Raw genomic sequence first — 123,482 nt, 5'->3', positions numbered from 1 at the left:
GTAAAATTTATACTAATGCAACACAATTGGTGTACTACATTTATTGAGAGTGGTGATTTCATAGCAATGCTACCAATTGTTTTTAGATGTGCATTGCATAAAGTAAAGTGTTCTATTTGAAATATTGGTACAAAGGGAGAAGCCAAACACCAAAGATGAGATGTCTTATAATATCTCTAGTCATGTTTTGAAAGGTGCCATGAAAAGTTTATACTAATGCACATTGAAAGATAACTATTTTTGTCTAATGCAATTAAATTTGAATAGATAGATTTGACATAAAGAAAGATGCATTATTCATTCAAATCTATTCTTTTTTACTATTTGTACAAATAATGTGAATTGGTCAACCATTTCAAACACACAATCAAATAGTAATTTTGTTGTCCAATTAGAAGATTTATTTTTATTCTCAAGACTCAATGTTCCATTCAATTATTTAAATCACTTTTGTTGCTACTATTTAAGTCACTTTGGTGCATTATTGTGATAATCGATACAATAGTTTAAATTCTCTTGCTACATTATTGTGATTGAGACATCTTTTTCCAGAATGAGTCGTGTGAGCAAATCAATCAGGACGTTTTATTTCCTATGTAGTAGGAAGGTGAGCATAACAAACCCTATTTTAATCTTCTTATATTTTCATTGTGTTAGTATTTGTATTCTAGTTATATGGTAGAATGTGTTGAACAACAATAAACCCTAGTTTTATCCTATATTATTTTTATTGTGTTGAAATTTGTGTTTTGCTTATATGCTAGAATGGGATTTTTGTTTTGTTTTTTATAGAGTGTTTTGTGTTGTTACAAGTTTCAATACCTTATCATGTCTCTTGATGATTTGAATATGAGACTTTGTTATGAATCTGATGTCATGGAAATGGGGACAAGGCAACAACAAAGTTCAATGTTAATAAGTTAGTTTCAACCATAAAAACAAAACAAAGAACTTAAAACCATTCCAAACATATCAAAAGAGATTTCAAAAAGCATGAAAGAAGTTTAACAAAATAAAAGAAAGGAGAAGAGCCTCCCTAAGATGCTTCCATGATGCCTTTTGATGCTTCTCCCTTGTTTCTCCCCTCTCCAAGTCCCAAATGAGTGTAGCTCTTAGGTTTTAGCACTAGCCATGGATGCCATATGGAGATTCAAGACGGTTGAATATGATAAGCAAATGCTATGCAAGTGTAGACAGTGATGCTATGAAAAAACTCTATGCTAATACCTGTATAACAACAATAATCTAATGCTTCCTCCTTTGCTTTGAGGAGAAGGGTTCTATTTATAGAAGAAATGGGGAAATGAAGGGTTGAGATTGAATAATCTCGACAAGGGTCAGGATTGAAAGATATTCAATCCATGTGAGACTTTCAATCCAATCCCATGTTGACAAGTGTCACCATGAGGAGGCTTGAGAGGAGAGATAAGGAGCATTAAATGCTTGAGGGGACATGAAGGTTACCCTAGCCAAAGAAATAAATGCTTTGAAGAGACACATGGGTTACATGAGAGTTAAGTTAGGGGTCAAAGTCCTTAACCATGGGTGCAAGTGGAATTAACCATTAATGGTCATGTAAGAGTCATAAGTGGTTTGGAAGACTTTAGAGGTTAACCATTTGAAGACTTAAAGCCTTAAATGTCTTTCAAAGACTTTGAGGGCTTTGAGAAGTGACTCCAAGTTGCTTAGGAATGTGACAGTATTTAGGGGATTGATTAGGCTAATTAGGAAGGGGTTAGAAGAATCTAGAAGGGATTTAGGCATGCAAGTGGATTTTGTAGGAGAATGCAAGTGGGAGGAATTTTAGGATTTTCAATTGAAATAAAATCATTCATTTCAATTAAATGGTGTAATTTGCATTTGGGTAAATATTCAAATAAATATTAATTTATTTAAATGAGAAAAAAGAAGATAAAGCATTAAATGCTTGAAGACTTTGAGGGAAACCATTAAAGGCTTAAGAAGACTCTAGAAGGAAGCCACTAAGTTTGAAGACTTTAAGGGAAACCATTAAAGTCTTAAGAAGACTTTAAGGGAAGCCATTAAGTTTGAAGACTTTAAGGGAAACCATTAATGGTTTCAAGTGGGTGAGGATAAATAGGATTTTAAATAAATAATTTATTTAAAATAATTGTGCAACTTGCATTTGTAGGAAAATGCAAGTGGGTGGAGGATAAAGGTGATTTAAATAAATGATTTATTTAAAATAGTTGTGCAACTTGCATTTGTAGGAAAATACAAGTGGGTAGAGGATAAAGGTGATTTAAATAAATGTTAATTTATTTAAATGTGAGAGGTGGAATTTTGGGGGAATTTAAATAAATATTAATTTATTTAAATGTGAGAGAAAATTTAATTAAATAAATATGATTTATTTATTTAATTAATGGTCTGAATTTGGTTAAGTGAATTAAATCAAATAAATTGAATAATTTATTTAATTAATAGGAGAAGAGGGTTAAGATGAATTAATTAAATATATTAATTTAATTAATTATTGATTGATGGTTAAATAATCAAATAAATACTAAATATTCATTTTAATTAAGTGGACAGATTTATGTGACTACATTTGCCCCTCTTTGAGACAGTGCGGTTTTATCGCGTTGTTTCAAAGAAAGAAAAATAGGTGTGAAGAAATATGCCCCATAAATGTAAATTTAATGGGTGGTATGCCCCCTCGAGAGATGGGCCGAAATTTTTTTTAAAAAAAAAAAATTGGGCGATCTCTCGAAAAAGAATGAAAAGTGGAGGGGAGGTAGAATAGAGGAAATTAGAACTAATGATGAAAGAATGGGAGAAAATGGAGTGAATATGAAGAAACAACAAGCCAGTGAGTACCCTGAGGTCATGCAAGAGATACATAGCAGATGTAGTGTGGGGTTTGGATTGATACTATACAATTGATCAAAATTGGTTGGACAATCTGGTGCAATCGGTTTAATTGCCCCGGTCAAGTCAAAGCATGACAGTTGATGTCAGTTGGTCACTTGGACATGATAAAGTCTGAGTAAGTGAATCAAAGTGACCTGATGTGACTTAGACAATTGATGTAATTGCCCGATGAAGTCAAGGTATATGAAGCAAAATACAAGTTGAGACGTAGACAATTGATGTAATTGTCCGATGTGATTGTGTTTGATTGGTTGATCAATTGATAGTGTGTGCGTGTGATGGATGGTTGTGGGGAATCATGGCAACCCCATTGAGACTAGGTCATTATGATAAATGTCTGATGTAGTCTAGGATTACCATAATTGATTACCTATTGAGACCCGAAGATACTTGATCAGAGTATTTGTTGATAGTCTAGGTGTGCGTGAGTTGATGTACCTATGCAGATAGAGTAACTTTCTTGACTTAGGATAGGAAACACAATCCCTCCTATTTAGAGATGGATGGTGATGAGCGTGGCTTGATTAGGTTGATTGGGACACAATGTAGGGTATGTGATGTTGATGATCGAGATGGGGAGGGACGGGAGGGTGGGGATGTTAGATAGAAGAAATGGAGGACCTATTACATTCCTATTGAAGAAGAGGAAAATAGAGTATCCATTGTCATTACTATGTATGAATGATATGCAGCTATTTATGAATGTATAGATGGATGGAATGCAATATATACAGATGAGATGGACTGACGATCCATGGTGCTTTATTTTTCATCATTGAACTTTAAAATGTTGTAAGAAAATACAAGCAACTTGACATAATGATTCAAGATGACCTGAGTATTCCTTACATGGATTTTGATATAGCAAGTTAATACAAGCAACTTGATATAATGGATCAAGTTGACCTGAGTATTGCTTGCAGAACAGACAAGGATTATCTCCTTTCATGCATGACTTGGATCGTCCTCCTTAATCTTAGGCTGATCATATCTAGAGACAAGTGCATACCGTAATAAGAGATAAAACCTTTATCCGGTTTGGATGAGGTAGGAGGAACCAAAGAAAGAGCATTGTACCTGCAAACAAACAGTATATACATAAAGAATAAAGAATATGGATCCTTGGTAATGGTTCATGCTCATATGGTCGAAGTATACGCTATAGTCAGCAAGCCGTAGTGATCTATGACTATATTTTTGCCTATGATCACGTAGCTTAGTGAACTTCCCATGTAGACACCATTAGTACATGCCCCAAAACTTCATCGAAATAATGCGCCGAAGATACACAAACAATGTTGTAGGAACTTGATATATAAACGAATGAATTACTTCACAAATCAACCAAGTATTTGATAGCTTAACACAATTTTCTTGTCAAAGAAAATGTCATTTTGTCTTTGTTTTGGTAAGGAAGGATGCATCCTTGTTGAAGACAGTTTGATTGTTGATGTTGATTGTTTTGGTCAATTTGAGAAGTGATCATTGTGCGAGGATTTTTTCAATGCTTGTTTGGTATCTGCGCGGACGAGTATGTACAATGTGTTGCCATGTTTTTGTGTGATTTTTGATGTTTTTGGATTTTGAATTGTTTTGAATGTTTTTGGATTTTGAAGTGTTTTGGATGTTTTTGGATTTTGAATTGTTTTGAATGTTTGTGGATTTTGTGAGATAGTTTTAAATGAAGGACTTTAATGAATCACAAGACAATGTAGAATCCACTTCCATCAAATAGGTTAAGGGCATTGCCCCAGTTTTTTTTGTTTTTTTTGGACATGACTATAAAAAAGCGGGATGCAGGATGCATGCAGTACTTTCTTGGATTTGTAGATTTATAACAAGCCATGGTTGATAGATGGATGGATGTATGTATGAAGTAGATGTGATCGCAACAAGTTTGAAAGACAATGGAGCCATAGCCTTTTACGAGTGGCGCCTGTTTGCCAGGTTTTCACCATCGCACTTACCCAAGGTGCCACAGGAGTGGTTGTTCACCGTTTGGATGCATGATTTTCTTTTTACTCTTTTGATGTTTTTGTATTTTCTTCAGGTCATTTATCTAGATGTTTTTGGTATTTTTGCCAATATATATGGGAGCCTGATGCTCTGTACAGCTTAGGTATAAAATCGTTTGAGGTGCATGTTGTTGATTGGATCTGCGAGCGGTTCTCCTTCTGATGTAGCCAACTGATATGCCCCAGACCCGAATACAGCAGTGACAACATATGGGCCTAGCCAGTTTGATTCAAACTTGCCCTGATGTTCTTTGTTTGGTTGGTTGCGAGGATTCTCTCGTAGAACAAGATCACCTACCTCAAATGTATGAGGTCTAACTCAGTGATTGTAGCTTCTGCTCATGTGCTACTGATAGGCTTTGAGGTGATTGTATGCAGCTTGTCGCTTCTCGTCAAATAGCTCTAAGTCCTGCAGGTGTGAGACTTTGTATGCTTCATCATCTATTAGATTATGCAAGGAAACCCGTAGTGATGGTATCTCAACCTCAATAGGTAAGATAGCTTCGGCTAGTTCGATATGCCCATAGTGCTGGATTCAATTGAACATGTCAATCACGGCCAACATCATTGACTGTCTTTTTGAGGATTCTCAATATGTTTTTATTAGATGCTTCGGCCTGACCATTGCCTTGTGGGTAATAGGGAATGGAAAAGCGGTGTTGGATGTGAAATTTCTCACAGAGCTCACAGACATTTTGATTTTTGAAAGGGAGACCGTTATCTGTGATGATGGACATGGGTACACCATACCGGCAGATGATGTAATTGAGGATGAATGAGGCGATCTGCTTGTCGGTAACTTGGGTAAGTGGAACAGCTTCGATCCACTTTGTGAAATATTCGGTGGCGGTAATAATAAATTTGTGGCCATTGGATGAAGATGGATGGATTTTACCCACAAGGTCAAGGCCCCATTGACAAAAAGGCCATTGTGTTGTGATTGGTTGCAGTTCCTGTGTCGGTGCATGTATTAGGTCTCCATGAACTTGGCATTTCTTGCACTTTCTGACAAAGTAGTAGGAGTCTTTTCCATAGATGGCCAATAGTATCCATTGCGCAGGAGTTTCTTGGCTAGTGACGGACCACTTGAGTGAGTCCCACAAATTCCTTCATGTACCTCTTTCAAGGCCTTTGTTATCTCATCTTGTTCCAGACATCGAAGAAGAGTACCATCAAGATTGCGTCGGTATAGGGTTTCAGCAATAATGATATATCGAGCGATTTGGCGAATGAAGGTTTTACGTTGGTTATTCGATTGGTTGGGAGGAAGGATGTGATCGCGAAGATAGGTGTAGAATTCACCATACCATGGGGATTCAGAACTGACAAGGCGACATATCATCTCGGATTCGGGGATATCATAAGCGGGGATCCAAAGCTGTTCTACCAAGAACTTGTAGCGTGTTGAACTTTGTGGAAGATCTAGGAGAGATGCGATGGTAGCCATAGCGTCAGCAACTCAATTCTGATCTCTTGGTATCTGCTCAAAAGTGATAGTAGTAAATGATGTCTTTAGCATGTCCACCATTTGCTTATATGGCATGAGTTTATCATCCTTGGTTTGATATTCATCTGTTGCTTGTCGAATGACTAGTTGTGAGTCACCATATACTTGCAGTTCTTGTAATTTCCATTGTACGGCTAGCCTGAGTCCTGTGATCAAGGCCTCATACTCTGCTATGTTGTTGGTGCATGGAAATGTGAGCCTGTAAGACTTCGGGATACTATCACCGTGAGGTGTGATAAACAGAATGCCTGCCCCCGAGCCATGCCTAGTGTACGAACCATCAAAGTATAGTTTCCATGGTTGTGTTGTTGTAATCATGAATATCTCTTCATCTGGAAAATTGGAAATGAGAGGATGATCGCCTATGAGAGGTGCATCAGCCAACTGATCCGCAATAACTTGACCTTTGATAGCTTTACGATCTACATACTCGATGTCAAATTCACTTAGAATCATCACCCATTTGGCCAAGCGACCTGTCAATGCTGCTTTGTTGAGTAAATACTTGAGTGGATCAATCTTTGCAATGAGTTGTACTTTGTGTGTTAATAGATAGTGCCTCAGTTTAGTGGCTGCTAAGATTACTGCTAGGCAAGCTCGCTCAATAGGCATGTAATTGAGTTCATAGCCCACCAGTGTGCAAGAGATGTAGTAAACAGCACACTCTTTTCCTTCTGTATTATGCCAGTAGTACACCCAATGTTGTACTTGTCGCTGAGATATAGAGTAACAACGGTCTACTTGGATCTGGTGGGATCAACAATGGTGGATTCATGAGATAGTCTTTAAGCGTCTAAAATGTTTGTTGGCATCGAGCATCCCACTGAAAGCGGATGTTCTTGTGTAGCAGGTGTGTGAATGGGTGACATTTATTAGCCAATTGTGCAATGAATCTTCGAATGGATTGAAGTTGCCCTTGTAATGTCCTTAGTTGACTGATATTCTTTGGAGGTGGCATGTCCATGATTGCATTTACCTTTGCGGGGTCGACCTCAATACCTTTGCTTGAGACAATGTATCCTAGAAGCTTCCCGGAGGTTACTTCAAAGACACATTTCTTTGGATTGAGTTGAACATGGTATTGTTCCAGTCTGTCAAAGATTTTATCTAAGACGTGGAGATGTCCTTCTCTGGTGAGTGATTTTGCTAGTAAGTCATCCACATAATCTTCCATCATAGTATGCATCATGTCATGGAAGATGGTGGTCATTGCTCTTTGATAGGTCGCTCCTGCATTCTTGAGACCAAAAGGCATTACATTCCAACAATATGTGCCCCATGGACAGGTGAAGGCTGTCTTATGTTGATCTTCTGGTGCGATCTTTATCTAATTGTATTATGAAAAGCCATCCATGAGTGAAAGCATGGCATGTCCTGCTGTCAGATCCACTATGATGTCGATATTTGGCAAGGGGAAGTCATCCTTAGGACAGGCCTTATTCAGATCTTTGAAGTCAGTACAAATGCGGATGCCCCCTTTTGGTTTGCCGACAGGCACAATGTTGGAGATCCATTCTGCATAATCAATTGGCCTAATGAAACCAACATCTAGGAGTTTCTTGAGTTCTGTTTTGACTAGTACTGCAATTTGAGGATGCATCTTGTGAAGCTTCTGCTTGACAGGTTTGGCTCCTTCTGCTACAGTGAGGTGATGCATGACTAAATCAGGATCAAGCCCAGGCATGTCTGCATATGACCATGCAAAGTTGATTTGACGCTTCTGGAAGAACTCTATAAATTTAGGTTGTTCCTCTAGAGTGAGAAGAGATGCCAGATGTATGAGATGAGGATTTTCAGGAGTCCCCACATTGTATTCTTTGGTTTCCTCGATGAGAATCGTTGATCGTTCATGTTGTGTGCTAGCAGGGAGAATGTCAAACCCTTCATCCTCAGGCACCTCAGAGAGGTTTTCACCGTTGGATACACTCTTTCTTTTTACTTTTGTTGAATCAAATAGTGCCACAGTGTGGTTTTCACTGGAAGATCCATGTTTTATTGTTATATTTTTGCACTTGAAAGGTTTCGCATCCGTCCCGAAGTATGCTGCGCTATTTAGTTTTATGGTGAATCCAGCTTTGTGATCCCTGCTTGGTAGGTTATCCCTTAATTCCAAAAAGTCAATGATGGCCTCATCGTTTCGGAAGAGGTCAAGACATGGAGGATTTGATTGTTCCATTCGATGAGTTCAAGATGGATAATGGGCATTACTTCATCGATTAGGTTGAGTTCGTTAGACGTATCAGTGAGGGTTAAGACGTTATGGTGAAGGTCGTTGATGGTACTCTCCTTGTTAGAATCAGGCGTAGGATGAGACGTAGGGTCTGTGGAAGATGTTTCCAGCTCAAGAACCCAAGAAGTCTTTATCTGTGCTTCTCCGTAAACAGGGATGTCTTTGCGTGGTGGAGGTAGTGATGTGTCTTCCTCATCTGAAGTGTTAAGCTGTACTGAATCAAATTCCCACTCATGTGAGTCGGTCTCTGAGTCACTTTCCAGTATCCGATTACTATACCATACTGGAATATCCTTTGAGTTAAACACTGCAGGTGTGATTGGTTGATGTACCTTTGAGATGATCGGGGTTGTAGGAAGGATTATGGGGAGCAATGAATCCGATACAGGGAGTATTGGTAGTGTTGAGTCTGCCACTTCTACTAGAATTGCCAGGGCTATCGATATTGCTGAGATTTCTGATATCGTTGTTGGTGCTAATGGTGCTATTGATGTTATTGTTGTTGCTGATGGGATCACTGGTTTGATTGGTGGGATGATTGACATTGTAGATGGTTTTGCTAGGATCTGTAGCTGCAATGAGGCAGTTGTGATGTTCTGGGGTGTTGCTTTTATAATCAAAGGCGGACTCTTTATAGTGGGTTGATATAGCGATTTGTTGTGTTTTCCTTTGAATCTGAGCTTAGGAAAGATCTCCTTTTCAAAGCCTAGGCTTGCATTATCCTTGGGCTTTAATTACGGCAGTAGTGGTTCATGTCGTCCTTGTTTGCAATATCCCAAAGCACTCTGACCATCATACCCCATTCTTTGCATAATGAGGAGGCCTTTGCCATATTGATCCGTAGGAAGCGTAGCTTGCAGTATATCAGTGGTGATGGGATCTTTATAGATCCATTCCGCTAAGTCCTCATCTTGGGTTTCTTCTTCTTGACTCTTTCCAAGGATGAAAGGCATCAAAGCACATGCTGGCGTGATCAGTGGTTGCTGGAGTAACTGTTGCGGTTTACCATGTGTTCTAGGAGAAGTGGGCATTTGTCCCACACAAAAGAGTTGACTTAAGTTGTATTCCCCAGGACCTTCCTCTGCTATTTTCATCTTAAGCTTTTCTTGCTTGGGTATAGTGGTGTTCAAACTGGCAAGAGAGGCGGGACTTATATATGATGTGGAGGAAATGGCTTCTCTATTATTAGGGACGATAATCTCTGGTTGATGGCTGATATTATGGCAATACGCAAAGGGATTTGCATCGCCCAAGATTGTGATCTCTACACCGTTATGTGGGAACTTGATACATTGATGGTAGGTAGATGGAACGGCTTGCATGGCATGTATCCAAGGTCTTCCTAACAATAGATTGTATGGCAGAGGAAGGTCCAGAACCTGACAGATGATGTGTTTTACCACAGGGCCCACTCGGATTGGTAGTACCATAGCTCCTTTGGATGAACGCTCTGCATCGTCATAGGCTTTGATTGTGATCTTCTTGCGAGGATCCACTGATTCTATGGCATATCCCAATGCTGTGACCAACTGTAGTGTACAAATATTCAGGCCTGCTCCATTATCGATCAAGACTCGCTTGATCCTATGCTGGTTGATAAAGCCTTCAATGTGTAGCGAAGCGTTATGAGGTTGTTGGAAGGAAGAGTTGTCACTTTCGGAAAAAGTGAGACAAGGTGATGACTTTAGACTTCCAACCATGGCTTGAAATTGGTCGGTATTCAGGTTTGCAGGGATTGACGCCTCTTGGAGTGCTTGATCCAAGATTGTTTTATGAGATGGCGATAGGCGCAATAGCTCTAAAATGGATATAAGTGCAGGCATTTTGTCTAATTGTTCCACAAGATTGTACTGCTTTGGGATGGAGGTGGTGCCTTATGGAGCTGCCTTTATGGTAACCTTGTTGCGACGTGTAACAACATTGCAATTGGAGTTGGGATTTTTTATGGTTATAGTTGCAACTTGTTCACTGGCATCATACAGGTGATTTACAGTGTAATTATATGCAGCCTGTGTATAATCTGTGGTATCAGTGTCTCGCCTGGAAGTGGAAGGACCCCTTTGATCTTGTGATGGAAGTGGATTTTTGAACATCAGATGATCATTGTTTGTTGTTTTTGGGTCATGTCCTTCGATTTCAATTTCGCCTCGATCAATAAGATCCTGAATAAGATCTTTTAATCGGTGACAATTACTTGTCTTGTGTCCTCTCCCTTGGTGGAAATCACAGTGTTCAGTATCTCTCCACCATGCAGGTTTGACCTAAGGTTCATAGTTTGATGTTTTAGGGAGAGTGACCAAATTTTGAGAAATGAGTTGTCGCAATACTATTTCAATGGGTTCCCCTAAGGGAGTGTATGTGCGTTTTTGTTTTTGCTGACAAGGTCTTGGTTCATCGTGAGATGTGATGCGACCTTGATTGGAAGGAACATTTGTGTTATTCTAAGGTGGAGGATTCTGTCCTGCAAACCGAACCACAAGTTGTGCACTTTGTATAGTCCTGGCATCCACAACCCCATCGTTGACGATGTTCTTGTTTTTGTTCTAGAAGCTTGGTTTATCACTATTGAAGCGTGGGCGAGGACCATCCTTTGGTTCATTAAAGATTTTGATGAGTGCCCGCTCACATTTCAAACCCTTGGTGATCGTATCATTAAAAGAGTCTGTGTCTTTGACATCCAAATGAAATTCCAATTCTTCGTTTAAGTTGGAAATGAATATTTCCACTAGTTCTTGCTCAGGTAACTAAAGAGAACGTTTGCTAGAAATTTGACGCCATCGTTGCAGGAATACTGAGAATAGTTCACCTGGTTTTTGTTTAGTGTTGCACAGATCAGCCATGGTGATGTCGCGTTCAATGTTATGAGAGTAATGAGCTAGGAACTTCTGGATGAGTTCCTCAAATGTTCTAATGCCACCTGGTAGTCGGGAAAACCATGATGTGGTTGTTCCTCCCAAGCTTTGGGGAAAAAGGCACATTAGGTATGTGTCTTCATATGCCACTTCGAGACAAGCGGAATGAAATTCTCTGACATGATCACGAGGATCTCCCTTTCCTCTATATTTTTCAAATTTGGGTGTTTCGAATCCTCGTGGAAAGGGTGGCATATAAAGATTCTTATCAAAAGGATAGGGACAGATGTCATTGAGTGAGAATTGGTTGGTCTTGACACCACTATGAAGTTGTTGGGCGAGATTCTCGACTTGTTGCCGCAACATCTCCATTTCAGTTGGAGGAGGAGGTGGTGGGTTACCTTGAAGAATGTTATATCTGATGGGATCTCTACCTCTTTCCTCTTCATGGCGACTTTGTCTTTCTGATGCCTGTCTTAATTGGGCAAGATCAAAGTCAGAGGGGAGTTTTGCTCCTTCTTGAGCGAGCTTTAAGAAGTGAGCATCCACATTGCTCCTGAGTATTTCGACAAAAAGTTTGTTAAAGAGAGGGTTATGCTAGGCCCTTTCTATTGTTGCAGGAGTGGGAGTACTTGGGTTTTCGTCATTTGCATTTCCTCCAAGTGCTTCTTGAAATTCATTGAGATTTTCCTCTTCTTCTTCCATTTCTATTTCTCGTTGTCTTGACTGTGATCGGGTTTGGGCCATTTTGTTTACAAGCTTTTGTTGAAGTTGTGTGAAAATGATGATGAGTTTTCGATGAAATGAGAGATTGATGGTTGGTGAATTGTGTTGTATGTGGATCTCTAGCACTTTTAAGGTAGATGTAACCGAAATTCCTTCTTTGAATTGCTTGCTTGTTTGATAAGTTTTGATGTGATAAGGTGTAGAGAAATCTGAGATGTGTTACAGATTGAACTACCTAGTAATGAGAGGATTCACTCATGAACTAGTTTTAACCTACGTAGATGTGTCTCTTAGGATGAGTTTATCCTAGATGTAGAAACAATCTAAAAAGCGATGTGATGTGTTTGATTCAAGCAATATCTAAAAGAGAACTTGGGATAAGAACCTCGTAATGTTTTGAGAGTTGGGACGGATTGATGATGAAGTGATGATGTATGAGTAAGATAATGGATGAAATGTTTTCAACTTCAATAAAAACTTTATGTCGCAAATGGGACAAACTCTACCTCTTCTCTTTCGGGTGTTGGTGGTATTTCTCAAGCTGTGTTGTATGTGATACAGACGTTTGGGAAAAAGTTGGGATTAATCTTACCTCCTTGGTTTTTGTGATAACTCAGAGCTCTATATTGCATAAAAGCTCTGCAGTTCAATGATTCTAAATCAAATTCGTTTGTTTTGCCTTGAAGGTAGAGACGCATGTGACGCAGAAAAACTCTATGGGAGACAAAGATTTGTCTATTTATATAGAAGAATTTCCTCCTTTTGATCAAAGCCTTTGAGCTTAATGGTCTTCTTTTCAAGTTGATATTCTAATGACACTTCTTCTTTCGCAAGATGTGAAGAATGGTCATAAAGTTTTGATACTTTTGTTGTTTGCACTTTGTTTTTGATGTGTTTGGTTGTTTTGTGAAATGTTTGGTTGGATGAATACTTTGTTTTTGGAAGTGATTTTCTTTTGATGTTTCTTTGACAAGAAAACAAAGCAAGCACACAAACACAAGAATGTTGCCTAAAAGGCACAAATGAGTATGGGTCTAGATCAACCCAATCCTTGGACTTGTATATGACCCTTCCTTTAGATGTATTTTTAAGGTGTATTTCCAAAGCCTGAAGTCGGCTCAATTTGCACTTGGTCTTGACTAAAATGAACACACTTCAAACACTTTTTATCCCTAAGGTCAAATGGCCAATTGTGATAAATTTAGCCCACATCTTGATATTTCTTCGACTTTGGTACTACATACCTTATGAATCCCGCCTTGGCAGGTAAGGATGTGATATAATAAGTCTTGCACAAGCATAACAAATAGATGATCCCTATGATGGGGGAGTCACCACTTTTATCAAGCCACAAGTGACTTTTCAAAAAGCTATGTTTCTACTCAAGGAAATATGTATGGTGAGTATCTTGGGAGCAAAACCATCTATGCTCTTGCACTAAATTATATCGCAAATATCCTCAATCAATAGAACGGGTCGGCTACTACTTAAAGGTGTTTAGTCATGTTTGATGTTTTTGGACATAAGTTCATTCTGCAGTGACTCACTTAACAACCTCGTAACTAGTGGTGGGGCCCATTTGTCCTTTCGGTCAGTTACATTGTAGGAACAGCTATACCCAAGGCTACAGTTTTCGCTCAAACCTGATTTCTATAGCGGCTCGAAGGATTTACCGCTCGAGGTCATTCCCAAGAGTATCGATCCCTTGGCAGGCCTCTCTTAAAAAGATAAAATTTGAGTGTTACTAACACTTTTCTCTTGCACCTAGGACCACGAGAGCCAAGGGATAGGATAGTGTGTGTTAGAAGTAGACCACTCGACCAACTCTTTTGCACAAGTGTGCCAAACACAAAATTCACTTGTTCCTTTTAACTTGTCATTGCAATGATTTTCTATCTATTTGGAGATGTTGCTCCAACAATCATGGTGTTCTTTTTAATTTTCAAAGGCAATTGTTTGAGTAAACTAGAATTTGAAAATCCTGGTCAACTTAATGAAAAACACGTTTGCATGAAGTAAAATTGCTTTAAATATGAGACAAGTTGATTGTGAATTTTATTTGCACCAAAAATGGAAGTGTGGATTGTGAGTTTTAGCTTGACGCAAGAAATAAAATTTGCCTTGTTGATTTTAAGCACCAAAAGAATTTGTTCCTAACTTTGCAACAAAAATAAATAAAAATTTGCGTGTTTGTTTTTGTGATTTTTTTTAACTTTTAACAAGTGTGATTCTTTTTAGAGCTCTAAATGAAAGATGTGGTTCTTTTTAAAACTCCAAATGAATGTGTTGTTGATTTTAACCCAAAAGGAAAATGAATTTATTTTATCCTAACTTGAAAGACGAAGTTAGAAATATGAACAAATTTATTTCCTAAGCTAAAATTGCTAAAAAATCCTATTGTAGGGGTTAGTTAAAACCTGCACAAAAGATAATTAGTTAGAAAAATCCACATGTTTTGGTGGGCTTCTACAAGCCTAAAATTTTTGGTTTTCGGTTACAAGGAATTTTCTTACAACTCTCTGTTGCAATAGCTCTACTCTGTGTGAAAACATAAGTGCTATTTAACACGAAAGAGCAACAATATAAACAATAGCGCTAAAGTATCAATTTGCGAAGGTGCTAAATTAAGAACAAAAACGCAAGAAAATGACCTGTGTGTCAATTAAAACATTCAAAAGTTAGTAGTCTTCAAAATAATTGCTCTTTGATTCACGTCGGGTTCACCAAATGATGTCATGGAAATGGGGACAAGGCAACAACAAAGTTCAATGTTAATAAGTTAGATTCAACCATAAAAACAAAACAAAGAACTTAAAACCATTCCAAACATATCAAAAGAGATTTCAAAAAGCATGAAAGAAGTTTAACAAAACAAAAGAAAGGAGAAGAGCCTCCCTAAGATGCTTCCATGATGCCTTTTGATGCTTCTCCCTTGTTTCTCCCCTCTCCAAGTCCCAAATGAGTGTAGCTCTCAGCTTTTAGCACTAGCCATAGATGCCATATGGAGATTCAAGATGGTTGAATATGATAAGCAAATGCTATGCAAGTGTAGACAATGATGCTATGAAAAAACTCTATGCTAATACCTATATAACAACAATACTCTAATGCTTCCTCCTTTGCTTTGAGGAGAAGGGTTCTATTTATAGAAATGGGGAAATGAAGGGTTGAGATTGAATAATCTCAACAAGGGTCAGGATTGAATTCCTCCTTTGCTTTGAGGAGAAGGGTTCTATTTATGGAAATGGGGAAATGAAGGGTTGAGATTGAATAATCTCAACAAGGGTCAGGATTGAAAGATATTCAATCCATGTGAGACTTTCAATCCAATCCCATGTTGACAAGTGTCACCATGAGGAGGCTTGAGAGGAGAGATAAGGAGCATTAAATGCTTGAGGGGACATGATGGTCACCCTAGCCAAAGAAATAAATGCTTTGAAGAGACACATGGGTTACATGAGGGTTAAGTTAGGGGTCAAAGTCCTTAACCATGGGTGCAAGTGTAATTAACCATTAATGGTCATGTAAGAGCCACAAGTGGTTTGGAAGACTTTAGAGGTTAACCATTTGAAGACTTAAAGCCTTAAATGCCTTTCAAAGACTTTGAGGGCTTTGAGAAGTGACTCCAAGTTGCTTAGGAATGTGACAATATTTAGGGGATGGATTAGGCTAATTAGGAAGGGGTTAGAAGAATCTAGAAGGGATTTAGGCATGCAAGTGGATTTTGTAGGAGAATGCAAGTGGGGGGAATTTTAGGATTTTCAATTGAAATAAAATCATTCATTTCAATTAAATGGTGTAATTTGCATTTGGGTAAATATTCAAATAAATATTAATTTATTTAAATGAGAAAAAGGAAGATAAAGCATTAAATGTTCGAAGACTTTGAGGGAAACCATTAAAGGCTTAAGAAGACTCTAGAAGGAAGCCATTAAGTTTGAAGACTTTAAGGGAAACCATTAAAGTCTTAAGAAGACTTTAAGGGAAGCCATTAAGTTCGAAGACTTTAAAGGAAACCATTAAAGGTTTCAAGTGGGTGAGGATAAATATGATTTTAAATAAATAATTTATTTAAAATAGTTGTGCAACTTGCATTTGTAGGAAAATGCAAGTGGGTGGAGGATAAAGGTGATTTAAATAAATGATTTATTTAAAATAGTTGTGCAACTTGCATTTGTAGGAAAATACAAGTGGGTAGAGGATAAAGGTGATTTAAATAAATGTTAATTTATTTAAATGTGAGAGGTGGGATTTTGGGGGAATTTAAATAAATATTAATTTATTTAAATGTGAGAGAAAATTTAATTAAATAAATATGATTTATTTATTTAATTAATGGTCTAAATTTGGTTAAGTGAATTAAATCAAATAAATTGAATAATTTATTTAATTAATAGGAGAAGAGGGTTAAGATGAATTAATTAAATATATTAATTTAATTAATTATTGATTGATGGTTAAATAATCAAATAAATACTAAATATTCATTTTAATTAAGTGGACAGATTTATGTGACTACAAAATCCACTTATATTTTTGTTACTCAAGCATGTCCCTTTACATAATAATAGAGTGATTTAAATCGTACCAAGATTTTATTTTCTTTCTGTTTTGGAGGAAATTATCTAATATTTTTATTTTCAAAGTTTAGAGCCCCCGTTATGTCACTTGTGTTAATTAAATTACACTGGAATGTTTCTTTTTAACTTGGTAAGTTATGTTTATTGTGTAAGTTTTGCCTTAGATGTCATGGCTTAATAGTATCTCTTCTGGACTCCTAATCAAATTGCCAATTCCTTTTTTTTATCGGTAATATTTATATTTTATTAATTAAAACTAAACAGTACAACTTCAACAAGATTTTTAGCTATCAAACCACTTCCCCCAAAAACCACCCAACAAAAAACCAGGAAATTCAAAAACTAGTAACCTGCGCAAGCACTAACCCCACACCCCATTACTACGAGTACTAAAATTCGCATATTACATCTTGCCATTCAAAATTCTAGCAGATTATGATCAAACAGTTCCTAACGAAACACCATAAATCTTTAAGTTTTTCAAATGAAAATTTAACTAAATAGAAAAAATTGGCACCTAGAAGTACCCTAGCCCACTATAACAGCTTCATCTCCCTTTCTTCACAGCACCTACAGTCGAGGCACTCGTTTCTCCACCCACCCTGTCACGGCCTTCCTCGGTCTCATTGCCAATGACAATTTTTGCTTGGCCACTTCCGTAGATAAACATTTGGTTATCGGCCTCCTCCTTCATTCTGCATCCACCTCCCCTGCTTCCACACGTGCCTACTTAATAATCGCCTCCAAATCCATGATTTGTACATACATTTTCAAGCCCTCCCACCCCCTTCTCACATCCTCACAAAATTTGGCTTTCACTTCTTCTCGACGTCTCAAGAAGGGAATCCGCGTGTGCCTGCCTCTTAGTTCTGCATGCTCCTCTAGATTGTCTTCTGAAACATTAAAACACCATCCCGGGACCGCCCACTCCAGCAGAGACTCCATGTTAATCAGGTATTCATTCGGCACTATTGTCGTCATCACTCGTCTCTCCTTTGCTCAGGAAGAAACAAGTTCAAGCCCCCACGCCATAATTAAGGAGTAGATATCTACCCTTGTTCTGTACCCGTGCCCAATAACTGCCACCTCCTCACCTAAAACTAGTTGAACAACCTTTAAGAATAGAGGATCCTTCGCAATAAACATGCTTTGCAATCATTTTACTAGAACTGACCCCCAAAAGGCAGGCATGAGTTTAGTAGTTTTAAGTGTGAAATTGGCTTCCATTTCAAACATCCACCACAAAAATCGTCAATCTCTGTTATGAACCACTTTGTCCAACACCAAATATCGTCATCAACCGCAATGAATGAGCATACATTCTCATTTTTACTATTAATGTAGCTCTCCTATCTCCTGTTGTCGTTGCAGATGAATTCATCATTAATTGCCAGTGTTAATCAAGCCAGCCTAGGCACATAGTCTGAGGATAAAAAGCATTTCGCACACTTCTAGTTTATCATTGGTACTATACTTTGCAGGTCGCCTTAACTATTCCATTGAATGGTGACAACATTACCATCCCACCGCCTCACCTCTCCTTAGCTAGATCCCATGCCACATTTGATAACCCATCAGCAATGACATTTCCACTTATCCTTACATGAGATATATAGAAATCTTGAAAGGTATTTAATTTTGAGCAAATTAAGGTGATATAAGTTTATTTAATCTCCAACTCGAGGTTACTCCTTTCATGATTGGGTTTACCACAACTTGAGAATCTCCTTCCAAATGTACTTTTGAAATCTTCATATTAACTGCCAATTCGGTTGCTAATAGAGCAACTTGCACCTCTATGTCATTATTAGTTCCATCTTGCAGCCTCTTTGCACCTTTATAAAGAACCTTCCCTCCTTCATCATGCGTCACACAACCCGCCCCAAAAATACCCAGGTTGCCCTTAGAGGCCCCGTCAAAATTGATCTTAACCCATCCCTGCATCGGCTTTGACCAAACTTCCTCCTTTTGTCCATGATCCTTACATAAAGGATGAACCCTTGGAAACCCATGAATGGGTCAGCTTGCCAATTACATAATTTTGCAATGTTACTCTTCCAATTGATCTATTATCACACCTTAATTTGATTGGCCTATCAGTCAAATCGTCATCTTCTAATAATTGTGGTTTTTTATATAAACTGGTATGAATTGTGAAACTTTAATGATTTATATAAATATATGGTAAACCTACTAAAAATGATTATATTAGGCAAACAATTATTTTGTGTCTTAAATCAATTTTGTCATCCAAAGACACATAAATAGAAAATCAAATTGAAAAGACGGTGACTGAAAACGTGGATACTTGATGCTAGATCCCACAGAAAACAAAAGAACTGTAGAATATTGATGCAAGAGCGAAATCTATGAGATACAAAGCTGCATCTAACTCAAGACAACCATATCTCCTTTATAGGAATCGCAAAGAGGCATAGTTGTGGATCCTTCATAAACAATTCAGTAAGTTATTTTTACCTATCTTATTTGACTTGAGTGGACATACCATGTTTACTTGAGCTAATTAGGTATTATCTCCGTAAATGCACTACAAAAATATATATTTGTATATCTATCAATACAAATAAAGCAATAACACTACCTTTTACATACAACTCCCTTTTTGTCATTCCTCTAACATTGGTGACACATCTGGTTGTTCCCAATAGAATCTCCATTTCTTATAGAAAAATACTATTATTAACATCTAATTTAACCTTCAACATTTATGATCAATTAGAGGAAATTAAAAAAAAAATACGCAATATCAAACACTAGTATATTCAATATCCATGTATACAAATCTAAACAAAAAGAAATAACAAGTTGCGGTTATGGATATTACAATGTAGTTACAAAATGTTGTAGTGATCTTTAGTTAATGGGCCTAATATATCTAAATTTGTTTGGGCATACAAAAAAAAGTAGCTCACTTGAACCTCAGATCTTTAAATGAGTGGATAAGAAAAAGACCATATGCGCGTTCTAGAATTTATCTCATTAAATCTATCTTTTTAAGAAAAGAGAATGAAAAGAAAATCTAAAATTTTCTACTCAATAGTTTGAACAATTACCATCTAGATATATTTTCTAAGCTTTCCCACAATATCAAAGAAAAACAAACAATACAGTCACATGGCAATAAAGCATGAGAAGAACATATATTTTGACAAAGATCATCTAACACTCCTTTTCATATTGAGTTTTTATGTTAACTAATCGACTAATTTTTCTACCTAACATAAAAACAAGGGGAAAAAATAGAAAAGATTTTAACATACAAATTCACTAAACTTAAACTTCTTTAGTTCAATTCTCTTATTAACATAATATGTGACAAAAAAGGGTAAACAAAAGGGCAGAGTTTTAAGAGGCTTTTAATTCATCTCACTCAAATAATTGCTTGCCGATTGGACATTATGTGACAAAAAAGGGTAAACAAATGGGTGGAGTTTTAAGAGACTTTTAATTCACCTCACTCAAAGAATTGCTTGCCAACTGGAAGGCATTTCCAATGCAATAAACTTGAAGAGGATTGGAGTTCAATTTTGTTTTCAACTTAAAAATAGGACAAAAATAGGATACCATTTAAAGAAAAAGATTTTTCACATTGTTTAAAAAGAAAATTGGAGATTTAAACCATTGCAATTTAATAGTCTCACTCTCATATAAACAACGCAAGTGCTTTACACAACCTTATCTTGAAGATATCTTCAAGAGTTAAAGTTTTGTATTGCAAATTTCGTAATATAAAAAATAATAGCGAACCAGACATGTGATTTCTTATAAAACCCTAAAATTAATTCTACTTCAAAATGTCTTAAGTATTTAATTTCTATTGCTTCCATAACTAGGTTAATGTAAAAACAAGGGTAAAGCACAAGGGCATAGACATAAGATAAATAAAAAACTAATGTTATGTACAAATAATTTTTTGCTAATTGGAATATTTATTAGGCATTCATTTAACATATTTTATCATCGTAGTTTAATGTTTTTATCAACTTATAACATAAGGTCAATTCGGAAACACAAGGTTTTACTTACCTTAACTTCACCTTACTTCACAATACATTTAGGAGATTTTACATTTTGCAGCTCAATTGAAAATTTGACATGGAAAAACAAGCCAATAGAAAGGGGTGTGATTTAAGAAACTTAATACTCACCTCATTGAGAAAATTAAGTACTACTTTAAACATTGCATAAGAAAATAGATATCATTCAATTAAATTCTATTTTTACTTAAAAACAAGTGAAACAACAAAAGTGCAAGGTTTTAGTCAAAAAAATTCCTTAAAAAATCACTTTTATTGTTAAATTTTTTGTTGACAAAAGCTCAAGGAAAAAGAAAAATGTTAGAATTCTAAGATATTGAAAACAATAGTCTTAAATATAGATAGCCAGATAAAAATGTAACAAATAAACTTTAACTGTAAATTGTAAAAAGAACAACTATCAATTGATTGACGTTTCTCACAAGGCAAATGAAAAAATACAGTAGATTTTTATGGTTAGTTCAATTTGATTAAAAGAGAATACTTCAACAATGTGTTTACATCAACAACTTTGTAGAAGTGGTTGAATATAAAGAGTATAGAGATGCCAATGAAGTCACCAAAAATACAAAATAATAAAAATTAAAATTAGAGGTTGCAAGCATATGATAAGTTTTAGAACTTTTTTAAAGAAATCATACCAACACCACAAAAAGAAAAATTAGTTGCTTTGTTTAACGAAGCAATTGAAGTATTCTCCCAAGCTCCCAATGCCCTCATAAACTATAGAACAATCCACACAACAAAAACTATTCAAATGGCTAATCTCAACGATTAAATGATGAAACCAAGTCTTTCAACGGTCCTACAAACAATCCATATATCGGGAGTTTTAAACTTTAGACATGCATGTTAGAAAATAAAATGTTCGTTCACATTGTAGATAAGACACACAAACAAAATAGATGCCAAATGTGGAAGCATAGACAAGGCACATGGAATGTTGGTTTTTAATGTGAAAATCCCTTTGGTCATCACACCTGTGTAAGGGTAAATAAATATATTTATTCTAACAATATAATCATGTACTTACTATACAAAATATCAATAAATTAATTAATGGATTTAATTTTCTTTTTCTTTTGTCAGCTATTTTATAAATGCACAAACATGGTAATGCGATTTAAAATATTTTGTTATCATACAATATCTTATAATAGCTTATTGATTCAACAATTTGAATACATTGATTGGTTCTCCTTAAATGAATACATTTTAAGTTTTGTTCCCATGTTCAAATCCACTTTTGGAAGGAAGATAGAAAAGAACACCAAAATATATCTCTTTTCCAATATGTGACAATGAGAAACAAATAAGTGAGAAAACACCATCACAAAGTGAATTCTAAGTTAATGCCCCCCCCCTCGGCAAGATAATAGATTGATTTGATCAATTTTATGTGCTTCATTTTTTCACAAACATTTCCACTTTATTTGTAATACTAAACTCGCTACTACCAACTCTTCCAAGCAATAGTCATCTACATTAATCATGTAACTATGAGTTACTATAACAGTTAATGTGGAAGATGAGTTTTATATTTTAAGGCATATATCTCGTACAATTATTTGATTGGTTTTTTTTTGTGTGTGTGTCATTGGGTTTTTTTCTAATTCTTTTCTAAACCCTTGAATTTTAATTACGATAGAAGCATTTAATTTCATCGTTTATATTATATTGAAAATTGATATTTGGCTTTTTAGTTTATCTTCTAATAGTTTCCTTATGCATTGGGAGTAGACATCAATAATGTCCTAAACATTTGGATGGTCCCTTTGTTTTGATTGACGTAGTCTTTATAAATAAACTACTTGCATAGTCAAGAATTCATTAAGATATTCAATTTCTCAAAGCAGACACACGAGAAAATCTAATTCTATAGATAAAAATATTTGTCTTAGACAATCACTTCAATGTCAAATAAGCATCAAAATGTTCTTTAGTAAAGGCCACCAAAATGATTTTTTACCTTCTATCTTCTAGGTAAATTAAGTGCATAATAACTATATAACTTTATCAACATTTAGCTTATGGTTGAAGTAAAAACAAAAATCAAAAGAGAAAGTCGTACAATACTATATAGTGTTTCTTGTTTATTGCTTCCCTCAATTTTATGACCCTTGACATTTCATCATATTTCAAAATGGATGTCAAGAGGATTAATAAATGAAGGAAATTGTCAGAGTAACTGGCATTTATATGCAAACATTTGTATATATGTTTGGCGAGCCAGGGTTTAGAATTTATCTATAGTTTAAAGGTCCAAAAATGAAGTCATTTAGACAAAAATGTAAAAGAAGCATAGCCAAGATTGTTTCCCTTGGTCAAAATTGATCAATGGATGAGAAACCCAAAAATGAACTTTGTAGCATTAGTATCTCCATTATGCAACTTCAGTTACATCTTACCAATAAAAAATAAATATTATCTCCTACCTAGGTATCGAACAAGAACTTGTTTATGTACTTATCAATTTGTCGAGATGACTAATGGGAATTTCCTTGAATGTTCAACTTCTCTTCACATGCAATCTACATGTGTAGTCAAGATAGTTTAGGATTCAATAAATTCTCTAGTTCATGAAAAATCCTTAATTGTACAAGATATCAATCTCTATCAAGCAAGGAGTCCTGATTTGACTTATTGGATCAATAGTTTCTACAAACTCTTCTTTTGTTCTCTATCAACTTTTAACCATTCTCAAATAAATGGATTTTACTAGTCCAAGATATCAATGCCCATCCAGGAATGAGTTTTGATTTGACTTTTCCATTCATTTCCTTATTTCAATGATTGATTTATAGCTTCTAAAAACTCTTCTTTTGTTGTTGTAAAAATGTTTAACCATCATTGAATCAATTGATTTTAGTGGTTAATAAGTCATTTATTGGGAAGTCTATATATTACAGTACTTGACAATTACCAAGTTTGCAGTAACAAAGGTATTTTTTAATTGTCTACTTAAATCAGTGACCTTTTGCAACATATGTTATGAAGCAGATCAATACAACAAGATGAACAAGTCATACAACAATTAAGACAATTGATTTTCATAATGAGTATGACCATGTGATCTCAATGGGATTTGCAATAGTCATACTTGATATGATTATACTGCTTTCATTGCTCATCATGGTGAAGAAGACTTCCCATTTTATAATTATAACCATAAGTAGCATAATAGTCATCTACTATTTGTTTGGTGTCTGACTATTTCCTATATAAGAATGACAGAGATATAAATATTGTGAAAACAATATTTTTGACTATGACAATTGTGACAAAAACTTGTAATGAACCTACAATAGTATGATTTGTTATATAATTTTTTCTTACTTGTATTTTTATTCTATGTTGTTCATTTACATTGATTTTCATTTGTATATGTTATTTTATAAAATATGAGTTTAAAATTTCTAATGACTTCATAGGAAATCTAATATTGACTCTAGTATCAAGTACAAAATATTTTAACAAAGTTGCAATTGTGGTTTAGAAGTGTAAGAAGTAATGACTGAAAAGAGATATAGAGGTGTTTGAAAACATCAATCGGGTTGTTATGCTACACAGATCAGGGACCTCTAGCTAAAGAAACAAAAGTGGCTTGGAACCTTTAATAGAGCGAAAAGAGGTGGCTTATGCTCATGGCATGGTTGTTGTATCAATTAGAGGCAATGATCCATACACAAATTTTATGTATGCCAATTCTAAACCATTTGATCAATTGTGCAACGTGTCTCGTATTACATTATGTCCTTCAAAAAGTATTTAAAAAAAGAAGGAAAGAAAGTTGTTAAAGCAATGTACATCTCCAGAAAGTATAATTAGTACCATCAAATAAATGGCCTTTATTTGAGGAGGATCTTTCTAAACAAGCTATGCATTCTTTAATCAAGATCTACTTATGTTAATTAAGCCTTTTCAAGCACCAGGCTTTGATACTAATTGTGGAACGTAATTCTTTTATTGAGAGGGAGGGTGAATCAGCAAGATATATACATTTTAGATTATTAAACAATTAATTTGAAAAACTGATAAGTATAAAAGCACAAATGATAAGAGAGAGCAATCACAAATAGAAACTTCAACAACTGATGTATGTGGAAAACCTAAAGTTAGTGAAAAACTATGGTGAGAAATATTGCTAAGATCTATTGTCCTAATCCAAACACAAATAAAATGCATACAACAGTTTAAGGGCACCGACCCTAAGGAATCACCAGATTCCTTACTTGAGAGCACCAACTTCTTAGATTGAGCGCCAACCTAGCATCATTGAGACACCAACCTTCCAAATGTTACAACCTTCTTTTGCAAAACTATTTTCTTATTCAAACTTCTATAACTTGCAAATGTAATACAATACATATCTCACAACTTGATGACTATTAAGAAATCAAACTGACAAAACTCACTTTCATATTTTACAATGATATTCTAAAAATTTACAAACTCGCTAACATTCTCATAGTTTACAAACTCACTAACATTCTCATAGTTTACAAACTCAATAACATTATTAGAACTTACAAACTCACTCAATGCTACTTGCACAATTTATAATGTCAATGGACTACATGTGATCAATCTCTAACATTTTCACACCTACAATAATTCACTTTGTATTTGGCTTTGATACACTCCCATTGTAACTTGTATTCCACTTATCCTTTCCCTTCTTTAAAAAACATGTACTATTAGTTGAATAGTTGATAGATAGTTTACAAACTGTTCAACTGCTTTTTGCAGTTATTAACTAAAACCAATTGCCAACTGCTTGTGCAGTTATTAACTACCTTACTTAATAATTAATCATTCTTTCATATTGCAAGGAAGAACACAAGTAGTCTTGTTTAACGTCAACTAAAACAATAAATTACTTAGCATTTTGTAATTGGAAGAAAATCATGACTGGTTCATCAAATCAGTTAACTCAGTTAACTCTCCAATCTCCCCTTTTCACTCCAAAACACATTTTTTGACTAATCAATCAATTTAGTCTTCTCCTCATCCACTCTAGCCAATTGGCTAATCTATTCAGTCATCTGATCAATCAAATGAGTTAACAAATCAATTTATCCTATTAATAGATCAATCAATTCACTTAACTAATCAATCAAAATCAATGAACTATCAATCAACACTTCAATTCAATTTCTCACCCCATCTCACCTGAAAATCTATAAATACCAGATCATTTTCTCAATTCAATCTAGAAATCACGATCATCGAAATTATTGTGTCAAATCTATGCAGGTTACCAGTTGCAATAACTAAGAGACATCAACCATACAATTTTGGAGAAGGACAATGGAAGCCACAATGCATTTGAGGGAGTTTTTTTGTTTGTTTTTGTTTAATTCTTTCAATTTATGCATTCATTTCTATTGATTTATGTTTAGGAATGCTTTAATAGTTAAGGATTTTGTGATTTCCTTATTTTGCATTCAACATGATGATTTTAAGCATGAAATAAAGAGCAATGCAGAGTTTTGCAATATGGATAAGTGCAAGGGCAAAGTAGCCTAAACTGTTAACATCAAATTTGCAGTAGCGAGCATCGTGTAATGGTCATGCAAGAAGATCAATCAGGTTAAAGCCAAGAAAACATATCCTTTGGAGAGGCTATTGTGGAGGGCATTGTGGGCTTTAGCCAAGGGTGAGATGAAGACGTCGACTGCTTGGTATACCCCAGAATGGGATAGTGAAGATGCACACCTGGATTTGGTTGAAGAAGATACTCGATGCTTTTGCACCAACTAGGCCAGGTTATGACAACATCACAGAAAGGGCTTTAAAATTAAAGGAAGAATAAAGTTAAAACCAAGAAGAAAAAACATGAAGAAGAAGAAATGGTAGTGGTCTATGCATAGTGTCGCTCTCTCATAAATTACAACAATGTGAAGGACTAGAAGGTTGAGAACTTGTTCCCTGAATTTGACTTTGAATCTGTTATGGGCAGTTGACTGATGAAACCTAGAGGCATTGGGTGGACTATTGTGGTCATGGTTGTCAATACCGTGGATTTTAATGATTCATTCGCTCGACGAGCTACGAAGATGTTAAATGTTGCTGTGCACAAATTGAGAGGACTTCAATTGGTTTCAATGGTGAAGAGGTATGGCTTACTCATGATGGTGCTGACGGTCCTGAGCGTGGCCTCAGGGAGGGAGAGGGCAATGAATTTGATATAGATATGAAGACACACATGGAAGGAAAAATCGTTCTTGCAGAGGACAAGAAATGCTACCCCACTACGGAAGAAGTGTATGGCCATGACATGGAAACCCTGGTAATGGATGAGGATGCACAACCGCTGGAGCAACCCATCATCAAACTTGTAAGAAACATTAAGTTCAAGGTGGGTGTGAAGGATTCATAAACCTATGTCTCCACTGATTTCTTGCTTGGCTTAATGTCGAACCCCATGCCAACGAGAAATGTTGCTTTGGTGGGACACATGTAGCACGACAAGACCATGTTCCTAGTCATGCTGGTCGAGTTGAGCCATCACATTTCTACTTTTGATGTTCACAATGAGAAGTGTACGAGGTACACCGACACTCGTATTGACGAGTAGGAGCGCCAAATTTCTATCAAGGTGGTTCTCGTGTCACTTGTTTTGGAGGACAGTAACGCCAAATTCTACCTCTGCAATGTCATGCATTCCTCTGGTCATGTTAGCTTTTTTCATGAGATAATAGTCACTCTTGTGCTTGCTGTTGGCGCTGTGCTAGTTGTCGATGCTCTCGAGGGTTTCATGGATGGATCGAGGAGCAAAAGGATGATGATATATTGCATAAGGAATTATAGGGAGAAAGAGATTATTGCATCTCATGAGGAAGTCACGCAGGTTGAAGAAATGTATGGAGACACAACTTGTAACAATGGGACTGCATTGAGTCATCTCTCGAAGAGAAATAACATATACTGATTGCAATCAGTTTCTTCAAAGAGGAGGAAATAACATTCACAGGGAGTCTATCAAACCATCAAGAGGCAACCTTGGACGAGGAGGTCAGAAGGTTGATGCAACCGTGTGGAGTTCCAGAGGGAGTCACATCATCATGAAAATTTGTGTTACTGCATTTTTCTTTGAGACGAAGAAATTTGAGGTGAAAGCCCTTGTTAATGCATTTTTCTCCGAGACAAAAATTTGAGGTGAAAGCCCTTGTTAATGCATTTTTTCTACGAGATGGAGAAATTAAAGGTGAAAGCCCTTGTCTATCTCTGAGATGAAGATGTGGTCCTTTCCACCCTTAGGGAGTAGCCATGGTGGATGTCATGTTGAGAGACTCCATGACAACATCATGTTGAGAGACTCCATGATGAACTCTTTGTACTTGTATTTTTCCACACATAGGAGTAGTCATTATGGACGCCATGCTGAGGAGACTCCATGATGACATCACATTGAGAGACTTCGTGATGGGCACTTGTACATGTGTTTCTTTCCACACATGGGGGTAGCCATGGTGGACGTCATGTCGAGAGACTCAATGACATGGATATCTTGAAAGATATTTCCCTAGCCAAGAGGGAGTGTTGATGTTATAGCTTCAGGAGATATCCTTCACTCAAATTCAAAAGAATAAATAGTTAAATAATTCCAAGGCAAGTCGAACTTGCTACTAATTATTATTATTTAATATTTTTAAGGCTGACCCAAGATGAATTGTCACCTCGGTTCTTGAATGAAGCCGACCCTTGTGAAGGGTTGCCTTGCTTGTGAAGAGACACCATACTTTGTATATATAGAAGATGATGATCATTTAATTACTCAATCAATTCATTCTAAAGATAATTGACACATATCAAGGAGTTCACATATCTACAACAAATTATCATTTTTTCCTTAAAGCAGATTGACATCAAGGAGAATTCATTGTAATTGTTCATTCGCATCTAGGATTAGGTGTTGTGTTTCATTATTTTAGATCGGCCTAGAGTTTGGCCCAGATTGTAAGTAGATTTATGCTCTTTCATCCAATATACAAGAGATATATATTCTTGACCGGGTTTTTCTCCTTTGAGAAGGAGGGTTTTCCCAGGATATATGTTGTGTTATATTTTTCATGTGTTGTTGTATTTTTGTGTTCTTCTTATTGCAAATATGATATGAAATCTAACATTATTTATACACACACACATACGTGTGTGTATGTGTGTGTGTGTGTGTGTATAACATATATACATATACATACATATATATACATATACATGTATGTATGTTTATATATGTATGTATGTATGTATGTTATATATATATGTATATATGTATGTTATATATATGTACATATACATGTATGTATGCATATATATGTATGTATGTATATATGTATGTTATATGTGTGTGTGTGTGTGTGTGTGTGTGTGTGTGTGTGTGTGTGTGTGTGTGTGTGTGTGTGTGTGTGTGTGTGTGTGTGTATAATATGTATATATGTATATATATGCACACACACACACACACACACACACACACACACACACACACACACACACACACACATGTTATAACTCAAATTAAATTAAATTAAATTTAATAACTAAAATATCAGTGATTTAAACTTGAGTTGAAATATCAAGACTCTAAGTTTGTTGATTTCATTGTTTGATACATTAAAAGGAATATCACAACTTAAATGAATTAAATCGACTAACACAAACATAGTAATAGAAATATAATAAGAATAAGATAATATACTTATAATTAATTAATATAATGATTATGTTGAACACGTATTACCTTCACATATGGTTGCAAAAAGAATCTTCACACATGGTTGCAAAAAACATCCTCAACAAAAACTAGAAGCATTTAATTTGACTTGTTTGTGACACTTAAATGCATGAAAAACAAATTTTTTTTATTTATAATTTAATTTAATTTATTTTTTCCTCTTATACACTTAATTAAATTTTTTTTTTGATTATTTAATGCTAATTATATCTTCACTTCCACCTCTCAACTACCACTCACTTTGAGTTTAACTCATCAATCAATTTTGTCTATCTCTATGACATCGTTAATTAAATTCTAATTATCTCAATCCATGAGTTTAATAGAAATATAAAAAACATAATAATAAGAATATATTAAAACAAGCCCATTAAGGGGCAAGCCTGGGTTCAATCTAGCAATGCTTGTCATTCTATTGAGAAGTGGGTGAGACTTTCAGAGGGATGGTGGAAGATAAATTTCGATGGTGCCTCTAAAGGTAATCCTGGACCATCTGGGGCGGGGTTCATTGTTCGGGATTGGAAGGGTGAGGTAGTGGTTCTGAGTGTTCAAAAACTTGATGTAGGCACAAATAACATAGCTGAAGCGTCATCGACATTGATAGCAGTTAGAGTTGGTAAGAAATTGGGCGTCAGGAAGTTACATCTGGAGGGGGATTCTTTGATCATCGTACAAGCTACAATGAAGGGGAGTATAGAGGCGTGACACTTACAAAATTTGATTATCGGTATAATTGAGGAGCTTAATTTTTTTAAAGATTGTCAAGTAAGTCATGTTAGGAGAACAAACAATGTGGAGGCAAACATCCTATCTAAATGAGCTCTACCTTTTAATGAGATCGACGATCTTAGACTTGAAGATTTCTGACATATTTTATTTGAGGGGGGATTAAGTATCAAGGAAACTAATATTAATTATAATATAATTATTTTTTAAGTAGAATAATGAATAAAATATAATATTTTTTCACGTACTTTATCTCTATTTTTGTAAATATAAATATGCTGGTAAATTATATAATTTAAATTAAGTGCAAATCATTTAAACTCAATTTCCATAATACACTCTTAGTTTGAACAAACTTTTTGAAAACCATATGCTAAACATAATAAAATTTAATCAATTTAATAATTATTTATGAAATTAAAAAAACTAAAATTTAACGATTTAAATTAAATCAATTAAATTAAATTAAACAATTAATGTAGGAGCATGTCAAAGTTAATTAATATTATACAACTACAATTGCAGCTCTTTTTTGATACAATTGCCACTAGTATTCTAAATGCTCTTTTCATTTATCCCAACTTATGATTATTGATCATAAAATACAATCCAAAACGTCCACACAATTCTCACACCTCACACCTGAATCCCCATTCTATGGGAGACAGCCTTAATTAATCCTTGACTTCTCCCTTCTCTATTTATATGTGGGAGATATTTTAGATTCCACGAATAAGTGGGATTTGACTTGAGAATCTCAGCGCACAAAACTGATGGAGACCCAATCTTTCCAAAATAAATGTGGCTCCACAAATTGTTAACAGAGAACGTCGGGCATGTTTGAAGTTGAAACACTGAAAAGCACGCACGCCAAACAAAAGCCAAAGATCCAACCGCTATAAAAACTGCCACATTTGGCGTTCGATCCAAGTTCAGATCACTATTAAAACCGCCAAATTTGGCCCTTCTAAAGCTGTCAAATTTGGCGGTTTCTCCAAGAGTATTGAAGTAACCTGGGTTAGATAGCCCAACATGCCAGCTACCCGAGTTTGAAAATAATAATATCGAGGCTTACATGAAGTAGTTATTTGTTTCAGAAATTTTCTGAATAAAAATAAGGTAAGCCTAACATGAAGAATTTCAGAATTACAAAAAAGCTATATACGTGGAAGAGGGTTCACGTAAATACAAACAAATGTAATGTTCACTAAAGCACAATAAAATAAGCAGAATCCTGGAGAATATTATTTTTCTAGTACACATGGTCGAAGGAGCGGAACAAGCTGGAAAAGCCAGGTGTTGAAAATCACATTCACAGTTTCAGATTGGCATATTCTTTATTGATATTCGGATACCCTTTTAATATTTCTTTGAAAGTTTTGGTCTCTGTTTGCTCCCATTCGACGCGAATTTGTATTTTTGATGCATGTACGCTGTTTTTACGTTTTTTTCTCTCTCAATTGCAGTGAAATGTACGAGAAAATTGCTGCTTGTTTGAGTAATTGGTAAGCACCAATAGCCGTTCTCTCTGTTGATGTTGGGTTGGACAGCTTTTGAGATTTCCTTGCATTCATGGTGGTTAGGTTTTGTTGAAAAATTTCATTGATATTTACTTGGGCTGTGAAAGTAGTTGTTGTCAAGCATGTAATGAAATGCCATTTTAGGGTTTTGTCGTAGTGCCTGCACGGATTTGTTTGTTACTGGGTTGTTTTTTTTGCTGTAATGTTTGAATTCCATGATCTCTGTAAATAAATTGCCAACAAACTTGTGTCCCAAAATTTTTTTCCCCTTAAAAATGTGACTGAAATTTTGAGAGATCTGAGATTTTGTCCACATAGTAAGCTCAAAAGAGTCTTACAGCCACCGTCATTGTCAATGGAAATTCAGCCAATCATTTTCCTTCAGGTGCGATTTTGTTTGGGAAATGGGTTCAATAACACTAGGGAAAAGTTTATGGCCTATTTTTAAACCTTTTGTTTAGCTCTTCAAGGTAAGAATCAGATTAACTGATCATCATAATTTTTGCAGTTTATATAAAATGTGGTTAGTTTTTTTGGATTTGAGAAAATTTTAAATTCTACTTTCCTATAAAATACTTGGAGTTGTGTACGGATTAATCCAACAGTGCATTTTTCTAAAAATGTGTTTGCCTTTTTCTTGTTTATGTGAATCTACTTCTTGTAGATCTTAGCTAAGAAATGTGGTGAGCTCTTGCCCTTAGTTGATGATTGGAGAGAATTTGTTGCATGACGAAAACAATCATCTCAGTTTGAATGCTTCTTGCATTTTTTCTTCCCTACTCATTTCAATTGGCTGTTAATTTAATTGCGGACTTTCTCAATATTGGATGGTAAATGAAAATTTCTATTGATTGCTGACATGTAGGAGATAAAATGCATTCGTGTGCCATTCTTTAAGTTGATTTTACAATGTCATTTATATGGGGAATTTGGGTATTAGATGCTCCATAATTTATAGATCAGAGAAATCAGAATGTTGAATATCTAAATGGCTTATTTGCATACTTTCTGCAGTTTACTTTCTATATGATCTTTTATAGATTAGTGTTCTGATGTCTTTTTTTGGACTCTTTTTACTCTTTCATGCTATAAACTATTAAAGACCAGTGTTGTTTTTGTAATTTATTATTTAATATTTCAAATTCGTTCTGGGTTCCTCTATACTGCTTTTTAACCATAATGGCAGCAACATCTGTGCATTATATATTATTGGTTTGTAGCACACAGGTTCCGTAAAAGTCTCATCAAGTCTAGTAATTCTCTTAATATTTGTATATTTATTCTGTAAATTATGCGGCGAGTTTGAATACTTTTATTCACATCGAGTCTATTAATCTTGTGAATATGCATGTGTGTGATTATTTGACTGTTGCAGGAGAGTGATATAAGATTTTTTTTTAATGGACAGCTGGACTAGAGGGATTTGTATGGTGTAATGTTAATGCAACATTTAACTTTTATTGGTGGTAGAAGATGGTCAACATGTAATGATGCAATTTGTCATAGATTGAGGATTTGCAAATGGCTCTTGGTGTTACCCCGTTTTCATAATGAAGACATTGATGAAGACGGACCTATCGTTTCTTAGTCCTTGATCATTCCTATTCTGAGAGAAATTATCAAAAAATTCAACGTTTACTTAAAAGTTATTTTGGTCTGGTGTACTGTGGCTTTCTCTGCTGACGTGTGAAGAGGAACTTGGTAAAAATTTATACACAATCTGTCCAAGTTTTGCATGCTTCACTTTTAACTTGGCTTAAACTCAGCAGCGCAGAATTTTTCAGAATTTCTAAAGAGGAAGTGTATTAAGGGATTGCCTGTGTTGGGCATCTTTTGATATATTAATGGAGAGCTCAAGTCCTCATACTGGGGTCACCATGTTGAAGCAAACTTCCCGTCGGCTGACATCAAGCATTCAACTCCAAGATTTGTGGTCTGCTATTAGAGATGGATCAATCACTGACCTAGAGCCTGCATTGCTGGCACTAAAGAAAAATGGTGGAAACATTGATATAAGAAATACATTTGGGTCTACTGCCCTTCACATTGCAGTTTGGAGGAATCATGTGCCAATAGTTAGGAGATTGCTTGCTGCTGGGGCTGATCCAGATGCAAGGGTATGTTGACTACTTCATATCAGAAACACATACTAATGTTTTACTAAATGTTGTCCAAGATAACTAACAATAGAAAATAAGCATGTTGCAGGAAACACGTATAACTATTCTGTTTTGAGTTATATTTTTTAATTCCTAAACATATGCATGGCAATATTGAGCTCTTAAATATCTTCCAACTTGTTAGTTTGTGTGCAACTATGGGTTTTATTCAAAGCAATGTTGTGTAACAATGAAACAAAAATAATTTAATAAAGTGTTAAAAAAAAGAAAAAGAAAGGGAAAGATTAAATGTTTATGCCACTATAATAACAAATCCATGATTAATTCTTCCTTGATCACACATCTTTGATCATCCACAATTGTTTTTATATGGTGACAACACGTAGGCCAGCATAAACACTGCAAAAAATTAAAAAACTTGTAGTAATGTGTGATGAACCCTTGCTGGTTCAACTCTTCAACCTGCTGTAATTTGTAGATCTTCTTTGTAATTTTGATTATTAAGATGGTCTTTCAGAAATAGACAAAAGTTGCAGAAGGGAGTTTCTTTAATTTTCAACACATATTGAAATAATACATGAAATTAATCAATTGAAACAATAAATTGGAGAATTTAGAAGCATACCCGTAGGTCCTTAGCCAATTTATTGAATTAAAAGAATTCAATCAGCAACTTACAAAGTTCTGATTTTTTATTCTGAAACAATTCAGATCTGCTCTTATTTAATATTAAGACACCCAAATAGTGGAAGATGGCGCCAATAAATGAGCAAGCTGTGTGTTTGGGAAAAGAAGCCTCCAAACCATAGAGGAATTAACAACAAAATAGTAAATAGGAAACCTACAACAAATCTGCCTTGTAAGAAGCCAAATCTGCCCCAATTTAATTCAATTTGACTTCTGAATGAATCCAACCAAGCTGCAACAATTCGATTGATCTTTCACAATCTCAAAGCTATTGAATTCTGAAGAATGCACGCTCTCCAAAACAGGTCCAAACCCTAGTCGCCATAGCCAAGTGCTCAGAAGAAATGTCAAATGCTCAATATCAATGGATGAGGTTTAATTTCCATCTTGGCTGCCTAAATACCCAAAAAGTACGATTTCTGGCAATTAGGGTTTTAAAAATCATAACTTGCTTTTAGGGTTCCCAACTTAACCCTAAAAACAACGCCTAGCTTAGGAGGTATTAATTTTTCACTTAAATAAATTTAGGTGATGCATTTTGTGATTTTATATTAATATTTCATTAAAATATCAATGCCTGTGAGAACCACTTAAAAATTCTCATCTCCCTCATTATTGCTCGGAAATTGAATCTATCAGAAGCTGGGGCCACAGTTCGCCACGCCAATGAAAATAGGACCATGTCTATTTTTAGCAGTTTTTCCCTAAAAATTAGGAAATCCTCACCTATAATGTCAGAAACTGATGAAACGAAGACCAGAACTGAACTCAACACTGAACTAGAACAAATAGACAGACCACTCCTCAAGATAATGCATTACTGACCCCCCTTATCCATACATTGTTAGCCTACAAGGGTCCAAAAATAGGCTAACTCCTCAATCCAATGTCCCTGACTAGGATGGGGACATTACATAATGAAGTGCCATTTGTTATGCACATGACTTTATATTTATCAATCAAATTAATAGTATCTGTCTTTCATTCATGAATTTCCTATATTCCTCAGGATGGGGAATCGGGATGGAGTAGCTTGCATAGGGCTCTCCATTTTGGACATCTTGCAGTGGCTGGAGTACTGATTGAAGCAGGTGCTTCTCTTACATTGGAGGATTCAAAAGGAAGGACTCCCGTGGATCTGCTTTCTGGTCCAGTGCAGCAGGTCTTTGAAACGAACAATGAAGGTAAGCTGTTGTCTGAGAAGGCAAATTTTGACAGTTTCATTCATTTCATAAAGGTAATCTTAAAGATGAATTACAAATACAAACAACAGGTCAAATCCCAAAACAGTCGAATTCTAATTGAAATGCCCATGAAAATTTTCAATACTAACCATATCTTTTGATTTATCAATTTTCAGGGGCCACTGAGTTTTATAGCTGGGGAAATGGTGCCAATTATCAGCTTGGAACTGGAAATTCTCGCATTCAGAAGTTTCCATGCAAGGTGGAAGCTTTTCAAGGCCTATTTGTCAAAGCGATTGCTGCTGCAAAGTTCCATAGTGTGGCCGTGACTGCATTGGGAGAATTGTACACCTGGGGCTATGGGAGGGGTGGTCGACTAGGCCACCCTGATTTTGATATTCACAGGTGTGACACATTTAAAATTGTTTGTTCTCTTTTTCTAACTGTCTCTTGTCAGAGCAATGTTTGTTCCTTTCTTTTGTTTATTCTAGTTTACTAAAGTTTATCATCTTATATCTATATTAGCGTCCAACATTGAATTTGTGTATGCTACAGATATGTTTTATTAGAGTTTCACTGTAATGTTTCTGCCATATATTCTTTGTTATCAATGTTTAGTTGTACCATTGGAAGAAAGGGGAATCGCCATAATGTTTGTTGACATGTACATTTCAAATAAGTTTATCATTCAAAAGCCACACAATAAAAGCTGTGCAGTGCCAAAGCAAATTAATTGAGGTGTGCAATTGCTCACTGTCTTTTCAATTATAACAAAATTGTGGAAGACATCTGGTAAAACAATTAGTTAATACATCAGAAAACGGAGTCCTTTATTATTGCTTGGGAGATCCAGTTTCAGACAATGCACTCAAAAATCTTGATGTTTTGTGGCTAGTTGATATTAATGGTAGACAGAATACAACATTCACACATGTTAATGTATATATAAAACAGTTCAACCATTTCACCATCTTGTGGGCTAGGAGTGGATCTTTTGAACTTGGATTATTTGGTTGATTGTGTAGAGAATTTCATAATTCTGGAATATATATAGCTTTATTGGCACTACGCAGTATTGGTAAAAACAGATTTCCTGAGGCTTGTGAGTTACTTTGCTAGTTTAGGAGTCTGGGAGATGACTTCTTAGGAACCTCAGCAAGCTTCATCAATAAATAAGACAATATTAGCAACATCATATTTATATATCGAGACATGCAGGGGTGTGTGTTTCAAATTTTTTGAATCCCAAAATTTGGAAAACTACTTAATTTGCACTACTTCTACAATTCCACGTCTGGTAACTTGAGCTGTAAATTGTCCTTCTCTACGTTGTCATCTCCCTTTGTAATGTCCCTGAACTAGAATGGCTGGAAATATGTGATTGTTTTGTATTTTTTCTAAGTTATTCACTAAAACCCTTGGATCCTGATTCTTATTCTACCCAGGTCCTGGTCCGAGCCTGATTCCCCTTGGATTCCTCCAGCGTCCTTCCCAGGTGGCTGGGTCTTCAGTGATTATTCATCATCTGCTGTGCCTAATTTTGGGGCAAATTAATAAAATAGTGCTGGCTGCAAACTGTACTATTTAAATTGCAATTTCATATATGCTGCAACCTTTTATAAGGGGTGTGATCTGACCCAAACTACTATTCAAATTGCAATTGTCATAAATACACAGCCTGTCATCATTGGTGCAATCTGATCTTTATTTCTATTTTTGTTGATTTCTTCATACTGTCACAAGGATGTGAAACTACTATTAGTGATTTCTTATTGATCAACTGGTAATCATATTGATTAGTAATCAGGTCTGAGATCTCCCAATAGTTATAGTGGCATTATTTATCACTATATTTTGCTGTCCTACTAACTTGATGACTGGATCTGGTATTGTCAATATTTTTTGAGGGTTTTAAGACCTAATTGAGCATCATTAATCAGATCAGTTGCTGCATCTATGCAATCCACTCTATGAACGTTTATTTTTATTTACTTTCAGTCTGTCATAAACCAAATAAATTCAAGATTATATTTGCTCTCAGCTGCTTTTATATCATTATCTGTATCCGTACCTGAATTGGTAACTTCGTATTTTTTCAAATATTTGGAAATAAGAAAAAAAACAACTACTAGAAATTGAAAATCAAGTTCACCAAACTCTCAACAATTTTTCAAAAAGTCTCCATGGTTAGATCTGAACTTCATTACATTAAAATAAGGGCTGATTTACAAACCCTAGCTTATGCCGAATGAATGTAATTCTGCACTTACAAATAAGCAGTGATTTTTGATTTTCTAAGGAACAGTTGTAGGCTGTGATCAGACCTACAGTTAAGCTGTAAAATCTACAATCTGATGGGTTTTTGCTGGGATCTTTAGTCCTCACCCTTGAAATGAGGAGTGGCAGTTGATGAATCAGACCTGTCTGGTCTGTGTTCAGCTCTAAACCTCTGATCAGATTTGGGATGGTAGCGATTCCTGGATCTGCCACTACTCTCACAATCCCCTGCGATTTTAACTCCTTGCCAATCGGTAACAGCCCTCTGATTTCTCCGTGGTTGTGGTACTGAGAACACAAATGGAGTGGCTGCTGCCGGAAGTTGATGTGAAGCAGCTGCAGATGACAGGCATGTAATGTGCAGTTTGGTGGCAAAAATCAGCCGTGCTCAATCATAATTATCAGGTGCCTTCCTTGGAACAATCCACCCAAATTACACCTATAACAGCTGCAAATCTGTTCTCCCAACTGGAAAACTTGATGCAAACCCTTCAAAATTAACTCCAAGGCAACCCTTATGTAAGGATGCCCTAGAAGGAAATGAGGTTTTTCGTCCTCCCAAACCTCCAAACAACCAAGGGGTTTCGTTCTCGGTTGTGAATTCAAATATGAATGCTCCAAGTGAAGAATGCCAAATAAAATCTAGATGCCAAATGAAGCCAAGTGCCACCTTTTAAAAACTTTTCAAACTGGGCCCATGGATTAAAATTTCCCTCCTAATTATTTAAAAATACTTTTTATAATTAAGCATTTAAAAAACACTTTTCAAATTACTTATAATAATATCATTAAGTTGCCCCATAAATATAAAATTTTCAGGTCCAATATAAGATATTATTATTAATTCTTTATCTTTGAAAAGGGGACATGGCATCCTTGATCAGTTTTTAACTCTTATGATTATTAAGGCCAGTACCTAAGGATTTTGTGTTTGTTCTGAAATACATAAATTTGATATTTTTGAATGCTTCATATACACTTGCTTCTGGTAATATAGTGTGTCAACTGTTATAACATGGTCCATTGTCTTCCATAATTTCCCAATTCTATGATTTCAAAGACCAGAAAGATGAATTTAATTTCAGTTGGAAATGCTGGCGTCTAGATTGAAGTAGATTTGTTAATTTCAACTCTTTACTTCGTTGTTAGTTTTAACCAGTAGCTTGTACAATGCTTTAAAATTAAGATTCTGATTGGACATACGATATTTCAGTGGTCAAGCTGCAGTAATTACGCCACGCCAACTGATTTTTGGGCTTGGACAACGCCGTGTTAAAGTAATTGCTGCAGCAAAACATCATACTATCGTTGCCACCCAGGGAGGGGAAGTGTTTACTTGGGGATCTAACAGAGGTAAGGATTGCATTCGAGTTTGATTCTCTATATATCAGCAACATCACATGCACTTTGAAGCTCTTGTTTCTTGGCAGTTGCTCTTTTGCTTTTAGTATAATGGAACTACTAAGTTGTGTTAATTGAAGTTCTAGTTTTCTCTCATTGTATGGCATAAGGTACATGCTTTGTGAAGCTAATGATTTGAGCATTATGGAGATGAAATTTTCTGTCTTTAAGGTAATATCCAATTGTTTATTAATAATTATAGCTTTTTGGACATGCAAATAAAATTGCAATACATGTACATGCACACACATATGTACAATGCACGTATATTAATTTATACACACACACAGATAGATACAGTAAAAAAACATTTATGTTAACAAATTTTAAATATGCAGACCTGCCTCTGAATGCTGTATGTTAAATTACAGAGCTTCAGGTAGAATAGTATGTCCAAAGCTTGGTCAAATAAAAGCACCACTAAGAGATCTGTCATCTAGACTTTTGTATATCCATTAGATTCTTCGAGATTGGTTTTACGGGTTCTCGTTTTTGCATCATAAATCTGGAAATCATTGTGTTCAGTTTTGTTAGCAAAAATTGTTTAGGGAAAAAATCGGCAAACCAAAAGTAAAAGATTTTTTGAAAAAATCGGGAAAAAAATCGGATTTTAAAAAAACATAAAAAATTGTAGAAAAAGAGAAAAAAACTATTTTTTAAAATAATTTCAGGGCATTTCCATAGCATAGAGATATAAAGAGCAAATAAAATAGAGTTTAACCCGTGAATTGTAGAAAATAATTTTTTGGTGTTTATAATCATATTACTGATTACATAGGCAAATAATCAGTTAACTTTTTAAGAGGTCAGTCACCAAATACACCAAATTGTTGTCCAAGTCAGATCAAATATTAAGTAAGTCTATGAAGTAACATAGATCAAACGTTAACAGACAAATAGTAAAAGTGAAAGCCATTTTGAAGTGTTCATTGTGATTGAGGCAAGGAGTTTTTTAGGGTTACTTCGATATTTTAGAAATATTATCAAATCATATTCCACAATTGCAATTGCTTTATATCATAGAATCAAAAATCATTTGGGGAAAAAATCAGCAAACCAAAAATATAAGATTTTTTGAAAAAATGGGTAAGAAATTGGATTTTAAAAATCGTAAAAATTTGTAGAAAAATAGACACAAACTACTTTTTTTTAAAAACTTAAGGGCATTTCCATAGCATAGAGATATAGAGAGTAAATAAAATAGAGTTTAACCCATGAATTATAGAAAATAGATTTTGTTGTTTATATTCATATTGCTGATTACATAGGCAAATATTCATTTAACTTTTTAAAAGGGCAGTCACCAAATACACCAAAAAGTTGTCTGAGTTTGAGATCAAAGATTAGCTCAGTTTATGAAGTAGCTAAGATCAAAATTTATCAGATTGAGATCCAACTATTGATAGGAATTTAGTAAAAGTGGAAGCCATTTTGAAGTGAGCCAAGACTTTCATTGTGATTGAGACAAGGAGTTTAACCCATGAATTGTAGAAAATAGATTTTTGTTGTTTATATTCATATTGCTGATTACATAGGCAAATATTCATTAACTTTTTCAAAGGGTAGTCAGCAAATACACCAAATAGTTGTCTAAGTCTGAGATCAAAGATTAGCTAAGTCTATGAAGTAGCTGAGATCAAAATTTATTAGATAGAGATCCAACAATCGTTAGGAATTTAACAAAAGTGGAAGCCATTTTGAAGTGATCCAAGATTTTCATTGTGATTGAGGCAAGGAGTTTTCTAGGGGTAGTTCAATATTTGAGAAAGCTTATCAAATTACATTCCATAGTTGCAATGCTTTATATTCCCTGATGGCAATTGGTAAGTCTTTTATATAGGGTAGAATTCAACAAAAGGCATTTGTTTAGCTGAAGTAAAAGATTAGCAAGCCACTGGTTTTGGCAATACCTAGCTTGCAACTACTATTTTGGCAATACCTAGCTTGCAACTACTATATAAGGTAGAGACAAATTTTAATGATTGTGTGTTGGAGGCTCTTTTATTACAACTATGTAAGCTTGTTTGTTATCATTCAGATTTATTTCATGGAGCACTTTAGATATATTGCTCACATAATGAATTGTATGTCTTTGTTTGAGCAAAAATTAACTATATCAATTAAAAATTAAAAATCATATATCTATATCTACATATATTAAATATGTCTTTGAACGTTTAGTGTTGTGGGAGAAAAACTCCATTGGTGAGGTAGCCACCAAGGTTCAAACCCCTATTGGGTCATTGAACTCATGGGCTTTCTACCTTTGTTGGGTCGTTGAGCTCGTGGGTTTGAACAAGTGTGGGGAATGATGAACCCCCCCAAAATGGCCAAAATAACAAGCTTTTTCAACATTGATTCCACATTGACTCTGATTTTGTCTCAGACCAACCTTATTTCTAATCAATTCAGTAATTTCACTTGTTTTTCTAGGGTTTTGCAAGTTTTTACAATGATTTTTTTCTTTTTTGTCATTTTTGGGGTTTTTAACATGATTTTAACGTGATTTAAATGTAAAAAATCTCTGAAAATTGGGTCAACGCTTGGTCAACAATTTTTTCATGAATCGGGATTTTTTCGGGTAATAAATCGGCTAGCTCCAAGATTCAGGATTAATCGGGTATAATCACTATTTTTTGCAGACTATTGCTTCATTGATTTAAACAATACTTGAGATCTAACTTTTAGGGATACACTGGATTACAAGACATCCACTTAGCAATGCCATCCTAAATTAAGAAAAACTATGCCATAAAATACAGTTTGACGTCTCATTCATTAAAACACAGGATATGGATACCAAAGTGACACCATGATTACTAATGAAACCACTTATGGAAGCAGAGGAAGGCATTGGACCTGCCAAATGAAGTTCGCATGGTCAATATGCCAAGAAGCTACACCATCAACCTTTAAGATGAGACCATGTTCAGTACCAGACACCGTGCCCAACCTTTGTTGGTTGACATGTTATTTATTGAGCTTGCTTTCAACATTGATTGCCCCATTCTGTCTCTTGGTTATCCGTCCTGCTGCCTGCATCCATAATGTTGCTCATCTGCTGCACAGCTTGACCAAAGTCCACCTTAACCATGCTGTTCACTGTATGATGTTAGTTTTGGCAGCAAATCTGCACATGATCATTGCCATGGGCTGTTAGTAACCTACAGCTCTATTGGTGTTTTCCAGCATATTAATAATAAGAGAACCATTGTCAGATTGATTAGTAAAGAAATCTCAATTGTTAACAGGAAATTATTTAAAGGATCAACAGCCAGATTATATCCCTTGCTTTCCATTGACACAGGCTCCTGTTTTATTTTCTTTCCCTCCATTCTGTGTGTGCAAGAGATTTAAGAGTGGGATTGCTGAGCTGGACAAGAGAATCATAATTAAATAGGCGATGCTGCTCCAAAAGTCACGAGGAGTTCATCAGACTCAGACTTAGTGCAAATTAATATGATTGGAAACTTGTGGTTTGCTGTTTAATTTGGTATGCCATTTACCATATGTGAAATTGTATTTGAGATGGCACCTCAAAATGGTTGTTTGATAAGTCATGATTAAACAGCTACTTCCTTGAAAGGAAATAATTACAATACCTGATGAACTTTTACAAGAGAAATCATGCTAATAGAACCTTAAATGTAACAAAAAGTAAACAATGGTATGCTCAAAGAGACACAATGATTTACCCTGGGAATTCCTTTTGGAAAACACTCAGCAAAACAGTACTACTCACTGTATTAACTAATAATGATCACAATACAATGAGATTTCTCCTATGCTAATCCCCCAGCACCAGCACGTGCATCCTAGCTAACCTGTTGTGCATTTTGTTAATTTTTAGACCATGCTAAGTAGATTCAGCACTCAAAAAATTCAATCTTAAAACTTCGTAGCTTAAAGTATGGAAACTCCAATCAAAACAGTAATCTCTGACTATGCTAATCAACAAACACATACTGCTGAAAATGTGAACAACATTAAAATGCAGTATTGAATTCTCAAACCTGCAACTGTCTTCTTGTTAATCTGAAAAGAAATACATTGCGCTAGAATGAAATTTTACAAAAGAAAGAAATAATTTTAATGCCCAGATGTGATCAAAAGTATGCCAATGGGGCTAAAGGTTACAACAGTTAACAATAGAAAGTTCTAGGAAGAGAGAACCCTAGAATCAAAATAAAAAAATTACGTAAGACAAAATCAAGCACCATGGCACTAACAAACAATGAGGGGCAAACAAGGGCCCCAAAAGCATGTGCTGGTGAAGTTTGGAAGTAAATCTCATTGAATATCCTTGGCTGTGTCTGAAATGGAGTAGTCATCTGAGCCATCATTGATCACTGTGAGAGATAATGCTCACTGGGGAGTATCCACGGTTGGAAGGCCATGTTGGTTTAACCTAGGAGGAATCAAAGTACTTCCTCTAGAATCCTTCCAAACATCCAAGGCTGATGTAGCTCCTGTAGTAGAAAAGATGTTCGTAATATGATTTTGACTATGTGATTTGAGGGGGAGTTTGTAAGTATATCCATGTTGATGAAATGGGGTTGAGTTGAGTAGAGCCTTGACATTGAGGGGGAGCAAGCTAGGGAATTTGAGTAGTAATGGTGTGGTATGAGAAAGTACCACTTAACTGATCAATCAGTTCTAATATGTGAACTGTTGGTCTCTAAAGGTTATTTTGTACTGCCTATTGCTTGGGTTGGCTGGTAAAAAGAGGTGATGAGCATTGGGGCTCTAGAGGCTCTAGACTCCCTCCCTTTGTAGGGTATGTTAGATTGTGATGGCCTCACGATGAAAAGGAGTCAGTGCTGCTAGTGTGAACATTTAAAGAAATTGGGTAGACTGTTGCCTCAGTCCTTGTAGAGGTAGTGAAATCTTCCTTGGATCTCATAGTAAAATGGGGCATTTGAAATGTAGTGTTCTTTGGTCTCCATCTCTTGGGAGGAGTAAAGACAGTAGATCTGGTCGTGATGGAGAATGTGATAATCAGTTTCAATCTATAATTGGCGAGAGCATTGACAATTCAACTTAGAGACAAGTGCATCGAGACTCTCTATATGATTCATTATTAGAATTAGAATATGTGCATTTTAACTTTTAAATAGATAAGAAACTATGTGAGGTATCAAGTCAATCTCAAAGTTAAGCTTACAACTCAGTGAAGTGACACTCAGATTTGATTGATTAATCAACTAGTTTGTCTAATCAATCAACCTAGACTAACATCTAATAACTCCCAATCAAAGTAGTTGAGACTATGTTTTACCCCCAAATTACCCAAGTCTCAAATAGTTAATTGGGCACTAGTCTCAGAGAAGTATCCCAACATAGTTGGACCTTATTCTGAAATATGGCTATGCCCTCTACATGCTGATCTCTTGTTGTGCATAGATTGGTCTGCTGTTGTCATTGTTGTGCCATCATTGTGAGAACATTAGTCAAGCAACTCAAGGTAAAAAGTTTAACACTCCCACTTGCAAGGAAAGTCTTTTCCATAAATCCAAGTATCTCTTTTAACATCTCAAACTTCTCCTTAACTTTGGGCACATACTCAAGTGCCACTGCTCCTTTCTGAACTATATCTTGGAGGAAGTGGCACCAAATTTCTATCTTCTTGGAGCGATCATGAAACATTGGTATCTTAGAGAGCCCCATGCAACCCTGATTGTCACAGTACAAAGTGTTACCTCCAACATCTGATTGGTCACTTTTGCTATCAACTTGTGAAGCAAGATAGCTTTGCAACTAGCAGATTGATGTCATGTACTTTGCATCTGCTGAACTCAAGGCCATTGCTGCTTGCTTCCTGCTGAACCATGATATCATACCTGACCCCAAATCGAAACAAAAACATGAAGTGCCTTTCCTAGTACGAGTATCACTGGCGTAGTTCCATAAACTAGTCTCTTCCATCATATCTCAAACCAGAATGAAGTGTGCCCTTCAAGTATTAGAGTACATGCTTTGTAATAGTTTACTGATTCACCTCAGCTCAACCAATTTCATTGTATACATTCCAAAGCAAATATTAGGTTGTGTATTCACCAAATACATATAGAACCTATCAACTGCTTGTACACCGAAGGATCCACTGATTCTGAATTGGAATCCACAGCCAATTTTACATTTAGAACCATGGGAGTAGATAGTGGCATACAATCAATTATTTGAAATCTCATTGGAATCTCTATGGTGTACTTTCCTTGACTAAGGAAGACCTCACATGTGCCTTGCCACACTTGAAGACCCAGAAAATCGTGCATAAGTTGGATGTCCTTATTAAACTTAGAGGCCAACTAACCCTTGCACCATGCTATGAGCTTCTCATTGCTACCTGTAAGGATTAATTCATCAGCATGTAGAAGCAAAACTAAGGATAAATTTATCAAACAAATAGTAAAGGTTAGGATTTGCAACAGCTTTGCTGAAGCCCAAGTTCAACAAGTGTTTGTTAATGAGGGACTAGGCACATCATGCTTGCTTCAGCCAGTATAGGGTCTTCTTCAACCAACCTGAAGACTTCAGTTTCTGAATCATGCACCTCAAACCCCTTAGGCTGATTGATATATGTTGGAAATGTTACATTATTAGTATATTGGTATTAGTTTAGTAAATTATAAAATAAGTGATAGTGGGTCATAATTAATAAGTAAATGTTTGTTAGAATGGTAGTTATTAGGAGGTTACTTGGGTGATTGAAAGAATGGCTTATATTAAATGACTCAATATAAATGAGCGTAAAATCATTTTATGTAAGCCTGTGGATACTGAAGATATCATGTTATTTTTATAATTCATTGTGTAATCTGCAAACCTTTGTGCTCACCATTTTCAATATGGTATCAGAGCAGAGTTTTTGGGAGATGAAGGGTGGTTAAGAACTCATGAATGGAGATATTATCCAGAAGTATTTATTCTCCATTTCCACAGGCCTAGTGAAATCACTTTAATCTCTTCAAACTTTGAAGCCATGTCATGGGTGTTCAAAGCATTTGTAGTAGATTCGTGCAATGAAATCTGAAGTGTGCAGCATTAAAACATCAGTACATGAAGTCATTAATTGGGTAAGAATTCAATTTTGTTTTATATGATGGATGTGCCTAGTGTTTTTTTTGGTTTTTTTTGCAATGACAGGTAGTTAGGAATGTTAAATTTTACACTTTCAGATTAATAGAAAACTCAGAAAACAGAATTAACCTTTGAGTTAGATAGTTTGCTGTTAGATTTAGTAAGTTTCAGATTTAGGAACAAACAAAGACATAACCAAAATTGAATAAGACACTTATTACCCTGGGAAAACCTCCTAGGAGGAAAAACCCAGCCAGAAAAGATCCTCAGATCTGATTATGGATTATGAATAATATTCTGATTACAATACTTATCTCAGTTCATCCTTAGGGCTGATAGCATCTTCAACTTTCCAGTGGTCTCAGATCTGCCTCTTAACAAGTTTCAGATCTGCCTTTTATTGCACCGACCAGTAGGTATACATAGCAACCAAAGATTTGTCCTTGAATAGCAGATGGATGATATATGTCTTCAGCTGATGACTGTGATCAACTTCAGAACAGCAGTTCCTTCAACTGCCAGTTCACATTATGAGGAGCAGACTAATGGATGTAAATTCGCCTTAATGTTTGCATGAATGAACACCACTTTTGTGGAATTCACACTCTCCTAACAGCAGATATAACAATGGAGAGAAGCTGATGGAGTTCACACTTTGCTGAAGATATTTGCCTTAATACTGATGTATTTCGCACCTCTTACTTGCAGACAGAATTTGTCTTTTGATGTGTGTTCTAAAATGAATAACATACTTCATCTTGAAGTACACATATATATATCTTTCTCTTGGTGGTAGACCTCTAGGTCGGCTTGCAATAAATATTTTTTTATTAATACTTTTCCCTTAACACGTTTCATTTGGGTGAGAGGCATATCATGAGGTGTGAGTTATAGGGTCGGCCCTATTGGAGAGTGGTGTGTGAGAAGGGCCCAGCCCTAAAGGGCGGATTCCAATGTTGCCTTAGGCAATTGGAATCCGCTCTTCACCCTAATTAAAACTAACAAGGAAAAGGGACAAGTGTGATATAAAGTGGGTGAACATTCAGGTATGGAGGAATCATTATATTGAAAATGGAATCATAAGTGGATGCTAATATGTATGGAATTCATAGTGAACATAAAGCTGCATTTTATCAATGCCTTCTTATGTTGTTGGGAACATTGACATTTTTTTTAAGAAGCTGTGATATTTTACGAACCAAGCAAATTGGTGGATATCATATGTGGAAGAGAAGGACTCGTTTTCTGTTTTATCTCTTTGAAGTGTCCTTTGGAGCAATAGACAATTTTTCTGCTCTAATATAGGTGACGTAAGAGTTTTTTTGTTTTACAAAAAGTAAAAGGAAAACCATGCCAAAAGAAATTACAGGTTTGGAATATATTAATGCAACTCCATGGAATATGGTTAAAAGTCATGGGATGAATTCATGAATGATAACACATCAGTTAACAAAAATGATTGGGTACAAGCTTGGGATGTAAATTGTTCAAGAGGTTTCTTGGTTGGCCAAAGGAATGGCTTATATAAGCCAATACAGATGAACTTAAAATTACTTCGAGTAACCCTGTGTATTTTGAATATTACTTTTTTTTTTGCATGGTGCAATCTACAAATCTTTTTTGCTTACCATTTTGAATAATTTTAACTTTTTCCTCTATTTTGCCATTTAGAAAGCTGCCTTTACATCCATCTGATATAATGACCAATCAAAATAAGATGCAAGATGCATAATTACCTTGATTGAAGTAGATCATGGAACTGTAGTAGAGCTGTCATTATAGTCAACTCTCTCCCTCTAGGTGAACCTTGGTGCATTGAATCCAACCTTGTGCTTTTCTAGGCTTTTGTCCACTTCATGTTAACCTTGTACAGTCACTTGGAATCAATCACTGACATCCCTTTTGGTCTTGACACAACCTTCCAAACATCATTTTATTTTATTCAACATTGATAATATTTGGGAAACAAGGTTCATAAGACACTACATGCACTGGATTCTTTGCTAGTATACTTGCATGGCTTTGGTGTGTATGTGCCACAGCTCAAGGGTCAGCCTTCTCCGCTTTGGCACTAACATCATTTACAGGTGTTTTTTGCTTTGTGGGGTCCCCTTGCCTTGTGATCATTGCCAATGGAAATCTTTCAAAATTGACAAGCATGTTCCATATAAATTGAGTCATCCTTCAGGTTGAGGATTTTGTTCCACTATAATATGTATCTGTAATAGAGATACAAACCAGATAAGTATACAGGTCATATTCAATCTAGATATGTTATAAATATGGTGAATCATAAATCTAGGATTTTGCTAACATAGCTTGTGATTGAGGAATTCAAATGTTCGTATATGCTATTTTCTACAAGAATTTGAATCATTTTTAGAAATTATGTCTGATTCTAGAGACTGAATAAATTTGTTGCTTTCCAACTTTCTATGCATACTTTGAAGCTATTAAATTTGAATTAAGTTGCATTTACTTGCTTAGTACACAGAGCAAAAGGCTTAATTATTCTTTCTTTCTTCATTTCAGAGGGTCAGCTGGGGTATACTGCAGTTGATACACAACCAACACCTCGCCGTGTTAGTTTTCTCAAGACAAGAGTCATTGCAGTTGCAGCAGCAAATAAGCATAGTGCAGCAGTAACCGAGCCTGGAGAAATATATACTTGGGGGTGTAACAGAGAAGCTCAACTTGGTTATGGCACTTCCAATTCTGCATCAAATTATGTTCCCCGTGCTGTCGAGGCTCTAAAAGGAAAATGTTTTATGGCAGTTTCTGCAGCAAAGTATCATACAGTGGCCCTGGGATCTGATGGAGAGGTGAGATTAGAATCAGCTGTTACTGAATGGATTGCTTTTGGCTTGCAACTCACACAATTATGGCTAGAGTAAAAATGCATGCATTGTATTTTATGAATGTCTGTTCTTATTAATGGCGTGGGTATCTTTTCTACTCGAAATCATTGAATTTAGTTTTTCATTTATTTTGACAGTAGAAATCAACTATAGAATGAGATTGTAGGACTTTGAAGTTTTGGGCCAATAATTGTCTATCGCTAAGTCAAAGTCAGTCAGAAAAAAGCTGATAAATTCCAGTTTGTTGGCAACTTGCTATACTTTACTTTGAGCACTACTTTAAGTTGTATAATTTTCATGACTTGGCTTCCATTGGTGTTGTCTAGGAAGTGGAGGAATGTCCACAAGCTTTGTTTTGGGAGGTGGCAATTGTACAAGAGTTCCTCTTAGTGAAGGATAGGCTCGATGCCCCCCAAAATGGATACAATGAAGTTGTATGCCCCCTACAATTTTTTTTAAAAATCTAGAGCACTTCATTGTGGCAAAGGCAAATAAGGCTATCAATTTCTTGCTACAATGTGTTGGTTTGGTCAAATGCCTTAATGTCTCATTTGGCTGTAAGGCAATCAAGCCCAAAGATAATGTTTAGCAACGTCCTATATAATGTATAGATAAAAGAAAAATATCTATTAGTAAACATAATTTGGTTATTGCATGGCAGTCTCGCCTTGCTCGCTTGGCCTTTTTGTAAAATCCTTAGGTTGTATGCCAAGAAGGTGATACATGCCCTTTTTAGAATGGGTGGTAATATATATATACATATATATATATATATATATATACATATGTATATAAATATATATAAATATATACATATATATGCATATATGTATATATACATATGTATATAAATATATACATATATATGCATATATGTATATATACATATGTTTATAAATATATACATATACATATACATATGTTTATAAATATATACATATGTATATGTATATATTTATATACATATGTATATATACATATATGCATATATATGTATATATTTATATATATATGTATATATAAGTTGAACGTGAATAATTTGGAATGCACTCTTAATTTCATTTGACTTGAGGCTATTCAAATTTCCACTCTTTGTGAATGGGGTAAGGATGGCATTGTATACTCTTAGGTAAGAAGTGTGAAGGAATTCAAGAGGATGGTGATCAGTTTGGAATTTGCTATGTATGTTTTGGTGGCAAAAAGGTATTTATATCCAACATCATCCTCATCAGGTTATTATTGTCATTGACATGGCTATACAAATTTATGTGAACTCTTTAGCTAGGATATTTTTTTTTCTTTTGTAATAGTTATTTTAGTTTCAAAACCTATTTCAATTTGGGTTTTTTTCTTGAAAACTATCTTTTTAATATTAAAACTAAACTAATATATATATATATATATATATAGACATACTAGGTTATTGGGTTTGGCCTCCTAGACCCCTGGTACTGGTCCGGGTCCGGACAGGGTCTGTGATTCACAGGCCTGGTTCGGACCAGGTTGAACCCAAGAGGACCCAGGTTGAACCTAGGGGTCGGACAACCCAAAAATGTTTTTTTTTTTTTGCAATTTTTTTAATTTTGGAATTCCACCACATCAAAAATTAAAATATAACTCTAAAAGTGAGTTTTAAAACATTAACTTGGCTCATTTCACACAAGCAACATGACTACAAGCAAGGGGAAACGAAGATGTGGGATATAGAGCCAGGCATACTGATTTGGATGCTTTCACTTCTCAACTTGTTGCATTTGATGACTCAGATAGCGAGAAAACTTAAAGTGCAAGTGCAAGTGTAAGTGGCATTGGCATTGGCATTGATTCATCTAATGTCAATGTCAGTGATGAGGAGGAGGAGGAGGAGAATGAGGATGATGAATTAGAGAATCCATTTGATGATCAAACTTTAAATTGTCGAAAGTTGAAACAATGATACTTGAATATTTTATCATTTTGATATTAAACTTGATGTATACGATGCTATTATGGTATGATCATGATGCTATGATTACAAGTTTATGTTGGTTTTGTTGTTTATATGATGCTATGTGACATGCTAATCTTAATTCATGCTTATAGGCTGTATATATATATATATATATATATATGTTTTTGTACTAACGAACCCAAACCCCTTTTCAAAATTTGGCCGTACCGGTTCTTCGAACCCGAACCCAAACCGGCAACTTAGTATATACATATTTATATATACTGCCAAACAAAATGAATCAATTCAATTAATAATGCATTCTTGTTGAACCTTCCATGGTATTAAAGATTTGTTGGTGTTTAAGTTTTGGTCATGTCTTTTGGAAATTCAAGGGGTTATTGACATTTTTGTATTTGTAGTTTCATTTGGTGTTGTGTTCAAAGATTATAAATATGTTGATTTTTCCCTTTATTTGGTCTAGATTGGGCAACAAAGGTGAGATTTGTAATAGTGTGAAGGAGGGTTTTTGTTGGCATCTACAAATCACTCATATTTTGGAGCATTTTGGGTCAAATCTTGTTTATTCTTGTAACGCCGGTTGTACATTTTCATAATTCCGATGCATGAATTGATTACATGTTAACATATATAATAATAGATAAACTATTAGTATATACGTTAACAGTAAATAATAAAGAAAATCAAAATCGAATTATGGTGTTTGCCACCGGTCACACCCTTTCATGTTAACGGATTGTGATTAAGCGATTCATAATAATTCGCGTTCCTCATGATCAGTCAAGCAAGCGATGATCTTAATGCTTGTTAACGTGCTGTGTTATCATGAGTGGTACGTAGGGAAGAGATGTGTCTTCCCACGTGGGAAGACATATCTCTTCACTACGTATCCTCATTCACATATACGTGGGAAGACATATCTCTTCACTACGTATCCTCATTCACATATATATAACATGCATACAATGAGGAGGAGAACAATACCGCAATCAATAAGTGTTATGCATCTTTCCATTCACACTACAACAGTTCAAATTTAATTTCAGATTATATCTTCATCTCTTCTATCCTCTTGATCACAGAATTTGAATAAACTTAACATGGTATCAGAGCTAAGTTAAGGAAGATCAAATTAAATTCTGTAACAATGATATAGACTTTCGCCCGGCTCTTAGTAGATCACATTCCTATAATCCTAATGGCACTCGGAGTTAGGTTTGAAGATCGACTAGATGGAGCATCAAATTTTGTATCTTGGAAATTCAGGATCATGCTTGTTTTGAAAGAAAATAAAATTGACTCCCATGTCAAAAGTGAAATTCCTGAACCCTCTGATGATACAGAGAAAATTCAGTGGAGCAAGGATAGTGAGAAGGCTCTTAAGATAATTGTGGATTCAGTGAGAGACCACATTGTGCCAGTTATTTCTAAATATGAGACGACTTTTCAGATGTTCAAAGCCCTAGCTGACATTTATGAAATCAACAACACTAGCAGGGCTCTCACCTTGAAGAATCCACTACACCATATAAAGATGAATAAAGGAGAGACAATTACATCCTATTTCTTGAGGATCATTGAGCTTAGGGATCAACTATCCACTATTGGACATCTAGTAGACAACAAAGAACTTGCTATGATGGCCCTAAATGGACTTTCTACCTCATGGGAATCGTTCATTCAAGGAATCAATGCTCGTTCTAAATTTCCTAAGTTTGATAGATTGAAAACCGATTGCATTCAAGAGGAATCTTGGCTTGTCACAAGAGGAATAAAACAAAACAATGGTAATGAGCGCATTCAAGTTCTAAACTCTAATTCCCACAAGAAAGGAAAGAAGAAGAACTTTTAAGAGAAAGAGGGACAACGACTCAAATGGAAAGGGGTCTTCAAAGAAGAAGAGAGACATTCCTGAAGTACAATGTTTTAGATGTGACCAATATGGGCACTATGCAATGAAGTGTCCAGACAGGATCAAGCAACAGGCTTCAATGGTAGAAGTTAAGAAAGGGAGTGATTCCGAGAAACTAGTCTTTTGCTCAACCCTCTCTAGGCAAGTCACCTCCAGTTCCAACACATGGGTGATTGACAACGGAGCATCTCGACACATCATTGGATTTCGTGAGCACCTAGATACACTTGTGGAAAATTCAAATGAAGAAGTGACAATTGGTGATGACTCAAATTATCTAGTTATGGGAAGAGGAACCTGCAATATCAACCTAAAGTCAGGCATATCCCTACAGCTGATTGGGGTTCTGTTTGTACCTTGTATAAAGAGAAACCTTGTCTCAGTTTCTGCACTTGAAGATAAGGGTTACAGATTAACCTTTATGGATGGAAAGGTACTTGCCTGGCCAAAGAACTCTACCATCAAGAAAGCCCACACCATTGGAGTAAGACAAGGGAGCCTCTACAGATTTTGCACCACTCCACCTCAAGCCTTGATTCATGAGACTCCAGATTCGAATGAACTTTGGCACAGAAGATTAGGGCACCTTCATTTCCATGCCCTACCTAAGATAGAGAAGATGGTGATTGGCTTACCCAAGCTAAGTCACAGTTCTGAAGGAGCCTGCAAGGGGTGTGCCTTGGGAAAGAATACTAAAGGGTCTTTCAATTCTAGCAACAGTAAATCTAAAAATATATTAGAATTAGTTCATTCTGATTTATGTGGACCCATGTCTGTACCCTCCTTAGGGGGATTTTTATATTATGTAATATTTGTAGATGATTATTCTAGGAAGACCTGGATATATTTTCTGAGGTACAAAGAGTCTGAAGAAATCCTTTCTAAATTTAAGGAATTCAAAGCTCTTGCAAAAAACATGACAGGTAAGAAAATCATAACCTTAAGATCAAACAATGGGGGGGAATACACTTCTGATATGTTTAAAGATTATTGTATAAATGCTGGGATTAAGAGGGTGTTAATTGTACCTTATAACCCACAACAAAATGGGGTAGCTGAAAGAAAGAATAGGACTATGGTAGAAGCTGCTAGGGCTATGTTGTTTGACCAAAATATAGAAACCTCATTTTGGGTTGAAGCATCTAGGACAACTGTGTACATTCAAAATAGATGTCCTCATTCTCTTCTTGATAATAAAACTCCTGAAGAAGTCTTTATTGGTAACAAACCTGACATAAGTCATCTTCGGATCTTTGGGTGTCCAATCTATATTCATGTTCCCAAAGAAAAGAGATCAAAGTTAGAACCTTCTGGAAAGAAAGGGGTATTTGTTGGGTACAGTGAAACCTCTAAGGCTTACAAAGTATACACACCTGGACAAAGGCAAATTGAACTAAGCAGAGATGTCATCTTTGGAGAAGACATAGTATTCAGGAGGTCCAAAAGCTCTAATGAATTAGAACACCAAAATCCTCCTACAAGCATGGATGAGGATCCCACCCCTGAGATTCAGAGGGAGACCCCTGAAAACGTTGAGCATGAAGTTCAAGACTTACCTTTAGAAGAACATTATCCCAAAACTAGGAAGAGACCACTTTGGGCTAAAAAGATGCTTCAAGAAGCTGAAAATTATGCTACTCCAAAGGGGACCTTCAGAGAAAGTAAGAGACCTAACCTATTTTCCAGTTATGCTGCCTTGATGAGTGAGACCATTGATGCAGAACCTTCCTGTGTTGGATATGCTCTCAAGCATCAAGTTTGGAAAGATGCTATGTCAGAAGAGTATCAGTCAATTTTGAAAAATGATGTTTGGGATATTGTGCCCAGGCCTAAAGGCAAATTTGTGGTATCTTCTAAATGTCTCTTCAAAATCAAACATGCAGCAAATGGTAGCATTGAGAAGCACAAAGCAAGGTTTGTTGCTAGAGGTTTCTCACAGAAAGAACGTATTGACTATGAAGAGGCATTTGCTCCTGTTGCCAGATACACTTCTGTTCGAGCAGTTTTGGCTATTGCAGCATCTAAAGGATGGAAAGTCCATCAAATGGATGTTAAGACTGCTTTTCTGAATGGTAAGATTGAAGAAGAAGTTTATTTGGAGCAACCTGAAGGTTTTGTGATTCATAAGGCTGAATCACATGTCTGCAGATTAAAGAAATAATAGAATATTAAAATAATGTTAATTTTAGTATTAATGCTCAATAGTGTATATTCTATTTTAGTTAGATCGTCTACGATCTTCTTAGTAGTTTCTTATTAGAAACTTGCTATTCTTGTAAATATTCTTGTATTATTTTTGAGCGTCTTGCTCATTCTGTTAATTAATCAATTCTTTGAAATCCATATGCTTCTGCATTTGTTTTATGGTATCAGAGCGGTAGTGATCTTGGGCCGATTTTTTTCCTGTAATTCACATTTTTCGTGTGAGGAACTGTAATACACGTTTGTGTGTGAGGACCTATAATTCACGTTTTTGTGTGGGGGCTATCGCAAGGTTTTCTTTTCTGTGTGTTTGTGCCCGCACTGTAACTCCCGCGTGACCTCTGCTTCGGTGTTCCGTCTGTCCGCGACCTCCATGCGTCTGCGACCTCTGTGTGTTCGCGACGTCACGCGACCTGCAACCCTCGGCATCGCGACCTGCACCCTTGGCGACGTGACGTGACTTGCAAACCCGTCGCGACCTGCACCCTCGGTGACGCGACGCGACCTGCACCCTCGGCGACGCGACGTGACGCGACCTACAAACGCGACGCAATCTGCACCCTCGGTGACGTGACCTGCAATCTTGTCGCGATCTGCAGTTTTTTTTTCTGCGTGTCAAATTTTCTGAGCAAATCATGGCTTCCACGACCCTCTGTTTTTTCGATTAAGGTGTTTACCTTCAAGTTTTTATCGAAAATAAATTTTTCTTGTAGATTCTTGGTGGGTTTTTCGAAACCTAATCTGGGTAGTTGCTCGATTTTTCTGGGTGCATCGTTTTTCGTGCCTCGATTTTCGAGCCAACAGATTTGAATTTGGTTTTCAGATCCCTTATGGGGTTTCTGTCGTCTTTCAGTACATTGGGAAACATGCAAATGGGCTTCTCTCACCAATCTGATGTTAGAAGGCAGTCAACGCTTTAATGGCCACAATTACAACATCTGGAAACAACGTATGTTGACCATTTTTGAATATAGGCGTCTTGACCAGCTTGTTTTGGGAAAAGAGCTCAGTCTCGGTACACCTGGTGCAGATCAAGATAAGTTTGATGAACGCAATCGGGAGGCAGCTATGCTTCTCAAACTCTCAGTGACTGATGATCAGTTACCGCAGATTCCTTCCGGCAAGACAACTTCCGACATCTGGAAGCATCTGAAGGAATTGCATGAGACATCCGACAAGAGCCGAGCATTCTTTCTAAAGAATCAGCTGTTCTCCATTATGATGGACGAATGTATGTCCTTACAGGAACACCTCACGAGGATTAAGGATATTCGAGATCAGCTCAAAGCTATTGGTCGGACTATGGAGGAAGAAGACATGGTAGTAATCACTTTGAAAAGTCTTCGAAATCGTATGAACACTTCATTGAGACCCTCAATATTACTTCCACTAATGTTGATCTGAAGTTTTCAGAATTGTGCACCAAACTTCTACAGCAGGATCGTTGGAAACAACAGTTTGGTAGTGGTACTACATCAGCCTCCTCGGAAAATGCCTTCACAGCCCAATCCTTTCACAAGGATAAAGGCAAATTTCAGTCCTCTCAGTCTTCTCAGCAGAAAGGCTCTTCTCAGACACAAGATGGTGCTAAGAAGAAAAATGTGCAGTGCAATTACTGTCACAAGTACGGCCATATGAAGAAAGATTGCCGTCAGAGGCTCGCTTCTGAACAAAAGAAGCAGGGAGGGTCACACCAGAAGGTGCATGTTGCTGAACATTCCAAGCAGAAGGAGTCTGCCTTTTATGCCTTTATGGCTAAGCGGTCTTCAGATCATGCCAGGTCTTCTGCTTGGTACATCGACTCTGGTGCATCACGTCACTTTTCTCATCGGCGTGACTGGTTTACAGACTTCTCATCTTTCAGTGATTCCGTTGTATTTAGCGGAGGTGAGGAGTATACAGTTGTTGGCAGAGGCACTGTTCAGATACAGTCTGGTGGCAGGAATCTCATCTTCCTGAATGTGTACTATGTTCCTGGTATGGAACTTAATCTGCTCTCTGTCAGTTAGATTATGAGGAATTCTCCTCAGCTAGATGTGGCGTTCAGTGCTCACAAGTGTTCCATCATTGATCGCGAGACTCGTCTTACTGTTGCTGTTGGTCTAGAGGATCATGGCCTATACAAGCTTCTTGACACTGGTGATTCTCCTGAAGTGGCTTTGGCAGCTCGTGTTTCTCCTCTCAGCACTTTGTGGCATCAGAGATGTGGACATCTCAACATTCAGTATCTCTCTCAGCTATCTCGGGAGGGACTTGTTTCAGGGTTACCTGATATTCAGACTCAGCATCTTGGAGTATGTGGCGCCTGTCAAGCTGGCAAACAGCATCGGACTTCATTCACACATGGACAGTCTTGGCGCGCATCTAAGGTACTTCAATTACTTAATGCTGATATTTGTGGTCCTATGAATACATCTTCTGTTACTGGTTGCAAATATTTTTTTGCTTATTGTAGATGATTTTAGTAGAAAGATGTGGGTGTACTTTCTTAAACACAAATCAGATGTATTTAGTATCTTTCAGAAGTTTAAGTCCTTTGTTGAAAAAGAGTTTGGATATAGCATCATTACTCTTAGGACAGATAACGGGGGGGGAATTTTGCTCTTCTGCATTCTCCAACTTCTGTGATACCCATGGCATCAAACGCCAATTGACTACACCCTACACTCCTCAGCAAAACAGTGTTGTCGAGCGTCGCAATCGTACGGTTGTTGAGATGGCTCGCTCTCTGTTACAACACAGGAGTGTTCCGAATAAGTATTGGGCTGAAGTAGTGTTTACTGCTGTCTACCTCCTTAACCGTTCACCTACTTAGGCTGTTAAGGGGAAGACTCCAGAAGAGGTTTGGTCTGGTCGGAAGCCTAAGATTAGCCACCTGAAAGTTTTTGGCTTTGTTGCCTATGTTTGGATTCCAGATGCTAAGCGCTCCAAGTTGGATTCCAAAAGTCAGAAACTCATGATGACAGGATACAGTGATCACCATAAGGCCTACAGACTGATAGATATAGACACTGAACGTCTTATCTTCAGTCGTGATGTTGTATTTGATGAAGACAGAGGATTCTTTCAGTCCCCTTCTTCTGAGCAGTGTTCTGAGGATCAGCCTCAAAGTGTTCTTCTTCCATTAGGCTCGCTTGATGGGAGGGATGATGCAGAATCTATTTTCGATGATGCACTACCTGAGTTCCCTCCGGAGAATAATCCTCCTGTTGCTGCTCCTGTTCCTGATCCTGAGCCTCTTCCAGCTACTCTAGATGTTAGCACTTCTACTCTCCGGCCTAAATGGTGGGCCAAGACCATTGGTGATCTCAGGGATACTGAGCTCATTGAGGGTAGAACCTCCCGTAATAAGAGCAAACAGCAACATACAGTCAATTTTGCTCTCATGGCTAACATACACAGTGTTTTTGAGCCTCAGACATATTCAGAGGCTAAAGGTATACCTGAGTGGGAACAGGCTATGGAAGCTGAGTTCCAGAGTCTTCAGAAGAATCACACTTGGGCCCTTTCTGATCTTCCTTCAGGGAAGAAGCCCATTAGCTGCAAATGGGTGTACAAAGTAAAATACAAAGCTGATGGAACCCTAGACAAGTATAAGGCTCGTCTTGTTGCTCGTGGGTTCTCACAGAAAGAAGGCATCGACTACGAGGAGACTTTTGCTCCTACAGCCAAAATGAGTACCATACGGCTCGTTCTTGCCTTGGCAGCCCAGTTCAGTTGGAAAGTCCATCAGATGGACGTCAAGAGTGCCTTTTTGAATGGTGACTTACAGGAAGAAGTCTACATGACGCAACCCCCAGGATTCAAGGTTGCTGGTCAAGAACAGAAGGTTTGTAGACTAGTCAAAGCACTCTATGGTCTGAAACAAGCTCCTTGGGCTTGGTACATGAAAATTGATAAGTACCTGACAGATCATGGTTTTCAGCGGAGTCCATCTGATGCAAACCTGTATATCAAGCATACTAGTAATGATGTTCTATTTGTGGTTGTCTATGTGGATGACTTAATCATTACTGGCAGTTCAGCACATTTGATCACTGGGATCAAACAGGATTTGTGCCGCACCTTTGATATGACAGATTTGGGACTTCTACATTACTGCTTAGGAGTTGAAGTCTGGCATACTGAGAACAGTATCTTTCTCTCTCAGTCCAAGTATGCTAGAAGTCTTGTGGACAGGTTCAGAATGCAGGATTGCAAACCTGCTTCTACTCCTATGGAACCCGGGCTCAAACTTTCAGCTCAGTCATCTTCACTAGTTGTGGATGAATCTCTGTTCAGGCAACTAGTGGGCAGCCTCATCTATCTTACTGCCACTAGACCTGACATCAGTTTTGCAGTGAGCTACATTTCACGCTTCATGACAGCTCCCAAGGCTGATCATTGGATAGCAGCGAAGCATGTGCTGCGTTATGTGAGTGGCACTCTTGATTATGGACTTCTGTACACTTGGAGTTCTGATCCTATACTCAGTGGCTACACAGATTCTGACTGGGCAGGTTCGGTTGATGACCGTAAGTCTACAGCAGGGTATGTGTTTAGTTTGGGATCTGGTGCTGTCACATGGACTAGTAAGAAGCAGCAGGCAGTGGCTCTCTCCTTGACAGAAGCAGAGTATCGGGGAGCAGTTAAGGCATCTTGTGAGGCGGTTTGGCTTTGACGAATGCTTGCGGATATGCATGTCTCCCAGGCAGGTCCTACTCCCTTGTTCTGTGATAATCAGGGAGTGCTCAAACTCGCCAAGAATCCAGTCTTCCATGAAAGAACCAAGCATGTGGAAACTCATTGTCACTATATTCGACAGCTGGTTGAAGATGGATCCATCCAGTTGCTGTATGTTCCTACCTCGGAGCAGCCAGCAGACATCTTCACCAAGCCCCTTGGTCTTGATAAATTGTAAAATTCAGGGGGTCTATAGGTGTAGTTAATAGATTGATCATTAAGGGAGGGTAATAGAATATTAAAATAATGTTAATTTTAGTATTAATGCTCAATAGTGTATATTCTATTTTAGTTAGATCGTCTACGATCTTCTCAGCAGTTTCTTATTAGAAACTTGCTATTCTTGTATTATTTATGAGCGTCTTGCTCATTCTGTTAATTAATCAATTCTTTGAAATCCATATGCTTCTACATTTGTTTTAAGAAAGCCCTATATGGACTGAAACAGGTCCTCAGAGCATGGTATGAAAGAATTGATCACTATCTCTTGAAATTAGGGTTTTCCAAGAATGAAGCAGATCCAAATCTCTACTACAAGGTAATCAATGGTGAATTATTAATTCTTATTCTTTATGTTGATGATCTACTAATCACAAAAGAGGATAATCGTATTTATCGGTGTAAGAAAGAATTAGCCTCTGAGTTTGATATGAAGGATTTAGGAATTCTTTACTACTTCCTTGGATTGGAAGTTTGGCAGCAGGCAAATGGTATAATCCTTAATCAAGGAAAATACACCATTGATATACTCAAGATATTTGGAATGATGGATTGTAGATCCATGACCACACCTATGGAGACGAATTTGCACAAGCTAAAGGAAGCAACTGCAGAATCAGAGGTTGCAGATCCTACCCTCTACAGACAGATTATTGGATCTCTGATGTATTTGGTAAACACAAGACCTGATATATGTTGTGTTGTTAATACACTAAGTCAGTTCATGTGTGAACCTAGGGAAATACATCTTGTTGTTGCAAAGCATATTCTGAGATATCTTCGAGGAACTATTGGTTTTGGTTTGAAATATAAACATGTAGACCTTGACCTACATGGATTCATTGATTCTGATTGGGCTAGAAGTGTAGTTGACAAGAAAAGCACATCAAGATGTTGCTTCAGTTTAGGATCAGGAATGATCTCATGGATATGTAGAAAACAGTCTTCAGTTGCTCAGAGTTCTATAGAAGTTGAATACATACATTGCAGCCTCCATGGGAGCAAGAGAAGGAGTATGGCTCCAGAAATTGCTTGTAGGACTGTTTGGTCAGCTATTAAATCCTACTGTTATCTATTGTGACAATCAGAGTTGCATCAAGCTTTCAATGAATCCAGTATTTCATGACAGGTCTCAACACATTGAGATTCCTTATCACTATGTTTGAGATATGGTGGAAAGGAATGTGATCCGATTGAATTATATTAGTACAGGTGATCAGATTGCAAACATTCTTACCAAGTCTCTTTCGAGGACCAAGATTGAACACTTCAGAGATAAACTTGGTATGGTTGAAAATGTTATTTAATTTTGAGATAGAGTCTCATTTATTCTGATATACTAATATATTTAAGACGTTTAATGTGTAAACTCTTTTATTTGTCATGTGTGTGACTCCATGACTTCATGGGCCCCCTGTGAACATTATTGAAGGGTGACGAGTTTTCAATAATGAACACTTGTTTCAAATTGATATTTTAAGGTGACGATTTTACAATTATCAATTTATCTATCTTGATGAATATCATGTGACTTGATATCTGTGGACGTGTCATGATAGTATATATCTCTGAGACATTATGGTAGATATCAGTTGGTTGATAATATTAAATAAACCATAATTATGATAGAGATCTTCATGGTGAATATTATGGACATAATATTTGTGGACATGCCATGAATCATTATCAGTATGGTAGGCATCATGTGACTTGATGCCAGTGCACATACCTTACTTGATAACTATGAGTTATGGTGAGTATCATGAGACTTGATATTCATTGTTGAACCATATCTTTGAATATCACTATGGTGTGATATCTCTTCTTCACAATCAATGGATGAATTGTGATGTTTTCTCTAACATGAAATGTGTCCTCCCTAGCTAAGAGGGAGTGTTAATTCTTGTAACCTCCGTCGTACAATTTCATAATTCCGATGCATGAATTGATTACATGTTAACATATATAATAATAGATAAACTATTAGTATATATGTTAACAACAAATAATAAATAAAATCAAAATCGAATTATGGTGTTTGCCACCGGTCACACCCTTTCATGTTAACAGACTGTGATTAATCGATTCATAATAAATCGCGTTCCTCATGATCAGTCAAGCAAGTGATGATCTTAATGCTTGTTAACGTGTTGTGTTATAATGAGTGGTACGTAGGGAAGAGATGTGTCTTCCCACGTGGGAAGACATATCTCTTCACTACGTACCTTCTCATTCACACACACACACACACACACACACACACACACACACACACACACACACACACACACATATATATATATATATATATATATATATATATAACATGCATACAATGAGGAGGAGAACAATACCGCAATCAATAAGTGTTGTGCATCCTTCCATTCACACTACAGCAGTTCAAATTTAATTTCAGATTATATCTTCATCTCTTCTATCCTCTTGATCACAAAAATTGAATAAACTTAACAAATCTGATCTTTCCATTTTGTCTGTAAGGCTCAATCACCCTAGAAAACTTGTCAAATCATCTATACTAGAGCGCTTTATCCTACTCTTGAGGAAAAATTTGCCTTTGTTGTATGGAACTTGTAAGAGTTGGCTATGAAGGTAGCCACCCAAGATCTATAGGCCTAATGGAAAGAACAATAACAAGAGGGAAAAAATGTGACAAGAATAAACTGTATTCTCATTAATGATGCAATACAAATGGATAAATGTACATAGGAGACCCCTTGGTTATATAGCCAAGGTGAGTACAAAGGAGTGAATGAGATAATGACAACCTAAGTGAAAAGTTATCATCCCACCCAAAGTTGATAGGTGATAATGTGATAACACCACAAAAAGTGGATCACCCACCTAAGGTGGAAAAGTGCAACCACAAAAGGTGGATGTGACAAAGAGATAACATGATAAGTCCATCTAAAGTGGAAATGCTCCAACAACTCTTTTGTAGTTCCCTAAGTAAGCTTAAGTGATGTGTAATTAGGACCTAGGTGAGAAATAACCAAGGTAAAATACCTTAATTACAGCAAATAATATTTTGTAGAATATTAGTTGCATCATTGCTTGTGCATGCACATGTCATTTATTCAAATGGGAATGTATAAAAATATTTCTGTGTAAAGTTTTCATAGTTAATAAAAAATATTTTTATAGCACGCATCTCTATGTAATATAAAAATAAAAATAAAAATATTGTATGTTCACAGTGGCTTATAGGCATGGGCTCCCATTCAGAGTTGTTGATTTTTAAAGCCAATGACTTTGATATAAGCCATGGCCCCTTTATTAAAGGTTGTGGCCGTTGCATTTTGCTACAACTCCCTTTGGAGGGCCTATGTAGGTTTAAGCCACCTCACACCCTCCTTTACATTTTGGCTCACGTGGCCTCTCAGCTTGGCAGCTGATTCCTCTACATAGGCCTTACCCGACATTTCTTCAAACTTGGTGGTCAAGTTGTTACTAATTTGTTGCATTTGGAGTCTTCACTAGCGTGGTGGTAATTCCATTGAACTTGACTCTTTCTCCATGTATGGTTATCGTCTAAAGTTATTAGGCTATTTCTAAATGTAGCTATTTTTTTCTAAATCTGGTGGATGCTGCTCTTTAGGTAGAGATCTTGGCTAGGTTTCCAAAAAGGGTTGAGGTTCTATTTGCCCTTGTAAGCACTCTACATGGATATATGCTTGTCGTTTGCACAAATTGTTGTATTTTCGATTTCTTATAGGCATTGGAAATCTCTCTATAGTTAAATTATTCTATCTTATTGTGAATAGGATGATTGTAATTTTAGTTTGAAACTCTTATTTGCTAATGCATTGTAATTACATTGAGACAAAGTGCCAAAACTCTGTAATTGCTAGGGGGTTTCTTGGTTGAGTATTTTTATGGGGCTTCTCTTGTGGTTTTATATGGCTTTTGCTGGTTGGTTTCTTTTTTGAGGAGATCATCATGAGCAAATTATGTTTTGGTTAGTTTTTTCTTTCTTTTGTTCCTTTTGATAAGCATGACTTAAGGTTTTGTGAGATGTGCTCTGGAAATTTTTTTAGTGGAAGAGTTGAGAATCTATCTCTATGGAACCATTATTGAACTTAGTGATTCTAAGTGGAAGGAATAGTGTCATGCCCCACCTGGAACTAGGGCAAAATGAAAATACATATAAATCACAGCCTTCTCAAAACTAAATTGCAGCCTTAAATAGCATTTAAGGCTCGGGTGATGGCAAATAAATGAAGATGGCTGACCCAGGGTTTTGACAAAACAAGTGCAAGGGTGATTAACATACAATTAAGGCCGACCCAGCCCAGGAAGATGAAAATTATTGGCGGATTATCCTAAGGGGCCAACCTGTCCAGGAAGAAAGAAACTAATAATAAATTAATAACTCTTTATACTAGGTCGACTTGCACTTGAAGCAAGTCGACCATTAGGTGAAAGGGCACTTGAAGGATATAAAGGAGAGGTCTTGAGGATCACCAAGGACATCAGAAAATAGGAAAATAAAATAAAACAAGGCAGATCAGATTAGACATTAATAGCCAGGTTCAACTACAAACAGTAACAATATTACTGTGATCTGGGTCTCAATCTGAGCTCATTTGATTCAAATAATTTAAGTCAGTACGTAGTATCACTAACTCTATTCCATTCCCTTTTCCCGTGGAATTGTTATTTTAGGGCAAAACTAGGGCATTCTCAAAGGGGACATTACAAATGTTGGAAAATTAAAGGAGGGAAACCCTTTGGGTTATTGACATGACATGTCATCTTGATGATATAGAAGATGACATTGATTATCTTGATATGGATTGCTCTTGCACTATTTGCATCAAAATTTGGGAGCATTTGGAGATTTTGATGATCCTCCAATTTTAGAAGATGTCCTCGTGTGGATCATCTGCCACCCATGGACATTTTTGATTTTACTCCTCCAAACTCTTCCACAATGATAGATTTATATGTTCATACACAAGCATTTGTTGAGGACACAATATTGGTGTATGAGCCGTGTATTTCATAATATGCACTAATACTTTCCTATAATGAATTATCCCCTGTTTTTATTGTGTTTGACATTGCTTCCAATGACTTACAGCAGTAGGACCATCATTGTCTTCTAGTGGTAGATCATCAGGATGGGCACTTAGCAAATCTGAGTAGCTATTTTGTGAGTCCTACCTTGAAGATTTGGACACCGTTGAGGACTTTGATGATATTTCCATAGCAGCTATTATCACATCTTCTTTGGCTGTTGTGCTATTGTAGTTTTCATAGTGCTTTGAGTTGCCACCATCTTCAAATAAGATTGCGACACCTAATCTGATCTTGGCACATTTCATTACTGATTTGGAGATTGAGGCATAGTTACTAGAGACATTTATCTTGTATTTTTTTCCCACATTTCTTTTTGGAATGAGAAGACCTTCTACATGCACCACTAGGTCTCCTTTTTCCTAAAGGAAGAAAAAATGTTTGACATGCATGCATCTTCTTCATCTTGTTGTATCATCCTTACATCTCCAATGCAGGAGGCATCACATTTGGTGAATGTTACCTAGTCTCTATCTTCATTCTCTCTCTTTGGGGGTATTCTTCATTCCCTCTTTGAGAGTTTATCATTGTACATGGTACCTAATATGTTTTGTTTTGTTGGGACCCTTTTCTCATCTCTCCCAAGTTGTACTTAAATGGAGGGAACAAGGGTGGGGTGTTTGTGTAATAATATAGTTGCACCTTATATTAAGTTTACTTAAGTAAATTTAATAATATTGAGTACTTGTCTTCAAGTTGAGTTCACTTGGTTTAATTGCTTTTGATGTTAAGTCACACCAGTTCACTTGTGGCTGATTCACCTCCTTTGGGAAACTTACCTTTTCGACTTGTTCTTCCAGAGGCCACCTATTGTAGTCCATTTCTTGTGTAATCAATCTATCTATCTTTTCATATCCTTTATTTGGTATAGCTGATATTTGTATTCTACAATATTTATGTGTTTGCTTGTAGCCTATATAACTTGTCTTCATTCAATTAGATCTAGGCTTGTGTTCCAATTCTTGTTGTATCTTACACCTTATATTCCAAGGCTTGGTTGACACCTACAATGTTGTGTTGGCATAACAAGGGTTGCATCAGTCATGGCTGACATGTAGACTTCAACAATTTTTTTTTTATAAAGTTTTTTTTGTATATTTGTTTTGATAAAAACTCCCATGATGCCATCAATTTTACCTGCACTTGGAAAATACTTGTAGAATTGATTCATTGTAAAGCCTAGTATTTTTTTGTTGCAAACAATATGACCAGGTATAGATGAATCTAATAGTGATGTCAAAAGATTTAAAGGGTTTTTTAATGCTTGTTGGATTTTAACTTTCTATGATTAAATCTAATGAACTCTATGACATTAGCTATAATATCATCATGGATGGTTGTTTAGACAATAGACACTTCCCACTCATTAATATTATGATTTCATGTAATAATGAGCCTTATTTTTCCTTAAAAGTGATTGATTACTTAGGTAAATGCAAAGATGGAGAGTTTCAATAGTCAATTCTACATTCCAAGAGATACATCCCAAGAGACGCTATCAAGGAGGTTGTTTTTGTAAAATGTAAAGTAGGTGGTTATAGATACATCATACATGTACAAAGTAACAAGTGAATTTGTTGAGCTAATTATAAGCACATCTACTGGACCATTTGTTGTGTGCATGCCACAAACATTGCATTGAAGGACATCGGAAAAATTGTGTGGGTCATTAAGGATGTGGTAGATGCAAAGGGGTGCAAATAATCGTTTGTAACTGTTGTCATTTTATGACACCCTTGGTCCATTAGTGAGAACCGATCAGAGATACGTTCTATGGACCAGCGCTGCCCCAATTGATCAAAGAGAAAATAATGGAATCATGAAGTGTGAAATGTTGCCTTGGCAGAAGGAAGTCCTTGCCTTTCTTTCTTCGGAATCCCAAAATCCTGAAATCGCCAAGTCCTTGCCTTTCCCTTCTTCGGAATCCCAGAATCCCGAAATCGCCAAGTCCTTGCCTTCCCTTTCTTCGGAATCTTGGAATCCCGAAATCGCCAAGTCCTTGCCTTTCCCTTCTTTGGAATCCTGGAATCTTGAAATCGCCAAGTACTTGCCTTTCCCTTCTTTGGAATCTCAGAATCCCGAAATTGCCAAGTCCTCGCCTTTCCCTTCTTTGGAATCCTGGAATCCTCAAATCGCCAAGTACTTGCCTTTCCCTTCTTTGGAATCTCGGAATCCCGGAATCCCGAAATCGCCAAGTCCTTGCCTTTCCCTTCTTCGGAATCCCGGAATGTCAAAATCTCGAAATCCCAAAGTTTAAGTCTTCCCAACTCCGGAAACCCAACCCAGGTTTCCTAAGTGTTCCCAATTCTGGAAGCCCAAGTTTCCCAAGTCTTTCGACTTCCTTTTGGCTTTCAACACTTTCAGATGGCGTGATCAACACTCAAAGCGTTTAATGCTCCAACAACTCTTGCGACTTGTACACCTTCTTTCGTGAAGCTACAGAGGCACATTTAATGATTTTTGCAGGATTTCCATCAGGTGGAGTACAAGGTCATGCTTATTTATGGTTACTTATGTCATGCCTGCATGCTCTGACTTTGGAATGTCAAGCAATCCACCTTCTAGAAGTCCCTTTCTTCTTGGGATTGCGTTGTCAGGGTATGTTCGGGTTGCTTGCATGTACACAATGTCAGGTGCATGCACTTCCCTGCATTCCCTGACTGACATTTTCCTTCTCACACAAGGGTCGAGGCTTCTCTTCCTTGACCAATGGTCTCTCCTCTACAACCAGTTTTCTATATAAAGGCTGTTAGGCCTCATTGTAAAGGGTTCTCTCTTGTTGGCTTAAGCTATTCTATACTCTTTCATTTCTCTTAAAGACTTGCATTTTTCTTGCATTTCTGCAACTGTAAGTTTGGCCATTGGCCTTATAATGAATTGAAATCATCATTCTTGCCTTACTTCAACTTATGTATGTTGTGTATATGTTCTTACCTTCATTGTAAGTGTATGTTTGTGGCTTTCTTTCCCATATATGCTGTATTAACCTGTTTTTGGGTGTGACTTGTGGGAAGCCTTTTCCCCTCTTGACATTCAACAAATTCTAATCTCCATACATGCATTGAGATCATTCATGCAACTGAAGTTTGTGCATATCCTGGGTATTTCATTTGATTCTTTGTGCCATTTCGGGTGGGGAGAGAAACATCTCTTATCTTGGTGCATCACCTCCTTTCATTTTAAGCATTTCTCTCTTCCCTTTTCCTCTGCAAGTTGTTAGAATAGGTTTAGAAGTAAAATTTGGAGTGTTGAGTTGGTTCAACACCTGCACTTGGATTGAGAAGGAAACTAGCCTTCTTTGAAGATTCAACCCCTTGCACAAGGTTCCACACTTTGGGGTTGTTTAAATGTTTCACAAGGTTGCTGAGTTGATAGCTTAGCAAGGGTGCAAGTTTTTGTGATAACAGTAACCTCTATAGGTCCTTGGCATTGTTTTGATTCTTTTCAAGGAAGGAATTTCTCAAGCCAATTAAGACTTGATTTACTTTATACTTCGTACTACCGCATAGTATGCTTGCATTGCAAGAGCTCTTACAACTTATGATCATGAGACAGGATTGGACTAGGTGGGGGAAGTCCAAGATAGAGTAACGGAAGAGGGTGCAGGAAATTGTGGTCAGTGATGTGTTTTGGTAAGATGTTAGAGACATCGTATCTTTTGTATCTCTAGTATTCACTAGCATCAATTTTAAGAGTTCTGACAATCCTAGCCTTGAGGAGATTTATGAGTGCATTCTTGACATGTTTGGCTAGATGAAAATTGGCATTCGTAAGGGAGACCCCACCCTAAAGTTATATGACATGCATGTTCAAAAATTATTCGGTAGATGTGGGAGAAGTTGAGCACCCTCTTACATATGGCCACATATGTAGTGAATCTAAAATGGCAATGTGAAAAGATCAAGTAGAGTTGCTCCCCTCGATGATGATGAGGTGAAGAATGGCCTTATGATGGCCTTCAAGAAATTGTATAATCAAAATGAAGTATTAAAGCCTTGATAGCTATAAGAGTTTAAACATGGATAGACAATGCCACTTTAGGACATGAGAGGCCGTATAGCTGGTTATGGCTATATGGCCATCCAAGATTGTTGTGACCATTTGTCGTTTTCTCCTGTCATATGATTCGAGTTCCTTTGCTGTCTGTTTAGTCCTAAATGTATAGTTGGTGAATAATCAGATAACACAATATTCCCTGCACGTACCAAGTATTCATGGAACCGAACAATTGTACATCATAACATAAATGACAAATGATAGTAATTAGACTAGAAAGTTATATCTTTATTCCAATGTCCATAATTGTCCATACATAATCTCCCCCTGCCGAGGTTCCAACCAAACAATATATAGACCCAACAGTTGGCCAAGTTGCCAACCGTCACCAACTCCCAACTACCCGACGGGAACCTCTTGACAACAACAAAACATAACCACACATAACACACTTATAATTATTATTCATACTAACATACGTTTTTACCCCTAACATTAGCCCCCCCAAAAACGTAGTCGTCTTCTAGATGACTCAAACAAGATAACTGAAAAACATAGCTAAGACCGAGAAGAGGCAGGAGGCGTCCCTGTAGTGGTCGTTGTAGGAGGCTGCTGTCCGGCCTGGAGTTTCAGGTTCTTTTCTGCCATCAACTGCCGTTCGCGAGCTTTCTTTACCATGTGAGCAGCTTACAGTAGCTTTTTATCCTTTTGTTCCTGCTGTGAAGTGAGCGCCGCCACCTGAGCTGCTAATGCTTGTGCCTCCTTCTCCTGTATGCTGCAGCGGGCCTCACAGGTAGTCATCTTCATTTCCATCTCCTTCCTTAGACTCCTCTCTACTGTGGCCAACTCTGCCTGCGTCTTACCCTCCTTTTCTAGGGTTGTTATGCACATCTGTTGAGCCTCTTTCTCCACTTGATGCTGCCGCATTTGTAAGTACACCTCTCGGAAAACCCCCTCCTTGCTGCGGAAGGTGGTGCCTAAAGTGCCTGTACCTCCTATCAGGTGCCTGTGGGTCCAATTTTGAATCATCTCGGGCATATTATGGTCCAGCCACCCCTGCTGCTCAAAGTGCTGTGTGAACTCATCCTTGCACCCCTCGGTCATGAAGTGACACAACTGTGTAGCGTCGGTTGAATTGCCGGCCTCCATCTGTCTAGTAAGTTGAACCATCAGATAGCCCTTGTAGCTCCTCTAAGAATCCTTCGAGTGAGCCTGCTGGGTCATTCGGGTCGGGTGGTGTGATATGAAGTCCCATGAAAGCTCCTGCCCTCTACTTGTCCCTTCCCTGCTGCCGTTCTTGATCAGTGGATCTCTCTCCTGCCAGGTTTGGGACAGAGGTATCTCTATTTGTGGTCATGCTTGGTCCAATGGCCATGTTATGTGGTGTAGGAGAGGGGGGAAGGTGTGGGGCAAGGGCGAACTGCCCCAGCCATCCATCTAGCGAGGCGTCTATATCGTCATCTATCAGAGTATCCAAGGCTGCCTCTAAGTTAGCTGGTACCGTACCGGTTTTTGTTGGCATCGTATCGGTTCCTATTGGCATCGTACCGGTTTCTGCCGACATCGTATCGGTTTATGTCGACACCATACCAGTTTTTGTTGCCACCGTACCAGTTTCTGTTGACACTGTACCAATTTCTGTTGGTACCGTACCGGTTTCTACCTCCAAGTCATTCGTACCAGTTTCTCCTGGTATCGTACCGGTTTGTGCTGGTACCGTACTGGTTTTTGTTGGTACTGTACTGGTTCCTGCTGGCACAGTACCAGTTTTTGATGGTACTGTACCAGTTTTTGTTGGTACCGTACTGGTACCGGTTCCTGCTTGCATAGTACCAGTTCCTGTTGGCACAGTACTGTTGACGTGTATTTTATACACCATCATACACAAAATAAAATACCAATAGGCATCTTATCCTCTCTTGAGAAAAAGCCTCCAACTGCTGAAGATTTGCATAAAGGATCAGTTAGGAAGACTCCAAGGTTTTGGTTAGTAGGGTCTCTACGTGTGGACAAGCTTCCAGTGGTATGATGTGATTTGCTGTTTCCTCCAAGGGGTCTTACGCTTCCTAAAGTTCAAGATTTGCTAAACTAAAGAAACTTTTCAAAATAACAAAAGAGTAGGGTTTGAAAGAGGTCTAGTCTAATCTAACCCTAAGAATGACTTCGTATGGACAAGACTTGGCAAGATTCAACCAACTTCAATTTTGCCATAAGATAACAACTCAATTGAAATTAGTGCGATCTTCTAAGGTAACAAAATGATATTCAATACATCAAAGATCAAGGACACTACCACGAAGGTACATATCCAATGATACAATAATGATTGAAGATTAAGGGACTCAAAGTATTCTCCAGTCGACCACGCAAGGCGTTCCTACAATCAGCAAGAAGCTAGTGGTATGGAAAGCGAATCCTACCAAAAAATCAAGTCACACTATATCCTTCAAATTAACACACTACTTTGATTGAGCATGATTCAAGTAGATTAAACAACCATGAAGATAACCAAGAAAGTTGCAACAAAACACCATAACTTCAATATTTTATTGATTTCCAAGTCATCATGTACAACAATTGCTTGAATTCCTCTCTTCAAAACTCAATCTTGCTACAAAATAAAATTGCTTCTAACTCTAATCTCTCTAATACAATAAACTCTCTGATATCTAACCATTACCTATTACCAAATGAAATGAAAAATGGGGGTATAAATAGCATCCCCAATTACAATGAAAGGTCCAGATTGAAAGTAGATCAACGGTCAAGATCATGACACCTAAACCCTAATTAGGGTTTGTTACAAATGGCCTCCTTTTTACTGAACAATATTAAATACATAGCCAAATATTAAATTTGGCACAAAAATCTAGGAGACATAAACCAATGACAAATAAGATGCCATGTCATCTATAACAACCTTTCATCTAGAACCTTATTCCCTTTCCAATGTTCTTTTTTGGCATATGCAATGAATCTTGTCACGATTCCTTCGATTTCTGCAATTGGAATCTCGGGAAGATTCTTCATACTCTCTTCCAAGTGGATGACCTGATCGAATGCATCTAGAAGAGCTGCGTCCCAAGTAGATTCAAGTTCCTTTGTTCTTTCAATCAGGAGCATGGTGGCAAACATTTGATCATATTGCTCATCTGTAACATTTGCGTCCTTGCAAAAGATGACCTTGATTCTATCCTCTAATTCCTGCATATCCACATCTGTCTCGACCTCGATCCTTCTGCCAAGAATGGTACGAAGTACCTCAAATACTCTGTCCTAGATCGGATTGATCACCTCCTCAACTTGGCCACATCTAACACTGATGTCCTCGAAGAAAACACTCTTCATATGGAGTAAGGTTGACCACTGAAACAAACTGTGAGATTCTCCATCCAAGATCTTCTCTTGCGCTAAAACTTTCCTTGATGTGTGTCTAATTACCTTCAAGACAGGAATGATAACATCTTTGGTATGGGCAAATGCAGCTACTGTTATCATCAAATTGTGGATTATCTCAAGAACTTGGATAGCTTGATGAATAATCTTCATCATCCTTGTTACAAATTCTATGGCCACTGTATGAGATTTATCCATCCAAGTACTTGTACGTTGGACCATATTCCTAAATCTTTCTGCTTCATTGATTGATTGAAGTGGAAGTGCTTGCACTGGTGATCTAGCTGGATCCTGACGTCCCAAAGGTTCATTGATGTGACTGAAATATGTCCTCCATGCACCTCTCTCTCTCTCAAGCTTCCTGTTCTTCTCCATTTCTTCTCTAAGCTTGTCTTTCAATGCCTCAAATGAGTCGGTAGCATCATCTAGTGTCTGCTCTGCTGTAGAGGGTCCTAGCTCAAATGTCTGTATATCATATTCCTCTGCTAGGATCTCACCTTCATATTTGTCTACTGCCGGTGTAGCTATCTGCAGTTTTCTGGATCCAGTCTCATCTCGAATCATCTTGGACATCTTGGTAGCCTTCCTCTTTTCTGTTACTTCATGTGAACGTCCAACAAGGCTCTCTAAATCAATTGCACTGTCCTCGTCCTCTACTACGATCACCTTGGTTAATCTTTCCTTCAACCAATCTGGGATAATCGATCTTGTTTCTTGAACTTGAATCTCTTTGTGCACTATTTCTTCTTGTCTGGGAGGAGATGTCATTTCATTGTCTTCTTTATCTTCATCTAACTCATAGTCCTGGAGAGATCCATCTGGTGAACCATGCTGTGCCTGTCCTCCTTCCTGCCTGTCATTCTGTACCATAGACTCCATGGATTCTTCCACTTGAATTGTTCTCTTCTCAGGTCTAGAAGAAGTACCGGATGATCGATCTCTGTTAGCCTCTTGTTTCTTCTTGGAAGATTCTCTCTTTCCAGGTCCCTCTTTCCTCTTCGAACCTCTTGGATGGAGATTGCCCTCACTGGCACATCGAAGGTTACCTTCACCTGAATTTCTAGGATTAGGATTGCCTTCACTCACACTAGCTCCACCTTCGGCTGGTTTCTCTTCCAAAGTGAAAGTCATAGCTATGCCTTGTTCTCTCAACTTCTGATGTTGTATGTCAACCCATCTGCGAGTACAAGACAAGACTGGTGCCATCAAAGTATCTAGATCCATGACCCCGGGCTCATTCCAATCTAACCTTATTGTTTTGCTTTCTCGATCATAGGAAGACTGGATATGTCTGCCACTGTCCTGAGCTTGGTCGGCCACTCTGTAAATCCTGCATTTCCTGATGAAATCCAAAGGCAATCTAGAATGCATTTTCCGTTTCACTTCAAGATCATCTAAGAGATTCATCATAAAATCTTCTATTTGGTACTCATGCCTAAATTTTCTGCCGACTGTCTCCTCTAAATGCCCATGTGGATCAAAGCTTTCTCTCAAAGCAAAAGATAGAAAAGAATACAAGGCTAACTCCTTCTCTGCGTCATCCATGGCTAAAGCATTAGGACATACCTCAACTTAATTGCCCAAAATGATGGGTACTGGAACTCCATTCTGATGTCTGTGTCTGAATGCCCTCGCATATGCTGCCAACTGTCTTGTTACTTCAAGTAACACAATTCTGTCTGTCGGATATCTCGACAACATGTATGGAGGTAAAGGACATCCATGCACCCTAATATAAGTGAACTTGGGAAACTGAATGAACCAAGCACCGTACCTCTTTATGAATTCCTGTGCATCCTGAGATAACCTGTTGTGAATCCCACCTTGCAACGTCCTTGTGATGTGCATCGTGAAGGTATCATTAACTAGCTTGTAGTTGCTCCCTGGCGGATGATGCAAGTAGGCATAGGAATCACAAGCTCTGACCTCGCCGGGTCCTCTTCCAATCACTCCTCTGTGAGGTAGTCCTGCGTATTCAACACTCCTGATCAAGGCATAGATGACGTATGAACTCATGTGGAAGGTCTTGGTAGCCTTGAGTCTTCTCAACTGTACGTCCAAGCAATGGCTAATTATCCTAGCCCAATGTATGGTACCTTTCCCTTGAACGATCACCTGGATGAAGTAGAACATCCACTTCTCAAAATAGAAGGCATGAGGGGCTCCTGTAACTCGGTTGAGCATAGTAATCAAATCCCTGTACTCCTGGAAATCAATCCTGTGCGGTGTGTTCGGGATCTTGCTTAGACGAGGACGACTCTTGAGTAACCAGTTCTTATTGATTATGCTTAGACAAGCATCTGGATCATCTTCGTACATTGACCTGGCTCCTTCTAAGCTCTTATATATCATGTCCCTGTGCTCTGGAAGATGGAAAGCTTCACTTATAGCTTCCTCTGAAAGGTACGCCAAAGTGTTTCCCTCATTGGACACGATCGTTCTGGACTGTGGATCATAGTGACGAGCACACTCGATCATCAACTCATGGCACTGAATAGCTGGAGGAAAGCCGGCCGCCTTAATGATACCACTCTCGATTATTCTCCGGGCGACAGGTGATGGTTTGCCAATGTAAGGGACCTCTCGAAATTTCTTCGTGCTAAAGTTGCCTAAGTTTGTATCTCCAATGTTGCTCCACTTGGACACGATCTTAGTCTCCACTTCTTCGGTCTTCTGATCTTCTTTCATGAGAGCTGAACGACTGGTGGATGCTCCCGCCTTCGGGGTTGCCATACCTACACAACATTTCATAATGAGAAGCTAGATTTTGCAATAAATAACATAGATTAGAGAATATTTTAGGAAACTTCATGATAAGTCTTTGAGTTATCATTTCCTAAAATAAAATGATTGAGCTAGGAATTCAAAATTCAAAATTTCAAAATTCAAAATTTAAGCTATGACGATTTAAAACTTAAAACAATAAAACCAAATCGCCATACCTCACGAAAGAGCTAACTCTAGAATGCAAAATGAACAAAGTTCGCCTAGGCAAAATTGACATTTCAACGTGATCTTCAAATAAATGTCCTTCTTATCAACTTCACCACCCTTCAAATCTTTGACGTGATCTCAATGTCTTCTTCAAGTTCGCACAATATGAAACTTTAGATTCGCACCACCTTGGATGATGTTTGCGCCTTCCTTTGGATATGAATTCGCACCCCCTAACTTGAAATGAAATTCGCACTTGAACTCAATTTCGCACTTCTCCCTTTGTCTTCCAAATCGCATGTGAAATGGCAAAAAATGATAATGTGAAAATGAAGATTTTCACCCTCCTTTTATAGCGCTTACCTCTCACCTCCATATAGGCCGACTTGGTAAATAATAAGGCAATTTAAACGATTTTTTAAACAAATAACAAAGCCGACCTTTATATACCAAGCGCAATATTTAATTTTTATTAATAATTTAACAATTAATTATTAAATGCCTTCGTTTTTAATTAATAGACTTCGATTTTTACAAGGCAAAATAATAAAATAATACCAAGCGCAATATTTAAATGCCATTTAATTGAATTTTCAAAACATATCGAATTTTAGCATTTAAAATAAATTCAAAAATATTTGTTTTGGGCGCCAAAATTTGAAAATGAAATATACATACCTCATCGCCCTGGTCCCTGACTGAGGGACAGGAGCGATCCATCAATTTGGTCTTGATCTTTGCATTTTTGACGTCCAAAGTCTTCATCTCCACGTTCAAATCGACATTTTAGCTGGGTCCTTCGAGTTTGATTGACTTGTTTGTGCGAAGGAATGTCTTTAAATGTGATATCGCCCTGGTCCCTTGGAGAGGGACAGGAGTGATCCTTGTCTTCTAGCTTGAAATTCATCGTTTTTGATTCTAACTCTTCGTTCATTGCCTTCCAAATGGCGTTTTAGACCCTTTGCAACTTGTTTTGTTATGATCTTCGAAGGATAATAGGTGTTTTGGCAAATATCGCCCTGGTCCCTTGGAGAGGGACAGGAGCGATCCTCATAATTTCTGCTTGACCTTTGTAAATTCGAGCCTCAATCGTCTTTGTGAAGGACAAACAATGCTATTCTTTCATTCCATGCTCATTTCGCTTGAATTCCACAAGACATTTAAACGTTGGAAGGATCATCGCCCTTGTCCCTTGGAGAGGGACAGGAGCGATCCATGTGTCTTGGCTCAAATTTGCAAACTTTTGATCTTGGTTCTTTGTTCATTGCCTTCGAAATAGCGTCCTTGATATTGCCTATCCTTGCCTTGTCTTGGTTTTGACGGGACATGAGTGTTTTAGTAAAAATCGCTTTGGTCCTTGTCCAAAGGACAGGAGCGATATAGGCCTTTTGTACAAATTGGTAGCATTTTAACGTTCAACACCTTGGTATATGACCTTCAAAGGATGCCTTGAACCTTTTACGACCTTGTAAAGTCTCGTCTTAACGTGATTTTTGCATGAATTGGCCAATATATTCAATATCGCTCTGGTCCCTTCCTGAGGGACAGGAGCGAACTGGGGGTCTTGATGTAATTCGTTCAATGTTGACGACCCTTGATGCTTTGTGCTTGATGGAGATGCCTTAAGACGTCCTTGCCACCTTGTTCTCCGTCTTAGAAAGTCTTGAATTTGGAGGAACGATAGTATAATCATTATATCGCCCTGGTCCCTTGGAGAGGGACAGGAGCGATCCTGGCCTTGTGGGCTTCATTTCACTTTATCATCTTCGAAAACTATCTTCAACGGATTCGTAATGTTCCATTCCATTCACCCATGCCTTGGGGTCCATTCAAATTGAGCAAGAAAATCATCTAAAGTAAAAATCGCTCTGGTCCCTCCCTGAGGGACAGGAGCGAACTTAGGTATTTAGGTCCCTTGTTGACGTTTCATAATCTTCAATTTATCCTCAACGGGTTCAACTCACCTCCTTTCTTGCCTTCAAACTTATAACTTGCTTGATTTCTGCCGGAATTTACCTTATGAAGAATTTCGCTCTGGTCCCTGGGAGAGGGACGGGAGCTACAAAGAATTTCGCCCTGGTCCCTGAGAGAGGAACAGGAGCGATTTTGGCATTCTGGGTCATTCTCCTTCATGTCGGCACTTCAAGTTATATTCATTTGATAAAATGCATCTCCTTGGATCTCTTCAAGACGTCAAGTCGTTAAAATCCTGCAAGGACAGAATAATATTTGATTTTGAGCTCCGGTCCTTCACTGAGGGACAGGAGCGATTTTGACTCCTGGAGGCACTTCCGTGTTCGTGAAATTCTTCAATTTATATTCAACGGAAAGATCACGCCTTTCTTCACCACTTGCAATTCGAAATTCATCTTGACTTTGCAGGGACAGTAAGATATTTGAAAACGAGCTCCGGTCCTTCACTGAGGGACAGGAGCGATTTTGCTCCTACAGGCCAAAATAACATGATTTCACAAGTTTAATCAATTCACGAGGCAAAAACGAATCATTCCCAATGCCCGGGATCAAAAATAAAAAAAAGTCAAAATTTGGTCAAAATTACTCAATTGGGCAAAATTTACATTTCATCATCAACACTTAGACAAATTTAAGCTCTGCACTCAAAATTCCAATTGAAAATAGACCATTTTGGCGAAATCATTGCATTCAAAATTTGCATTCTTACAAAAGAAGCTCAAAAGCTCTCAAAACTGACTGGATTCTGGCCTGAAAAGACGGCAATTAAAACCCTAAGGCTTGACCCTAAATCCAGACAATTGACTGACTAACAAAACCCTAAAAGCGAAGCGAAAAGCGAGTGAAAAACGAGCAAAAAAGAGGGGGTCCCCATTTCAAATGGGGCGATGTGTGAAATGGTCACAACAAGTACCAGTTCCTGCTGACACCGTACCAGTTCTTGTTGGCGCAGTACCAATTCATGTCGTACAAGTACCAGTTTCTGTCGTACCAGTACATGTTGGCAATGTACCAATTTCTGTCGTACCAGTACTTGTTGGCACTGTACCAGTTCTTTTTTGCACAATACTTGTTTCTGTCGTACCAGTACATGTTGGCACCATACCAGTTTCTGTCGTACAAGTACATGTTGGCACCGTACCAGTACCTGTTGATGTTGTACAAGTACCAATTACTTGTACGGCGACCTCGTTTTTCCCTAGTGCGACCTCCTTTGCCATTGTCTGGTTTGCCATATTGGTACGAACCATTGGACCAACTGCTGCCTCTACACCGTATGGGTTAACTCGTGCACTTCCGCTCCCTGGTCGTATAGCCTCTTCAACCTATGCCAACTCTTCACTCAACTCCACATGGATGGCACAAATCTTTGCACAGATACCCTCAAACTTTTCATACAACTGCTCCCTGCGTGTACGAACGCCGCGAAGGAGGGGATTGTACAGATCCTGCACGTACAATATGTCTGTTTTCTGACCGTACAGTCTTTCTCCTTTATCCGTTGCTAGTTGTACAAGATCGCATGACTTAGTTTCCTGTGGGTGCAATGTTCTACCGTACGGTATTCTTCCTCTTGCAGGTCGTACACAGTACGGGCTATGCCAGTCTCCCTTCTTTGTCGACCGTACGCCGTACAGATAACTCAAACACTCCCTCGACTGGCGTACGCCATATGAGTGATCCAGTACGGGGTTCTAGTCATCCCCTACGAGTATCACTTGCGGGTCCTTGTCCTTGCCTAGATCGATTTTTTTCACATCCCTTTCCTTGTACTTGATGGGTTTATCCCGTTCAAACTAGTGGGTTGGCGTGTCGTCCATCCGTGCCATTCCCTCTTGGTATCTACCGCACTCCGGGGGAAAGGGTTGTTCTTCCATCCCGCCGCTTGATTCTCCTATCTCACATATTTGAAGCATGTGACACTCCGAGTGGAAGACCTCATAGTCCTCCATTTGCCAATGAAAAAGTCCCGCCAATGAACTGGTTCCATCCTCGGGACATCCCTCCAATTCCAACACTCCTTCTTCGTCGGGTTCTTTCCCTCCTTTGTCTCCTTCAGAACCCCACTCCCATCTATTTGAATCTTCTGAGTCGAAGTCCGATGACGCGAGCTCTTCGCTAACGGACTGGTTCCTTAGATCAATTACATACTTATGACCGTCACTCTCGATTGAGAGCGTATTCCTTTTCCAGTTATGATTAGATTTGGCCATGATCAACCACCCCCTTCCTAGAAGAGCATCGTACGCTTTCCTTTCCAGTGGAATGACTACAAAATCCAGAAGGAATTGCTGCGTCCCAATTACCACCTTTTGTGCCATGAGGGTGCCAAGGGGTTTGATGCTGTGCTGATCTGCCCCGACCAGGTGGAAGGTTGGTGGCCATAGTGTTGGCTTGCCGAGGCTTCGCCAAGTTCCCTCCGGCAGTACGTTGACTCCAGACCCACCATCAACAATGGTGTTTGTCAGCTTTTGTCCCATTATATCCATCTCTACCACTGCGGGTTTCCGTCCGACGCCCACCGCTAGTAGCATAGGGTTCATGGCATCCGTACCGGATCCCTTCACCGGGTCCGTACCAGACTTTGTCATCGTTTGGTGTTCCTGACCGATGGTAGTGTCCCCGGTCACATTTGTCAGAGCCATCCTTAACTGCGGCATGGTCTGTAGAAGGTTAGACACCCGTATGGGTATTGTGGTTTGTAACATCTGCTTGATGATAGTCTTCTCTGGTTCCGACCGGACTGGTGTATCGGTAGCCAGGTGCGAGGCCCTCCACTCTCCAGCCATTGCCTGCTCGATATCCGCCCTTGCCTCCTGGAGTCTTTCTTTTTCTGTGCTAGGGTCCGGGTGCATGGCTTTATTTTTCTGCAACCTTGTGATTGCCAGTACGTCTTCTCTTGATCCCTCCACATTGAGCATGTTCACCCCTTTCTGTTTTGGACAATCTTTGTCCTCGTGATTTCCTGGACCGCACCATCTGCACAACAAACTTCCTACATCACCTCCGTTTTGGCATTCTCGGGCAAAGTGACCCCATTCGTTGCACTTCCTGCACTGAATCATGGGTCGCCCCTTCCCGTCATATTGAATTCTGCTCCTCGGTGTGTTATTATTGGATCTGTTGTTACCCTGCCAATTGTTTCTGTACCCTCCAGGTGAGGCGTCAGAGTTTGCTGTTGGCTTCGGCGGTGTCGCCGGCGGTGTGGCTTGGTCGGGTTGGGCGTAGAGCACTTGTGTGCTCCGTGCTTTCAAGTTGTACGGGCATTCCTTAGTGGAATGTCCCATTACTTGGCAGATGTCACATAAAACTTTACGGGGACAACTTCCTTTAGTGTGTCCTTCAGTCTTGCAGTTAGTACATCATAGTTCTTTTCCTTCCCTACCACTTTCTTTGTCACCTTTTAACTCCATCATGCTTAGCATATCCTTTCGGAGTGCTTGCACGGTTTTGGATCCCCCGTCGTTGTCTTCGTCCGTGCTGTCACCATCACTGGTCCGTCGCTTCCCTCGGGATGTCTTGTTTTCACTTTCAATATCCATGGCGCGGTTGTATGCTTCATTGTACAATGGCGGAGGGACTACTTTCATCGTCCTTCTCAGGGATGGTACCAATCCTTCTACGAACCACCGCTTCTTGAGGCCATCTGCCGACTGGTTCTCCATTTTGTTAAGCAGTTCCCTCAGCCTTCTGTTATATGCGCGCACACTTTCGTTTTTTCCTTGTTTGGTGTTGTAAATTTCCGCCACAAACTCGTTGTCATCCCATAGGAGTTTGAATTCTTCCTTGAAGGCCTTCTTCAGATTGCTCTAGGATGTTTTATGCTGAGCATCAAGGTCTGTGTACCAGTCAATAGCTATTCCTCGCAGAGTGGCCGGAAATGCCTTCACCCAGTAGTCCCGGTCATCCTGGCCATTTGCTTCCCAGATGGTGACACATGTCTTGCAATGTTGTACGGGGTCCTCTGACCCGTCGCCCATGAATTTTGGAAGTTTTTGTTTCTCCGGGGTGTGTGCCATCGTTTTTTTTTGCGTGGTTTTATGCAGTGCCTGGAAATGGCTATATGTCGAGAACGTACTATGTGCCCGGAGGGTACCGTACGCTACTGGTCTGGTTGGGCCCCTGCCAACCGGGCTTTGGTCACCTTCACTTCTATAGTCCCTCCTTCCTGGGGTTTTCGGATCCGATCTTCCTATTTTGATGCCCTTTGACAAGGATAAGTTTTTAATGCCGGACAACGTTGCTTCGAAAATAGTGGCGATTTCCTCATGCAGGTCTCGTACGACCTCCTCTCCTTGTTCGGAAAATTCCTATTGGGTGCTTTGTGATTCGGTTCTGGAGTCTTCTTCACTTGACGTCGAGTGTGGGGCCTGGTCGGCGAGATCTTCCTCCGCTACGTCTGGAAGTGGCAGGTTCTTGGTAACCTCGGCCAACTCCTTCCACGTACGCGGTTTTTGCCTCTCCCGACTACAACTCCGACTCACACTCCGACTTCTGTTGTGTCTCTCCGGACTCCTCGAGTCGACAACCTCTCTTAGTCACCGTCTCCTGTCGGCCTGTTCTTTTATGCAGAGAGACCGTCGTACGGTTCCCTCGTTTACTCCTTTGGTAGCAGTGGTATGTCTGTCTTTGTTCGGTCGTAGGGGCATCAAGTGCCAGAGGTACGGTGCTGACTGGCCTCCCTCTCCTCTTCCACCCTACGACTCTATTTCTCGTACCGTCGGAGAACTTGTTGCCGCCGAAGTTCCTTTGCCGTTTCCTCCCTTTGGTCTTGGAGTGCAATCAAATTCCTGGCGAGTAATCTTGGAATACTTCCGAGTAGGTCAAAGACGGGGGTGTTGACGGTGAGTTCACCACGTACCGTACCTTCTGAGACGGCTCTCTCTTGAGCCTCTCACCGTACGTACTGCGTGACTGACACGTCTGTTGACGTGTATTTTGTACACAGCCTAACACAGAATAAAATACCCAAGGGTACCTTATCCTCTCTTGAATAAAGTCGCTAACTGCTGAAGATTTCGCAAGAAGGATCAGTTAGGATGACTCCAATGTTCTTTTTAGTAGGGTCTCTACGTGTGGATAAGCACCAGTGGTCGTTGTGATTGCTGTGTCATCAAGGGGCCTTACGTTGCCGAAGATTTTGCTAAACTAAACAAGCTTTTTCAAAAAAATAACAAAGGATAGGGTTGGCAAGAGGTCTAATCTAGTCTAACCCTAAGAATGACTTGATGTGGGCAAGACTTGGTGAGATTCTACCAACTTCAATTTTGCTATAAATTAACAACTCAATTGAAATTGATGCGATCTTCTAAGGTAACAAATGATTTTTCAATACATCAAAGATCAGGAACACTACCACGAAGGTACATATCCAAGATACAACAATGATTGAAGGTTTAAACGATTCAAATATCTCCAGTCGACCACGCAAGGCGTTCCTACAATCAGCAAGAAGCTAGTGGTTTGGAAAGCGAATCCTACCAAAGATCAAGTCCAACACTTTGTCCTTCAAATTAACACATTACTTTGATTGAGAATGGTTCAAGAAAAAATGAACAACCATGAAGATAACCAAGAGAATTGCAACAAACACCATAACTTCAATATTTTATTGATCTCAAAGCCATCATGTACAACAATTGTTTGAATTCCTTTCTCCAAGCTCAATCTTGCTACAAAAGTAAATTGCTTCTAAACTCTAATCTCTCAATAATTTCTAACTTCTCTTTTACTTCTCATTCTAAAATGAAATGAAATGAGGGTATAAATAGCATCCTCAATTACAATGAACGGTCCAGATCAAGAAGCAGATCAATGGTCAAGATCATGACACCTAAACCCTAATTAGGGTTTGTTACAACCATTGCATAACATTTAATGCTTGACCAATGATAAAATTGTATTGCTTGGACACATGTCCTCTCTAGAAATTTCCACCAATGGATAGCTAGGGTAGGTACATCGGAGTTTGTGCCACCTTCCATGAATTGGGTACATTGAACCTGGACATTGTTGAGGTGGACCAATCCGACTGGAGGGGTGATGACTAGGATGCCACCTCGTCTGACACTTGTAGCTTGGTAGATATTCAATTTGATGTCGTTGAGAGGCTATCTTTAATTAACTCTTGCTCTAACTCCTGTCCTTGATTTGCAGGATGATCGATGTACCTCGCCTTGGAATGCTGGATTGGAAAAGGTCGCCCTCATCCTTACTTGATCGTCCTTGATGAGACCATCCTTGATCTGGCTTGATTTTCCTTGAGGGGAGAGTCTTTCGACTGGTGGATCTTTCAAGCCTGGGAGTCACCATCTTGATACCTACACAACATTTCATGATAAGAACTAGATTTTGCAATGCATGACATAGATTAGATTAATTTTAGGAAACTTCATGATAAGTCCTTGAGTTATCATTTCCTAAAAACGATTGAGCTATTGGAATTCAAAATTTCAAAATTCAAAATTTGAAGCAATGACGATCAAAATTATTCAAAATTCAAGGGATCCTCGCCATACCTCACTTGAGAGTTTAACTCTAAAATGCAAAACAAGAAATTCGCCTAGGCAACAATCGAAATTTGGTGACTTCAACGTGATCTCTCTCAAGCTAGCAACTTCGCCACCTTTGGAATGCCTTTGACGTAGTCTTTGGCAAGTTCGCCTCACTTGAAACTAAGCTCGCACTCCCCTTTGAAGATGATGTTCGCACCTTCCTTTAATGAAATTCGCACTTCTCCTTTATGAAATTCGCTCCTTGTAAATACAAATCGCACACCTCTTTGTCTTCTCCAAATCGCATATGAATGAAGGTGAAATGATGATTTGAAAATGAAATTATCACCTTCCCTTTATAGGCGCTTACCCTTACAACTACCTCAAGGCCGACTTGGTAAAAACAAAGATAATTAAAAGCAATTTTTAATAAAAACCAATGGCCGACATTTGTAAATATTTAAATCCAAGCGCTCCAATTTGATTTTTTATTTAAAATAATAATTAATTCATTTAATGCCTTTGCAATTAATTAATTCGATTTTTAAAATAGGCAAAATTAATTAATTAAATATCCAAGCGCAATTTTTTAAATGCTATTAATTGATTTATCGATTTTTCTAGCATTTAATAAAATTTAAAAATTGTTTTAGCGCCAAAATTTGGAGGAGGGAAAGATACGAACCCCATCGCTCTGGTCCCTGGGAGAGGGACAGGAGCGAATTGTCATTTTAGCCTAGATTCTTTTGCTTTTTACGTTCAAAATCTCCATCCTCACGTTGAAACTGGCATATTTGTTAAGAACCTCGAGCTTGATCGTCTTGATTGTGTGAATGAGTGCCCTCTAAGGTGGATGTCGCCCTTGTCCCTGACTGAGGGACAAGAGCGAACTTTATGTTTTCTCCTTGACCTTTGCATCTTCGATCCTCAATCTTCATCATGAGGGAGAAACAACGTTAGTCTTTCGTTCCATGCTTGTTTCACTTGTCTTTAACAAGACATTTTGATGCTTAAATGGATTATCGCCCTGGTCCCTTGGTGAGTGACAGGAGCGATCCCTATGTTCTAGCCAAAATTCTTCGTTCTTAACCTTAACTTCTCGTTTGTCACCTTCAAAATGATATCTTTGATCTTGTGTAGCTTGGCTTTGACGTGATCTTGAAGGATAATGAGTGATTGTGTGAAAATCGCCCTGGTCCTTGCCTGAAGGACAGGAGCGATTTAGCTTCTTGGCTCAATTTGATCACCCTTTAACGTTTGGTTTCTTTGCATATCATCTTCTTAAGATCACTTTGACACTTGTGTAACCTTGTACGCCCTTAACTTGGCGTGATTTTGAAAGAACTAGCCAATCTAATGGATATCGCCCTGGTCCCTGACTGAGGGACAGGAGCGAATTTGAGTATTCTGGGCTCATCCTTACTCTCATCAACTTACAATCACCTTCACAATGTAAGATGAGGTCCTTTGATCCTTCTTGAACGCATGAAATGTGATAATCATTCAAAACTTAAGCCTCCATGGAGATTTCGCTCTGGTCCCTGGCTGAGGGACAGGAGCGAACTTGAGCATTTTAGTGCAAATCCTTCATCTTTGTCAATCTTTGTAACTTCCTTCTTTGTCGAGACACCTCAAAATGTCCTTGCCACCTTATGCTTTGACTTAGAATGACTTGAATTTGGGTGGAAGGCAATATAACCATTATTTCGCCCTGGTCCCTGGCTGAGGGACAGGAGCGAATTTTCACTTGTAGGCTCCATCACACTTTGCTAACTTCCAAAATTACTTCAACGGTCTCGATGTGCACCCTTTCACCTATTCTTGGCATGAAATTCGTTCTAACTTGGTGAAAAATTGACCTAAGACAAAAATCGCTCTGGTCCCTGGCTGAGGGACAGGAGCGCTTAGGCCAATATGGAGTTCACTTTGATGTCTTGCAATCTTCAATTTGTCTTCAACGGGTTCATTTCATCCTCCTTTCTTACTTCAAACTCAAAACTTGCTTGATCTTTGCCCAAAACATGCCTCATGAGGAAATTCGCTCTGGTCCCTGGGAGAGGGACAGGAGCTACCACTGAATTTCGCCCTGGTCCCTGACTGAGGGACAGGAGCGGTTTAGCTTCTAGATCAAATTTTCCTCATGTTTGTGCTTTCAAATTATATTCAAATGATAAAATATATCTCCTTTGATCTCCTCAAATCGTCAAATTGTTCAAATCCTGCAAGGACAAGGCAATGTTTGATTTTGAGCTCCGGTCCTCCACTGAGGGACAGGAGCGATTTTTACTCCTGGCACATTTCCGTGTTTGTAAAATTCTTCAAATTATATTCAACGGAAAGGACATGCCTCCCTTTATCACTTCCAATTCGAAATTCGTCTTGATCCTGCAGAGACAGTAAGATTTTGAAAAACAAGCTCCGGTCCTTCACTGAGGGACAGGAGCGATTTTGCTTCTACAGGCCAAAATATCAAGATTTTGGGAGTTTAATCACTTCACAAGGCAAAAACAAGTTATTTCCAATGCTCGGGATCAATTATCAAAATTCTCAAAAATTGGTCAAAATTACTCAATCGGACAAAAATCAAAATCTCATCATCAACACTTAGACAAATCTGGACTCTGCATTCAAAATTCCAATTGAAACTAGACCACCTTACTCAGCCTTTGGCGAATTTACTTTATTCAGAATTGCATTCCACGAGAGGAAGCTCAAAAGCTCAAAATTGGACTGGACTCTGGCCTGAAAACACAGTAACAGAAACCCTAAGGTTTGACCCTAGTCCAAACAACTGACACACTAAACCAAAAACCTAAAAAAAACAGAGAAAAAGGACAGGCAAAACGAGCAAAAAGAGGGGGTCCCCATTTTAATGGGGCGATGTGTGAAATGGTCACAACAACGTCCGACAACTCTACCAAGTCTGCCGTCAACTGATCCTCTCGTTCCTCTTTTGCGGTACTCTCTTCGTGCGTGTTGCTGTCCACGACAATTAATTGCTGGTTAAATGGTCTGCCCATTAATTGCTTCCGCCTGCCGCCATGGTTATCTCCAGGTTCGTTCAGGCAATGGCGCCAAAATGTTAAAAAACAAAAAACAAAATAAAATTTAAAAGAAAAGAATAGAAAAAGAGAAAAAAAGGATTACGGTGTTGTGGGGATCCTAAAATGCCCTCTACAGCCCTTATCAAGTTCTAATCACTTTCTTAGTTAAGCAACATTCTCATTTGCATGCCACAGTTCAAATGATACTTGCAATAGGTAACTCTTTTCGAATTGCATCAGTTGTGAAGAGAGGGAAAATGAGGAACATATATTGTAGGCTTTGGGCTTTTTGCTCTTGTATATTTCAATGAATTTTTGTGTTGCTGCTATACTTGAATGATGAATCAATGGACATTGAGTCTTGATTCATTATTTCTAACTTCAGTCTTGATGAATTTTAATTTTCATGTACAATTATAATTGTTTTAACTTCTCAATAATAACTTTTATTCTGTTATTTATTATTTAATTTTTTTTACTCTTATATGAAACTTTTTTAATGTATCACTATGCCCTGCCATTCCCTGAAAATGGTTTCCTGTTGCTGACATATGCGAAACGTGTCCTTACATTGCCTGCAGTATGTATACTGGAAATGTCATGGAACATGGTAATTCAGTGAATCGCGTTGGCTCATAACAAGCCAGATTTTGCTTCACACTGTTGTTCAAGGTCAACTCATTATAATGAACAGCTTTTGTCTATCAGAGACAAGTTGTTGAACCAGTGTACTTGTCCTTAAACACATTACACTTCAACCCGCTATTTCGTAAACTCCATATATTTCTTGTTTTATCTGTATCTGTAATGATAAGAGGCATTTTTTGTCCTGTCTAACTTCAATATCTCCAACTTGGGGAATTTGAAAAATGGCTTGGGAGTGAGAGTCTGTCATGCATTTTCTGTTATCTATGGAATTTTGATAGCCATGAAGTTTAGACTGTTAGCATTCATGGAAAGTATGAAATGTGCTTATATGCTCTGTTTGCTATAAAATTTTTGGTTTATAAGTAGAATCCACGGATAACTTGGGAGGCTCAAACTTCCAACCTCCGAATTGCAATATACACTGCAAATAGGAAAGCTGTACGGCTGTATATAACGCCATCTATTTTTTACAGACCTTTTGGCCATCTTTGGAAGTAATTCCTCGTGTTTCTTTTAGGATTCAAAGGGTTTCATTCTGTAGTTGAGGTTTCATGATTGTGGTTGGGTTCTTTCTTTAACAAAAAGATAAAAGAACTTTCTATGTGAATAATTGAATCAATTTATTTTTTAAATCGTCATTATTACATTAAGTATTCAGGTATTGAAACAGGTTAATTGGGATTTATTTTGTTTGGGTATTCTTGATGTCAGGTTTTCACATGGGGCTACAAAATGGTGACTCCACGGCGTGTAACAATATCTAGGAACATAAAAAAGAGTGGAAACATCCCTTTGAAGTTTCATCGTATGGAGCGGCTTCATGTGACTGCAATAGCTGCGGGTATGACTCACAGCACAGCTCTCTCAGATGATGGATCCTTATTTTACTGGGTTTCATCTGATCTAAATCTACGTTGTCAACAGGTGTGCATGGTTGCTTCTCTTGTTAAATTGGGCATTCTATTTCTTATACACACACAAAAAGTACCAAATTCCAAAAGCAAGAAAAGTACATTAATGCTAATTCATGTACCTGTTTAGAAAGTATTTCATTGGCACGTTATATTTATTGCTTAATTTCTTGTTAATTAAGCCAAATACTGTTAATTCTTTGCATTTAGTGCTCTTAATGACTGTGGAATGGTGTGGCTTGTAGCTTTACTCCATGACTACCAGCAATGTAGTGTCTGTTTCATCTGGTAAGTACTGGACAACAATTGTTACTTCAACAGGTGATGTTTATGCATGGGATGGAAAGGAGGACAAAGAGGGATTTCCTATGCCCCAGCGTGTCCATGGTATTAAGCGTGCCATTTCAGCTTCTGTTGGTGAAAATCATTTTTTAGCCGTTTCTGCTGTATATATTCCCGAGTATCCCCCTAAATGTATCAGGGATATTCAAATGCCTCGAAAAGAACAGTATGAAGAAACAGATGATATTGAAGATGATAATATGACCAGTGATTATCAAAATGATATTAAAGACACGGGATTAGAGAATGAGATGCATGAAAAATGTGTTCCAAGTTTGAAGGATCTGTGCCAGAAGGTGGCAGCAGAGTATCTGCTAGAGCCTAGAACTTCTTTACAATTGTTAGATGTTGCAGATACACTGGGAGCTGAGGAGTTGAGAATGCATTCTGAGGTAACCATGTTGTTTCCTGTTTCTATTTGTCATGTGCCTCAGGTGTCCTAAAATATTAGTTTCTAGTTTCTTGTAACAATTTTCTTATGTCAATCTATATGATTTGCTCATTTCTAGAACTGTCAGTGGCTGAGTAAATCAATAATTTGCCACTTCGTTGCATATCGAATCTATAAAGTTGCCTTTATATATGTATGATTTATTTTTTATCCCTTCACTTTTATGTTTTTGATTGAAAATGTCTTTTTCAATTTCTCTATATTTATCTTTATTATTGAGATGAATAAGCGATGTGAAGGTCTGATTGGGCAGGTGTAGTTGGTCTTGTGACATGTTCATAAGCCTTTTGTAGTCCATTATTTCAGCCTTGTTGACGGTTGTTTTTGCCTTCATGGTTCCTTAGCTTATTCTAGCTACTAGAAATTGTTTCTGATTTCAAAACTCATGAACAACTAACACTGTTTTTCTTAAAGCTTTTTAGTTTTGGTGTCCATTTTCTGTAGCTGTAGAACATGATCATATTAAAAAATTCGTTGCTGATTGGGTGTGTTGTTGATTAATAGTTTAGTAGAGTATGGAAAATTGTAAGTTATTAGTGGTTGGACTGACAGTTCTTTAACCGGCAATTGTTGGTCTTTTAAATTGCATGCCCAATGTCAGGGTAATGACACAACCCTTGTACTAAGCAAGCATTGTACTGACCATTTACCTATGCAATAAAAACATTGTTCTTTGTATTCTTTGTATACTGTTTATTGCTCACAAAATTATGTACTGCAACTAGTAGTTTGGTTAGTTATGCAATTTACGACAAACATTTTTGCAACTATTGTCAAGGAATCGAAGCAATTCTTTGACCAGTTATGCAGGAATCAATGTTTACCATCAAGGGTTTATCTGCCATCTCATTGTTCAGGACAAGTGATGGTGAACAAGGAAATGAGCTTTATTTGTATGGTCTGATGAATAGGAGCAAGCCTTAAATGAACTAAAGGTATTACTTTTTAGTTCACCTATCCTTGCACATCCAGATTTTAGGATAAAGACTTGTGTGTATATAAGCAGGAAGAACTCATGATATTTTGCAAGATTTCAGAACTTGCCGTACCACCCAATATTTTGCTGCAAAACGTGGAGAAAAATCTTTGACCAAGTTTTTTATGATCTTGACTTATATTTCACAAAATCTTGGCCAATATTTTTGTTCATTGTTTCAGTCTACATATTAGATTTTTGTGATTCATGTTTGGAGACTGCGGTGAAACTGTATCAATTTTCATTCTTCTACTGTCTATGAACTGTCCAACTGCAACTTTCAGGGATAGAGGACACTAGAAAAAGTCATATGCACTGAAAGATATATTTTTTTTATTAATTTAAGATTTTGATTTTTTTCCCGCACTATCCTGATTTATAATTTATAAAGGTTTTTAAAGTAAGATAATATTTTATGATTTCAATAATTTTTTAATTATTATTTTAAAAATATTTTAGATAGTTTAAAATTTTAAATAATTATTATTTACATATAAGCTATCTCTGATGCTTCCCTACTCTTTCGCACCACTGAATAATCTGTTACTCAATGTTACAGAGAATCGTTTTGCTCGCCTTGATATGGACATACCTCTTCCCAACCCATCCAACATCTCTGACTCTCTTTGATTTGCCAAGGGCAATATCTGCGCTCCTCAAAATGAGATCTTCCTAAGAAATTTTTTTTGTGGCCTAAACTAAAACGCAAAGCCCCTAAGTCCTTTTTGCACCCTCAAACTGGCATTGCCCAATCTGCAACAGATTTAATTATCAGTATAATATTAGCATATTTGCTTATTAATGGCCGATAATGTAATCTTAGTTTAGTTTAGTTAGTTTCTATTTTCATCTTCAGTTAACAATTGTTTCCTTAAGAAACATTATCTTTGTAATCTCTTTAAATAGAGCTTTTGTATCTAATGTTAATATACAATTACCATTACATGGTATTAGAGCATGAATTTTTTAATTCATAAAAAAAATTGTTAAAAGGATTTGTTTCAGTTTTTTTGAATTAATTTTTTTTATGGCAGGTCTTCTCTGAAAAAGAAAAATACAAAGGCTTCTGTGTTTTTCTGAAAATCACGTTTTTGGGTTTGTGCTTGACCAAAATCCTGTGATTTTTGATTTAGAAAAATTGCGGTTTTTCTTCCCGATTTCCGGGTTTGCAAAATCGCGTGGTAGAATCGTACAGATTTTTCTATTAAAAAACCGCGATCTGCTTTGTCTGCAATTGCATCTTCTGCTTATCCGAGGTTTTCTTGGTGCGTTATTTTTTGGCACGTGACCTTCTTTCTTTCTGGCCCGCATCTGTTCTCTTTCTGCGATCATTATGTTAATCAAGTCCACATCTTTTCCACTGCCACAAAATGCTTCGAATCCCATGCATGGGTGGGAAGCAAACCCTTGAACAACGATCTAATCTCCATTTTAGGTTTTCAACAGAAAATAAAAAATGAAGTTTCAGAGTGAATCATTTTTTTATTTTTTTTACAATGCATGGTTTTAATTGATAGATTCATCGGCTTGTGGCCTGCTTTCCCTGCCCTTCACAAGTAGATCTTAGATGCTTGGTAGCCACTCATGAAAGGTAACCTTAAAATTTACCCATGTGCCTATGGCTTCTTGGTTTTGGTTTTTTATTTTGAAAGCGATTGAGATGCCGTTCTATGTGGAAAACACTGGATCTAGGGCCAAAATGTTCTCATGTTGAAACTATTGCATCTAGACTTTAATCCTCCTGTTGAGTCTTTCAATGTTATACATGTATGGATTCGTCTTCCAAACCTTCCCCTTCAATTTTGGTTTGATGCTTGTTTTGAGGCTATTGGAAATCCTCTTGGCAGCTTCTTGGCAATCGACCATAATATTACTGATTTCACACACTCAACCTATGCATGCATTTTGATTGATATCGATACTTTGAAGGATCTTCTTGCATATCCTTTAGAATTTCAGAGCATAATTGGTCTCAAACATTGACAGAATACAAACTAAGAGTTTGCATTTGTAAATGTGCTTTTAGTTAACTCTAGTGTGATACAATAAGAAATAAATCAGAATAATGCAGTAGATTACACATATAAACAAAGTAAAATACTCATTCATTCATGCAATAGTATATGAGATATACCCTTACGTATATTACTCATATCATGTGCATTTATATTCATATTGGAAGCATAGATATACACATCACATATGCTTGGGCAATTCTCTCTTATACTGTCTCTTCCAATTTTGTATCCTATACATGTGTTTGGCTATATATATCTTTTTACTTATCTTCCACAGTAGTGATCAAATACCCCTTACATATCTTTCACAATTACATCTATCTTTTCTTGTTGTCTCTTGTTCCCTATATCTCTATATTCTATCTATCATATATCTCCCACACTCATATATGCCCCATATGTTGGTGTTGGAAATAAGCCACACCCGGACCGACGATGGACTGGTCCAAGAGGGGCCAGTAGCTCAGTGGTAGAGCACTCCAGCAGCGTATGGAAGGTCCTAGGTTCGAGTCCTAGCTGGTCCATGTCTCAACATGGTATCAGAGCCAGGTCCAGGCTAGGAGCCCCAAGCACACGAGAGGTGTGGCTTAAGGGGGGGTGTTGGTGTTGGAAATAAGCCACACCCGGACCGACGATGGACTGGTCCAAGAGGGGCCAGTAGCTCAGTGGTAGAGCACTCCAGCAGCGTATGGAAGGTCCTAGGTTCGAGTCCTAGCTGGTCCATGTCTCAACACCATACTCTTCTCTCCCACTTTTTCCTTCCTTATATAGCTCCTTTATGCCTTTTCATGATGGCTTCCTATTATATCCTTTCATAAGAACATTTAGTTATCTTCTTACCATTTACCTCCTCTTTATGAGTTTTATCCATTTTATAGCCCATTTAGGCATATTATGGTGTATTTTTAAAGCTATTTAAGTCGTGTATAACTGGTAAATAGGTCCTAAACTGACTTTGATGTCATGTGTGGCACTGCAAAGCCTCTTGTATTCTTTTGTTGAGTGCTCAATGCTTATAGGTGGTACTGCAAAGCCTCTAGTGTTGAGTAATTTCAAACCTTTGTGTTTGTTTCATTTGGATGGTGAAATTCTTGTGCAATACCAAAAAACCCTTTGCAGCATAGGATACTATCCTATGAGGTATTATAACGCTATTAGTGGTGCTGCTAGTATCTATTAGTAAGATCTGTAACATGAAAATGGATAGAGTCCAAAGACGATGAACTATGAGAATCCATGATGTAAGATGTATTAATGAAGCAAGAATCAAGGGTGGGTGTGAAAGATCAAGCAATAGAAGCCCTAACCCTAATACATACAAGTCAATGATACACAAATAGATATGGATCTAAACCCTAATCAGATTTGATGTGATATAAATGCCATTATAAAATTAGATTTGAAAGTGCAAAGAAAGAAGGATAAACCCTAAGGTCAAAACATTTGGTTGTGTAGAAAATTTGGGTTGACTATAGAATGTTAGTAAAAAAAATACTTTCTCTACAATTTACCTAAAATAACTGATTAACATTAACTATGCTAAGGTTTTAAAGTAGGGTCAATAAATTTAGTTAGCTCTAGATTTGATGAAGATTATGATAGATCTTAGAAATTAATTTTCCATGGTGCTAGAAAATAAGGCCTTGTTAGACACAATTGCATTAGAATTGGGAAATCGATTGGAATCTAATTTGATTCAGGTTTGTGCTTGTGGAAGTGAACCTAACACATGGATCTGATTTGATTGAACAATGATGGTTGGAATTTGGTTCTCTTGCCTTTTTGTACCTTAATTTGAAATGGAGTGGTGTGGAGAGGCACCATTTGGGAACTTGCTAGAAAAGGGAGTGTTTTGCTTTGGTCAAAGCCCCTAGGTGGACTAAATTAATAATGATGAACAAAAAACAAAGACAATAGGTAAGCATGCAGTATGTCTAGGATGATGATGCAAGTTGATAATGCTATTATGATGCACTATGGTGCTTTTATGTGAATGTGCTCGGATCTAGTTCCTAGATGATAATAATGAATTAAGGCATGTCCTTAAGGCCACCAACTTAGAAAAGGGTTTTTTCTCTTTTGGTCAAGCCCTTGGGTGAAATGAATTAACAACAATAAACAAAAATAAGCAAACTTGCAGCATGACTAGGATGATGACACAAACTGATAGTGCAATTATGATGCACAATGATGGTCTTATGCAAATGTTCTTAGATCTAGATCCTAGATGATAATAATGAATTAGGGCATGTCTTTAAGTACACCACCTAAGCTTGCAATTTGAAATAATTCATGCTTTAGTTGTCTTAGAATGACTAGTAGGAAAGGGAGAGCATAGGCCCAATTTATAATTTATAATTTAGGTTCAAATATGTGTACATGGAAGTGACTAGGGTCAGTTTCACACACAATTTGAATCAATGTGATGAATGGTGGAGATGTAGGGTCGGATTTGGATCTCGGGGATCAGTGATGATGGAATAAGGCTAGGATAAGGCTATTTGCGGACTTCTACACTACTGTTGTGACCAAATTACACATCGCCCCCATTGAAAATAGGGACCCCTCATTTCCTTTTGTAGTCATAGAATAAAGCGTCAACGTCTTTGCAATAGTTCGGCATAGAGTAGAGTAAGAGTCATTCAAAAATTCAAAAATTCAAAAATTTAAAAAAATTCAAAAAAAATTCAAAAAATAAAAAATTCAAAAAAGTTGAAGGATCCAAATTTGACAAAGGCATGGAGATGACCCATCATGCGTAGCCTTCACACCCATCGTGCTTAGCTCTCTCACATCTCATGCATTGCTTACACGCCTGCCATGCATTCAACGTGAAATTTTGGAAATCAAAAGCGACTCAAGAGGTCGACAAAAGGGCATTTAATAAGGGGTGTTATACAAATGCAAGTATTCAAAATTGATGCTTGAGATGTGAGAGTTCAATGGGACTCGTTAAATCCAAGGCAACCAACATTTTCAAAACCAAAGTTTATGAATGATAAGCCTAGGCGATTAATGATTTGAATACAAAGTTCGATGTATTTCAATGGTGATCGATTAAGAGATATTTAATAAAGGTGGTGAGTTTAGCAACAATGTATTTGTCAACTCAATGAATATAAAAGATGGCATTCAATGAGGTATGGTTAATTGCACTAAGTTGCCTGAGTTGCCAATCTCGAAGCACTACATACAAGCATTATTGGATCTCATTTAATGAGAGATGCTCACCTCTTGTCAATCGATTGCAAGAAGGCTAAGTTTGAGCTGAGATGTTAATGAATGAAATTGCATTTAATAAGGATCGCTGAACAATATGATGCATTTAAGATAATGGAAATTAAATGATTGAATTAATGTGATTGGAGGATCGTATTTGATGATTGAAATACAAAGTTCAAAGCCCATCCAATTTGCATCAAGGGCAATCATTTAATATATGCTGTAAAGCATTTACAAATGCGCCTCAATTCATTTGATTGAGGTGGTGATCGAACCCCCCTCCAATCTTCCATGCGATTTTAGAAAGAAGCACCCATATTTGCAAATCGGTGCAAGCCAGTAAATGAAGGTTACAATCTTAAATGCAATTCATCTAATGAAATCGCCTAAGGTTTGTGATGGAGTATTAATCTCGTTAAGCAACCATAACCTTCTCATATCTGCGATTCAATCAGCTAATCAATTACACCATCGAATCAACTTGATGGCAACATAATTTGACAAGTTTATGAAGGCAATTCTTGTAAACATCAGCAATATGACTTTGAAGGTGGCAATGCTGTTCGAGTCTTGTATGCACAAGCAATTTTGAAGTCTCAGTGATTGACAGTGATTCATGTTTAAGAGGCGATGATTTTGGCAAGACCATAAGATACAACAATTTTGATCTCAATGGTTTACATTCATCACTGCGAATCCCATTTTGATAACGGTTCTGATTTGTCCTCAGTATCTAGCGATTTTGACGCCAATACCTTGCAGCATATTCATCACCACATGCAATGAATTTGACAAAGGGACTAAGGCGACATTCAGTGGTCAATTTGTGGACAAAGCAATTCCAATTCAAGACATGGCTGTTCACAGTTGACAGCAAGCATAAAGGCAGCAAACTTCATCAATTCATCAAGACAAATTGCCTTCTCATCAGCAAATACCTCTATCAAGAGTGGTGATATTATTTTCATATCGGCAAAGTTAGGGACAAGTCATCATAGGGGCAGCAGAATCGATTTTGTTAACAAATCTCCCGAAGCGAATTGCTTGACTGTCCGTGATTTCATCTGAAAACATTAGAACACAGCGAATATATATAAAGGTGACAGCACTTTTTGTTTGATGGCAGCGAATTTGTATATATTTTAATCACTGTGTTTGATCAAAATATCCAAAGAAGGCAATCTAATCTATATATCAGTTTGCTTTGAATCAATCCGTAGGTCTAAGACAAGTTGTTTTGTTATATCAGATCTTATTTTAGTATTGATTTACCTTGTCAGCCATTAAAATTTTGATCTTTGGAATTACTATCATTTAGGTTGATCACTCGTACTTCGTCAATGGTTGAAGGCGTAACCTAGTGTTACAAAATTTTCATTAGGGTTTTCATGCCTAGGTAATCGATTACATATTTGCAAGCAAATGCCATTACATGGCACTAACTTAGCCAATTCTCATAGGTGGAGGATGGCGGGAGCGTGATTGGCACTCATCAAAGAAGATTCGAAAAACGTTATTGTGGAGTCAAAGATCACATCGCATTGGGGCAATGTGGGCGATCCCAACCTTGGCCAACTTGACACGAAGAAATTTCAAAGCTCACTCTACTCCACCAAACCAACAAGATATGCGAAGGTGATGATGGATAGCAGCATCGTGAAGGCAGTTGAATTCCCTTTTACAGTGGAATGCAATGAGCTCATTGTTGAATGTGTGAGACATTATGATTCGAATAGGAGAGTGATTGTGGCACCAGATGGAAGGGAGATAGCTTACCTCTCCGAAGAGGCAATCAGCGAGGCCTTTCATATACCTCAATTCAAGAACATGATATATAAGAGCAGTAATAGTACAAAGGTAGTCTACGACGATGATCCAAACGGGTGTCAAGAGATTATCAACAAGGATTGGTTATCAAAGAGCAGGCAAAGTGTATCGTAGCTCCCAGGTAGGCTCCACAACAGTGACTTCAAGGAAGAATTTGGTGATCTAATCACACTTATTAGCCGAGTCTTTGGGATCCTGCAAGCCTTCTACTTTGAGGTTTGGATGTTCTACTTAATTGATATTGTGTCACTAGGAAAAGAAAGGATCAATTGGGCAAGGATTATCAGTGACTACATTGATTTGCAACTCAGGAGGCTTGAGCGAACAAAGACATTCTACATGAGCTCGTATATTATATACTCTCTCGCTTGGGCTTATCAGTGTGTAGGATTAACATACAAGACACCGATTGGTACTAAATCAGGACAATTGAGAGCATGTGATTCCTACACCCAATTGCAGTACCTCAATCAAACACACTACAAGAGGGTGAATGATGCCTTCACTATGCACATCACAAGGACATTGCAAGGTGGAATTCATCAGAGGTTATCCCCAGTTGCACAAGAGTTAGTGGAGAAGTTTGGTGCACGGTTCATTCAGTTCCCTAAATTCACTTATATAAGAGTTCAAGGATGCTCGTGCCCACCTCTTATGCTACCAATGTATCATATAGATAAACTGGTGTTACTTGAATTGGTGAGACAGTTGATAGCATACAATAAAGTACAAAAAACAAGATGAAAGTGAAGATTCCTTTTCCCCTCTCATTGGGAAAGTCTTTGGAAGTTTGCCCATCCTTGCAAGCAGAGGAGAAAATAGATGAAGAATTGATGACTTTCCACCTTCAACCATACATTTTAAGAAACAATTTTGACCCCTATGACAACACTCAGAAGCAGGAGAAAAGAAGCATGTGCATTGGTTGCAGTTAGAGGATCATTTCATGAATGCACCAGATGATTTTGAGATAAGAAGGAAGATGTATTCGAGGCTACCTATTGAGATTATCAGAGCAACTAAGGTCTTTGATTTTGCTGATCAGGCAAATGATAGTGGAAGACACCTCTTGCTAGCTTATGAGAAGGAAAAGAACAAAGAAGTGAAGGTTGATTGGGTTGAGGTTGAAGTTACACATTTGAGAGTACTCATGAGACCAATCCTAATCAACACCAAGAAATGGGTGGAAGGACAAGAATGTAGGTTGCAAGAAAAAGGCATTCAAATGACATTTTAAAGGATGGGAGAAGTTGAATCTTTTGATGATGAAAAGGAAAGTGAGAGTCATAACGAGAGTGCAACTCAATCATCCCATTCCAAAGGATATAGGCAAAAGGAAGTTAATGAGGAAGAACATCTGAAGAAAAAACTCAAAGTCAAGTCAAGAACCTTGTCCTTCCTCTAGTACTTCATCTATACATCAAGTAGAAGTGAAGCAAGCAGTTGGAACAGATATTGATCATGGAATAAGTAGTAAGGGAAAACAACATGTGGTCCATGATGAGATAGCTTCACCCAAGCTAGTCAATGACAAAGCAAGTAGTGGTACATATGTGAACATTGAAAATGATGAAGAACATGAAGTTACATCTCCTCCATGAGAGCAAGAGTTGAATGAGATGCAAGTTGAAGAAGAGAGATCAGCTATACTTGCTTGGCTAAGGGAAAGATTGTCAAAGAAGGTGATTGTAGAAGACGAGCAAGATCCATTCAATCTAGGTAGCTACTTGGATAGAGATAACAAACATGAGAAGAAGGCAGCCACTAGGATGTATAAGATGACAAGAGATGAAGATGGATCTAGGATCATATAGGTTGCCATTCCTAGAGTAGACAATCTAGAAGATGAGATTATTGCAGAAGAGTTTGACTTGGAGACCATCAATCTAGGTCCTCCCACCACTTATCAAGCATTAGAAGACATGAATGATACAGTGAAAACAGTTAATGATATGCTCAAATTGGAAGTTGAGAAGAATAGCAATGCTGATTATCGGTTCAAAAACCCCCGATAGCATATTGTAATATCATAATATAATGACTGATCAATATAATGAATCAGTTCATATAAACACCGATGATTCAAAGTGCACGATGTATATAATCCAACCGGTGCATTTGTTAACCAATGTTAATGCCAAATGAAGCGGTGTATTCATTAAACCCAATAACAAATATGCCCGATATAATTAAGCCCGATAACAGATGTGAATCGGTGCCAATGTTTATGCAGCCGATAGCAAGTATGTATTGGCGAATTTAACCTGATAACTTATAGCATTTAATATGCTATCGGGTTAATACCTCGATAGCATATTAATGCCAATTAACAATTTACATTAATATGCTATCGGGTTGTCAGCCCGATAGCATAATGATAAGCAATGTTTGTACAATCCGATAATCATATGCAATATAAATCAGACATGAAGCATGTAGATAAATAACAGAACAAGGAAGGTTAGGAAGATCTTATCTTGCATAAGCTACCATGCATTAACAATTAAACCATTTAATAATCTTATAAATACTACTATAAATATATTAAAATATTAATTAAATAAATATAAATATAAATATAAAATAAATAAGTCATAATAGAAAGAAATACATAAATTTATTATTTGTAAGTAATAAATGAATAACATGACAAACTATGTGTTACCTATTTTATCCACTGACCACTCAAACAAGTCGAAGGCCATTTATCTCAATGTATCAAAATCTTTGCATCTTTGGGTATTAAGAGTGGCATTGTTCCCCAACTTCAATTTTTTTATTATTTGCTTTGCATCTTTGGTTATTCAAAAATTTGCAGGCATATTTCTGAGAGGAAAATTTATGGAGCTTAATAGGGAAAAGGGTTTTGGTGCACCCTAGGTATGTTTATAGTGTACTTGGGCTATCCTAGAATGTTTCCCTTGGGAACTTTTCACTAGACTTGTTTGGGTTGGTTATGCAAATTGGTAGGGTATATTCAACAACATAACCTATAGACCTCACATGCCTTGTCTCAAACATATTTTATGTTGTGTTTGATAGAAGTTGATCGGTGATCACATGATTCCGTTAGAGGCAAGTTCAGGTTTAGTTGAACTAGTGACATGTGTTTGATCCTAATTGAACCCCTTGCCACTTCCTTTTTTTTCTTCTTTGTGAAGTTCGATCATTGAGTAGTTAGGTCATTTAGTTTATCTTCCTTTATTTTTTTTAAGATCCACACATAATAATGTAAAGAAGATAATGTAGAAGACATATTACACAAAATCAAGAGATTTTTGTAGGCCAAGATGCCATAATATTCAATATATGTAGAAATAGAATAAACCCTTAAGGTAGGGCCACATTATACAATACTCATGGAAGAAGCCACCTCATGCTATATCTCCAAGAGATCCCAAAACACATAATAATATACTCACGCCTTTACAATGATATTCAGTTCCTTTATATAGATCTCCTCCTAATAACATAATGGAGGGTGGCTTACTCATTACTTGACATAATCAATTAAATAAGTTGTCCTTGTACACATGACTCAATATAACTAACTTTAGGGATGTGTGCCACATGTCAGCATATGCATCAACCTATATACATGATTATATCATATTCCTAGGTACATAACATTTTCTTCCAATAATTAGCTTCAAAAACTTAGTTTAAATGCTAGTTTTCAAGAATGAGCCTTCAAAGTTGTTTAGCTTAGGGATTAGCTTCAATTAGAACATTTAAGGTATCAGGTTAGCTAACTTAATTAACTTGACCACCAAAGTTAGTGTAGGGGTTAGCTTCAAGGAGAATGTTCAAGGGACTAAATTTGATAACTTAACTTAATTGGTCTCTTTCTTGAATCAGTTGAAGACTGGCATTGAAGACAAAAACTTGTAGTTAGTAAATAGGTTGATGTAGAAGATGGGGTTCTATCAAGTGTTGTTAAGGATATGCATGATGCAAGAAGAGGTTTGGGATGTGTGCTCAAGAGGCCATGTGGAACATGAGGATGCAACAAGGAATGTGTTTTAAATAGGGTTATGGAGGTAGATACTAAACCATGATGTAAAGTTTTAAACTAATGGGTGATGAGGTGTGATACCTCTTAGAAGACTAGGAAGCTTTTAAAGAGAAATTCAATGCCTTCTTGGTCATCCCAGCCCCAACAAATCATCGAAGGAATGGAAACTCAGTTTTAATGGTCCGTTGAAAGTAACCTGCATTGTTGCAAATACATTATACTTTATAGTCATCACATAATGCATGACTAAGTGGGTTGAGGCTAAAGAAAAGGTATCACTTAATTTATTCATGAACATCTCACTAGATTTGGTATCAAATTCAGAATTTGTACTCTTTTTCTAGTTTGTAGTACTTACAGTCAAATAACTAATTTGAGGTCACTAGTAAAGTCTTAGTTTTTGTAATTCAAAAATCTTATAAGGTTGAATGTGTAGGTTGGGAAGAACATGCGCTGGTAATGCTATGGGCATATTAGATGATGGCCTACAAGTTGACTATGGGATAAATCCCTTCTAATTACCTCACAATAAAGAGATAGCAGTGTACCAACAGAGCACCTTGTTTGCAATTTATCAATTGCAGTCAAGATTATACTGGGGAAGAAGATAGCTTGAAATAGACTCTTGTTCTATAACACAAGCATTTCATAATGGCATAGTGGGTAACAAAGTCATATAGATAAGGAAACCAAAATATTAGCATGAAAAGCTTTTTTTGCAAGGTGAATTTTAAGCATGGCACTCTCTTGTTTTAAAGTAAAATGGAAGAAAAGAATTGAAAGTTGAAAATTTAAAATATTGCAGCTTAAGTTATTCAAGATACATGAAATTATGGGAAATGGCTTAGTTTGGCTAGGATCCTAGGACAACACATCTATCATAGATGTAATAATTGGTTTGAAGTTAAAATTATATTGCCAGTGGATATAAAATGCGAATGACTAATGTGGAAATTTTTATATCAAGGAAGAAGAATATCATTAAGTCGTCCTTGACACCTAGTAGAGGTAAAAAGGCAAGAATATTATTAAAGAAGACTTCGACGTGAAAAAAAAATAGAGAAAAAATAAAATAAAATTTGAACTTGCTAAAAATGAAGTTTTTAAATAGAAATGTATGGAGACCTGTTGCCATGATAGGTTGTTTGAAGCACCATTAGACTTGTTTCTCTAACAGATCATTTGAAGGACCATTTGATTGTTGTGTAGAGGTATATCCAGTTAGAACCTATGTCACACCAAGCTTCTAGGATGGCAATGGGGGACACATTTTTGGGACTTACTTTTTGTGAGGCCATTTTCCCTGGGGCATCAGGGAGGCGATTAAAATTCAGAGAAAATTTAGAAATATATAAATTTCAAATATTCATATGATATTGATAAGGCATTCATCATGTACATTTTAAAATCTTAATACATAACATTAGAGTTGAATTTGAATTGAGATTTCACATGAGAGTCAACAAACAAATGAACAAAATTTAGGTGCTCTCATTTTCGATGTGCATATATATTATACAAAAGTTACATTAAATGGCCCAATGGCTGCAAGTTTTAACTACAAAATGGCAAAAACAGAGAATATGCACTGTCCTTGATCAACATCTGGTCACTCTGCATCAAAATTGAAGTTTGAGTCTGAGACACTACCACTATGAGGGGCTGCCTCATCCAATGGAATCCTAAACAATCCCTCTTGTGCCTCCTCATCAACTTGTGTGGCATCTTTGCAATCAACATCCCAACATGCGGTTGGAGTTTGTCAATTTCAAAGTTGCAAGGCACCATGCATGGCCACAACTTCTTTGATCGTTAAGAGGTAAGACTATTTCACTTGATTGATTATACAAAGTTGTAAAGAGGGTTGAGCTCCCCTAGTAGGGTGAGTGCAGCATCCCTGATGTGCTCTGTCACAATACAGGGTGGGGTTGAGGGACAGAGCCCTGACCATCAAGCCCAAATTAAAGCCTTTGAGTCGACAGAAACTTTCAAGGTGTATGCCATTTTTCATAATTTTATCACTTTCAGATTAATGATGTTTTCCTCACAGTTTTCCTTCTTTTGTTTTCCTCTTCACAAGTTGGAAAATGGCCAAATGTTCCAATTTTAGGATTAGATTTTGTGTAAGGGGATGTGAGGGTATTTGTGGGTCTCCCATTCTCTTGTCTTTAAAAAAATTGACTCTTTTGTGTTCTGGGCAGTAATCCACCCTGCTGGTCCCCATTAAAATTATGTTGTACCTAAAATGCTTCTGTATTTTTGAAAATTTGGGGACAGTGGGATGTTTCCTACTTGTTCCCGTGTCCCTGAAACATCCCACATCGGGAACAGGCCCAATTTTGCAGGGATGCATTCTTGGGCTACATATTTTAGAATCTTGCCCTCTGAAGATAATATAAATCCAGCAGACTATTCATCTAAAATTAAATATAATGAAAAACATCCTAAGCCTGATGTCCAATTAGTCAATACCAAACATCAGCGAGCTCTACCATTGTCTTTCATATGCCCTCTGGGCTTCTCCTGCTTGTTCAAATCTCACTACTGTATGGTCTTTCTCATCATTGCAGTAGACTAGTGTGAGTTCAATATTCCATGCAATTATATGGATCATACACTCGTTGCCACCATACATCCATTTTACCTCCTTGTATGCCCTTCTGCAGTATGTAAATCTACTATCTTGGCATACGACCATTTGATGTTTCTGTTGTACATTAATTTGCCATTTTTGTTGTTTGTCCATTTGTGGTTTTTTCTATATGTTCAGATATAGGCCCATCTTTCTTACAACCATTTGCAATCCTCCACTCGCTATATGCTTCTTTCTGCTGTAGGCCTAGTATTCTGCCACTATGTATAACGATGCATCATTTGCTCCCTGCGCCATACCTACTCTGTGTTATCATAAACTCTCACCATATGACCTTTAGCAAATTTCAATACTGTTATGTGACTGATGAGCTCTTCACTGTATGGTCATGTGCAACATCACATGCTACTGTATGACAAGAAAAACCCTGTAGGTGATCTAAGAAACGATTTTTAAAAACCTATGTTTTTTTTCTCCAAAGCCTAGCAACATCCAAACCATCAATCTGGCAAAGCAATACACAAAAAGCACAGTAAATTTGAAATCCAGTGATGCTGCTTCTTTGGGTAGAGCTGAAGCAAATGTACCTCGAAGGTCATCTTCTTTAACCCTTGATTTTGTCTCCTTTTTTGTCATGTTTGAACATGGGTTGTGTGATGGGACTCAAATTAGTTTTGGAGGGGAATAAATGTAGGCTATTATCATATTCTGTTCACATTAATAAATTTGCTGCTGATTTGGTATATTAATATTGTGTACCTGAAGTTGTACGTTATGAATGGTTGGACTTAACCAACAACTGTTGGTCCTATGAATGGCATGTCCATTTGATAAGGGGGTTGTTGTGACAGGGATCTTTCCAGGCGTAAATAATTGTTATACTGAACACTACCTATGCAATAAAAACATTGATCTTTATATTCTTTGCATGTTCATTGTTCATGATCTGTGATTTTAATTATAATTCGTTACTTCAACTAGTAGTTTGGCTGTGTAGTAATTTACAGCAAACAGTGGCCTCTTGTGCTTAAATTAATAGGGTATTGTTAAGATTCTGTGAATATTATCCAGTCTGAAATGTTGAAATTCTGGTATCGTCTGGTTATTTTTTCCCCTGTTTCAAACAGCATACTTATTTTTAATCTTAGTGATAGTTAACAAGTAATATCAGAAGGTTCTATTCCTAACTGTGTATGTTGTTTTGTGTTTGGCATGTCATATATGTAATAGGATTTGGTGCTTCGGAATTTGGATTACATCCTCACAATATCTCCAGCAGCCTTGGCTAATGTAAGTACAGAGTTGCTATCTAAACTAGAAAATTCTTTGGACTCCAAGTCTTCTGAACCTTGGAGTTACCGTTGCCTTCCAACTCCAACAGCAACATTTCCAGCTGTTATTGACAGTGAGGAAGATGATAAAATTGAATTTTCTAGGTTACGTAACATTGCTTCTCCAGATACTACTGATCTGGCAATAGGTGAGAGAAGATCTGGTGAGGGCTTTTTACAGCGGAGTAGTGCATCTAATATAGCCTTGGCAAAACAGACGAGAGCAATAAGAAAGAAACTTCAGCAGATAGAGATGCTTGAGATGAAACAGAGAAATGATCATTCTCTTGATCACCAGCAACTAGCAAAACTGCAGACTAAACCTTCACTTGAAAATGCTCTTCACAGCCTTGAATCTGGAATAGCAATTGGACATGATGAAGAAACAAAGTTAGCATCAATAAAAGCCAATTCATTGGAGGATAAGTCCATAGTGAGAAATGGATTGGGAAGCCATCGGCACAAGGGCAAGAAAAAAAACAACAAATTTCAGCAGGTACAGATTGAACATTTGCCTGAGACTTCAAAGGGTGATATGCTGAATAAAGCTGGTCTCAAGGAAAAACAAGATGAATTACACTCCAAGAAAGGTTTTAACAATGATCATAGTGGTTTTTATAATAAAGAAGAGGTAACTGTAATAATACTTTTGGAATTTCTTTATTGTCTCGAACCATATGTACTTTTTTATAATTTGTAACTACTTTTCTTTGTCTTTACATAACATCCTATTTTTTAGCTAGTACACTGTTAAATATTATCTAGGTTGGCAGTACAATTAATAGTAATACTATGTATTGGATCAGGAGCATATAACAATTGGAGTTTCAAACATTTCATCTTCTATTCAGAAAGCAAACCAGGTAGCCTCCAGCAGTCATGGTTCAGACAATAAAGAAAGAGTAGAAACATTCCTTGTCCATGATTCTGAGCTAAAGGTGACACCAAAGAGTAACCAATTTTTACAGAAGTCCTCAAAAAAGAGGTCAAAGAAAGGTGGTTTGTCTGTTTTTCTTAGTGGAGCTTTGGATGAAGCACCAAAAGTTCCTGAGGCGGCACTCGTTCCACCCAAGGTAGAGGGTCCAGCATGGGGTGGAGCAAAGATAATTAAGGATCCCATGTCTCTTCTTGAAATTCAGAATCAACAAATAGTTGAAACAAATATACCGTCAACATCAGAACATAATAAGAGTTCTTCAAAATGTTTATCAAAAGATAAACATTCAGATTGCAAAGTAATGAGGAGATCTAGAGGCTTAGCTGAAGCATATGAAATGGATGTAGATGAGATTGAAACAAATCACATCCATATTCCAACAAATAAACTAATCCGACCATCAGCTCCAATAGCTGTTAACCAAGGGAAGGGAACAGGTGCTTCGGATACGGAAAAAAGCACTCCACCTTGGGCAGGCACCTCTCCTTTAATGTCAAGGTCTTCATTGAGGGAGATTCAAATGCAACAGGTAATAAGACGTCTTTTCTTTTCCAAATAATGATCAAGTAAAGTGAGCTATGTATTGAAGTAAAATTCACATTGCAGTTATTAAGGAGTGGAAGTTTTGCAGGTAAAACATCAGAGTCCAAAATCCAAGAATCTGAGTGTGGCAGGAGGCTCTGGTTTCACAATAGATCGAAGTCAAAACACTGTTACAGATAGTCCCAACCGCTGGTTTAAACCAGAAGTCAGTAGCCCCTCATCAATTCGCAACATCCAAATAGAAGAAAAGGCTATGAAAGAATTGAGACGTTTTTACAAAAATGTGAAGCTAGTAAAGGAAATCCCATAATATTCAGTTCAGAGGATGGGATATACTGTTGTTCTCGGTGCTAGTGTCTAGCCTAATGTAATTCTATTGCCATCATCTCAAAAAGAATGTACACATTGTATCGTTGTACAGATGGCCATGTGAATAAAAACTATTGGGTTCAATTCTCAATGTCTCCACGCTGCATTGCTTTGAAAATGCTTTTCTGTAACCACAACTATTCTGGAATTCTAACGATAGCAGATGGAGTAAATGAATTTAGTTTTTCTGATTTGTTGTTTTATGTAACTGAAAATTGAAAATTAACTTGTACTGCAATTACTAATGGTTAATAAGAATTGTATTAGAAGGATCACTTTTGGAAAGAAAAGTGTACCAACTCTAATCAAAATACAGTAATTGACTGAACTAGGATTCTTACCAGAATAGGATTGAAAGTAAAGACTGAAATAAGTGCAGTTAGTGATTAGAAGTGAGACATGCAACTACCTTTCTCGTTGACTGTCATGCAACCGTTGATGCAATCACCTACATTGAGATTCCTTTATGGGTATATAAATCTCGAAAGTTACAAACGTACAAATTGTTTGCTAAAAGGAAGCTATAGAAAAGATTGGAACTGAAGGATGAGAAGAGAATGGGAAAATGATAGGCATCATCACTGTGCAATAGTAGAAGTAACGGTGTAGCAAAAGTGAAAGTCAAGACAAAATGCACATGGTACAATTGTAACGTGTTCCTTTCAAAGCCTATGTCAAGTGGATTTGAAGAACAAGATGGAGAAGTATAATGAAAAAAGTGTGAACACAAAGATCGTTTAGTGCGAATTGGTAAGAGAAGAGTGCAAGAGATTGCATACACAGCTAGTGTGCAAAGGGGAAATTACCACTAGATTTCAAAAAAATTTATTCGTTAACTATGATTTTGGACCGAAGCACTCCTTGGCCCACACTCTGATTTTGACAAATGCACTATTTTTTTATGTTAGCATATTGTTGACATGGGAAGCAGGTGAATTGTGGAGGTGACGAAGGGGCCTTAATTTTGATATTGGATTAAAGGTTAAACCCTTTTTCTCCCTTGCCCCATAAGGCATGTGATTTACGAATGGTTGAAGCTATGATCATCGTAGCTGGGGCATTGTGGAGGTGATGAAGGGGCCTGAATCTTGATATTGTATTAAAGGTTAAACCTTTATTTCCCTTTGTTCTAGAAGGCTTGTGATTTATGAATGGTGGAAGCTATGATCATCATAAATGGAGCCTTTCTAGATTCCCACAAGGAACAAGGACAATTGATAGCAAACATAGTCCCTGTGAGGCCTATGGTGAAAGCTATGATCATCATAAGTGGAGCCTTTTTAGATTCCCATGAGTAACTCGGACAATTGACAACGTAAATAGTTGGCCTTGTGGTACATAAATATTAATCCTATGTATCAATTTTAGATAAGTTCCTCTTGTGAGGTGGTGTTCTATTAAACTCCCAGGGCACTCTTACCGTCTTCGCAGTTGTACTTAAAACCAGTCCTTAACAAACTTGTTTTGTTTGTTGGATTGATGCTTTCAAGAGATAAATTTCCTTGACCCGATGCTTTTGACTTTGATTCGTACATGGTGGTTATTGGAAACATTAATGCCATTGTCACGAAGTCTTTTATAATTAGATGCTATCTTGACAATTCTACATTCAAGGAAATGGGATTAACACCTAAATTCCTAGGAATTCTCAATTTTTTTAATTCTCTATCTCAACTGACAAAAGTTAAGCTACAATTCCATATGTTCACCTAAGTTCAAGCTATGTGGAGCAATTTCTTGACATCTAAGAGTTATAAGGTTGTTATTCCTTCAAAATGTGAATATTATGGCATTATTGCTTTACCAATTTGGAAAAATACTGAACACAACTCTTAATGGTGCTCCCATTACATTGGAGAAATGGTTATGTAGCCCCTAGAATGCACCAAGCACCTATTATAATTTATAAAGATAATGATGCTTTGGTGCATTCTAGGAACCGGATAGCCATTTGCTTACATGGAAACTATAAGATAATGCAATATTACAAACTAGTGTCATCACGTGTATGTGTGCAAACCAAATATATAATATCCAAATGTATTAAGGGACACAAGATCAATACAGTGGGAAGCCTACCCACAGTCAGATAATAATTCTGTAGTAAGTATGTGATTACAAAATGAGGGGACTGCACATGCAAGAAAGCCAACCTAGAGCGCACTGCTCATCACAAAAGAAGCCTCATTGACTACAAAATAAATCCAGACTACAATCCGGAAAGAAGAGTTTACTCCAAAGATAGCATCTCCTATGCCTGAGTATAGTTCTAGTTAATCTCAGTACCAGAGGTCTTAAACCTCTCTTACCAACCCAATTCGATCACCTATGATCGACCAAAACTCTTGCATATGATTACAACATTATTTGCACACAGATAATCGCATAACCATCCCATAACCATGATCTACAAAGAGATCTTACATCATATTTATACCAACCTGGGATCTAAACAATTAGGTCGGCCACCTAAAAGATAGTACAATAAATTCATAACATAAACCCGCAATCCAATGACCAACCAAGTCAGCATAAGACCAAAACAACGTAATCCAATCAGTGAATCCATCTGGTAATGCATCGGGATCACCCATCAACACGTTACATAAGTTAGTCCATAACATATCAGAATAAGATAGCATTAGGTCCGGTCCGAAATGTAACACCACCGATTAACACCACTTATCACGTGCATCAAAAGATCTTCAATAATATTCTGCCGGTAAAATCCTTACCGGTGACCAAAAGGCTTACTAGAACAAATGATAGCATCCGAGTCATCAAATCCCGAACCAACTAATCGTGATACGCATTTGAATAGCATGAATGACATATCCAAATCAATTCCACAAACCAAAGCATACCAGAGCATACCAAATCAATATCATAAACCAACCACTCTACCAGAGCCAATCGGAAACCGGTAAACAACCAAAACAATCGGTGTTGCCATCAATGACAAAACATTGATGCAACACATAATCAATTCCTCTAAATTGCCAATAGTACATACTGATGTATTCATTTTGATCCTTGGATATGTACTTATTGATGTATATTGATATTTGGATAGTGATGATCTCGAGCTTCTTGTTGATGCACATTTATTGTTTGATATATATCCAGGGACATTCAAACATTTATTCTTTCAGTTTGATTCATTTTGACATGATTAAGTGCTTTTCTTTGGATTGTCATGGGTCTCACATGTATGATGATATGATACTGACATGCTTATATATGATTATGGATGCATTTACTTTGATGATCTAGATGTTTTGATATGCAGATCTACATGATTTTTCTCGATGATTGTTTTTTTATGTGATTGCGTGTGATGATGTGATTTGTTTGGATGAGATGATCTATATGTTTTGAAGGTGATATATCCCTGTATTATGATTGCTTTTATGATATGTAAATGTAAATGTAGATGTGTACATGTGATGAACAAATGTCTTATTATGCTTTGATGATGATATATGTGTATAGATGATATGAAATACAGATGTAAATATTTTAAATGATATGATAAATAGTTTGATATGGTATGAAATGATGCTAAATGATCAATGATATGTCAAATGAGACTAATGTGAAGTTAAAATGATATGATAATGAAACTAAATGCAATGATAATGATATGATAATGAAACTAAAAAATGCAACTCAATGTAACTGTAAATGAGATGAGATGAGATGATATGATGTGAAAATGTACCTAAGGATATGGAATGCAACTAAAAATGATTAATAATATGTAGTGCACTTTAATGATATGATAATGCAACTAAATGTGACGTGTTAACTGATATGAAAGATGACAATGCACCTAAATGCAAATTGTTAAATGATGTGAAATGATAATGCAATGATGATGTGATAATGAGAATTCACCTAAATGCAAAATCTTAAACGATATGAAATGATAATATACTGAAGTATAATTTTGAAATGATATGATAATGAGATGTATCTTGAAAAGGAGATGCAAAATAATGCAATATTTAAATGATATGATAATGAGATGTATCTTGAAAATGAGATGCAAAACTAATGAAATATTTAAATGATATGATAATGAGATGTATCTTGAAAATGAGATGCTAAACTAATGCAATATTTAAATGATATGAACTGATCAATGATATGCAACTAAGTGGAAATGACTCATTAATACATGCTAATGTGAAATGATCCCTCATTATTGAGATAGTAATCCTTTTGATCAAATTTTATTGTGTTTCTCTTTTGTCACCATTGAGCCTTTGATATGTTGAAAGTTTATACATGCATTCTAGTATAATTGAACCATAATGACCTGAGTATAACTTACATGGAGTTTGATATTGCAAGATGACACAAGCGTCGAGGTATAATTGAACCAAGATGACCTAAATGTTGCTTGCATAAAATAGACAATAGTTAACCTTTTTCCTATGCAAATCCGAAATATCATTAGTGATATGGTACCTGATCACGTCATGAGACAAACTTGCATAGTAAAAGGTGTCACTCACAAACAACAGACAAAAAACATGTCACCCTTCTTCCTTCCTTCTCTAGTTTCATGACATGTTTGAGTTGCTCAAGAGATATGATATCAAAAATAAAAAACAACCATAGATAAAAATGCATGCTACCTTTTGTATTTTGTCAGATAAAACATCTTGCAAGTAGATCTTTGTTTAGTTTGCTCAGTTCTTGTGATTGATAGTTCTGAAAGTTATTTTTGTTCAAACTGTCTCTCTTTTGAGGGTTACCCGCTTCGTTAAAAACTCTAAAAGGCGAGATGCTCCCAGTTGTAGTTAGGATTTTTTCTCCTAGCTATGTACACTTCTTTGATATGGGTTTATACATTGACAACCAAGCCATGGTGAGATATGATGCGGATAATTGTTCGAATAATCAAGGACATTGAATATGCTAAGTGTGTCCAAGATTGTGCTGCATTTTTTGAAGCTTTGTGATGGCCATGGGCTTAGTGCAAATGGATGCAAAAGATATGATATGGGTACGTATAGATGAAAGAGCCGATCTATCAAAAATAGCGCCTGTTGCTAGGTTTGCACTAGTTGTTTTTATTGCACTTTTTGATTTTTTTAAATTTTTTTTAAATTTTTCTTGATCTTTTTTATTTTTTTGGTATTTTTCCCTTATCCATGCATTGGATAACTTAGGTATAGAACCTTTGAGATGCACATTGTTGATAGGTTCATCAAATAGGTCCCCTTCTGATGTAGATAATTGATATGCCCCCAATCTGTAAGCAAATATGATGACAAAAGGACCTAGCCAATTTGGTTCAAACTTGCCCTTCTTTTTTCGATCTTGTTGATTGCGAGGATTTTCCTTTAGTACCAAGTCACCAATTTGAAATGATCTTAGCTTTACCTTGTGATTGTAGCTTTGGCACATGCGTTGCTAATATTCTTTGAGGTGATCAAAAGCACGTTGTCAATGCTCATCTAGTAGCTCTAACTCTTGTAGTCTGTTTTCCCGATATTCCTCATCTAGAATGAGTCCTTTTAGTGACACTCCGAGTGATGGAATCTCAACCTCAATAGGTAGAATTGCCTCTGATCCATACACAAGTGAGTATGGTGTGGCTTCTGTAGGTGTGCGGATGCTAGTTCTGTAGGCCCATAATGCTGGGTTGAGTTGAACATGCCAATCACAGCTAGTCTCATTCACTGTTTTCTTGAGAATTTACAAGATGGTTTTGTTTGAGGCCTCTGCTTGGTCATTTCCTTGTGGATACTATGGCGTGGAGAAATGATGCTAGATGTGGAATTTCTCACATAGTTCTTGCACATCTTGATTCTTGTAAGGTCTTCCATTATCTGTGATAATGGAACTAGGAATGTCATACTGACAAATGAGATAATTCAAGATAAAAGAGGATATTTGCTTGCCAGTAATAGTAGTTAATGGAATGACCTCCATCCACTTTGTAAAATACTCAGTGGTCGTGATGATAAACTTATGTCCATTTGATGAGGAAGGATGAATTTTGCCCACTAGGTCGAGTCCCCATTGACAAAATGGACATGATGTGGTGAATGGTTGTAGCTCTTGTGTTGGTGCGTGTATGAGATTTCCATGAATTTGGCATTTTGGACATTTTTTGACAAACTGATATGATTCCTTTTCCTTATTTGGCCAATAATAACCCATCCTTAGAAGTTTATTGGCAAGAGTAGGACCACTTGAATGTGTGCCACAAATACCTTCATGAAGTTCATGCAAGGTGGTTTTAGATTCTTTACGATCAAGACACCAAAGAAGAGTACCATCAAGACCTCAACGGTAAAGTGTGTCAGTGGTGAGGGTATAATGGGCTGCTTGACGAATAAAGTTGTGTTTCTAGTTTTGAGATAGATCTAGTGGAAGGATATTGTCTTTTAATTATGTGTAGATCTTTCCATAAAGGAGTGAGTCGAAACTAACTATGTGGCATATGACTTGAGATTCAAAATTGTCATAGGCAGGAGAAAATAGTTGTTCCACCAGGAACTCATAACGATTTTATTGGTCTGGTATTTATAGGAGTGAGACAATGGTTGCCATAGCGTTTGCAACTTTGTTGTCCAGCCTTGGAATATGTTTGAATTTGATGTCGACAAAGTACTTTTTGAAATTATCTGCCATGCGTTTGTAGGGAATCAACTTGTCGTCCTTCATCTAATAATAATCCTTAACCTGATTAATGATTAATTATGAGTCTCCAAAGACTTTCAACTCTGTGATCTTCCACTCTACGTCCATTTTGATTCTTGTGACTAGATCTTCGTACTCAAAAATATTATTTGTGCAAGGAAACATCAATCTGAAAGATTTAGGAATAGTGTGTCCTTCTAGTGTGACGAATAGGACACTGGATCCTGATCCATGTTGTTTGTATGATACATCAAAGTATAAGACCCATGGTTTTGTCGATATTGTGAGAATATATGTATCTAGAAATTCCGTATGGATGGGATGATTGTCTTGTAATGGTGCTTCAATTAGCTGATCAGCGATAGCTTGACCTTTGATTGCTCTTCTGTCTATGTAGTGAATGTCAAGCCCACTTAGAATCATGGCCCATTTAGCTAACCTCCCCGTGAGAGTAGCTTTGTTGAGTAGATATTTTAATGAGTCAATCTTTGCCACCGACTTGATTGTGTGAGCTAGCATCTAGTGGCGAAAGTTTTGGGAAGCGAAAACCACTACCAAACAAGCATTTTCAATGAATGTTTGTTGAGCTTGTAACCATTCAATATCCTATTAATGTAGTATATTGCTCTTTCCTTTCTCGCTGAACCCTCTTGTGATAACAATGCTCCTAGTGATACCTCTGTAGATGATATGTAAAGAATAAGAGATTTGCTAGCTATTGGTTGTACCAAGATAGGTGGATTCATTAGATATTGCTTGAGTTGATGAAATGATTCTGCACATTGATCTTCCCATCTGAAAGGGACATTCTTGTGGAGTAGATGAGTGAACGGAAGACACTTGTCAGCTAATTGAGAAATGAATCTTCTTATGGATTGTAGTCATCCTTGTAGAGATCTTAATTGATTGGTATTTTTAGGAGGTGGCATTTTCATGATTAATTATACCTTTGTGGGGTCCACCTCGATTCCTTTTTCCGAGACTATGTATCCCAATAGTTTGCCAGATGTGACATTGAAGACACACTTCTTAGGATTTAGTCAGATGTTGAATTGTTCTAGCCTCTGAAAGATTTTGTCTAGAATTTCTAGGTGTCCTCTTGTAAATGATTTAGCCAATAGGTCATCTATATAGTCCTCCATGAATGTGTGCATCATTTCATGAAAGATTGTGGTAATTTCTCTTTGATAGGTCACTCCTGCATTCTTCAAGCCAAAAGACATAACATTCCAGTAATAAGTATCCCATGGACATGTAAATGTTGTTTTGTCTTGGTCTTCTGGCTATCTTGATTTGATTGTAGCTTGAGAAACCATCCATGAGTGATAACATAGCATGTCCTATTATTAGATCTATAATTGTGTCGATGTTGGGTAAAGAAAAGTCATCCTTCGGACAAGCCTTGTTGAGATCCCTAAATTCTGTACAAATTATGATGCTTTTATCTGGTTTAGATACAGGTACAATTTTGGAGATCCATTTTGCATAATCTATAGGTCAGATGAATCCTACATCAAGTAACTTCTTTAGTTTCGCTTTTACCAGTATAGCGACATGTGGGTTCATTTTCCTTAGCTTTTGCTTGACTGGCTTAGCTCCTAGAGCTATAGATAAGTGGTGCATGATCAAATCTGGATCTACCCATGACATATCTGCATAAGACCAAGCAAAATTGATTTTCTTTTCCCGTGAAGAACTTGATGAAGTCGGGTCTTTCTTGTTCTATTAGTGATTCTGTTAGATGTATGGTTCTTGTTGTTGCTTCAGTGCCGATGTTGATCGATTGAGTTGGTTCAATCAAAATTGGTGATCTCTCTTGATAATGTTCAGGAAGAGTGTCAAGTCTCTCATCCTCAAGCACCTCAAAGAGGTTTTCACCATTAGATACGCCCTTTGCTTTTACTGTTTTTATGATCTAATATTGCCATTGAATGGTTTTCACCATTAGATCAATTTTTTTATTTATTTATTTTGTGACTAAGAGACTTGGCACTCTCCTAATTGAGAACTTCGTTATGAGATTCGCTAGTGGAACATGTTTCTGGGTTCACGAAACAAAGGTATTAGACAATAGTGTCATCATCTGGGAAGATAGGCATGTTGAGTTGTTTAGGTTGCTCCTAGTCTATGAGTTTAGGATGTATGAGGGGTAAGGAATTGTTAGGTGGTTTAAGGTCTATAGAAGTGAGGATCATGATGGATACATTGTCAAAGTTGTCAGTTATACGAGTAAGGTCTATAATGGTACTCTCTTCGGTATTGCTTGTTTCGTAGTGATGCTGCTTGTTCTCACTGGCTTTGTAGATATGTTGTGGTCCAAATTCAAATGATCTAGCCCTCAAGCCTTGTCTTTCATCAGGCATGGGCGTATATGTGTGGATTGTATCTACCTCAATGTCTTCAGTGACATCAGAGTAAGTATCCCATTCCCACTCATTTGAGTCTATTTTAGAATCATTCTTTAGGACTCTATTGTTGTAGCTAATGGGGATACTATTTGGTGAAAAGAATTTAGTCCTTGCTTCTATCTCTAAGCTGACTGGCGTACTGTTTGAATTAGGCTCGTACTAGGTTGCAATCTATGAATCTTTTTGTGAGAAGCCTCCTCTCTTTGTATGACAATCTCCTCTTATTGTTTCTCATATTCCTCTTCCTTGTGTTTGCGGACTGCCTCATCAGCTTCGTTTTGTTATGTTACTTCCCGTTTCTTTTGTTGTCGCCATGTGGTTTCTTGTTGTCGCCATGTGGTTTCTTGTTGTCGATCTTGTTGCCATGTAGAATCTTGTTGTCATTTCTGTTGCCATGCAAATTCTTGTTGTCAGTTTGGTTGACTGGTTTGATGTTGATGTTGGCCATATCCTAGTCCAGATTTGTCCTTGGCAAGTTGTGAGTGTGGTTGAATTGGTTCTACGACACCTTCTTTCTATTTGTCGATGGGACCATTTGATGAGTATCCCATCCTTTGGATGATTTTGAATCTGTTGCCATATTGCTTTGTTGAAAGAGTGATGATTATCATTTCTGCTTGGGTGTCCTCATTATCCTTGTATAACCAATTTAAGACATCTTTGTCTTCTTTTTCATCTGCTAGTGTTCCTGCTTGAATGAACATACCATCAAAATTTTTGATAGGTTGTGGAGATTGTTGTCTTGAAGTTGAGGGTTGTCCATGAGATCTTGGTGAAATTGGCAATTTTGATAGACTTAAGGATGGTTCAAAATAGTATTCCCCCATGCCTTTGTCTTTCAACTTCATATTTTTCTCAAAATCTAGAGATAGATTTTGGAGTTGATCCTTACTGTTTGATGATGTGGAAGCGAGAGCTTCCCTATTATGCGGTACAAGAACATTCTGAACTACTTTGAAATTATTGCAATACTAGAAAGGATTAGTATCTGTTGTAATAGTAATTTCTTGTTATGGGAATTTTAGGCACTGATGATATGTGGATGGCAACGCTTGCATTACATGGATCCAAGGATGACCCAAAAGTATATTATAAGATGTCTATGTCCAAGACTTGACATAGAGTATCTCTTTGAACTGGTCCCACTTGAATATGTAATACCACGAGCCCTTTTGATGATCTTTCTTCATCATCGTATGATTTGATTGTTATCTTTTTCTTAGGATCAATGGTTGTTTCTGAGAAACCCAATGCATAGATAATTTTTAGAGTGCAAATATTTAGACCGGCTCCTCCATATATTAGTACTCGTTTCACTCGATGTTTATAAATAGAGAATTTGATATGGAGTGGAGTTTTATGCGGATGATTTAGGAAGACATCATCATGCTCTAAAAATGATAGATTGTGAGGCATGGTTAAATGTACCATGGCTTGGAATCGGTCAATATCTAGGTTATTTGGAACTGTAGTGTCAACAAGAGCTCTTTCTAGAATACCCTTTTGTGTGGGTGAAATATTGAGAAGCTCTAATATGGATATGTGTGATGGTTTCTTCTTCAATTGATCTACCAGGTTGTATTGATTGTTTGGAGATGTTGTTGTTTTGGATGCACTCCCTTTCAATACATATTTAGATTGAGCTCGTGTAGTCACATTGATCGAAACGTGTTCTTGTTTGTCTTTGATCTTTATGATGTTGACTTGATTATCACATTCTGAAATGTGATTGATGACATTGTCATAGATATGGTTTATGCGAGCCCCTTTGTTGTTTAATGATGATGATGCTCCTTTGTCATAATTTGGAAGTGGATTCTTGAAGGCCTCATGATCATCGTTGGTTTTGTGATTGTCTATTGTTATGTCATTGTTATCGAGCAAATCTTGAACCAAGTTTTTCAATCTTAGGCAATCATTTGTGCGATGCCCTTTGTTTCTATGATATTCACAATAGTGTGCGTCATTCCACCATGATGGTTTGAATTGAGGTTCAATATCCCTCATGTTTGGTAATGTAATGAGTTTATTTGCCAACAATTCTTGAAATGTTGATTTTTGTCCTAAAGGTGAGAATTTTCATCAATATGGTGTTGGTTTAGTGTTGGGGTTGTTTCCTTGATTGTTGTTACCTTGGTTGATGTTTCCTTGATTGTTCGATCCTGGATTATTGGTTCTTTGATTGGTATTCCCTTGAGTGTTGGCTCTTTGATTGATATTGCTTTGAGTGTTGTTTGGTGGAGTAATGCCGAATAGGTTTAACACGGGTTATTTTGTTTTAACATTGTCAACTACACCATCATTGACGACATTTTTATTCCTTGTCCATAATTTGGATTTATCAAAGTTGTTATAGTAATTGTTTTTATAGGTGTTGTTTGATGAACTAGCACCTTATTTATATAACTTCAAAGTTCTCTTCTTGATTGAGGCTTCTTCTATCTGGATGTCTTTTTCGATCAACTTTTAAAAACTAGGTAGACATTGTAGTTTAAGTTTGATAGCCCATCTCGTCATTAAGATTGTCTATGAAGATTTCCATTTTATCTTTTTCAGATATGGTTCAAGGATATCTAGATATCAATCTTCTCCATCTTTGCAAGAACATCATGAATGTTTCATTGTTCTTTTGTTTCGTGTTGCAAAGATCAAGAATGGTAACCTCGTGTTGAATGTTATAAGAATATTGGGAAACAAATTTGTTAACCAACTCCTCAAATGATCTGATGGGAGGTGTGATTTTTGAAAGCCTTTCCATTGTTTGTCCTCCTAGTTTTCTTGGAAATAACCTCATCATGTAAGTGTAATTGTGGGCAAACTCCAAGCTCATTGTGCAAAATTCCCTTATGTGATCGCGAGGATCGTTTTTACCATTGTATTTGTCATACTTTGGTATTTCAGAGTTAGGTGGGAATGGTGCCATGTTTAGACTTTGATCAAATGGATAAGGACAAATATCCTCTAAGGAATATCGAGTGGTGGTGCCTTGTTGCATGTCTTCCATTTGTTATTGAAGTGCTTGCAGTTGTTGTGTGAGGATTGTTTCCAATATTAGTATCTCAATGATTAGTGTCACCTTGATCATTAGTGTCGCTATGATCAATGTGAGAGGTGTGTGTTCTTGATTTTGTCCTTATGGTGTTCTCAGTTTGTTTTGGTGGTTCCGTGTTAAAATTCTCAGGGATTTTGATACCTTTGCTAGATAACAGGAGGAAGTATTTTTGTTTTTCAGTTTCGATGATTTTTTCAAGAAGTTTGTGTAGGCCAGGGTCTTGTTGTGCCTCCTCAATAACTTCATCTGTTATTTCATCTTCATCTAGATTCGTGTACTTTTTCAAAGTGTTAACTTCTCTGCGTCTCATGCTTGATTCATGCTCGTCGTCATCCCACTCGACGTTTTTGTGTGATCGTGTAGAAACTGGCATGACTTAAGTTGATTCAATATGTGATTGGATTCTCAGACAAGTAAGCCAAATTGATCCTTCCACTAAAGTTGATATCTTGTGATAGTGCTGACCTTTACATGAAGGCACGCTCTTTCAAGGATTCTTTGTCGAAATCAGTATTTTTACCATGGAGATAATCGTGGAAATGATGTAAAAGTGTCCTATGTTTTAGAAGGAGTTTGTTGTTGATATAGAGGAACTTGTTTTTCTTCAAGACCTTATTTTGAATAGTTTGTCTCCTTTTTAGATAAGTTTTTAGACAAGGATGCTTCTTCTTGATGTGTTGAAGAGTGGTCATGCAAGTGATCAAAGTTTCGGTTGTGAGATTAATTAGATGCATATTTTGTTTTGATCTCTAAGTCTACTCAGTCGAATAGAAGGTTTGATATGCCCCTATTGATATGACTAAACACATCAAATGATATGATAAAGCTTCCTGATATTGGAAACTAGATGGATTTGACTAACTGGGAAAGCTAACTTGGTATTTTGATGTTTGATATGGGTTGATTTGATACTTGTGATCACTAATTGACACCTCTTTGATTTGTTGAAAGAAATCTGTCTGAGATAGTTGAACTTGGAAGACCTCCTAAATGGGTACTTGGATCAGTTGTTGGATTTTTGAAAACTTGCTTGGATAATGCTCTATCTCAAATGCGCCACTTAAATGTGCTACATAATTGATCAAATGCGCTAAGAGATTCAGTGTATGCGCCACTTAAATGATCATATGAACCTCTATTTTTCTTGTATACGCTACATGATCAGATTTATGTGCCTCAAGATTGATTAAATGTGCTATAGGATGAATCAGATGCGCCTGAGAAATGCTCAAATGTGCCACATGAATAAGAAGATGCACTATTATGTGGATTTATTGAATATGACTTATTGAAAACTGATTATGATGTTTGATTTTTCTTGCAAGATGTTTTAGGAACTCTGACAAAATACATAGCAAACAAGCATGAAGACAATGGTCATTTTTCTCCTAAATCTAAACATTGAGTGTATGTTCTATTGACGATGTGTTCAAATCCCTGATTCTTTCACAGGTTTATACACAAGAAAAACACACCAAGTAGACTCTTTAATCAAGGGTCATCAATAATACCATAGCCCACCTCTGGATAGTCCTTCAGCTTAAACAATCGTGTCACCCTCTAGAGGGTGCCCTCTTTTTTGCCTTTGTTTGGAAATTAACTCAAATAGGATTGCTCCTTAATTGAATCGTTATCTTGGAAGATATATGGTGACTTGGGAGATATATGGTGAGTGTCTTGGGGGCGGATTCTTCCCCACCCTTGCACTATGATATTATGAATGTCTGGATACTAACTTGGCGAGACTTCTATTTCTAAAGTTCGTAATCAAGCTTCCTGTTTGGTCTTCAGTGATAAACTCCATTGAGAGGATTCTCAACCTTTAAAACAAAGGCTTTACATATCACAAGGATACTAGAGGAAGACTAATTGTTGAGCAAAACCATTGGAGGGGATTTTCATCAGCCTCGACATTTGATTATAGTGGGTTGGAATTGTTGGCATTCTGGTGCATTTTGTATGACTGGTGAATGATATGGTTGTCATTGTTGGCAACATCATCTTCCAAGTCTTCACATTCTATCAACAACAAGTAGACCAGTATACTGAGGTTAACCGACTAAGCAATGTGTAGACAGGGTAAGCAGGGAGTAGATCGACACACAGGAGGTCAACTGACAAGCAGTGAGTAGATCGACATATAGAAGGTCAACTGGAAAGCAATGAGTAGACTGACATAGAAGAGGTCAACCGGTTAAGCACTATACATATCGGTATATAGGAGGTAATCGACTAGGTAGATTTTGATCGGTACATTGGCAAAGTCTGAAACCGACAGACTTGGTAACGTTTAATTAACATCCAGTTAAACTGACAATCTTCTCCAGTCAACTGACGAACTTATCGACATGAACGACTGTTTTGTTAGAGATTCTTGGAATGATTTCTGGAGAGTGATTTATGGTGCGGTAATAGAATTTTGAATATGGTGTTTTGGAGGGAAAGTTGGCGACAGATCCAAAGGGTAATAAATTCACATAATTCATTTTGATGAGGTTGTTGTTCATGAGAAAAGATATATGTGAAAGTGAACACAGGCGGAGTAGGGCATAGTGCAGAGTCGAGGGACAAAGGATCGAAAGAGTGAAGAGATGAAGGTCAGAGGACCAACAAAGTGCAGAGCTGAAGGTATAAGCAGAAAATCGGTGTTGTGCAGAGAAGACACAACCGGTGTGGATAGAGTATGATTCTCATTGTGATCTGATCAAGCTATCAATAGCTAATTCAACAGATCATCCTTCTGTTTCTTTCTAACCATTGCAAATTAAATCCCTTAACTAGGTGGACTTTAACAGGTCCCTTTGTAAAATTCATTAACAGGGTGACATCTTAATTGATGTTCTTAAGTCCTTTAACCAGACTACCTTTAATAAGGTAAAGGCATTGACGGGCCCTACAAAAAATCCCTTAACTGGGTGGCACCTAACAATGTTTTTGTAATCTCCTAACAGGGATGGCTCCTCACTGGGCGTACTCCAGAAGAGTACAAATTTTGTGAGTTCCTACTCACACCATGGTTCTCTTCCATTTGGGTTTCCACGAGATAAATCTTGGTGTCACTGTGTATCTTTTCATGCATGCATATTCTTCTGCAGTAATTATTTATATTGATGAATGTTAAGTTAGTGTAAACTTAAGCTAAAAGTTTTAATTGAGTAAAACCGGTAAAGTGCTGATTCACCCCTCCCCTCTTAGCATCGGTTGGGAGTAACAAGAATACTTGGCTAAAAGTCGTTCCCCACTTAGGTCATTCCGTTCTCACCGACCCCCTCAAGGCAACTCGAGAAGGCAGACCCTCTAAAGGTTTTAATTGCTTGAAATGAAATAAAGCATGAAGGAGTGGGTCAAACTTTTTGATCACCCAATTAAGGGGAGAGCATATACCTATCACTCAAGACAAAACAAGCAATGATTATTTTTAGTCCTTTCAAAGTAATTGTTTTCTAAGTCCTAATTGGAGATGTTGCTCCAATCAAACATGTTGTTCTTTTCACCCACAAAACAATGATTTTCTAAGCTAAGAATAAAAACCCTGGCCAACAAAAGTAAAATCGCCGAATGAACAACAACAATTTTAACTTGAAAGCTTCAAACAAGGTAAAATCAGGATTCTTTTTAAGCTTCCATATGAAATATAAGGTTTTTTTTAATGAGCACCAAAGGAAAGTGATGTCTAATTTTAACCCCTTTGCAAAAATTGAAAAGGTGTGTTGTTCTTTTTAGAGCCCAAATGACAAATGATCATAATCTTGCAAAAAGAAAAGTTTGAATTTGTAGTTCTT

General features: G+C 37.3%; 1 protein-coding gene across 4 annotated transcripts; it reads left to right on the top strand.

Annotated features, from left to right (window-relative positions):
* Nucleotides 1–31,174: 31,174 nt before the first annotated feature.
* Nucleotides 31,175–107,771, top strand: LOC131033198 (uncharacterized). Of its 4 annotated transcripts, none has more exons than XM_057964353.2 (12): nt 31,175–31,625; nt 31,796–31,834; nt 33,258–33,966; nt 35,666–35,840; nt 36,017–36,245; nt 39,331–39,470; nt 49,131–49,420; nt 88,757–88,969; nt 89,202–89,690; nt 105,631–106,362; nt 106,538–107,197; nt 107,300–107,771. In XM_057964353.2, exons 3-12 carry the CDS (start codon nt 33,694–33,696, stop codon nt 107,519–107,521), a joined length of 3,423 nt encoding a protein of 1,140 aa, XP_057820336.2. In that variant the 5' UTR covers nt 31,175–31,625; nt 31,796–31,834; nt 33,258–33,693; the 3' UTR covers nt 107,522–107,771. The 4 variants fall into 4 exon arrangements, with proteins under 4 accessions (XP_057820336.2, XP_057820333.2, XP_057820334.2 ...); XM_057964350.2 differs by having other exon boundaries at nt 33,225–33,966; XM_057964351.2 differs by lacking the exon at nt 31,175–31,625 and having other exon boundaries at nt 31,706–31,834.
* Nucleotides 107,772–123,482: the final 15,711 nt, after the last annotated feature.

The sequence above is a fragment of the Cryptomeria japonica genome, chromosome 6, assembly GCF_030272615.1.
Source record: "Cryptomeria japonica chromosome 6, Sugi_1.0, whole genome shotgun sequence".
In the NCBI taxonomy this organism is placed as follows: domain Eukaryota; kingdom Viridiplantae; phylum Streptophyta; class Pinopsida; order Cupressales; family Cupressaceae; genus Cryptomeria; species Cryptomeria japonica.
This window is presented reverse-complemented; position numbering and strand designations above follow the sequence as displayed.

Coding starts and splice junctions, on each gene's coding strand:
- LOC131033198 (XM_057964353.2), top strand. CDS start 33,694: ATGGAGAGCTCAAGTCCTCATACTGGGGTCACCATGTTGAAGCAAACT. Junction 39,471..49,130: donor TACTTGGGGATCTAACAGAG/GTAAGGATTGCA, acceptor TCTTCATTTCAG/AGGGTCAGCTGGGGTATACT. Junction 49,421..88,756: donor CCCTGGGATCTGATGGAGAG/GTGAGATTAGAA, acceptor TCTTGATGTCAG/GTTTTCACATGGGGCTACAA.